General features: G+C 40.0%; 1 protein-coding gene and 1 pseudogene across 7 annotated transcripts; one reads left to right on the top strand and one right to left on the bottom strand.

Annotated features, from left to right (window-relative positions):
* The first annotated feature begins 465 nt into the window (after positions 1-465).
* SREK1 (splicing regulatory glutamic acid and lysine rich protein 1) lies at positions 466-51,994 on the top strand. Of its 7 annotated transcripts, none has more exons than XM_060191267.1 (14): positions 466-812; positions 14,801-14,934; positions 20,467-20,582; positions 24,058-24,222; positions 24,358-24,536; positions 25,917-26,047; positions 26,920-27,034; positions 35,335-35,430; positions 35,700-35,819; positions 36,143-36,469; positions 42,982-43,077; positions 47,381-47,525; positions 47,934-47,964; positions 49,679-49,811. In XM_060191267.1, the coding sequence occupies exons 1-13, from the start codon at positions 652-654 to the stop codon at positions 47,937-47,939; spliced, it is 1,791 nt and encodes a 596-aa protein (XP_060047250.1). In that variant the 5' UTR covers positions 466-651; the 3' UTR covers positions 47,940-47,964; positions 49,679-49,811. The 7 variants fall into 7 exon arrangements, with proteins under 7 accessions (XP_060047250.1, XP_060047249.1, XP_060047248.1 ...); XM_060191266.1 differs by having other exon boundaries at positions 47,919-47,964; XM_060191265.1 differs by lacking the exon at positions 47,934-47,964 and having other exon boundaries at positions 467-812; positions 47,384-47,525; positions 49,679-51,994.
* A 2,713-nt stretch (positions 51,995-54,707) lies between these two features.
* LOC132538872 (U11 spliceosomal RNA) lies at positions 54,708-54,832 on the bottom strand (annotated as a pseudogene).
* Between the last annotated feature and the right edge of the window lie 67,064 nt (positions 54,833-121,896).

The following is a 121,896-nucleotide window of genomic DNA, read 5'->3' as shown; positions in this document are numbered from 1 at the left end:
ACCTTACTGTCTCCGTAATTCAATCTCAACTTGGGCCTGGAGGTGAGAGGTGGACTCAGGCATGAAGTCCCGAGTCCCATCCCCTGCCAAGACAGGTGGCAGAGAGATGCCCTGGTTCTCTCACAAATAAAATTTTAAAACAATATATCAATTTGTACAACAAAACAAGATAGTTTTAACTATATATATGACATGCTACAATTTAGTTGTTTTCATAGTCTCGCACCAAACCGCTAGCCTGACGGTTCATTCCCTAGTTCTACCAAGAGTTAAGATCGGAAACAACAACGTCTTCCAAGTCTATAGGAGCAAATAAATTTGACGGAACTGCAGAGTACAAAAAAAAAAAAGAGAGAAAAAAAAATCAAGCACAACTAGGCAGGGAGAAAAACGGCGGAAGCAACAGTTCCACTAGCCCTAGATAGACCTAAACCTCGCGAGAGCCACTAGGTTGCCCAGGCGACGCTTCCGGCTGGCGCGCGCAGCCCAGGGAGCAGCGGAGTTGTAAAAAGGGCGGATAGACCTGCCCGTCGCGGCGAATTGGTCAGTGGGGGCGCGCTCGCGGCCGTGCGTTTTCAGCTTTCCCGGCCGTGCGGCTGACGCATCGTAGACGTTGAGGAGCGGGAAGGCGGTAGCGGCACCGGGGTCAGGATGAACAGCGGCGGCAGCTTCGGCTTGGGTTTAGGCTTCGGCCTCACCCCTACGGCGGTGATTCAGGTGACCAATCTGTCGTCGGCAGTGACCAGCGAGCAGATGCGGACGCTCTTTTCCTTCCTAGGAGAAATCGAGGAGCTGCGGCTTTACCCCCCAGAGTAAGTGCTGGAGCTCGGCTGGGGGAGGGGCGCGGGCGCCGTCGAGACCTCGGGGGACGAGGCGCGGGGGCGGGGGTGGGGGGTGCGGTGCGGTGCCCGTCACGTGACCGCGCGGCATACCTTGGTACCCATGTTTGATTAGGGCACCTGAACCCGGGATCCACGGACATGGGGATCAGCCTCCGCGCCCATCTCTCACAACGGACTTGGGAAGGTAGCATTTTTTATACGTCCCGAGGATGTGTGGTCGTCGCCGGCTCCTCGAATTCGGCCCCCCGACCCCCTTTCCCTTTTTTTTTTTTCTCTCTCTCCTCCTTCCCAAACTTAAGATGGCCGCAGGTAGGCCCGGAATGGTCCTCCCCGCGGACGCCCGAGAGCGTCTGATGCGCTGGAGGCCGCGGACGCAGCGCCGGAGAAACCGCCGGGTTCTGGGCGCTTGACGGGCCGGGTGATTATTACTGAAGAGAAAGCCTGCGGCTGCTGCTAAGACGCGACTGGAGGCGGCCATTGCCTCCGCCCCCCGGCACCCACCCACCCGGTGTTGACAGATGTAGCATCTTCTTGTGAATGTGAACCCCGTCCCGTCCATGCCCGTTCGCCCTTCTGGCAACAAATTAAATTCTTCTCCCGGAAGCTCGTACTGCCCTGAACCTTTCGGGGAAAGCACCCGTCGGGGCAGGGTCCTCCCTCCCCGCTGCACTCACAGCACCTGTCAGGGGCTTTGCAGATCGTTCACGTTCTTACCTCGCTTCATCTATTATTATTATTATTTTAAGATGTCAAAGCCTTCAGTATTTTGTTCATTGTGTCAAAAAGTGATTGCTCGAGTGAACCGAGCTGATTTATTTCATCGTGCTACCTGGAGATCTTTCTCTGTGAAGTAGGAGAACAAAATGCTCTCTCCTCCGACCCTGTGCACGGATCTGGAGCTAGTGTGCCACAGGGATAATACGTTCTGCGAAAATTATAGCGAATATAATATATAGGGACCAGACAAGAATCCTTAATTAGCTTTGCCTTAAGTGCAATTCCTCATTCCAGTTTTTTGTTTTCCAAATTATTAACATGTTTTCTGCTTTGTGATGAAGTTACTATGACCTGGTATATTTGCAAAACTTGACTGGTAGTGGATTAAAATGCAGCAGGAGTAGCACTGAAGACAAATGGAGACATTTTATGATTAATCTTGGAATCTGAGTAGAAATCAAAATGGTTTTAAATTTGAGCTATTATTTATTATTGTTATTTTTCTTTTTTTGGTAAAGATTTGTTGTTGTTGGGGCTGGGTGCGGGCACACCCGGCTGAGCGCGCGGTCACTGTGCAGGAGGACTGGGCTCAAACCCCGGCCCCCACCTGCTTTCAGGAGAGGAGAAGCAGTGCGGTGGGTGGGTGTCTTTCTTTCTCTGTCCTGTCCGAGATCTCCCCTTCCCTTCTCATTTTCTCTTTCTGTTCTGTCAAGTAAAATAAATAAATATTTTTTTTGAAAAGCTTATCTTTTCTGTGAGAGCATCACATGAGATGAAGAGGGCGAGGGAGGAGGGTTAGCACCGGGTGTGCGGTCAGTTCAGGAGCCTCAGGCAGCGCGGCAGGTGCCTCAAGCTGCACTCCGTCAGCTTGAGTCATTCTTGGCTGTTTCTGTAATGGGATGTGAAAATGGCATCTCATTACAGAATAATAAAAATTCACTGGCTCATACGAAGATTAAAGCGTTTCATTTGCCCACTGTAAGGCCGGTTCAGTTTGTCAAATGTCAAAAAATAGTGTAAACCAGTCATTGTAAAACTTAAAAAAATCTTCACTGTCATCTCCCTCGAGTGCAGCCACGTACGTATCCAGAATATCTGTTCAACTTTTTGCATAATAAATAGATCTCACGTTACGAAACAGAGCAGCAAGAAATCTTGGAAGTTTTTTTTTTTTTTTTTTTTTCCAGTTAGCTTTTCATTAAAGTATAATGTGTTTGCAGAAAATTGAACGGCTAAGTATGTCGCTCATAACCGAGCTCTGGTCATGAGCAACAATATGTACTTTGTACTCGGCCCCCCCTCAAGCGACTAGCCCCCAAACTTTAATCCAGTCTTGTAGTTCTTTTTTTTTTTTTTTTTTTGGCCTCCAGGGTTATTACTGGGGCCCAGTGCCTGCACCATGAATCCACTGCTCCTGGAGGCCATTTATTCCCCCCTTTGTTGCCCTTGTTGTAGCCTTATTGTGATTATTGTTGTTGATGTCGTTCATTGTTGGATAGGACAGAGAAATAGAGAGAGGAGGGAAAGACAGAGAGGGGAAGAGTAAGACAGACACCTGCAGACCTGCTTCACCTCCTGTGAAGCGACTCCCTTCTAGTTCGAATCGGGTTTGTTAAGCTGGTCCTTGCGCTTTGCGCCACGTGCGCTTAACCCACTGCCCCAACCCCCGTAGTTCTTTTTTTTTTTTTAAGATTTTTTTTAAAATATTTATTCCCTTTTGTTGCCCTTGTTTTGCTGTTGTAATTATTGTTGTTGTTACTGATGTTGCTGTTGGACAGGACAGAAAGAAATGGAGAGAGAAGGGGAAGACAGAGAGGGGGAGAGAAAGATATAGACACCTGCAGACCTACTTCACCTGTGAATCGATTTCCCTGCAGGTGGGGAGCCGGGGGCTCGAACCGGGATCCTTACGTTGGTCCTTGTGCTTTGCGCCAAGTGCGCTTAACCCACTGCCCTACCGCCCGACTCCCTCAGTCTTGATTTCTAAACCATTTCTGACATCAATACCAGTGCTGGCTTTTCTTCTTTCTGGCTTCTTTGCTTCTCTGGTATTTTAAAACACTCAGAAAGGTAAAGCCTACTAACTACTTGAGATTTGTAAGTTAAAAATTACTATGCCTACTTTCTCTTCGTCTGCAGTAAGCATTTTCGCATTACTGCTTTTTATTTGTAGTAAAACTATGATTATTTTCTGAGTTGTTTTGAATTTTTTTCCCCCCAATCAGCACACTGGTCAACTCTGGCTTATGGTGGTTTCGGGATTGAACCTGGGACTTAAGGGCCTCAGGCATGAGAGTCTCCTTGTATAAACCATTGTGCTATTATTTACCCCTGCCCAGTAGTTTTGAGTCAGTGGAGTTTTTTTTTTTTTTTTTTTAGAAGCATCGAAACACTAGAGGAGCTTCTCACCCTTAGTAAATAAATCATTAATTTATAAAACTTATACAAGGAAACGTTATGCCATCCAAAGTACCATTGGAACCCTTTTGAGAAATCCTATTATGAACTAAGCATTAATTAAGACTTTCTTTCATGAAATTATAGGCTTTGTCCATGTTTTAGAGTAAGTCCTAAATAATTTTTTTTTTTAAATGCATCTTTTTTTTTTTTTTCCCTCCAGGGTTATTGCTGGGCTCGGTGCCTGCACATGAATCCACCGCTCCTGGAGGCCATTTTTTCCCCCTTTTGTTGCAGCCTGGTTGTGGTTATTATTGCCATTGTTGATGCTGTTCGTTGTTGGATAGGACAGAGAGAAATGGAGAGAGGAGGGGAAGATAGAGAGGGGGAGAGAAAGATAGACACCTGCAGACCTGCTTCACCGCCTGTGAAGCGACTCCCCTGCAGGTGGGGAGCCGGGGGCTCAAACCGGGATCCTTACGCCGGTCCCTGCGCTTTGCGCCACATGCGCTTAACCCACTGCGCCACCGCCCGACTCCCCTAAATAATTTTTAATTTTAGTTTATTTATAACCCAGAGATAGACATCAGAGCATGGTCTAGCTCTGGATTATAGTGGTGCCAAGGAGTAAATCTAGGCCTCTGGGCCTTTGGGCATAGAAATCTAGCATATTGTTTTCCTCAGCCCTGGATTAAATCCTTTTTGATGATTTGCAAAAGATAAAAAATGTTGGACATCTTATTACCGAATTGACTTTTTTCACCACTGTTTGATGAAAAGCAAAGTGTCCAGTTAGGGTGCAGGAAATATAATTGATACACAGAAGTATATTTGATGATTTATGTATTAAACTCCTTTTAAATTCTATTTTTTTAGACGTTTTATATTTAAACAAAGCAAAACTTGGTTCCACAACTGAGATCACAGTAAAAGATGCTGTATTTGGATACTACTACTTTCTTTAGAGGCAAATATTTAGACCAAATGGAACATGTATGTAAGTCCTTTTTGAAAAATAAATTTGTATCTTAAAGTGATAATTTTCTTTGTTTGTTTGTTTCTTTTTGCCTCCAGGGTTATTGCTGGGGCTCGGTGATCCCCTGTTCCTGGAGGCCATTTTTTCTCTTTTGTTACCCTGGTTGTTTTACTATTGTTGTGATTATTATTATCGTTGTTGTTGATGTCGTTGTGTTGGATATGACAGAGAGAAATGGAAAGAGGAGGGGAAGACAGAGAGGGGGGAGAGAAAGACACCTGCAGACCTGCTTCACTGCCTGTGAAGCGACTCCGCTGCAGGTGGGGAGCCAGGGGTTCTAACCCGGATCCTTCCGCCGGTCCTTGCGCTTTGCGCCATGTGCGCTTAACCCACTGCACTACCGCCCGACCCCCTTTTTCTTTATTTTCTGGAGCCAGAGCCTTGGTTGAGCATGTGTGGCTTCACTGCTTTGAGCTGCTTTTATTTGTTAATTTTTTAACTTATTGATTTAATAATGATCAGCAAGACCGTAGGATAAGTGGGATACAATCCCACACAATTCCCACCACCAGAACTCTGTATCCCCTCTCCTCCATTGGAAGCTTCCCTGTTCTTTATCCCTCTGGGAGTATGGACCCAGGATCATTATGGGGTACAGAAGGTGGCAGTTCTGGCTTCTGTAATTGCTTCTCTAGTGGACACAGATGTCGGCAGGTGGATCCACACTCCCAGCCTGTTTCTATCTTTTCTTAGTGGGGCACGATTCTGGGGAGGTGGTGGATCTAGGACACATTGGTCAGGTCACCCGTCCAGTAAGGTCAGGTTGGCGTCATGGTAGCATATGTAACTTGGTGGCTAAAAGAGCATTAAGATATAAAGCAGAACATATCATTTAATAATCAGGAATCTAAAGGTAAGATTATAGCCGATGAGATTTGGGGTCTCCATTATGGAAAAAGTTAGTAGGTCTACTTTAGGACCCATGAGTATACTAATTTTTGCCTGAGCCTGACAGCTAACATGCAGGTGGGCCAAAGGAGCTGTCTGGAGAGATGGTGTCAGAGTTGGACATAGGACTAGAAAGCTGTATTGGGGCAGAGAGTAGCTCCCAATCATGGGAAAATACTCAAATATTGTTAACTGCAAATTTTATCGATTTGATCTGGGGCCCATATTCAGCATAGGAGCCTGTGCAACCTCCATATCACTGCAGGTCTGAGCTCATACTGAGCTGCTTTTTTATTCTAAGAGGAGAGATACCAGGTGATATAGCACTTACGTTGTGGTGCCAAGGTATGAACCCTACCCAATTAACTGTTCTCTGGCCTCACTCATAGTAAAACAAAACAAAAACCATTAAATCTGGGCCTGAGTATTTTTTTTAGGAGGGGGGTTGGGTATTTTTTAAACACTTAAAAAAAATCCTAAATCTGGGAGTAGCACAGCGGATTAAGCGCAGGTGGCACAAAGCACAAGGACCAGCATAAGGATCCTGGTTCCAGCCTTCGGCTCCCCACCTGCAGGAGAGTCACTTCACAAGCGGTGAAGCAGGTCTGCAGGTATCGATCTTTCTCTCCCCCTCTCTGTCTTCCCCTCTTCTCTTCATTTCTCTCTGTCCTATCCAACAACAGTGACAACACCAATAACAACAATAATAACTTCAACAATAAAACAAGGGCAACAAAAGGGAATAAAAAAAATCCTAAATCTGTTTTATAGTAGTTTAGATATGTCAAAGAAGAAGATCTGCCTTTCAGATTTGGAAATAACACTGATTTCTCAAACACTGATTTGTTTTCTGAGTTACTTATATGTATTTATGCTTGTCCATGCTATATCACATTTTTACTGATGTTCAGAGTACAATAGTACAAATAGTACAAATTTTTATAAATATAAGTTGATTTGGAGTGTAAGGAAGGCAGTTGGAGATGAAATTGAATAAAATTGCTTGAAATAGTATACAGTCATGCCTAATGTCCATACTCTTAAAGTAATGCTATTCAGAACAGGCCAGCATTTTTAACCAGTCCCCTAGACTTCTCACATGTTGGTGGCATGTCTTAACATGCAGTTGTTTTATTAACCAGATGCACATTTCCTATTCTTGTGGATATTTCACATTTGTAATGAGGGCTGGGGAGATAGCTTTACTGCATTAGAGCATAAGATTTGCATGTCTGAACCCTCAAGAGGTCCTAGGGTCAAACCCTAGCACCACCATAAGCCAGAGATGAGCAGTGCTGCGGTGTTTGCCCCCCTAAAGTAAATAAGTTAAAAATAAAATTTTTTAGAGTTGGAAAGGTGGTTACTTGGGAGGTTACCTCTTTGCATTGCACACAACCCAGGTTTGAGCCCAGCCTCCATCACACTAGGGGCAATGCTATGCTATCTTTCTGTCTCTTCCCTCTCTATCTTTGTCTTCCTGTCAGATAAGAAAATAGTCAAACAGGGGCCAGTGGGTTAAGTGCACAATGACCGGTGTAAGGATCCTGGTTCCAGCTCCTGACTCCTCACCTGCAGGGGGCTTGCCCCACAAGTGGTGAAGCAAGTCTGCAGGTGTCTCTCTTTCTCTCCTCATCTCTGTCTTCCCCTCCTCTCTGGATTTCTATTTGTCCTATCCAACAACAACAAGCAATGGCAACAGTAACAAGGGCAATGAAATGGGGAAGGCTTCCAGGATCAGTGGATTTCTAGTGCAGGCACAGAGCCTCAGCGATAACCCTGGAGGAAGAAAAAAAAAAAAGAGTCAACCTAGAGTACTGAAGTCCCAGTGATAAAAAAAAAAAAAGTAGGGGTATTTGGAAATACATTTTCAGTTTTCAACAGTGGCTGTTTAGGTTTCCATTTTTTTCACAAAAGGAATCTCTGTCAGTTTAGGAATTGTAATATTAGTGGTGACTTGTCTGGCTCTTGTAGGTTTTTAAATGCCAAAAGTGACACTTGTTGGAATTGTTAGGGCTTTAGTAGCTCATTGCAATAATAGATTCTTTTGGTTGTAAAGGAAGCAATTGTGTTGTCCTGTCTGGCTTAAGAACAGACTTTATTACTGAAAAGATAGAGATTTCCCTAAATTAAAAAATAAAAACAACTTCTTGGGAACAAAGGCTGGAAACTAGAAAGACACCAGTGACTAGCTGTCTTTTTTTCAGAGACAGCAATATCTATCTGTTTTATTTCATTATAGATCTGTCATCTGCCTGAAGCTGTGACTTTTGGCTCAGTTGATTTTCCAATCTGTTTCAAGTTCATTTGATGAAATTACCCCAAATTATAGGTTGCAGGTTAGCCATTGAAATAGGCTTATGTGACTCTCCAGTTGTGGTTAGAAATTTAATTAAAGATCTTCTGAGGATTTCACATAAAGACATAATAAGGGTTATACTGAAAATATAAAGAATGTTTTGTGTACACACACACACACACACACACACACACACAGAGTATTAATCATGTTAATATCTTAAAATAGCTTCCTTAAAGACTTAGGAAACTTGAACCATGAAGAAAGGTGGATTTACCATTCCAGAACTGAGGTTAGAGAGGATATAGCTAAATGGAGCAGTATGTACAAAGATGACCTAGATTTCAGATGTGTTCTGGGAACAGGTATTTTTATTCCTGGATTTAAGAGTAGACAGGTATCTTTAGGGGGCTGAGTGGTGGCTCACCTGGCCAAGCTTACACGTTATTGTGTGCAGGGACCTGAGTTCAAGCCCCTTGTCCCCACCTGTGGTGGTGGGGTTGGGTACGGGGCTTCAAAAGCAGTGAAACAGTGCTTCAGGTCTCTCTCTTCTCTGTCTCCTCCTTCCCTCTCAGTTTTTCTGTCTTGAAAACAAAATATGAGTAGATGTGTTGTCTTTAAATAAATTTAAGTAGTAGAGAAATAGTGAAATTGTGGGTTTAGAAAAATCACTAGTGGGCAGGGGAGATAGCATAATGGTTATGCAAGCAGGCTCTGAGGCCCCAGGTTCAGCCCCCCCATACCACCATATGTCAGAGCTGAGCAGTGCTCTGGAAAAAAAAAAAGAAAAGAAAAATCACTAGCTTCTTAAGGGATGAGATACAAAGAACACAGAAAACAGATCCACTGTGCCACTTTTATGTTAGGAGAAAGAAGACAGAGTAACACACAAAGAGAGAGAGAGAAAAAAAAAACCCACATATTCAAAAAGATAATAGGCATGCCTGTGTACACTGCAGCTCAATTTGTAATAGTCCAAATTTGGAAGCAACCCAAATGTCCAAGTACAGGTGAGTGGTTTAGTTTAAGTTATGGTATGTGTAACACAATGGAATACTACTCAGCTGTAAGAAATGATAAAATGTTCTCTTTTGGTACAGCTTGGATGGAACTTAAAGGAATCAAGTGAAATAAAGTTGGAGAAGGAGAAATAAGATGGTTTCACTCATTCAGGGCTTAAGAAACCAAGAAAGGGAAACGGTGAAACTTAACTAGGTAGGGTCTACTGCAGCAGATGCCAAGGGCTGAAGGAGTGCTCTGGAAGGGAGGCTAATGGGGTGGGGATCCCAAGTCCTACAGTGGAGAAATCGCTTGATTTAATGGTAGGCCCATTTTTAAATATTTTGAGCAATTTTCAGACTTTTCCACAGGGGCTAGACCGGTTTACATTCTCACCAACAGTATACCACCCCTCCCCATACTGGCTAGCATTTGTTCCTGCCCTTTGAAATATATGAGATTCTCACAGGTGTGAGGTAATACATTATTGTTGTTTTTCATTTCTTTAATAATCAGTGTCTTTGAGCATCTTTTTTATATGCCTGTTGGCCATTTAACCTCTTTGGTGAAGAATATATTCAAGTCCTTTCCCTATTTTTAATTTTTAAAAATTACTTATTTTTGCTGAGATTTTATTTATTAGCTCTTTGATGTGCTGTGTGTACGAATATATTCTCTCAGTAAGATGCCTTTTTTTTGGTATGGTTCCTTTGCATTTTGTGGTTTCTGATCTGACACCCATGTCTTTGATTCATTTTGAGCTGACTTTTGTATTTAGTGAGATGTCTGGTTTCTTTCTCTTTTCTTTTCTTTTCTTTTCTTTCACCACAGCACTGCATACACAGCTCTGGTTTGTGATGGTGTGGGTGGCAGGGCCGGGGGTGGGGGGTGTTGAACCTGGGACTTCGGAGCCTGGGTCATGAGAGTCTATTTGCATAACCATTATGCTATCTGCTCCTGCCCCTGTTTTGTTCTTTTGAATGTTGCCACCCAATTTTCCTAGCACCACTTCTTCATACTGTGGGTTCCCTTACCATATAGTAACTGTTCATGTGTATGAGGGTTCTCAGTCTATCCATTGATCTGTGTGTCCCCCCCCCCCCCCCCCCGTACCATACAATATAGTTGAGGTCAGAAGGAAAATGCCTCTATTCTTCTTTTTTTCACAGAACTGCTTTGGTAGTTCTGAGTCTTCTCTATTTGTAGGTAAACTTCTGTATCATTTATTCTATTCTCCTAAAGAGATCAGTAGGACCTTGACAAAGTTATTTAGATTTAGCAAGTTCAGGGATCAGCTCCATGGTCATCAAGTTATGTATGCTTGGGACTGGGAGTCTAGAGTGTAGGAGAGGTTCTGAATTGGAGTTTTGCTAATATAAAGAAGAGTTAATTCTGGATGTGTGTACCTCAGTGAATACTTAAAAGGCTTGATTTAGATGTTGAGTGAGGCACAGATGGAGTGTGTAGGTCTGAGTTGGATGACCTTTGGCAGGAGTGAATTGGGTTGGATAATAAAGAGGTAGTTTTATTTTTTGCATCATTAATTAGCCTCACCATACTAATATTCTACATATAATTTTAAGTTCAAAATGCAAAGTCACTTGGGCAAATAGCATTATTATGTGTAATTAATCTTTAATGTGGTTTTCTATTTTGTGTATAGCATTTGTTGCTGTGTGTGAAGGAATTTATTACTTTCGTAATTAATTTTACTGAAGAAATGTTTTACAAGATGCAGTTGTCATAGAGGAACAATATAATGTCTCCCTAAAATAATGTGTCAGCACATCCCAGTGTGCTATTTTAGAATTTTCACATCTGCTGAAATAGACCGAGGGTGCTTTAGTAATGTTTCACCCTGTGTTTTTCTGTTTTCTTAAGTCTTATTTTTTGAATAAGATTATCGAGTGTGTGTCTTTCTTTCTTTGGCTTATGGGAATACTATATAATACATAAAACTGGTTTTGAGTCTTAATGAGTTGAATGATTAAGGTTACAGGAGATTTGGAATTAGGTGATTTGGCTGAGAGGGAAATACCACAGCACTGTTCACCATTTGTGGTGCTCCCCCAGTGTCAGTGCCAGGTGTCGTTTGATGTCTTTTGTTTGTTTATTTATTCTCCCAGAACACTGCTCAGCTCTGGTTTATGGTGGTACAGGATTGAACATGGGACTTTGGAGTCTCAGGCACGAAAGTCTGTTTGCATAACCATCATGCTACCCACCCCCTCACCCCCCCACCCCGTTTGATGTCTTGATGGTCTTTAGCAACATGTTTTTCTTCTTTATTGGGGTATAATTGACATAATGTACATTACTTTCAAATGTGCAACATGATGATTAGACAAATATGTACATGCAAGATAACTAGGGAATATCTTTTAATATATTTTATTTATTGAGAGAAAGAAAGAGAGAACATGAACTAGAATACTCGGGTGTTGTTAAAAATTCTGAAGCTCTTGCGGGCCGGGCTAGCTTCATGGGCGGGTAACAGAGACGACCAGAGACATACGGCTGGGCAGGGAAGCTGTATTTCTTTATTCAAGAACAACGATTCATAAACTAAACCAAACTAATCACCAAACAGAACTCTGCTGTCTCTTTGTGGCAGCGCAAGCACTCTCTCTTACTCTGTCCCTCAGGAACCCTCTCCACTCTGGAACTCTTGCGGGTTCCTTGGGGGTGGGGCCAAGCAGGCCCGCGAAACTAACTGGACTGATCCAATTCTCTTGGCGGGGGAGAACTACCCAATGTAAAGCATACAACAATTCCCCCTTTTCTTTTTAACTAAATGACTACAGTATCAAGGGTGTGGGGTGAACAGAAACATATATCATACAGGCATTTTTAAAAAAGAAACTGGCACAAACATGGAGAAACATGTAAGCAAGTAACAAGAACCAGTGTGCTGTCAAGGGAAGGCTTGAGGGGGCCTTATCTTGTCTCTGTGGGCAAAACTTTATCAGCTTAAAAAAAACATTTCTTGCCTCTGGGGGGCGTACTTGCCTTGACGGGCATTTGCATGGGGGTGGGGAACGGCCTAGAGTCCCAAAGGCAGCTGGCTGCAATTTACTTACTATGAAACAAAACTTGTTATTAGCATATTTCTTATAGAGAAGGAATTTGAGACTTTTACATATCAACAACGTCTTTTAACCTTTTGTTACACCCATTCAAATGGAGTCACACCCTAGTTGTGCAGGAAAGGAAACCTCAGGCATGAGAATAATTAGCATAGCCATTGTGTGATCTACCATTTCTAATAGAGAAGGTAATGAAGAGTTTTACATATCAACAAGTCTATTTAACCTTTTGTTTAGACCAACTTAGTTAAAATATATTGATTGTTAACTAATTTTTACCTCAGACTTTAAATGTAAGTTAATTTTATCTTTATGAGAATTACGTTGAAAACCTTTTTCATTTAACTTTGACTAGTAAGAATTTAGCCTTAAAGTTACTGTTTACCAAACTTTAAACATACACATAAACATGGTCATTAATGCACAAGGAGAGAAACCTTTGTTACGAAGACACATCATTTCAAACACGAATTTAGATATGTACTGTCTTAGTTGTTGGGGGGGGGTTCACCATCTGGAGGTGGCTTCCCGCGCAGCTCCACTTCTAGGAATTGCAGGTTGCGATCTCTGCACAAATCTCTGTGTACTCCAGCTTGTCTGCCTTCAGACTGGACCGGCGGCTGGAGATCTCGTGTGCCCAGTTTCAGCAGGGAGCCCGGGGGTCCGGGAGGTCTGGGATCGTTCCAGAATTCATAGCAAGAGGGTGGGCGGGCCAGAATTTTAAAAGGCGCGGGCTGAGGTGCCCAGGGGTGGCGACCATGATAGGCTGCCGCGGCCCTGCCCCATGGCCCTGCCATGTCTGCTGCCCTGCTCGCAGTGCCCGAGCAGCGTGGAGGGATCACATGTCCAGTGCCCTGCGCCACACGGTGGAGAGCTGGCTCCTGTGGGCTGGCCTGCGTGCTGGCATCGGGCTCCTGCGTGCTGGCATCGGGCTCCTGCGTGGTGGCATCGGGCTCCAGCGTGTTGGCATCGGGCTCCTGTGTGGTGGCATCGGGCTCCTGCGTGTTGGCATCGGGCTCCTGCGTGTTGGCATCGGGCTCCTGCGTGCTGGCATCAGCCTCCTGCGTGCTGGCGTCAGCCTCCTGCGGGCTGCGGGCATGGTGCGCGGGGTTGTCTGGGCGCAGCCGGCTGGCTGGCTGTTTAACCAGGTGGAAACAGCAGCTCCACGCCTCGCCTCCCGCCCGCTGGCTATTCCCGCTTGCTGTTCTGAGTTCGCCCGAGCGAGTGGAAACCACAGAGTGGTCCAGAGATAAATGTTCCAGAAACAGCAAAACAGTCTCGTGAAGAAAGAGCAGAGGCCTTTGGAGATCTCTTCACAAGCAGAAGAGAAGGCCATAGTACATAGGTAGCCAAATTGTCTACTTATCTGAGAGATGCGCAGGTCAGCCCCACGTTGGGCGCCATTTGTTGTTAAAAATTCGGAAGCTCTTGCGGGCGGGGCTAGCTTCACGGGCGGGTAACAGAGACGACCAGAGACATACGGCTGGGCAGGGAAGCTGTATTTCTTTATTCAAGAACAACGATTCATAAACTAAACCAAGCTAATCACCAAATAGAACTCTGCTGTCTCTTTGCGGCGGCGCAAGCACTCTCTCTTACTCTGTCCCTCAGGAACCCTCTCCACTCTGGAACTCTTGTGGGGTTCCTTGGGGGCGGGGCCAAGCAGGCCCGCGAAACTAACTGGACTGATCCAATTCTCTTGGCGGGGGAGAACTACCCAATGTAAAGCATACAACACTCGGGCACATGCAGTGCTGGGAACTGGGGAAGTCATGCCTGTGGGTCCAAACTCTTGATCCACTCTCCCGCTTCCTAGGCCACTAAAATAAATTTAGTCAACATCTTATCGCCCTACAGTCACAAGAATCTTCTCTTTCCTTTTAAAAAAAGTCATTATCTTTATTTATTAGATAGAGACAGTCAGAAATTGAGTAGAAGGGGAAGGTAGAGAGACAGATACCTATAGCATTCACCACATTTGAAGCTTTTCCCCTGCAGGTGGGGGCCAGGGAATTTAACCTGGGTCTTTGCACATTATAACATGTGCTTAACAGGTGGTGATCTAGCTCCCACAAGAAATTTTTCTTGTTATGAAAAATTTGAATCCATTCTTAGCAACTTTTAAATATGTATGATGGTATTATTAAATATAATTGCCATAGGCTGGCAAAAGAACTCACATGTATGTGCTTTGCCATGCATACTACCCAGATTCGAACCTGACTTCCAAGACATTAGAAGAAACTTTGGTGGTGTGAGGGTCTTTTGCTTACCTCTGTGTGTCTTTCTCTGTATCTGAAAAAAAAGAAAAACAGCCCAGAGTGGCAAAGCCCTGGTGATGAGAAGGTAAGTATATAATTGCCATGCGTCAACATTCCCATGCTGTGTACTTACAATTGCAAGCTTGTACCTTTTGATTCTCAGTAACAAAATTTCTTGTCTTGATTATGTAAAAAAAAAAAAAGAATTAAGAAATTTTAACTGAAAATGACAAAGCAAAATGTTTATTATTCCTTTTTTTTTTTTTTTTATCTTCCAGCAACGCACCTCTTGCTTTTTCTTCCAAAGTATGTTATGTTAAGTTTCGTGACCCATCAAGTGTTGGCGTGGCCCAGCATCTAACTAACACGGTTTTTATTGACAGAGCTCTGATAGTAGTCCCATGTGCAGAAGGTTGGTATCTCTCATTTTTTCCCTATCATTTTAATATGCCCTGTTACTACATTTTTAGACATTGGCAAATAGTACTTGTGTGTGTGCGTGCGCGTGTGTATGAATGAGAGGAAATAAGTTACAATGGTTAATTACTTATGTATGTTTGAGATTTTGTAGCTAAACATTTCAAAGATTTTTAAATTACTAGGTTTCTCTATTTTTCTTTGGCTTTCTGCAGTTTGCAAGTTGTAAGGAAAGTCATATAGGGGCTGGGCGGTAGCTCAGCGGGTTAAGTACACATGGCACAAAACACAAGGACCTGCTTAAGGAAAGTAATATAAAGAAAAATATTAACTTGGCAAGGTAATTATTTTAAATGTGTAAGTAAACCTTTGCCTTTGTGTACGATACTATATAGGTAAAAACAGTGTATACATTCTTGCCGGATTAAGGTTAATACTTACCTTAATTGCTACGAAAACCATTATTATTCCATACTCATTGTAATTATTTTTTAATTTTTTAAACCAGAGTACTGTTCAGCTCTGGCTTATGGTGGTGCAGGGGATTGAATTTCGGACCTCACAATCTCAGACATGGGATGGAAGTCTTTTGTGTAACCACTATGCTATCTCCCTAGCCCAACAGCAATCACAGAAAGCAGTTTTCTAAAGCTTCCACCAAAAAATAGTTGTTGATGATGGGAGCAAGGCCATTGGCATTCTATTTATTTGTTAGACTTTTACTTGACCAGCTTCAAGAGCTAAACTTTTTTTTTTTAAGTAATTTTTTATTTATAGAATCACTCGCTTTTAATAGGCTATAATGAATTTGAAAATTCTGCTGTGTAGCAGATTTATTCAGAGCACTGACTATGACATGCATACATTGATTTTAAAATTTAAAGTGGTTGTTATAATTTATACATCTTTAAAATATGTTTTCAGTGGTGAATGATAATAAATATTTATAGTATAAAGCATTTGCCTATCACAGCTTAATGACCTTTCACATCTAATGCTTAAAACCTCTTTTAGAGGCAGGACAAACAAAATAATTTACTATATAATAAACAGTTTTCAAGGTTTTATGCTTACTTCAGAATGTCTATTCTGGGATATCAAACACATTACAGCCAGATACACTGAGTTTGCTATTTTTGAAGTCTTAAGATAGGATAGTCTTTTTTTCAGATAAAATTGAAAGTATTTTTCCCATAATTGGGGGTTTACAGTGGAGAAATGGAGAATAAAGATGCATTGAGGTTAATTATTTGTGAACTCTATTCTTATCTACTGATCTGCAAAGGGATTGTGAGCCCAAAATTGGAGAACAAGGTAGGAAAAGAGCTGTGGTTTAGTTCTTCATGCCATTTTCACTAGTAAAACTGCATGGGAAAAAAGAAATCAGGTAGAAGGGTTATTAAATTGTAATATCAATTCAGAAAATTAGACCACCACCAACATAGGATCTTGGTATGTTCTAGCTTGTTACTGAATTTGAATTAAGAAATTATCAGTGCTACCTTGTTGGAACCTTGCTATATTCCCATAGATTTTTTTTTTTAAAGAGAAATCTTGAGTAACTGTTATACATTCAGTGTAGCAAGCGTGTAAAAGTTCTGTTTTGTTTATTTTACTTAGTAGAGATGAATAGATGCACATTTATTGCAAGAGCTTCTAAGTATTTTTAATGTTACCATTTTGAAACAAAATTATACTAATTTTTAACTTAAATTCAGTAATTTAATTTTTTTTTTTTTTTTGCTGTAGGATAGTTACATTTCAGAACACTCACCTAAAATAGCTGGTATTTGGAAAACATTCTAGTACACATTTTTCATGAATTTATGGATCTTGAAGAATGTCAGTGAGCTGTTAAAGATCTGATTATGCACTGCAAATTAAATAGTGTATTTGTGTTCAAGGAAAGATTAAAAAAAAAAAAGAGTTTGAAATAAACCAAAGGAAAGCATTGTAGTGGAGCAGGTCCTGTATGCCAGAAGCAGTCGTCTGTTTACTTCCTTGACTGCATTCTTCCTTGTTGGGGAAACAGCATTGTGAAGGAAATAGAAGATGCTAGACAACATTCCCAAGAAATTTTTTTTTTCCCCATTTGCTGTTTCATTTTTAAAAAATAATTCAGATAGTCTTGTGAATAGATCCTAAACTGTATATAAATAAGGTGTGATGTGTAGTAGTTTGATAATATGGTAAGCATTAGCTATTGTTAAGGAAACATCCTTGCATTCTAGTTGTCTATATTAATGACTGTTGTTGCGTGTATCTCAGATTTCTTTTTATAAATGTTAACACTTAGAGAATAATAAGGTCAAACATAACTGGGTTGTCAACCTAATCATCAGTCATAACTTTATGTCCACATTTTCTGGTAGATGGATTTTGACTATTAATTTGGTTTTGTATGTTTTCTCTATGTGATATTTGTGCATTATTAGATGACTAGACTGGCCAAGGCAGACCTGTTACACTTGCCTGAGTTAGGCATTGTTTGCCATGCCACTAAACCTGCCGCCAAGTGAAACCTTCATTGGGGAAATGAGATCGGAGTCTGAACCGCAGAAGATGGACGCCCTGTCTCTGTTTTTTATTGTTTTACTTTAATTTTATTTCTTTTTCTTTATTTTGTCCCTTTTATTGTTTTTGTTTTTGTTTTGTTAAATCTCTTTCACTTTAACTTGTGAGCTGGTTTTCCAGTTCTTTGTAAATGGTATTCCATTAAGGGTTTATAACATTGTAATACAAATTATATTGGGAAATGACTAACAAAGTTCAAGTTTAAGACAAAATGAACCCTCATGAAATAAAAATTAGGATGTAGTATTATGAAACCCAATATGAATTTAATTGGTGCTTATAGGATGAAAAGGTACATTTTGTTCTTAAAACATTAAACACTGATATGAGTCTTAAGAGCACCTTCTGATCTCAGTGCAACATTTTGGGAGTTTTTTTTTTCCCTCACTATTGCATTTTTCACAAGAACCAGTTGAGGGATTGATAGATAGTCATCTGAGAGAGTGCCTACTTAGCCATAGTTTCAAGCCCCTGGTACACAGAAATACCAGTGCAGCACGGGAAAGCATTGTGGCTGTGGTCTTTCTTTTTGGAAGGAGGGTTTGAAGAAAGAAAAATGCCTTCTAGTTTTTATCCTTCCCCTTAAAATTTTAGGCATACAAAATCAACAAGGAAAATAAGTAGATTTCTTATAGCAGACTGAGGGTGGCAAATAGAAGAGGCTTGCTTTTATGATGATTTTTTTTCTTACTTCCTTGATTTATACCTTGTTGCCTACATGGGGAATGGATATTTGAGAAGTATTGACTACTTGTGTTTCTTTGAAGATTTTTGTTCTTGTTGAGAACATTTTTCTGAGGTTACAAACATTTTCATGGATTCTGAGATCAAAGACTCGTACTTTCATGTTAATACTCTTGAGAGATTTTTTTTTTTTTTCCTGAGTTGTATTTGAGATGTATAGTTTGGGGAAAATGCTAAATGCTCATTATTATCATGTTTCAAATACATTTTGATAGTATTTAAAGGGTAAACTTAGTAAAATTCTACCTTGGAAATTAAGCAGTGGAACTTTTTTCTTAAAGTATCTTTATTGATACTAGAATAAAAAAATGCTGTGCTTACAGTTAGACTTAATATTTATAATAGTTTATTACTACTGTGAGAGACAGTAAGGACCAGACAGTCTACCTTTTTGAAGTCAACTTTGGAAGACTATTAAGCTTATAACCTTAATGTAGTCTTTCTACACTCCTCTATAGTAGTTTTGCTAGTTTAATTGACAAATAATATTGTATTGGGGATATTGCTAGATTGGAATGCCTGATTTACATTTTAGATGCATAAAATAGGGTCTGTATCTCAGGACCTCAGTTATTTTTATCAACATATGTTTAGGGTTTTATAAACATTAAGAAATAATAACCTATTTATAATAGACAAAGTATAGTGCATATTTGGGTATACAGATAAGTGTTAATACTAGTATGTAAAAAATATAAAATAGTTTGGTGTCTCAGTAAGGCCTGCCTACTTTTTATTTATTATTATGCATGTTTAAAAATCCGTGTGCAGAAGAAAACAAAATAAATTTCTTTTGATTATGATGTTACAAAGCTTAGAAAAAATTAGACATTTGTTAAATCTAATAAAATGTAATTTTAATTTTTATAAATAATGTGTAGCTATTATTTAAATGAAGTTTTAAAATCCATCTGTGGTTAGAAGTGTATTTAGATTATATTGTTTAGAGATTTTTACCTACACATCTGGTTGTATAAATGGAATTTTGATCACAAAAAACCCAGCATGGATTTACTCCATTTTCAGTTCAGCATATACATTGTATATTTTAAATTACTTTTGAAGAATTCATAATGAAAGTGTGTAGCCAATTAGCACATACATAGAACAGTTCTTAAGTAGTTACACAGACAGTTTTTAAAGAAATATTTTGGAGAAAAGATGGGTAAGATACAGGCGGTCCAAATAAAATGTATGAAAGTTGCAGTCTTCGTTAAATTGATTAGAAACTAATAATTAGATGTAGAGTGTATGTACTTATTTCAGTAATTTTTTTAAATTTGTAGTCATAGAGATTTTTTTCCCCTTTTTAGTGTTTTAGGGATTGATTTAGTGACATAATTATTTAATATTAGTTAAAGTGTCACAAAGATGCCTTACTTTTTATCATGCCTCTTCAGATAAGTTTACCCAAATTAGTTTCTAGAGCCTAGGACCTTTTTGTGCTTACATTTTCAAAACATTTTTTTTGGAGCTGAATTCTCTATGCATCTCTGGTATTGGTGAGATGCTTATTAACTGAATGGGTGTAGGCATTCATTTAAATAGATTACATGTGATAGACTTTTCCCCTGTGTACTTAAAATTGGTGGGAATATATTGGAAGACTATTAAAATTGTTTGCATCACAAGTAGGTAGTTTGAGTAACAGTAGAGGAGCACTCAGTAAGAGACAAATTTCAATTTGCACATATTTGTTTTTTCTTTTTCTTTTTTTGACTAATTTGGTTATTTGCCATTTCTGGGGATTAAACTTTAAAAAATGTTCTTCTTTTCTGTATCTGATGTTCTGTGTGCTATTAGTGATGCAGCCAACACGAACGGTTGTCATGTGTAACACAACTTTCGATCACCGCGAAAACACCGTCCTGGGAAAGCGTCCATGCTTGATATCGTTTGGTTCATGAACATTAAGTTTCCAGTACAGGTGACCCATAGCTCAAAGTGTTAAATAATTGTCTACATTATTCGATTTTAAAATAATATTCCATTAATGAGATTGTTAGTCTTTGAAACTTTGCTCACTTTTATTTTTCCTAGTAGAGCAGGATAAAAGGAAAGACTTAAGTTCTTATTTATTTCTATATATGGATCTGATAGATTCATTTATTATTATTATTTTTTAAGTGCAAGGGTAAATTTAAAATCATAGTGTAAGAGTTTGTGTGGTGCTTCTGCTTTTTGTAATGCTTGAAACTTGCCTCGGCAGGTAAAATCCCAGAGGAATCCAAAGCCCTCTCTTTATTGGCTCCTGCGCCAACCATGACAAGTCTGATGCCTGGTGCAGGCTTGCTTCCCATACCAGCCCCAAATCCCTTGACAACAGTAAGTATTACTCGTTTCTCTTAGAAAAGGGGTAAGCATTGAACTGTCTTCTTCAGCTGAATAGAGAACTTAAGATAGATACCCTGTCTATTTTGAAAAAGAAGAATGTGTATCTGTGTATATATGTGTGTTTAGGGGAATGAAGTCAGGGTCTTTGGAGATGCAGTTCAACCTGCCAGTACTCTTTTTTTTTTTTAATTTAATTTTTTAATTTATTTTTCCGTTTGTTGCCCTTGTTGTTTTATTGTCATAGTTATTGTTGTTGCTATTGATGTTGTCGTTGTTGGATAGGACAGAGAGAAATGGAAAGGGGAGGGGAAGACAGAGAGAGGGAGAGAAAGACACCTGCAGACCTGCTTCACCGCCTGTGAAGCGACCCTCCCTGCAGGTGGGGAGCCGGGGGCTTGAACCAGGATCCTTACACTGGTCCTTGCGCTTGTGGCATTTGCACTTAACCTGCTGCGCTACCCCTGCCCCCCATACTCTTTTTTTTTTTTTTATCTTTTTTTTAATATTTATTTTATTTATTTATTCCCTTTTGTTGCCCTTGTTATTTTATTGTTGTCGTTATTATTGTTGTCGTTGTTAGATAGGACAGAGAGAAATGGAGAGAGGAGGGGAAGACAGAGAGGAGGAGAGAAAGATAGACACCTGCAGACCTGCTTCACCGCCTGTGAAGCGACTCCCCTGCAGGTGGGGAGCCGGGGTTCGAACCGGGATCCTTATGCCGGTCCTTGTGCTTTGCGCCACCTGCGCTTAACCCACTGCGCTACAGCCCGACTCCCATGCCCCCCATACTCTTTACAGGAGAACCACCACAGCACAACTTCACCATCTAAGAAAGTAGAAAGTCCTGTGTTTTCTAGGACTCGAGTCCAGAACCCTGAGTCTGATAACTCATGCACTCTACTGCATGAGGTATCTCTTTACCTGAATCTTTTTTTTTTTTTTCTAACAATGGAGAGGAAGTAAAATGTTTAGTCCCCCCTGCCCCGTCATGTAATTACTGACTTAAAACAGCCTTTTGGAATGACTCCTGAAGCAGTTAGGGTAACTAAAGGAAATTTCCCTTTAGAAAATTAGTTATTGAAACTCGGCATTTTAGATAGCATAGGGAATTTCAGAATACAGGTAGCTTTGTTCCAGTTTATGATGATTAAATTCATTTAAAAAGTTAAAGACTGGTTTCAGTAGTGCACTGCATTGCCACATGCACAGTCCAGGTTTGAGCTTGGTCCCTACTTCACCGGAGAAAGTTGGCGCTGTGGTCTCTCACTTTTTCTCTGTATGTGTGTGTCTGAAAATAATTAAAGTTAGTTAAATGAGCCACAACATTGGTAATCGGAAGAGATTCTTTATTTACTTATTTATTTTTTTATATTGGATAAAGACATAGAAATAGGGAGAGAAGATAGGAAGGGAAGGAGACAGGTACCTGCAGCCCTACTTCACCACTTGAGAAGCTTTTCCCCTGCGGGTGGGGACCATGGCTTGAACCCGGGTCCGTGTGCACTTAACCAGATGTCCCATGGCCTGGCCCTTGGGAGCAAATTCTCAACATTAAATTGATGTAGACTAAATAAATGTAACAAGACAAAAACTTTTTCCGGGGTCAGGTGGTGACACACATGGTTAAGCATTCACATTACAGTGCGCAGGGGGCCCAGGTTCAAGCCCCTGGTCCCCCCCTGCGTGGGGAAGCTTCATAAGTGGTGAAGCAGGGCTGCAGGTCTTTCTCTATCTCCTCCCCATCTCTCAAATTTCTCTCTGTTTCTATCCAGTAATAATAATAAGACAAACAACAAAACAAAACTCCTTTTCCATTAATAGTAAGTTAACCTCCTTGGTGATTTCCAATGGTATGAGAAAAGGTTTTATGGGATTTTGGTTTTTATATTAAAATTCTGCATATTTTAATTTTAAAAGACGGACCATTTTAAAAAAATTTTCTGTTTTAAAGTTTTATTTATTACTGGATAGAGACTAATTGAGAGGGGAGGGGGAAATAGAGAGGGAGAGAGACAGAGATCCCCAGGTCCTTGTGCACTGTAGTGTGTACACCACCGTTTGGCCCTAGGAGGGGGCCACTTTTCTTCAGAAATAAACCCAAGATAAAATGTGTAACTTGTCTAAATTGAAAGCTGTGTCTGCTACTTCTATGTAAGATTACAAGAGTGAATTAATAACTTTGTAGTTGTGACTTTTTTTTCCTTGTCTCTTGTTACCAGGGTTATTGCTGGGGCTCAGTGTTGACACTCTGAAGTCACCACTTCTGGAAGTTTTTTTTTTTTCATCCTTTCCCTTTCTATTTTACTTGATAGGATGGATAGAAATTGAGGTGGGGGGGGAGGGAAAGAGAAAGATACTGGCAGACCTGCTTCACTGCTCATGAAGCGCACCCCCCCTACAGGTGGGGAGCAGGGCCATAAAACTAGGTGCTTGTGCTTGGTAAATGTGTGCTCTTAACTGAGTGTGCAGCTGCGTGGCCCCACTTGTGACTGTTTTATCTAAGTCTTAAAAGTATATATTTCCAGGTCTTTTAATTTGGAAATCTGCATTGTGACCCATGATCCTTGTGCAAGGGGGGGGGGGTTTTAAAAATAATTAAAAAAAAATTTATTGGGGGATGAATGTTTTACAGTTGACAGTAAATACAGTAGTTTGTGCATAACATTTCTCAGTTTTCCACATAACAGTACAACCCCCACTAAGTCCTCTGCCATCCTTTTTCCAGGACCTCCCCCCCATCCCCTCCGAGTCTTTTACTTTGGTGCAATACACCAATTCCAGTCCAGGTTCTGCTTAGTCTTTTCTCTTCTGATCTTGTTTTCAACTTCTTTTTTTTTTTTTTTCCCCATTCTTCTCATTCTCTCTTGAACCAACACACCATCCTCATTCAACTAAAATATCACCGATGGCTAATTTTTTTTTTTTTAATTTTATTATCTTTTTATTTATTTATTGGATAGAGAAGACAGCCAGAAGTTCTGTTTTCAACTTCTGCTTGTGAGTGAGATCATCCCATACTCATCCTTCTGTTTTTTGACTTATTTCACTTTAACATGGCTTTGTGTTTTGGAGGGGGGGAATTTTTTCTTTTTCTTTTTTTAATTTGTATTTTGAAATTAAAAATGCACAAATTCTTATAAAATGCCACGGGCATATTTAAAGATACCATTATTTGTTTCATTTACTTAGAAACTACATTACAGGCTTAGTCAAAATGACTGTCATTCATAAATACAATTGTTTATCTTTGAGCAAAAGGAAATATACACAAAGTGTCAGACTCTCCAGGGAGGATGCTTGAAACTAGGCTTCACTGGCTGCCAGTTGATGTAGTTTCTCCTCTGAATTTCAGCTCCCTGGTGTATCAAAGTTGGAGACGACCTCTAAATTATTTTTTAAATTTCTGTGTGTTGTGGTAATGTAGTACTAATAAAAATAATGTGCTTTTTTTTTTTTTTTCCGATAGCTGGGTGTTTCACTTAGCAGTTTGGGTGCTATTCCAGCAGCAGCACTAGACCCCAGTATTGCGGCACTGGGAGAGATGCCCCAGCCTCCACTTATGGGGAATGTTGATCCTTCTAAAATCGATGAAATCAGGAGAACAGTCTACGTTGGCAATTTGAATTCCCAGGTAAAGCATTTAAGAGTGAATGAAAGACATTGATAGCTCTGTTTGTTTCTTTTTAAAGTTGATTGATAAAGTGACATGTTTCATTAACAAAAAAAAAAAAATGACTACTATGAAATTCTTACTTTGTTCCCTTAGACAACAACAGCTGATCAACTACTTGAATTTTTTAAACAAGTTGGGGAAGTGAAGTTTGTGCGAATGGCAGGTGATGAGACTCAGCCGACTCGGTTTGCTTTTGTGGAATTTGCAGACCAAAATTCTGTCCCAAGGGCCCTTGCTTTTAATGGAGTTATGTTTGGAGACAGGCCACTGAAGTAAGAAGCCATAAACAAAGACATTTTAATGATGTAGAAAAAAATAAAGAGGATTTTTGGTATAATTAAGATCCCCCATTTAAATAGTAATTGGCAATTTGTGGAGAGGAAGACTTTATGTAAAGTATAAATGATAGACATGAGATACTTACCATTTTTAACTTTTTAGTCTATTTTATAAGATCTGATATATTGTTAACATTGGTTATATATTTTAAATAGTTGCGTAGGCCTTTCTGCTTTTTCAAAAAGCTAGTTAGGTTGACTTCATTATGACTAATGTGCAATTTAGTAAGATCTTGGTAGTTACAACATTCAGGAAGAAAATAATATTAAGTTCTGGAAATGTTTACAATTAAGCATTGTGAATTTTGAGGTTTGCTCACCTTCTTGTTTGCAAAATGAAAAGCTAACTAACCTCTCAGATACTCAGGACCAGAAATTGTTTCATTCATATTATGCATTAGTTGGCTTAGTTAACACAGTTTGATTGGGATTCTGATACTTTTAAAAGGATAAATAAGTGTTATAAGTGTCTGTTTTGTTGTGTAAGAGGTAGAGCAAATTCATTTGTGTGTCAGAGAAAACACTATTACATAGTAGGGGAAGAGTTTGATGAGGTGTCTCCTACATTTGAAATTGGTCCAGGGATGATCAAATGGCACACCATAATAGACAAAACTTCCATCTCATCCTCCCAGAGTCCAGAAGTGACCAACAAAATCTTTAAGGACTGGGTGTTGGCACACCTGGCAGATCTCACATGTTACCATGCTCGAAGATTTGGGTTCATACCTCTCTGGTCTCCACCTTTGGGGCAGGGGGCGGGGGAGCTTTATGAATGGTGGAATAATACTGCAGGTGTTTCTCCCCCCCACCCCTATCTATCTATCTATCTATCTATCTATCTATCTATCTATCTATCTATCTATCTATCTATCTCACCCTCCATGTCTGTTAGCAGGAGTGGTGGAGTTGTGCAGCATCAAGCCCCGGTGATAATCTTGGTAGAAAAGGGAGGGAAAAAAAACTTACAAGGACAGACATGATTCATTTCAATATTGGCTGCAATATTTTGGTTTATAATCTAAATTATATGGGAAGACATTTGTCCTGATTTATTTAAATTGTTTCAGAAATCAGCTAGGGTTTTCTTTTTCTTTTGTTTTTGGCTTTTTAGCAAGTTAATGACAGGTAGGAGTAAGATTAGTTATGGTTTTGAGGTGGTTTCTGGCTATTCTGTGTTTCCCTATATCTTTCTGAATGTGCTTTCTGAAATACCTTCAGACTTATAATTAGGTGTATTACATGAACATTGAATTATTTCATATTTTATAAAATATGGTGTATGTTTGTGATATGCTAATATTTTTAATTTAGAATAAATCACTCCAACAATGCAATAGTAAAACCTCCTGAGATGACACCTCAGGCTGCAGCTAAGGAATTAGAAGAAGTAATGAAGCGAGTACGAGAGGCTCAGTCATTTATCTCAGCAGCTATTGAACCAGGTAAGGTCATTGTGTTGTTAACATAGTTTGTAGTTTGAGATCATAGAATATTAGAACTGGAAGGGATTTTAGAAGTTATCTTGCTTAGTTCCTTTATTTTACAAACAAGAAGACAAACTGCAGAAAGAGTAAGTGACTTGCTAGTATCAAAGGTCACATAACCACTTAGCAATAAATGTCTTTTCCCAGGATTCTAAATTGAACTACACTAGCCTGAGTTAGCTTTTTTTTTTTTTTTTTTTTTTTTTTTTACTTTAGTGGGAAAATCAAAGCTGACTAAAAGCAGAATACAGATGATGTTGAGACTAAAAAGAATATATTTCAAATGTTATTAGTAAACATTATTTTTTTTCAAGTTTTAATTTAGAAATTAAAGAATTCATGATTTAGGAAAGGTAAAGATAATCTGTTTCAGCAAGGCAAAGGAATATACCTATTCAAACTTAGGTGTTGCTAATTATAATAATTTTTAAAATCCAGTCTAAAAGTGTCTAGATGGTTTACATTTGGTCACATCTTCTAAATTATACGTAGAATTTAAGTTTCAATTCTAGAAAATTTGATGAAGAATGGATTTAAAATCACTGTCATGAATTGCAGACGTGTTATGATCGTACGTTATGGCAGCAACAAAATATTACGAACAGCTGTTTATAATCATCTGGTTTATATGTACTGCTGCAGGGTGGCTGCACTCAACGAGTTTATGCAATGACTTTCTTGGATGTTTCTGAAGGATAATTGCACAGGAGGAGGATGTACAGAGAGTAGGCCCCTTGCACTATATGTGGTATATTCCACTTGTGCCTGATTATTAACTGGGATCTTTAATTGTTCTGAGCTTACACTGCAAAGTGGTTTTTTCCTCCCAGAGTCTGGAAAGAGCAATGAAAGAAAAGGCGGTCGGTCTCGTTCCCACACTCGTTCAAAATCCAGGTCTAGTTCAAAATCTCATTCTAAAAGGAAAAGATCACAGTCAAAACACAGGTGAGAGTTTATACTTTCATGTTTAAATTTTTTTCAGTTATTTAAGATTTTGAATTTATGTCTGGATTTCAGAATTTGGCGATTTTTATGGTATTTGCCAATATATTGTCATTACTTTCATTATATTAATAGTTAAGAGTGAAAGTTTTCATTACCATGCTCAAGGACATGGGTTGGGGTCCCCCCCCCGCCTTCAGGGGCCAAGCTTCATGAGTGGTGAAGCAGGTCTGCAGCAAGTGTCTTAACTTAGGAGTGTCTGTCTCTCCCCTCCCCCCTCCAAATTCTCTTTGTTCTATTAAATAAGATTGGGGAAAAAAGAAAGAAAGAAAAAGAAAGAAAAAGTGGCCACTGGAGGCAGTGAATATGTATTTTTTTTTAACCTATCTCATATTAGATTTTACTATTCCAGCTCATTTTTTAGTTTTAGAAGGCAGTCTCCTACCTAAAGATGATTTCCTAACTTTTTTCCTTTTTTACTATCCAACAAAATTTTATTTACAAAGATACACAATAGTTATAGATTGGCCTATGGACACTGTAGTTTGCCAGTTGATGGTCCATGCAAGAGATAGATAATGGGATCTTGATTGTGAAAACAACATTTAGACTGAAAAAGCGAGAACTGATTTTAAAGACATCGCTGAGGTAGCTAGCATTAGCAGGTCTTGAAGACAGTCTGGAAGGTGGAAGGCCAGAGAAGTATGAACATGATTTTTAAATTTCAGCTTTAAACATCAGTATTGAAAGATACTGTAATGACTATCAGTAGACATAGTTTTATCATCTATTTACATGGCATCAGTTATGAAGCTATCATTTATGTGTTAGTGTATTTAATTCTCAGCCCTACACTTCATCACCAGATACCAGGCCCACATGAGTAAATGTCTTCCTGAAAACTCAGAATGTCACTCACTTGGCACTGAGTGATCTTTTCATGAGCTCTATACATCTGACATCCTGATTTTTTTTTTTTTTTGCTTGTTTTTTTCCCTAAGAGTAAACTTGCTTTTTTGTTTTTCTTTTTTTACCTCCAGGGTTATGGCTGGGGCTCGGTGCCTGCACCATGAATCCAGTACTCTTGGTGGCCGTTTTCCCATTTTTATTGGATAGGATAGAGAGAAAATTGAGAGAAGGGGGGAGATAGAAAGGGAGAAAGAAAAAAGGTCTCTTCACTTACCACCTTCTCAGCTTTTGAAGCTTCCCATTGCAGATGGGGAGCAGGGGCTCCAGCCCGGGAGCCCTTGCACTTTGTACTGGGTGCGCCCCCAGCCCCCTAAACTAAGTCTTTATATAGATCTGATAGAAAACTTCGACTGAAAACAGATAATATGTTGGTAATAATACAAAATTATTGCTGGGGTGCTGTTCTTTGGGACGTGAAATGGCTGGAGCAATTAGCAGCTTTAGTGCCAGCCATTGAGTTGTAATAATATCCTGCTTATCTTAGTTTAAAATTTAAAAATGTTTATTTCAAGCAAAAGGGAATGTGAACAAGAGATAGAAGCCAGAGTACCATTCTAGTATATATGGTGCAAGGGATAAAATCTGGACCTCCTGCATGTAAATTCTGCATTTAATCTGTTGAGATACTGTTTATCTTATTTAAAAAAAAAATCTGTTGTATTATGTTTGGTGCAAAGGGAACCTCAGACTGTAAATTTGGAATACCATCTTGATTGAAAGTGCCCAAATGGGGCTCGCAGGCGGTAGCGCACCTGGTTGAGCGCACACCTTACAATGCGTAAGGACTCAAGGTTGAGCCTCCAGTCTCCACCTGCAGGGGGAAAGCTTTGTGAGTGGTGAAGTAGAGCTGCAGGTGTTTGTCTCTCCCCTTATCTCCCCCTGCCCTCTCCATTTCTGGCTATCTCTCTCCAGTGAATAAAGAGAATAATAATAATAATAATAATAGTGTCCTAATAATTATGTCTAAAGGGATGCTTAAGTTTCTTTAGGGTATTGGGGAGGGGTGTCTGTCATTGAAATTTGAAATTGCAAATACATACCCATTCTTAAATCCAAGAAGAGAGGGAAGTGTGTGTGTGTGTGTGTGTGTGTGTGTGTGTGTGTATGAGAGTATTAGAGAAAGGTGTTTGAGAGCAGTGGAGAAAATAAGACCGGTTATACTTAGATGCTGTGTTTCATCAGCAAGTTCAGTCTTTTTCTGTGATGATCAAGGATATTGAAATGAGGTAGGGAACTTCATTTTCTGAATTCTACAAATAGATGCTTACTGTCTATTTACTGCAGTAGTTACTTCTCTATTCCTAATTTTGCAAGATCATTTTAAAGAAGTGATTTTTGATGTATGTCTTCACTCAAGGTTTTATAGCTAGGTAAATTTAGATCAAAGTGAAGTAAGTTGTTTCATATTAAAGAAATAAAGCAGTATAGCAGACGCCAGAATTGGAAAAAGAAAGCGATTCAGCAGTAGTGGTAATAGACTGGATATTTCCATAGGTTGACAGACTGCTGAAGGTAAAGGAGATCAAGTTAACAGCAAAGTGTTGTAGCTGTTGTTTATAAAAAAACCATGTTACAAATCTGATATCTTAACTGTTTTTCTAAAGCTGTGAAAAGCAAAACAGTTATTTCTATGATATCTGTATGATTTTTTTTCTACAATTTAACTGCCTACCTGGATGGTTTTGTTCTCATCATTTTAAGTATATTTGGATATTTTCCCCTTTCAAGGGTTAGAGGTTTAGAGTTACTCATGCTAATTAGTAGAATGAGTAATTCTAATTAACTCGTGTTAATTAGTAGTTATTCATGGGAGAGTTTTCATATACATCTATGTAGCATTAGAAATAACTATTAGACACACTAATTTTTTTTGGTCATTATAAATATAATTTTTATACATGCCATAGAGAAACATGCATGCTCTTCACCAGTTGAGTTCTTAGTATATGTGCTGCCAAAGCGAGCACACCAGTTGAGTTCTTAAATAATACAAAAAAAAGTTGAATTCTGTTTAGAAAGGGGAAAAAATTGCATGCCTACAATTCTGGCTCCTCACATGCAGGATCTGAATAGTATTATGATATCTCCTTTCTTATAAAATTAAAACAAAGATTCTTTTTAAAATCGGGCTAGGTGGTGGTGCACCTGGTTGGGCACATGTTACAGTGGGCAAGGACCCAGATTCGAGCCCCCCCCCCCCATCTGCAGGGGGAAGCCTTGCAAGTGGTGAAGCAGTGCTGCAGGTGTCTCTCTCTCCCTCTCAATATCCATCTACTCTCTCTATTTCTGGCTGTCTCTATTTAATAAATAAAGATAAATTAAAAGCTAAAAAAAAAAAGCACACCATATATGAGTGATTGTGAATCACTCTGCCCCATCACCAGGGGATTAGGATGAACAATACTCAAGAGGAGTCGGGTGGTAGTGCAGTGGGTTAATTGCACGTGGCACAAAGCGCAAGGACCCGTGTAAGGATCCCGGTTCGAGCCTCCCCCCCCCCCCGCAAGGGAGTCACTTCACAAGTGGTGAAGCAGGTCTGCAGGTGTCTATCTTTATCTTCTCCTCTCTGTCTTCCCCTCTTCTCTCCATGTCTCTCTGTCCTATCCAACAATGATGACATCAACAATAATAATAACTACAACAATAGAACAAGGGCAACAAAAGGGAATAAATTAAAAAAAAAAAAAAGAAAGAAAAATACTCATGGCTTCCCCATCCCTATTAGGGGGATGCACTATTCCTAACTCTTGATTCTAGCCCATTAGATGTATTAGGAGTATGAGTTGGAAGAACCATTGCAGGGACTGGGTAGTGGTGCACCTGATTAAGCGCACATGTTACAATGTGCAAGGATCTGTGTTCAAGCCTACGGTTCCCACCTGCAGAGGAGAAAGTTTTGCGAATGGTGAAGCAGTGCTGCAGGTGTCTTTCTCTTCAATTTCTGGCTGTCTATACAAAAATACATAAATTCCATTACTTAGCATCTATAGACCCTTCTAGAATATTCTCCCCACCCTATTCCTATTCCTTTATTTTATTATTTATAAAATGGAAGTATTGACAAGACCATAGAAGTATAATTCCACACAGCACCCACCACTAGAACTCCATATCTAACCCCTTCCCCCATAGTTTCCCTATTTTTTAACCCTCTGGGAGTATGGACCCAGGATCCTTATGGGTGTAGAGGTGGGAGGTCTGGCTTCTGTAATTGCTTCCCCTCTGAACATGGGTGTTGACAGGCTGATCCATACTCTCAGTCTGTCTCTCTTCTCTCCTAGTGTGGTAGGGATCTGGGGAGGTGGGGCTCCAGGACACATTGGTGGGGTCATCTGCCCAGGGAAGTCAGGCTGGCATCATGATAGCATCTGGAACCTGGTGGCCGAGCAAGAGTCAAGATAGAAAGCAGAACAAATTGTTGACTAATCATGAACCTAAAGACTGGAATATTGCAGATGAAGATTTGGGGTCTCCGTTTTTGGAAAAAGCTTATAGGTCTATTTTAGGTATATTCCAAGGGACCCATGAGTCTGCTAGTTTTTGCCTTATTCTTTTCCTTTAAATGAGAAGGTGGAATTGAGATTTCATGTCATTGGCTATATCTGGGGAGGTGTGTGCAATTTACTCTCTAGCTCTCTCTTTTTTTTTTCATTTAAAATTTCTTATCATTATATAGGAGTGTTATTGGCAAAGACTAAAGTTAACGAAATTGTACCCAGAATTTTTTCCCCATAGGACAGTGGTAGAAAAAGTGCTTAAAACTATACTTATATTTTAAAGCTGAACTTTATAAACCAGTAGAGGAATTAGAAAACATTTTATAATGTTTTAATGGTAAAACCTGTCAAACAGATTATCTTTGGTGTAGCATCTTGGTAAGTTGCCTTTTATTTACACTTGGTATATAAACTAATTTTAATTTTGTACATTATGTAAAAACAAAAAATGCTAACTTATTTTTTGTGTTGCTGTTTTAATGCTAATGAATTCCTTTAACTGCTAGTTGTCTAAAGAGCCCATTCTTTTTTATTTATTTATTTTTTTTTAAAGATTTTATTTATTAATGGGAAAGATAGGAGGAGAGAGAAGGAAACAGTTATCACTCTGGTACATATGCTGCTGGGGATTAAATTCAGGACCTCACACTTGAGAGTCTTAACACTTTATCCATTGCGCCACCTCCCAGACCACAGGAGCTCATTCTTTAAACCTGATAACTAGCTAGATAGAATATTCTTGAGTGTTTTTTTTTCCCATTCAAATTTTGTGTCTTGCTGTATTGTCTTTTCTAGCTTTTAGAATTATTGAGAAGTCAGCTGTTAGTTTTATGAATATTACCATATAGGTGCCTCACTGCTTTTCTGTAACTGATTTTAATAGTCTCTTTGTCTTTTATATCTTCCATCTTAGTGATGTGTCTTGGTGAGCTTCTGCTTGAAATTCTTGGAATTCTTCAGAGCTTCCTAAATATGAGGATCTGTTTCGTTCACTTTGGAGAAATTCTCAGCTAGTATCTCCTCAAATAAGAATTCTTTCCCGTTCTTCTGGACCACCCCCCCCCCCATGATGTGAATGTCATTCCTCTTGACTTTTTAGAACTCCTCAACTCTATTCTCATGCTCACCATTTGATTTCTGTTTCCTCTACTGTGTTTATTTAGCTCAATTACTTTATTTTCCTGACTTTTCTTATGATTTCTTTTATACTTTGTCTGACTTGGTTGAGTATTTTTCTTCCATAGGGCTTGAATATTGGTGAACATACCCATAAGGTCTTCTTTAAGAAGTTTATGTACTTCTGTTGGGGTTTTGTTCAAGCTTCTGTTTTGTTCATCAGTGTAGGTGACTTCCTTTGTGTTCTGTCCTGGGTAGTGACCAGAGATGTACAGTCATAAGGACTTGGCTGAGGAGGCAGTAGTGCTATGATTGTGCCAACCTAGATCATAACCAGAAAGTTTCAGGTTACATGTGCATAGCAGGCTGACTGGGAATAGGCAAGCTCTGGCAGACTGTGCTCTGTAAATGGAGCAATTCTCCCTCACTTTTTGCCCAGTCTCTTACTAGGAGATAGAATTCCAGAATGAGTGTGTCATCTGTTCAGCTTCCAGCAAGCCACATTCTTGGGAAGTCTGCTGTTCCAACTTTCACATTGGTGTTGTTGGAAAGTTATAGGTACAAAGTTATAATAGGTTTGAGGCACTGGGATTTCAGTTGAATCTGTTCTCTTATAAGCCTCTCCCTGATTGTGATTTATTGTCCTGAAGAGTAGCTTTTTACCTTTGGTGAATTTGCTTCTCCTTGCTACTCAGGTAATGAGTTTTTGATCTGTGCTGTGGAAGCTTGTCTGAAGTCTAAGTCCATTTCTATATTGGGTTTCCATGTGCATTATGACTTTGCTTGATGTAGGCATATATAATCAGAAAACTACTAGTAGGTGAGATAGTTGTGAAAAAAATTTAATGTAAAATACAGCAATGACTTTGAGTAGTGGTGACTTATGACCCCACAGGGTAAGGTGGGAAGCCAAGTGATCAGAACTTTTTTTTTTATTAACTTTTATTTATTAGGGATATGCTTAATTTTATATAAAGGAATGCCTTTGTCTAAGGTTACAACTTAGTGTTGTGAGGAAAGCAAGAATTTTTTTTTTTTTACACACCAGAGCACTGCTTAGCTCTGGCTTATGGTGGTGTGGGAGATTGAACCTGAGACCTCAGGCATGAGAGTCTGTTTGCAGAACCATTATGCTGTCTACCCCACCCAGAAAGCAAGAGCTTTATATGTAATATTTTCTTGTATTAAAAATGCAGTTTTTAAAAATTCAATGTTAAAATAAATATATAATCTTAAATCCCTACAATAGATGAGTGGTTGACTCAACAACTTTTCTGGTACAATTTTTAACAGAAAAATTTATTTGAAAATGAGTTCGTTATTGATTGAGAATTGGAGATTTTTCTCGTTTCATACATAGTATACCACAAGCATTTTATTGCATCTTATTAATAATGATTTTAATTTAATACATGAAAACCTTATCAAAATGAGTTTTAATTGTATGAAGCATACGTGTGGAAGTTCATTTGACCTCGCAGCAATAAATATATCATTTACTTTGAATTTTTCATGTATGTTGTTTATACTGATGTGTTCTAGAGTAAAGAATTGTAAGCATTTCCTCTGTGCCAGGGCCTGCTAGGCTTTTTTTTTTTTCATACATCATCTGATTTAATCCTCATGATAACTCCAGGGTATGTAGGTATAATTCTTACTCCACTTTATAGAGGAAGAAACTCAGGCTTAGAGAGGTTAAGCGACTGACCAGAGTTCTCACAACTAGTATGTGGCAGTGCTGAGTGTCAGAGCCACAGTGTCTGACTCCAGAGCCGGTGAGTCTCATCACTTTGTTGTTTAAGTTGTGTGCGTTGTTTTAGTACATTTCCAAAAATAGTTCCTATGAAAATAAGTCCTTGCAAATCTAGCATTTGATGATATCTAGCTGTTTTTTTTCCAAGCTGTGCTACTTATTTATTTTTGTTTCAAGATTTATTTATTAATCAGAGGGAGACAGAACTAGAACATCACCCTGGCACTTGTGATGCTGGGCATCAAACACAGGACCTCATGCTTGAGAGTCTAATTCTTTGTCCACTGCACCACCTCCTGAGCCACTGATTATACCGAGATTATAATGATAATTATTTTCCTGTCATGCTGACAGTGTCTCTAGTACTGGCTGTGCTTCCTTACTCATTCCGAATGTTTGTTACTCAGCCATTTACTAGAAATGGTTGAATCATATAACCATTGCTCTCTTTCAAGATAAGTTAAAACCATAGTAGTCATATTTCATCAAAGTCCAGAGTTAAAATTTATGACATGGAAATGTGGGACTATAGGAGAAGTTTTCATAATCTGAAGTATTGTGTAATAGAGAATTAAATACTGATACTGTCAGGATAGTTTTTTTTCCCCTTTCTTTTTGGTTAACTAATGAAAAGGAGGAGGATAAAGAGTGAGATCATAACTCTGGCACATTTAATGCTAAGGGTTGATCTTGAGACCCCATGTTTGAGAGTCCAGTGCTCTTTCTACTAAACTTAACCCTTTCTGGACCGTTGATATAGCTCACTTGGATAGTGTGCTGCCTTGTTGTGTGCGTGTGACCCAGGGTCGAGCCTGACTCCCACTGCACTGAAGAAAGCGTCGGTGTTGTGCTCTCTTTCACACTCTGCTTCTCTACCTCTCTGTCTGTATCTGATAAGAATGGTAATAATGATGATGATGATAATGGTGAACATAACTTAACTTTTTTCCTCTCTCTTTTTTTTTTAGAGACAGACAGACAGAGAGACAGAGAGAGAGAGAAAAAGAAACCACGGCACCGAAGCTTCCTGGGTCACGCACATGGCAAAGCAGCGCAATATCCAAGTGAGCTATTTGTGCCCATCCTTCCCTCCCCCCACAGACTTGTTTACTAATGAGAGAGGGGAGAGAAAGAACCATAGCAGTACTCTGGCACATGTGGTGATGGGATTGAACTCAAGACCTCATGCTTCTAGATCTGTCATGTTAGTCACTTTACCACCTCCTGGGCTTCAGTAGATTTATAAAAATTCTCTTACTTTGAAAGATTTAAAATGTAGTATTATTGAAATTGTAAGATTAAATTTTAACATTCTAAAATTGTTTTTCTTTAGGAATAGGTCCCATAATGGATCACATTCAAGACAAAAAGATAGACGAAGATCTAAAAGCCCACATAAAAAACGTTCCAAATCAAGGGAAAGAAGAAAGTCAAAGAGCCGTTCACGTTCAAAGTAAGTTTTGGGGAAAGTTACTTTTTTTTTTTTTTTCCAATGAAAGAAAAAAAATTTCTTTGTAATAATAGTATTGGTTTCCATTGATTTGAATCTGATATTTAGTTTGGTTCATAGGGTTTAAAGCTACTTAATCCAGCCTGGTAATTCTCTCATTTAATAGCTATGTTGTGTGCCTGAGTTACATAGAGATTTGTTTAATATCTGCAACAGTTGTTAATTATATTGTGTTAATAATTATTAATAGAAAAGGAGGGAGGTCCTTTTGGGGCAGTAAAATTTTTGTAGTTGTAAATTCATTTATATTATTTTTGTTTTTGAAGGGACAAGAGAAAAGACACCCGAGAAAAGGTCAAAGAAAAGGAAAAAGTGAAAGAAAAGGAAAGGGGAAAAGAGAGAGAGAGGGGAAAAGAACGGGGTAAAAATAAAGATAGAGAAAAGGACCGGGAAAAAGACAAGGAGAAGGACAAAGACAGAGAACGGGAAAAAGAGCATGAAAAGGACCGTGAGAAAGAGAAGGAAAAGGAGGACAAAGAAAAAGAACGAGAAAAGGATAGATCCAAAGAAACAGATGAGAAAAGAAAAGACAAGAAATCCAGAACACCACCAAGAGGTTATAATGCATCAAGAAGATCCCGTAGCTCCAGCAGGTTTGATTATGCTTATAATTATTGGGGGCTTAGTGATGATAAGTAAAAAATTGCTTTTTTCTTTATTTTATGAAAACACATGTTGATGCTAAATAATTACTTTGTGCAAAGGAGAAACAGTATGGCGATCGCAGAATATTTCCAAGTACTTACTTTTCTAGCAGAGATCACATCAGTACTTATGAGGAGGAAGAGGTGTATTGGGCAAAATTATATGAAAAGTTTTTCTTTTTTTAAAAATTTTTGCAGGGGATTGAACCCATGCATGTACCTATCCAACCTCCCTTTTGAAAAGTTTAACTCCTGGTGGAGGCAGCAGTGATGGCTGCTGCTATTGCTTCTGCTTTTCAGCTTTTTTCGGGTGTGCTGAGGGTGGTAAGGCTGTAGATAGCCTCTGCTTCTCTCATTCCTCCTCTCTCCTCCCCTCTCTCAACACTTTTTTTTAAATAACTTTTTTTTATAACTGTGCCACTTTGCATTTCTAAGAACAGTATACAAGGGTTCCCTTCTCTCCATATATATTTTTTTAATTTCTTTATTGGGGGATTAATGTTTTACATTAGATAGTAAATACAATAATTTGTACATGCATAACATTTCTTCTCAGTTTTCCACATAACAATACAACCCCCACTAGGTCCTCTGTCATCCTTTTTGGATTTTTATTTGTATAAAATCTTTTATAAATTTTTATTCACTGAAAGGAAACACTGACAAAAACCATAGGATAAGAGGGGTATAACTCCACACAGTTCCCACCACCAGAACTCCATATCCCATCCCCTCCCCTCCCCTGATAACTTTCCTATTCTTTATCCCTCTGGGAGTATGGACCCAGGGTCATTGTGGGATGCAGAAGGAGGAAGGTCTGGCTTCTGTAATTGCTTCCCCGCTGAACATGGGTGTTGGCAGATTGATCCTTACTCCCAGCTTGTCTCTCTCTTTCCCTAGTGGGTCTGGGCTCCGGGGATGTGGAGCTCCAGGACACATTGGTGGGGTCGTCTGCTCAGGGAAGTCCGTTTGGTATCATGGTAGCATCTGGAACCTGGTGGCTGAAAAAAGAGTTAACATATAAAGTCAAACAAATTTTTTGACTAATCATGAACCTAAAGGCTGGAATAGTGCAGATGAAGAGTTGGGGGGGGATCTCCGTTTTGTAGGTAGATAGTAGGCCTATTTTATATTCCAAAGCCCATGACTATCCTAGTTTTTTTTTTTCCTCCCTGAGCCTGACAGCTGATATGCAGGTGGACCCAAGTTACTGTCCAGGGAGGTGATGTCATCGCTGGAAAAAGAACTAGAACGCTGGATCAGGGAAGAGAGTAGCTCCCAAATATGGGAAAGGTGTATAAATATTGTTGACTGTAAACCCCATCGATTTGATGTGATCTGGGGCCCATAATCAGCTTAGGAGCTTATGTGACCTCTGTATCCCTGTAGATCTGAGCTCACATTCAGTGGTCATGAGTAGGAACATTCCAAGCCTCCCCAATATCAGGACCCATTTTCCTTCAGGTAGAACATAGAGTATATTGTCCAGCCTCCCTTCGGAGGATGGGACACACTCTGCTGTTGTTCTCAACATTTTTTTCTTACAGGATGAGATGACTGTGACTAGTTTTGTCCTTAAATATTTATTTATTTATTGGGGAAGATAGGTAGCATATTTCTGGCACATGAGATTCGGGGAATTGCAGTTTATCCATGCTGCATGGAAGTTCTGTGCTACCATATAGCTGAACTACCTTCCCACTTACTGTTTTTTGATATAGAACTGATCTTTTAGGCTTCTATAATGGTTAGAAACCTTGTGTTAAAACTTAACGTAATTATTTCTAATGTTACAGTGTTAGTCCTTTTTGTCATTTCAGTTAATTTTTATTGCTCTACCTTGGATACGATACTTAAATTTTAACTTTTGCCAATTTTAGGGATTTGCTTTGTTATTAGGACTGTTTCTTCAATTTATTAATAGGTACACTGCCACCGTGTGGCAACAGGTTGTCATAGAAACAGCTGCAAATGTAAAACTTATTCAAGATGATATAAACTCCAGATGACTCCATGATTATGAATAAGTGAAATTTCCCATGTTTTACTGTTCTATGTTTAAAATGTGTATTTTTGGTAGTAGCATTCTGTAAATGCACAGCACATTATAAAGATAATTTACACAGAAAAATACCAGCATATGATTATTAATAGAAAATAATTTCAGAGAAAAGGGAATGTTTCCTATTTTTTTAAACTCTGTGTTTTAATAGCTTGTTCTTAATACTAGCCTTCAGTTAGTTAATAAAAGGTAATTGTAAGCATTTATTGACTGTCAACTTTTACATCTCCAAGTTTTTCATGACTAAATTTATCTCAGCCGTAAACTGATGTGCATCCTTACCTCGGTGCCCCACTGCCTGGCCCCCCTGGCACCACCCTTACTGTCTGTACTGCTAGGCATCAAACTAGGAGCTTCAGTTCTGCAAGTCTGATGTTAAATCAGCTTAGCTATTTCCTATCTGTACTATTCGAAAGATTTGTCCCTTTTTTTCCCTTGTAGGTAGGGGGTAAGAGATAGAGAAAGAAGAGACACAGCACTGCTGCACCATTTGTGAACTTCCCCTCCCTCCAGGTGTTCCTACATGGTTATTTGAGCCTTGAGCCCTGGCCCGCAGGCATGATAAAGTATGTGTTCCGCTGGCTGAGCCATCTGCAGGCTCCTCCTTGCTGTTTTCATGTGATTGGATATGGGGATCAAACCTGGCAGAGCCTCCTTCATACAAGGCAGTTGCTCTATTGCTGAACCACCTCTTAGCTCATTATAGGATAGTTGAAGGTGCTCGGTTGGTACTTTAAAGTTCAGATTTTTACAATAATTCCTAAATAGAATATTAAAGAGGTTTCTGGGGCCAGCCTGGAGAGTAAGTTTGACTTACATAAGTTTATAAGGATGTTTCATGCTTTAAGGAGAATTACAGTTTGTTGTCTTTTCACATTTGCGTGCCTTTCAGTACTGTTTCCTAATTTTCTGCCTTCCTCCTTTCCTTCTTTCCTTCCTTCCTTCCTTCCTTCCTTCCTTCCTTCCTTCCTTCCTTCCTTCTTTTTTTAACCAGAGCACTGCTCAGCTCTGGCTTATGGTGGTACAGGGGACTGAACCTGAGACCTTAGAGCCCCAGATCTGAGACTCTGTTTGCATACCCATTATGCTGTCTCCCCTGCCCTCCTGATTTACACTTTCAAAGAAGTGTTTGTTTTAAGCGTTTTAATGCTTTCAAGTTACTGCCGTTAAGAGACTAATAAATAAGTGGCTTGGTGGTGGTACATTAAGTTAAGCGCACATAGTACCAAGTACAAGGACCCCTGTTCGAGTGCTCAGTTCTTCACCTGCGCGGGTCGGGGGGGGAGGGCTCACTTCACAAGCAGTGAAGCAGGGCTGCAGGGGTCTGTCTTTCCCTTTCTCTCTAACTCCCCCTCTCCTCTCAATTTCTCTCTGTCATGTCCAGTAAAATGAAAAAATAGCCACTGAGAGCAGTGGATTTATAGTGCTGGCACTGAGCCTCAGTTCTTCTTCTTCTAGCGTTTGCCCTTCTTCCGTAGCCAGTCAACAGCGTCAGGTTGAAAGTTGTCAGGAGCTGCTTGTTGCTGGCTTTGAAAGTGACTGGGATCCATGTGGATTCAGTCGGCTAGGAAGGATCGTCAGTTTCCCCAATGAATGGGTACTCACGGGATGCACCACGAGAAGGTCGATCCAATGTATCCCATGAGCCTCAGTGATAACCCTGGAGGCAAAAATAAAGACTAATAATAATAATAATAAATAAGACTAATAAAAACAAGAGGCATGGGTGGTGGCACACTTGGTTGAGTGTACTTGTTACAATGTGAAAGGAGTTCAAGCCCCCCCCCCCACCCCCCACCTGCATGGGGCATCTTCATAAGGGGTGGTATCTATCTCTCTGTCTTCCTCTCTACTCCCCCTTGATTTCTGTCTGTCTCCATCCAGTAAATAAAGATAATAAAATTTTAAAAGGAAAATTTATTGAATACCTACTACTAAGCTTGGTACTTTATTTTTAGGTATGTATGAGAGAGAGAGAGATCAACAGTACTACTTGGTATATGTGATACTGGGGGGGGGTCAAACCCAGAGCTTGATTGGTCCACCTGCTGTGCCACATCAAAAGGATAATTTAAAAAAGTGTTTCTAAGATCCAGTAGAAAAAAGAGAGAGATGAGAAATGCATATGACATTGATTTTTTTTTAAGAAGGCACCCCCCCCCCTTTAAAAAAAACACTTTATTTGGAAGTGCAGAGGAAATTTAGAGGAAAGAGAAATTTAGAGGAAAGTGGTGTACCACTGCTTCACCACTTGGGAGCTTTCCCCCTGCTGGTGGGGAGTGGGGGCTTGAACCCAGGTCCTTGTGAACTGTAATGTGTGCATGTATCTAAGTGCACCACCGCCAGGCCACTGCAGATTATATGTTTATTTATTTATTTAATTTATTTTGCTACTCCCATCACCAAAGGTTTGTGTCCTCAACCCCCGCCCCCATAGATAACCACTGTAGTTCTCCCACAGTCCTAAAAATAGGTCAACATTTGTTTTTTTCACATTGTGTATTCAGTTGTCTATATTCCGTATTTGAATGAAACCATTCTATAGTTGTCCACCTCCTTACTTTAAGCTTGATACTTTATAGGTATGTCCTCCTAACACACTACAAGGCTTGAGATATTATAACTTCATTTTCCAGTTGGAAAAAAATTAGTCCCCAATTAAGACGACTGCAGTTATGCAGCTTGTAAAATGTGGAGCTAAAATGTAAATCTGCCCTGCACCAGTATTCCATTTCTTCATACTACAAATTATCCTTAGCTCTCGTCGTCATTGACTAGTTAGATGTCTGTCTGTACATAGTGTTCCCCGAGCAAAGAGTTAAACAGATCAGGTTGCTTTTAAAGTCTGCTGTATACTGACTTTCCCATTCTGACAAAAGTATTCTGGATTCTTAAGCTATGCAATTTATTAGATAGAGACAGGGAAGTTGAGAGGGGCAGGGAAAATCGAGGAGAGAGAGATACTTACAACACTTGTTTTATCACTTGCAAAGCTTCCCTCCTTGCAGGTGGGGACCAGGGACTTAACCCTGGGTCCTTGCACATTGTAGCATGTGCACTCAACTGTGTGCCACCCCCGGCCTCTATTGTGCTGGGCTTTACAGAATGGCACTAATTGAATATACTACTAGTATCAATTTTCACATTAGTCAAAATGGCAGTTTTGCAGTATTTCTGGGACTAGTGGGGGAGAGGACCTTAGGTGGCCCACATTGGAACTGATTTATTTGTATTCTCAAAGCTCTTGAAAAAAAATTTTTTTTTTGTCTTCATGTCTGTTATATGGAATAAAATACATCTAAGTATTGTGAAAGTTTTTATTCTGTAAATGAAGAGTATAGGTAATGTTTTGGCCACTGATTATTAGCGCTCCTCTGAGATAAATAAATTCTCATTGCTCATCCCTGAATTATTACATCTTAAAATTCATTTTAAGTTGACCACACAAAGTAATTTAGAGTAAACTTCATTTGCTCATATATTAAAAAGATTGGTTTTTGTTTGTTTGTTTTAACCAGAGTGTTGTTCAGCTCTGGTTTATGGTATTGCCAGGCATGAACCTGGGGCTTCTGAGCCTTGGGCATGAAAAATTTTTGTAGCTGTCATGCTATCTCCCTGCCTGTAAATTGCTTTTAATAAGTTCTGTTAATCTGTTCAGTGATCACTTTTTATCTTGTGACTTTTAAATCCTAAGTTTTAGCTGTTTGTCTTATAGCTAATGAATTTTTTAAAATGCAACTTTAAATTAGTCAAACAGTATTAAATTGGTGGTAGGTTGTAAGGTAAGGCAGTTTCTTTATAGCATGAGTATAATTCTTTTCTAGAGACATTCTAAATACTTAGCTCTAAAAAGATTACAGTTTTGTAAGCTCACTTGACTATTTTATTTCTTATGAAAGGGCCCATTATCTTTTAAAAAAAATAATCTGCAGTGAGGCAGCAAGGAGCTAGATATATGCCTAAGAACCCGATGAGCAAAACATGTTGTAGATCTGAAACTGTCGTTTTTTTTCCTACTCAGTCGATTATTGTTCACACAAACTAGATGAAAAGTTTTTTTTTTTTTTAAAGATTTTATTTATTTATCAGTAAGAAAGATAGGAGGAGAGAGAAAGAACCAGACATCACTCTGGCACGTGTGCTACTGGGAATTGAACTCAGGACCTCATGCTTGAGAGTCCAAAGCTTTTATCACTGCGCCACCTCCCGGACCACACATGAAAAGAGCTTTTCTATCCTTTCTGATTGATAAGAATTAAAAGATGCTGTCATCAGTCTTAAGCTTTTTTCTTAAAATTTGACCTGCACTAAAAGGACTTGTTTTGTAATTACTTGATTTTTTTTCTTTATTAAATTTGTTTTGTAAAGTGATTTTGACTAAAATCTTTGATTTCTCCAGGGAAAGGCGAAGGAGGAGGAGCAGGAGCACTTCCAGATCACCAAGAGCATCAAAAGCCATAAAAAGGAAGTCTTCTAGGTCTCCGTCACCTAGGAGGTTGGTTGGAAGCATGTGCTGAGGAGGAAGTTTTGTGTGTGTGTCTGTTGGTGGGGGGAGTTTCTGTTTTTTTTTTTTTAAGAAAGATTTATTTGCCACTTGAGAGGTGGTTCAGTGGATAAGGCATAGAACTTTCAAGCATGAGGTTCCAAGTTCCACCCCCAGCATCATGTGTGATACTCTGGTTTGTTTTGCTCTCTCATTAATGAGTAAATAAAATCTTTAAAAGTATTTATAAGTAGGAAAGAGATCAGAGCACTGTTCCAAGATATTTGGTGCCAGGATTGAAGTTGGGGCCTCATGTGTACAAGGCCTGCATTCCACCCACTGTACCATCTCTTCAACAGTCATTTTGCAGTCTCTTTTTTTGGCTTTAAATTCTGAATGAGACATGTGTAATATAGTTGCATGATTCAGAATTCAAAGTATGAAAAGTGAATATATAATTCTTTCATCCATGTGCACATTTACTCTGTCCCCGTGGTTTGATTATATTGGTTTTTTATATATAGGTAAGAAATTTTTATCTTATACAAAAGGTAGCACAAAATACACACTGTAGTAATTTGATTTGCTGTTTAACTACCACATCTGTATCTGTTTATTTCTGGGCTTCCCATGCAGTTGGATTGATTTGAGTGATGATTTATGTACTGTTTATTTCATGCTCTTAGTATTCAGGTTGTGTTATGATTTTTAATATCTAGTAGGTGCTGTTTTCCTGCATGTACTATTTTATTGTATTTTCTTGAGTTTCCCTAACCATTCTTGCTTGCTAATTTTTATTTGGTTTGTTTTGTTTCTATCTCTGTCTCTGTCTCTCTTTTTTTTTTTTTCCTTCACCAGAGTGCTACCTCAGGTCTGTGGCTTACGGTGCTGTGGAGAACTGAATGTGGGACTTTGGAACCTGAGGCATAAAAGTCTTTTTATGTAACTGTTCAATGCATCACTTGTCTAGGTTCTAGAAATAAAACCTATTAATGCTTTACATTGTAGGTATATGACATTTATAAATTAACTTTAAGGAAAATAAATTTATAAATGAAAAATTCGAATTTTATTAATTATTTTAAAATTTTATTTATAAAAAGGAAACTGACAGAATCATAGGATAAGAGTGGTACAACTCCACACAATTATTTTTTTATATTTATTTATTTATTACCAGAGCATTGCTCAGCTCTGGCTTATGGTGGTGTGGGGGATTGATCCTAGGACCCATAACTATTAGTCTATCTTTCCTGCCCCCAGATTAAACTTTTTTTTTTTTTTTAAAAAAAGATTTACTTTTTTGTGAGAGGGAGAGGGAGAGAGAGAGAGGAACCAGAGCATCATTCTGCCACATGCAGTGTTGGGAATTAAACCCAGGACCTCATGCTTAAAAGCCCAACTGTCTAGCACCTATGCCATTTCCCAAGCCATATAATTGAAACTTCATGATAGTGAGTCTTTCTGTCTATGAACACTGTATTTTTTATTTATTACTGCCATCCTTAATGTTTATAAGAGTGTTTCATATACTTCCTAGATTTATTCATTGTATTTTAAACTTTTTTTGGTCTTATGGATAGGGTCTTCTCACTGTATCATGTAGTTGGAAATTGGGTTTTTGCAGGGGGAGGTTATTATTTCAACTCCCCCCTCCTTTTATCCTACTACCTCACTGACGAGTTTTTCAGTTAGTTTTCAAGATGTAGAAAAGGGAAGTTTATAAAAAGTTTTTCCACAGTGTGAGAAGCAACTTTCCAGCATGATTTCTTTTGTTTGTTTACGTGTGGGTTACTGTTTTTAGTTGAGAATAGAAGGTACAGGAGATGAGTCTCATTTGTATTACTTTGAAAAATGCTTTGCCCATGAAAGTATCATTTTTTTCCCAGTTGTAAGCCAAACAAAAGATAAATCCACGAAGTGTCATCCCTCATTCTTTCCACTTTGCTAATAAACCCTGTATAAGTTATTAGCCACTTGTTTTATCCTCGTGTTTCTTTTTGCATGATTAATTAGGTGCATATATTTGAATTTTTTCACAAATGACCACATACTATGTACACTGTGTTGGGAATTGAGTAGGAGTGTCCATGACTATATCTACAGTACCTCTAACCTGAATGGAGTTATTTAACTTGAGAAATAGCTGACATATCTTATCATTCACTTTTTTAAAAGTACACTACTGGGACTGGGAAGTGGATCACCCAGTTGACTGCACACTTTACCTTGTACAGGAGGACCCAGGTTCAAAATCTTGACCACCACATGGGAGCATCACACAAAGGGAAAGTGTCAGGAGGTGAAACAGTGCTCTTACCTCTCTCTCTCTTCCTTCTCTGTTTCTACCCCTCTGTCTTTGATCTACTATATGGAGGGGAAAAAAAATTCACTTTAATATGCTAATTGTGTTTCTTGCTATGTAGGCGAATTTGTCAATCTTTTAATCTTGTGTTGAATTTTATTTATTTATTTATTTATTTATTACCAGAGCACTGTTCAGCTCTGGTTTATGGTGGTGCAGGGGATTGAACCTGGGACTTGAGAGCCTCAGGCATGGGATTCTTTATATAACCATTATGTTATCTACCCCAGCCCTTGTGTTGAATTTTAGTATATTTAAGAAAAGTATCCTTTGGATTAAAAAAGAACTTACCCTACTTTCTTTAATTGTTTTTATTTATTTTTATCAGAGTACACTCAAACTCTGGCTTATACTTGTGCCGAGGACTGAATCTGGGACTTTGGTGCCCCAGCTTAAAAGGCATTTTACATAACCACTACGTTCTCTCTCCCCACCCCCGTATTTGATCTGATATTTGATCTGTTATCTCATACATTTTAGTGTTCTAATCCATCTGGAATGAAATAGTGTTCATTTTATTATTTTCCAAAATGATATCCAAACCTCTTAGCTATAAATGTTTTTCCCCCAGTGATCTGAGGCACCATCTCTTACTATAGCAGTACTAAATTTCATGCATACCCGGGTCTGTTTCCTTGCTCTATTTACTTGCTCTTGCTCACTGGTCTTTTTATTTTTAAACTAATAATTGAGGGAAAATGTTTCATATTAGGTAATATTTCATTAGGTAATATTTCATATTAGGTCCATTTTGAATAAGCCATCCATTGTACTTCTAACAAAAATCGACCCCCCCCTTTTTTTTTAAAAAAAAAATTATCTTTATTTATGTAATAGAGACAGCTGGAAATTGAGAGGAAAGGGGAGGGAGAGACAGAGAGACACTTCACCACTGAAGCTTTCCTTCTGCAGGTGGGGACCAGGGGCTTGAGCCCGGGTCCTTATGCACTGTAACATGTGCATACAACCAGGTGCACCAGCACTTGCCCCTCCAAATCCATCCCTTTTCTAAATTTTCAGAATGTTATTTTAAAATAAATGGAACTTGGCTGTTTTTCTTCTGTTTAACTTTTGCCCTAAAGTTGGTAGAATTTTTTTGTTATGTTGAATGAGGAGGATATGTGGTATGATGAGTTGTTGGGAAAGTCATGACACATTTTTGCATAGAAAAAATATGTCATGACTTTTCCAACAACCCAATGGCTTATTTGAAAGTTGGAGTCTTGCTAGTAATCTTCAGCCCTTCCTGGAAGCGGCATGCTTTTTGTTTTTTTATACCAGAGCACTGTTCAGCTCTGGCTTATGGTCGCCCTGGGAGTCTTAGGCAAGAGAGTTTATTTACATAACCATTATGCTGTCTCCTCCACCCCTGGAAACTACATATAATTGTCCTTTTTTATTCCATTTCTACTTTGAATGGAAGAAACGCTGTGTTAGGCATTATTTTATCCTAATTATGATAGCTAGATAAATCTTGAATGTTTCACACTAGTAGATTGACTATACCAAATTGTTCTGTGTGAATACATGCTGCCCTCTGTGTAAAAAAAAAAAAAAGTTGTGCATCTTTAAATAAATGATTTAAGTATAATGTGATATCACTTAAGCTATAGGGCATATATGTATATATATATATATATATACACATACATACATATATATATATATATATTTTTTTTTTTTTTTCTTTTAACCAGAGCACTGCTCAACTCTGGCTTATGGTGTTGCGGTGGATTGAGCCTGGGACTTAGAAGCCTCAGGCATGAGAGTCTCTTTGCATAACCATTATACTGTCTATCCCTACCCACACGGCCCATTCATGTTACTTGGTAAAATAGGTTTCTGATGTGTTTGTTTATAATGCAGAAATGTCAGGTAAGTGTATTTTATAAACAATATGGTAGCTCTTTACTTTTTTTAGAAGCTCACAGACTATCACTACTTTTATAGCAGAGGTAAGAAGGATAAAAAGAGAGAAAAAGGAAGAGACCACCACAACAGTGAAAGAAGAGAGAGAGAGCGCTCGGCTTCTACACGGAAGACTACTAATGACAGAGATGGGAAGGAGAAAATCAAGAACAACACTTCACTTAAAGTAAGGAATTGTTTAATAATTGAAGCCAGGTCTGTTGCATAGAAGTAGTTTTAGAGTAAAAAAAGCATCTTTGGACGAGCAGTGCTTTGCATACTGTTAATGTTTTTTAGTATTTGTTAAATTGATATTTTTAAATTACATACTTGGGGGACTGAGATAGCAAAAAAAATTATTTCCTGGAGATTTTTTTGTTTTATAAGAGTAAGACAGAGAGACACCAGAGCACTGCTCAGCTTTGACTTATGGTGGTGTCTCAGGTTGAATCTAGGATGACCTCTGAGACGTTAGGCTTGTAAAGTTGAGTATCTCCTTGATCCTATTGTTTGTTTATCTTTGCCACAAGTGAGACCAGAGCACTATTGCCACTTATGTTCTATTTTTTTGTCTTTCTTGTTATGTGATACTGAGGATTGAACTCAAGGATTTCATGTTATGTAAGGTGGGTGTTCTACTGCTGAGCTACCTCTCAGTTCCTATAATTAAAATGCAAACAATAGGGGGCCGTGCTGTAGTGCACCAGGTTTAGCACACATACAATGAAGTACAAGGACCTGAGCAAGGATCCCGGTTCGAGCCCCTGGCTCCCCACCCGCAGGGGGTTTGCTTCACAAGCGGTGAAGCAGGTCTGCAGGTGTCTTATCTTTCTCTCCCCCTCTCTACTTTCCCCATCTCTCTCAGTTTCTCTTTGTCCTGTCCAACAAAAAAAAGGGGGGGAATGGCTACCAGGAGCAGTAGATTCATAGTGTCTCACTGAGTCCCAGCAATAACCCTAGATGGGGGAAAAGTAAACAATTGCATTATTTTACTGAGTCAGAATAACGTATCATACAAATGAGAATTCTTGTTTTTGTTTGTTTGTTTTTAGATAGGGACAGGCAGATGAAGAAGCCCACAGCACCAAAGCTTCCTCTAATGCAATAAGGACTAGGTTTGAACCTGGGTCACATAGATGGCAAAGCAGCACACTATCCAAGTGGACTATTTAGCTGGTCCAAAATGAGGAAAATTTTAGGCTTTCTATAGATGAAAACTGTTTAACTTTATGCTATGATTTCTACTTGGTGCTTTTTCCCCAGTGTATTTATTAGTATCAACAACTTGACATGTTTTGTTGTCATTGAGCTTGTAATATATACTACAATAATTAATGGAAAACCAGATTCCACCAAGGGAGGGTTTTTAGATACATATTTAAGGTACTTGTCAAATGTCTTTATTTTCTCACACTGGCAAGGTAGTTTTGTATTTGGATATCAGTTATGAGTACAGGAGTTTTCATTGATAGCTTTATTTGCCCTCAGAGGTTCATCCTAATGTTCTAAATATTAACAATAGCTGTTGGGGGACTTACTGTATGCCACATAGTATCATTTAATTCTCCCTTAAAGTTCACTGCTCCAGGCCAACTTTTACAGATAGAAAGACAGAGACAGAATAGCACGCACTAGAGTTTCCCCCAGTACAGTGAGAACCAGGTTCCAACTTGAGTCTTGCACATGATGAAGCAAGTAGGACACTATTCAGGTGAGCTATCAGGCCAGCCCTGGACCATTTCCTGGACAGCCTTTGCAAGGAGTACTAAGGGACTCTGTTTTTTTCATTCCCTTACTTTGCTTCCTAGAATTAATTAATTACCAGAGTACTGCTTAGTTCTAGCTCATGGTGGTGCAGGATATTGAACTTAAGACTGGAGCCTCAGGCATGAGAACCTGTTTGCATAACTATTATGCTACCTCTTCCATTTCCTGTTTCAGGATCTGTTTTTCAGTAGATCAACCCCTTTTTCATGTCAGCCTGCAACACTTGTTGAACATTTCCTTAGAAATTCTACTTGCCTGTTTAATTCTGATTAGTTTTTATAAGAATTGTAAAGGATAGGAAGGCTATCAAGGGAGGGGATTGGATATGGAGCTCTGGTGGTGGGAATTGTGTGGAATTGTACCCCTCATATCCTATGGTCTTGTCAATATTTCCATTTTATAAATACAAAATTTTAAAAAGGAATTTTGAATGATATTTTTATGCAGTGTCACTTAGAGTGAATACCCAGTTTTACTTATAAAAAGATAAACTTACGCATTTTAGTTATATCAGATGTAATAGTGGGCAGCTCTAGGAAAAAACATTAAATTTTTTCTAAATTTTCGTTGTAGGAGAAAGAGCAGCAACACAGTAAAGAACCAGAATCAAGTGCTGGTAAAGAAGTAGATGACATGGATGCACCCAGGACTGAGGAGATAGAAGTACAGCACAATGGGAATTGTCAGCCAAATGAAGAAAGTCTGTCTAGCAAAACAGAGGCAGTATAGAAGTGGCATGTGCACTTGGACATCACACTGAATAAAATCCAAAGCTTTCAATTCTCTCAACAAGATGAGCAGTGAAGAAATGCACTTGAGTGTACAAATACAAGCTAACAGCTTTTCAAGTTGTTAGGTGGTTTTTGTGACCATCTTGTAACTGAGTGAGAAAATAAAAGCATGGACATCGTAAAAGTAACAGATGTTACCCACACTCTTCATTTTCTTAAATCTGTGCGTTTCCATGGTGGACAACACACTTGTCATGTGGTTTCTTAATGTTTGCCAAGAACCATTGCAAAATAATGGGACATCAAAGATCCAAATTGATATTGTCCATAAAGGCTGGAGATAAGCGTCGGAGACTCTTCAAAAATATGCTTGTTACTGAATTTTGTATTGTTTTACTTTTTAAAAGTTTTTCAATATAAAGATTGATGATGTGCTTGAAATTGGTACAGATATATACACAACCTTGTAAGTACAGCATATGTAAGATGTTTTAACATTTCTTAACAGGATTTATAGTGATTGTGTTAAATTCTTACTATTGTGTTTTATTTTGCTTACTGTTTAGGACAATAGTTCTTTAAAATATTTTACAGATTAATGTTGCTTAAATAGGTGAATTAAAAAACAGCAGACAATGCATGCTACTGTTCTCTTTTAAAAGGAAGAGCAGCTGTGTTGAATAATTATTAGTATTCATTGTTTAGAATCATTGGGTCTCCCCCCACACACAAAGTAAGCATTTCTTTTTGAACTTTCCTGACATTTCCAAGCATATCACTATGAATATTATTACAGTGTGTGTTGTCAGTCGTAGGTGGGGAAGGCGCCATTATAAAAACACAGGAAAAAACTGGGTTTTCAAAATGGGCTATGGGAGCACAAGCTGAAGCTTTAGTGCCTTCTACAATGTGGTATACTGTTTTCTAGAATTTTATATGTGCTAGTCATTCTTTGTTCATATGAAATTTAGACGGATGTTCCATTCGCTCCCATAGATGTGTGCAAATGGTATGTCAGAAGAGCTTCTTACTCACCTGATATGATAGGAGTATACTGCTGTTAAGAATGACTTTAGAACGTATAACAGTGCAGTTGTGGGACCATCAGTTTTATACTGTGATAATTGAAAATGAAGCATGTTCTTAATTTACTTAAAGCAGATCCTTTGGTTGTCTACATTGGATGGCTTTAACTATTACCTCTCAATCATCCTTTCATAAATATTGTGCAGAAATTGTACTTAAAGGAGAATATGTGAGGTTTTATGTTTAAGGATATGTTTACTTGTGTTAAAAATACAGGTCATCCATTATTGTTAGGCTCACTTACTATAGAAAGCATACAGGTAGTAAAAGGACAACATTGCTAATAGTTTCCTGAAAACAGTAACTCACAGCTTTAGAACTTTTCATAATTATATTTCAAAAGTTAAATCTTTTAGTGTGTTACTACAAAATCAAGTTAATTATTTTAATGCATTCTAATACAATCAAATTTCTCAGTTGCCTTACCTCATGAAAAGAGTTACTTATAGATTTAAAAAACTGAGTAGCCCATCAGTTACTTGGTTTCACCTTGAGTTTTCTTTTAATATTATTGAAAGTATTTTGTGCAGAATGGAAAGAGTTATCCTTATTGCAAGTAGTGAAGCCTGGTTTGATTATGAAGCTGCTTAATTACTCTTCATTTTTCAGAATTACTGTGTTTCTCCCTCTCTTTGTCTCTGTATATTAAAATTTTTGAAAATGCTTTACTATGTAAAGTATAGATGGTCATTTTAATCATTCAACCACATATGGTTGACTGGTAAACAGCTTATTCTGATACAAGAATGCTTGGGTATATTTGGAAAGATTGTAAAGGAGTGTGTCTTTCATCAACAGCTGTTTTATTTATAATATGTAAGTAGAATAGAGAAGATGTTTGAATCTGTTATTTTTTAGTACCATTTCTCTAATAAAGCTAAGTATTTTAGAGGAAATACTTGTTTATGCATTTCAAAATAGCATTAGTTTATTACTTTTAGCTGGGATAGAAAATTGTTTTGCTATGGAGCGTGCATATTTGTGTATTGTCTCTAAAACAATCATTTAAAGTTTGTTTTCTTGTACTCTCGACACTTATTAAATGTTTTTTTATGTTGATAATTCATTATTTAACTTGGTTCCTGCTGTTCTTCTGTTGATGGTATTTTACTTTAAAATAATGATTATAGTCTTGAAAAAACAGATCAGTAAAGATTGGGTCTTAGTACAAAGTACAAGAGAGGGGCTAGGTAGGGGGCACACCTTGGTTAAGTGCTCACTTACAGTGTGCAAGGATCCAGGTTCAAGCTTCTGGTCCCCACCTGCAAGGGGAAAGCTTCACAGGTGGTAAAGCAGGGCTGCAGGTGTTTCTCTCCCTCTCAATCTCCCTCTCCACTCTCAATGTCTCTCTGCCTTTACCCAGTAAATAAATAAATAAAATAATTCAAAGTACAAGAGATCTAGAGAAAGTGAAATTAAATTAGCTTAAGGAAGCAAGCATTTCTAGGGTCTAGAGATACTGGGAATGGGGGATCTGAGTGGGGAAGGAGAGACATTTCTCTTCTTTCACTTGAAAGAGCTAATATGCTACTTGCTTACTTGGTAGTTTCTTGTTATTTTTCTTTTAAAAGTGTTCTTTTTCATTGCAGGTAAATGTAGTAAGAAAAACTTGAGGCAAGGCCATGCAGGCAGTCATTATTACTTGGTGCTTTTTGAATTACCTTTTAAATTGTTTATTTCTTTTAGCTTATACAGAGAGCACACTCAGTTCTTTTAAACTAGTTATTCATCATACTAGAAAAGTATTGGTTATCTCTCGCTCTTTTTTTTCTTCATTACACACTGAACAGGTTACCTAATATGGTTCTCTATAAACTACTCAGTTTCTCGCGACAAACGAGTAAAATCTAACCAATAATTCCAAACACAGTAATTTTCAAGAGTGTCAGAGGCTTAAATTTTGACATACTCAATTATAAATAAAACCTGGAATTTAGAATCATTTTTATCAAAAAACTTTTATATTACTCATTTTTCAGAACCCATATTCATTATATATATACTTTATCTCAAACTTAGCTAGAAATTGTTGGCCAACAAATAAAGTTGGCCCAGAGTAGTGAAGCCCTGGGTACCAAAAAAAAAAAAAGAAATCTAATCCAAGTTAAAAGTACCAAAATAAAGACACTCAACTTTAACAGTTAATAGTATGCAATAAGATTTTAAAAGTTTAAAAAATATCCCCCTGGCATTGGGCTAAGAGGCAGACACCTCGCTGGTGGTGGTGTGTTAGTCAGGGGAAGAGAAGATACAGTTCAAGTCCAGAAATTAGTGCTCTTAAAAGCTAAATTCCATTTCTGGAAGTAGAAGTTAAGTAGAAATGTAACAACCTTGGGTTTTCGAGTGAATTTTTCTGTCTTTAGAGATTTTTATTTTATTATCTTTACTTTATTTACTGGATAGAGACAACCAGAAATTGAGAGGGAAGGGGATGATAGGGAGAGACAGACACCTGTAACACTGCTTCAGCACTTGCACAGCATTCCCCCGGCAGGTGGGGACTGCAGGCTTGAACCTAGGTCCTTGTGCATTGTAACATGTGCTGTCAATCAGGTGCTCCACTACCTGGCTCCGTCTTTATAGAGATTTATGGGCGAGACTTGCAGTGCTCAGTCTGACTGTGGTGCTGTGGATTGAACCTAGTAATTCTGGGGTCCCGGAATACAAATCCTATGCTCAAACACGTGTTACCTTCATAGCCCTGGATTTGTTTTTCTTAAATATATTTTATTAGTGATTCTGCCTATTGATAGGTTGTTTTAAAATAAAAAAATTCAGATATATTTTTGTTTTTAATATAATGAGACAGAGACTAGAGCACTGCTCTGCTCTTACTGGGGAGCCAGCCTGGGACTTTAGAATCTCAGGCATGAAAGTCTTTTTGAATAACCAGTATGTTATCTCTCTTGCTCCCAGTCAAAGAATTTTGATCCATATTCAGTTAGGTTGGGTTTAGTAACTAGATTTCTTTCCACTTTAAGGCTCTTTTATACTTTCTAACAATACAATTATTTTTTAATACTTATTTTCCCTTTTGTTGCCCTTGTTTTTTATTGTTGTAGTTATTATTGTTGTTGATGTCGTCGTCGTTAGGACAGAGAGAAATGGAGAGAGGAGGGGAAGATGGAGAAAGACAGACACCTGCAGACCTGCTTCACCACCTGTGAAGAGACTCCCCTGCAGGTGGGGAGCCAGGGGCTCGAACTGGGATCCTTATGCCACTGGTCCTTGTGCTTTGCGCCACCTGCGCTTAACCCACTGCGCTACTGCCCAACTCCCTCAATCATTTTATATATATATAGTGTTTACACATAAAAATACATATATTAACATGTCAGGAAATGAACTAAGGACCTCATGTATGTTGAGAACACACACATACCACTGTCCCATCCATGATGAAGTTAGCTTAAATATCTGTGTTCTCATATGATGCCTAGAACAAAACGGCATCAATCATGGTAAAGCATATGCTTTAACCTGGACCCATTAGTATTTTTTTAAAAAAATATTTATATTTATTTTTCCCTTTTTGTTGCCCTTGTTTTCTGTTGTTGTAGTTATTATTGTTGATGTCATCACTGTTAGGACAGAGAGAAATGGAGAAAGGAGGGGAAGATGGGGAGAGAAAGACACCTGTAGATCTGCTTCACCGCCTGTGAATCGACTCCCCTACAGGTGGGGAACCGGGATCCTTAAGCTGGTCCTTGCACTTTGCCACATGCGACTGCCGACTTACCCATTAGTATTTCTTTCTTTCTTTCTTTTCTTTTTTTTTTTTTTTTAAGGGCACCGGGACCAACATTTACCAAACAACAAAAATTATGCTTCTGAAATCTCTTGATGTTGATTCCACACATAGAGCAAACAAGCTGCCCTACGTGTGCCACTCATGACAGAAGCCCTTTTTCCCATTGGCATTTCTTAAATCAGGTTTTTAGTCTCATTTTTAAAATTTATAACAAGGTACTTTTTAAAAATTAAAGTCTTAATTGATTTGCCATTGGTCTGCAGTACATTTTAAGAGTCACAGCTTCACATCTTTCTACATGCTTCATAAGCCTCACCACACTCAAAACCAAAGTTCTGGTGACATTGCCACTGACAGACTGACATCATCTACCCTTTCCTCCCAGTTGCTCTCTTATATCTTCTGGTAGCCGCATATTTCTTATTTTTTACCGTAATGTGTTCGTTCACTTCTTTTGGTATGTAACTTATTTTCTGACTCACCAGCAATCGCCCCTCCCGCCCCCTATTGATAGAAACAGACTAAAAGACACCACAGCCCGGCTCCCCACCTGCAGTGAAGCAGGTCTGCAGGTGCCTATCTTTCTCTCCCCTTTCTGTCTTCCCCTCCTCTCCATTTCTCTCTGTTCTATCCAACAACGAACGACATCAACAATAATAACGACAACAAGGCTACAACAACAAAGGCAACAAAAAAAAAGGGGAGAGGGATTGCTCCTCCAGGAGCAGTGGATTCATGGTGCAGGCACTGAGCCCCAGCAATAACCCTGGTGGCAAAAAAAAAGAAAAACCACCACAGCACTGAAGCTTCCTTGAGTGCAGTGGGGGCCTGGGCCTTGAGCATGGCAAAGCAGCACACTATTCAAGTGCGTTCTTTCTCTGGCCCTGAAGGGCGCATTTGCGATACCTCACTGACTATAATAGTTACTAATGTTCACTGATTTTTGTTTTTTTGCCACCACGTCTTGGTGGGACCTTTTTTTTTCTTTCTTCCTCCTTTGCTTCTATTTCATTTGATAGGACAGAGAAATTGAGAAGGGAGGAGAGGAGATAGAGAAGGAGAGAAAAAGAGTCAGATCTGCTTCACTACCCATGAAGCATCCCTCTTGCCAATTGGGAGGAGGGACTCCGACCCAGATCCTTGCTCATGGTAACATATTCGATTAACCAGCTGCACCACAACCAGGCCCCCTGTCCTTTAGATGATTTCTGTGTCACTAAAATTTGTCTAAAGATCTGTCTTTCTGATGTCATGTGCTATGTCAGGGATCAAACTCAGGATTCCATGCTTTAAAAAAAAATTTTTTTTGGATGGAGTCGGGTTAAATGCAGGTAGCGCAAAGTGCAAGGACCGGTGTAAGGATCCTGGTTCCAGGCCCTGGCTCCCCACCTGCAGGGGAATCGCTTCACAGGCGGTGGTGAAGCAGCTCTGCAGGTGTCTATCTTTCTCTCCCCCTCTCTGTCTTCCGCTTCTCTCTCCATTTCTCTCTGTCCTATCTAACAACAATGACATCAATAACAATAATAACTACAACAATAAAACAACAAGGGCAACAAAAGGAAATAAATATTAAAATTTTTTTTTATTGATTTAATAATGATTGACAAGGCCATAGGATAAGAGGGATACAATTCCACACAGTTCCCACCACTACAGTTCTGCATCCCATCCCCTCCATTGGAAGCTTCCCTGTTTATCCCTCTGGGAGAATGCACCCAGGATTATGATGAAGCGCAGAAGGTGGAAGTTCTGGCTTCTGTAATTGCTTCTCCGCTGGACATGGGCATTAACAGGTTGATCGATACTCCCAGCTTGTTTCTATCTTTCCATAGTGGGATAGGGCTCAGAGAAGGTGGGGTTCCAGGACACATCGGTGAGATCATCTGCCCAGGGAAGTCAGGTTGGTGTCATGGTAGCATCTGCAACTTGGTAGCTGAAAAGAATTAAGATAGAAAGCAGAAAAAATGGTTTAATAATCAGGAACCTAAAGGTAAAACCACAGCAGATGACATTTAGGGTCTCCATTTTGGAAAAAACTAGTGGGTCTATTTTAGCTATATTCCAAGAAGCGCATGACTTTACTAGTTTTCCCTGAGCCTGACAGCTAACATGCAGGTGAGCTAAAAGTATTGTCTGGGGAGATGGTGTCAGAATTTGAAATAGGACTAGAAAGCTGGATCAGGGAAGAGAGGAGTTTCCAAATATGAGAAAAGTGTATAAATACCGTTAACTGCTTTTAATTCCAAAGCTCCAGCCACTATGGCACCTCTCAGCCTACACTTGTTTGGCTTTTATTTGTTAGACAATTTCTTAATCATATATGTAAGTTCAAGTTCATTCTGAAAAAAGAGTTGAAGAGATTGACTCTTACCATTTTAAGGTTATGGTATATTTCCCCCAGTCCTGGAACCTTAGGGTGGGGCCCACTTTTCTGCATGATGCTCTCAATTCAAATCAAATAATATTGCATCCGCGGATTGCAACCTAATCAATGCAGTGAGTGCCACTGCAGCATGCTTCACTTCAGACTGTGACCAGAGACTTCAGGTGTGGAATGACAACCCTTCAGCTCCATCACTTGAGTGAGACCTTTCCTTTCATAGTATTCTCTAAGTCCATTCCAGGTGGTCCACTCCCCAATAAAGTCTCCAAACCTAGATATAGTCCAGCTCCCCTGAGATAGAGCATAGGTTCACCAGTGCCCATAAACTAGGGGAAAAATATATACCTGAAAGCAGAAGTACACAAGAGCATGCAGGGAATACCCTCCAACACCTCGTATCTGCACTATTCCAGTCTTTGGGTCCATGAATGTTCAACAATTTATTTGGCTTTGTATGTTAACTCTCTTTTCAGCCACCAGGTTCCGGATGCCAGCAAGATGCCGACCAAACTTCCCTGGACGGACGACCCCATCAATGTGTACTGGAGCTCCGCTTCCTCAGAGCCCTACCCTACTAGGGAAAGAGAGAGGCAGACCGGGAGTATGGATTGACCAGTCAACGCTCATGTTCAGCAGGGAAGCAATTACAGAAGCCAGACCTCCCACCCTCTGCAACCCACAACGACCCTGCATCCATACTCCCAGAGAGATAGAGAATGGGAAGGCTATCAGGGGAGGGGGTGGGATATGGAGACCGGGTTATGGGAATTGTGCGGAATTGTACCCCTCTTATTCTATGGTTTTGTTAATGTCTCCTTTCTTAAATAAAAAAAAAAAAGAAGAAAGAAACAGGCCTTGGATACAAATAATCTTCAGGTCCTCCAAATCCTATGATGTATCTTAGTCTACTCTCTTGCTCATTATGTTTTATTATTTTTTTAAATATTTATTTCCTTTTGTTGCCCTTGTTGTTTTATCTTTGTAGCTATTATTGATGTCGTTGTTGGATAGGACAGAGAGAAATGAGAGAGGAGAAGAAGACAGAGAGGGGGAGAGAAAGATAGACACCTGCAGACCTGCTTCACTAACTGTGAAGTGACTTCCCTGCAGGTGGGAAGCCTGTGGCTCCTCCCGGGATCCTTCCGCGGGTCCTTGCGCTTTGCGCCACGTGCGCTTAACCCACTGCTCTACCGCCCGACTCCCATGCATTATGTTTTATAAGGTTCAGACATCTCAAAGCTGGGTTAGTGCTAATTTTATCCAAGTAGCAGATAACGTGTTTGGTGCCACTGGCAACCCTAGGTACCATTCCAGCCCCTTCTTCCATTGTCACATGGCATTCTCCCTTGTGTCTCTTTGTCTCTTCTCTTCTTACAAGCAGACCAGTGGACCCTTCCTCCCACTGCTAGGACTCACTGAGTCAGACTAGGCGGGTCTTTACACATTAAAATTCAGACCATTTCATCATGCTGAAAGGAGTTGTTATTCTTGTTAGAAAACTAACAATATGTTTTTCTATTACCTATTACCTCTACATGAGGCTGACAGTCATGCCATGTTCTCTGTGAAGCACATCTTACTGAGGAAGTGGCTTGCCTTTGTTCTTTCAACTTGAAAGAGTCTTTCAAGCATGAATTTCTAAAATATATATATATTTGAACCACAAGAAAGTTAGCACAACATATTCTCAGAATATAGTAAAATGCAGACATATAGTACCTAAAATATTTTCAACCTAGTAAACATATCATGGTTTTTTTTTATTAAAAAAGTCTTTTTAAAAATAAATAAATAAGTAAATACAACTTTATTTATTTGGATACAGAGAGAAACTGAGAAGAAAGGGGGGCAGTGAGAGAGAGAGAGACAGCACTGTTTCACTACTTGTGAAGCTTCCCTGCTGCAGGTGGGGACTGGGGACTTCAACCTGGGTCACTGTGCACTGTAAAGTGTGCTCTCAACCAGGTATGCCATCACCTGGCCCCCAAAGTGTTTTTCATAAAATAATCTTTTTGGATTGTGAATTACCCACTATAATTTTTATTCTGTAAAACAGGGAGTGTGTGTGTGTGTGTGTGTGTGTGTGTGTGTGTGTGTGTGTTTAAGGTTTTCTAGAAGACAGGAAAACCTATCTAAGAGAAATGTGTCCCACTAACTTGAGAGTTGTCCCTGCAGTCATGAATAGCTAGATATGGTGTGGATTTCACAGCTGCAGTTGTCCTAGATTTGATGATTTTTCTTGCAGATGTCGTTTTCTTGCAGTGTCGTGGGGCAGGAGTGTCATTTTCTGATCCTATGAAGGCTCTGTATGAATCAGCTGTGGTGTGTCCCTGGGGTTGTGCCAGCCAAGTCTCAGAAGTAACTTTCCTTCCAGATAACCATGAACTCCGTATGACCAGGAACTCAGATCAACTGTCGTCTTGGGGCTTGGTATGATCTCACGGGAAAGGCCACAAATCCCTACTCTGTGTGTCCACTGCCCTCCTACTAACGTCTTTGAATTTCTATCTTCTTCCTGGTCTCCTGCAATCAATTTCTGGGTCTGAGTGGGCTGGCTTAGTTGGACTCAATTCTTTTTTTAAAAAAATTTATTTGTAAGATGGAAATATTGACAAGACCATAGGATAAGGGGGGGTACAATTCCTCACAATTCCCACCAGCAGAACTCCATATCCAATCCTGTGATATCTATCCCTTGATAGTTTCCTTATTCTTTATCCCTCTGGGAGTATGGACCTCCAGGATCATTATGGGGTGCAGAAGGTGGAAGGTTTGGCTTCTATAATTGCTTCCCTGCTGAACATGGGTGTTGGCAGGTCCATCCATACTCCCAGCCCGTCTCTCTTTCCCTAGTGGGGAGACAGGGCTCCAGGACACATGATGAGTTGGACTCAGTTCTAGCCAGTAGACTAGCCTCATCTTCACCCTTATCCCATCTCCATCTGTTAAAAAGAAAGTCTAATTGTATTTATTTTTCTGTGAATTCATCTTCCGCAGGTCTAAGGATGTTGTATAGTTACACATGGACTTTATAATCACCCAAAGGTGTACAATCCTGACAGTCTACCCTGCAGAATATAAACTGACCAAGACGCCTCCCTCAAGTACACTCTTGTCTAGCCCACTTTGCCTTGTTAACCTTGACATTCTGGTGAATAAAAGTATTTAAAAACAGACACATGTATTTTAAACAGAACTGAATGGCATCATATTGAGCAGGTAACATGTTCATGTGTTTCAAATTCAAAAGCCACGAAAGTATAGTTCCCCCTTCAGAGACAAGCAATATAATTTATTTTTTGTCTTTCCCCCTGATGTATTTTATGTATACACAAGTCAATTAAAATTCATTTTCATTTTTTCCTTCTCTCTCTCTGTCTCCAGGGTTATTGCTGGGGTTGGGTGCCGGCACTACAAATCCACTGCTCCTGGTGGCCATTTTTTCCATTTTATTTGGTAGGACAGAGAGAAATTGAATGAGGAGGGGGAGATAAAGAGGGAGAGAGAAAGACACCTGCAGATTTGCTCCACCACTCATGAAGTGTTCCCACTGCAGGTGGGGAGCGGGGGCTCAAACTTAGGCAGGTCCTTGTGTGGGTGCTTGCACTTAGTACTGTGTGCATTTAACCAAGGTTCACCACTGCCCACCCTATTTTTTGTTTGTTTAATGTGTATCTTATCATACACAGAACTCTGAATATTGCCTTTTTAATTTCACTTGGTATTAGAGTGATTTTCTTCCTGGGACAAGAGGAGGGGGAAGTGTTCTGTGTGTAAGGAAAACACTCAGGCATCATGGGTTGAACAAAGCTGTGCCTCAGATCAGGACAGGGTCCGGCAGTATAGTACAGGGATTCAAAATCTGAGAGGACTGGGCTGATTTCTTTCTTTCTTTCTTTTTTTTTTTTTTTCCAGAAAGTTCCAAATAAAAGACAGGACATGGTTGGGGTCTTAAGGAACTGGGGAGAACACCTTAATTGGCCTCTTCCTCCTCTCCTTTCCACCTGCTGGAAGGCAAGTCTAGTTTTCCTGAGAGATGGGATGCTGCTTTCTCTTTACGAGTTTCAGCTTCAGGCACAAAGGTGGACTCTGGGTTGGGGCTCTTTAAATATTTTAAGACATCAAATCCTTCATTTCTGGATGTGGAAAAATAAAGACAGGTGGAGAGAAGGAATTTCAAGATTAAACGCTTGTTGTAAACTTCATGGGCTGCTTCTGGAATTTGCCTCTTTTCACCTGAGGTTCAGGAACCCAAATGCCTCCTTGAAGCCCATCTTGTGGGCTCAGGTGACTGGATGGTCACTTCTGCCTAAACTTTTCAGAAGATTGCTAAGTTTACTGAGATCTAAACCACAAAGATTATCAAAGATTATCACAAATAAAAAGAAGCACAATATCTTTGCCCTTTTCATGCTGAATAGCTTTGAAACCCACTTTGCCTTCTGCCAGGAGGTGAGGAGGTGTGTGTGTGTGTGTGTGTGTGTGTGTGTGTGTGTGTGTGTGCGCGCGCGCGCGCGCTGAAGGGCTTTTCTGAGGTAAAGTGAAGTTCATGAGCTGAGACTGAGCTGAGCTGTCCAAATTGGTTTCAGCTGAAGGCCTTTGTTAGCGGAGGCTGCACTCCTGCTATGAGTCTCGCTATTTTTTTCATTCTCTTTCTGAATTCATTTCTTGAGCTCGGGGCTTCAAAAATAACAGGTTTTTAAAATGACTGAGTATGCACTTGGGCTCTACAGTGCCTGCTTCTCCCTCGTGTTCTAAGCAGAACTCGGAGCCCTCATTTTCCAGACTGAGGCCAGCAGAATTGTGGCGCGTAGCCAAGTCCATTTATGCTACATCTGAGGGAACAGGGAAGAGGAGATTGGGAGGCCCAGAAACAGGAGGAGAGAAGGTGGGCCAGAGGCTTGGGCAGTGCTCCCCAATAATGGCTGAATTCTAAGGCAAGTTCAAAGTTGTGGTTAAATTTGAAATTGTAGCCAAATTGTAGTGTCGCACTGGGTTAGAGGCACACACATCCACAACCCTTTTCCTTTACAAGCTGTGTTTTTTGCACTGCGTCTGGAACACAGATACAAAGCATATGCCTGTTTTGATTACAAATGTAAATTGCTTATTTTATCCAGCATCAACGTGTTCAAGCGACAGAGTGAACATTCTCTCCCTTGTCTGCAAATCACTGCTGCCAGTTTTCTTGCAGCCTTCTAAGTCTTATTTCAGACACACAGAAAGTTTCTGTAGTTATAACTCAGAGTCCCCGTCTGAAGGGGAAGCTTCATCCTGCATGCCACCTCCCTCATGTATTAAGTTCAAGAGAAGCTTTGTGAGTCTGAGGAGTGCTCAGGCCTGCACAGAGAATACTGACACATATATTATGAAGACCTGCTTCTCTGTGTCTTGGCTGGCAGGGTTGGGCCCCAGAGAACGGCTTTTCCCCAGGCCTCAGATCTTCCGTTTCTTCTACTGTGGTAAGACCTTCTGTCCTCCTGTCCTCCCGATGTCCTCTGGTAGGAGTAGGGAGGCCAAAACTCTCACATGTGCTGTGGGATTGGAGAGGACCTACCCCACACCCCACACCCTGTGTCTTCCCCCCCCGCCCCGTGCCATTGCAGTCTGACTTGCATACTGTTGCTAGGTTCCTGTACATCTTCTTAGCATCATTTCTTAGATCTTAATTTTACTTTAAAAATGTATTCCATTTTTCAATACAATTTTATTGAGGATTTAATGGTTTGTGGTATAGTTGTTGACACATGGGCACAGTTCCTAACCTGTTCATGATATGTGTCTGCAAAACACTCTCATCTCCAGTTTAGGCTCTTTTCCACCATCATGCATCAATCAGTACCTCAAAGCTACACCCCCCCAACCCTTCCCTGCCTACCTTACCCAGAGTCCTTTGTTTTGGTGCAATACATCAAACTAGTCCAAATTCACTTCGTGTTTTTCCTTTCTGAAGTTCTACATAGGAGTGAGATCATATGGTATTCATCCTTCTCTTTTCGTTTGGCTTTATCACACTTAGCATGATTCCTTCAAGTTCTACCCAAGATAAGGCAAAGGAAAAGACTTCATCATTCTTAATAGCTGAGTAATCTTTTTTTTTAAATTTATTTCTTTATTGGGGAATTAATGTTTTACATTCAACAGTAAATACAATAGTTTGTACATGCATAACATTCCCCAGTTTCCCATTTAACAACACAACCCCCACTATGTCATTTATCATCCTTCATGGACCTGTATTCTCCCCACCCACCCACCTCAGAGTCTTTTACTTTGGTGTGATATGCCAATTACATTTCAGGTTCTACTTGTGTTTTTGTTACTGATCTTGTTTTTCTTTTTTTTATTTCTTTATTGGGGAATTAATGTTTTACATTCAACAGTAAATACAATAGTTTGTACATGCATAACATTCCCCAGTTTCCCACTTAACAATACAACCCCCACTATGTCATTTGTCATCCTTCATGGACCTGTATTCTCCTCACCCACCAACTCCCACCCCAGAGTCTTTTACTTTGGTGCGATATACCAATTACATTTCAGGTTCTACTTATGTTTTCGTTTCTGATCTTGTTTTTCAACTTCTGCCTGTGAGTGAGATCATCCCATATTCATCCTTCTGTTTCTGACTTATTTCACATAACATGAATTTTTCAAGGTCCATCCAAGATCGGCTGAAAATGGTGAAGTCATCATTTTTTTACAGCTGAGTAGTATTCCATTGTGTATATATACCACAACTTGCTCAGCCACTCATCTGTTGTTGGACACCTGGGTTGCTTCCAGGTTTTGGCTATTACAAATTGTGCTGCCAAGAACATATGTGTACACAGATCTTTTTGGATGGATAGGTTGGGTTCCTTAGGATATATCCCCAGAAAAGGAATTGCAGGGTCATAGGGTAGGTCCATTTCTAGCCTTCAGAGAGTTCTCCAGACTGTTCTCCACAGAGGTTGGACCAATTGACATTCCCACCAGCAGTGTAGGAGGGTTCCTTTGACCCCACACCCTCTCCAGCATTTGCTGCTGTTACCTTTCCTGATGTATGACATTCTCACAGGAGTGAAGTGATATCTCATTGTTGTCTTGATTTGCATTTCTCTGACAATCAGAGACTTGGAGCATTTTTTCATGTGTTTCTCAACCTTTTGGATCTCTTATGTGGTGAATATTCTGTCCAAGTCCTCCCCCCATTTTTGGATGGGGTTATTTGTTTCTTGTTGTTGAGTCTGGCAAGCTCTTTATATATGTTGGTTATTAAACTCTTATCTGATGTATGGCATGTAAAGATCTTCTCCCATTCTGTGAGGGGTCTCTTGGTTTGGGTAGTGGTTTCTTTTGCTGTGAAGAAGCTTTTTAATTTGATGTAGTCCCATAGGTTTATACTTGCCTTAGTCTTCTTTGTAATTGGATTCGTCTCATTGAAAATGTCTTTAAAATTTATGCGGAAAAGAGTTCTGCCAATATTTTCCTCTAAGTATCTGATAGTTTCTGGTCTAACATCCAAGTCCTTCATCCACTTGGGATTTACTTTTGTATTTGGTGAAATACAGTGATTCAGTTTCATTCTTCTGCATGTTTGAACCCATTGTTTCCAACACTATTTGTTGAAGAGACTCTGCTTTCCCCATTGAATTGTCTGGGCACCTTTGTCAAAGATTAGATGTCCATAGGTGTGGGGCCTCAGCTGAATAATATTCTATTGTGTATGTATACCACAACTTTCTGAAATTTGAGGGGGGGAGGGGTGGTAGAGAGGGAGAGAGATACAGAGCCACCTGTAACACTGCTTCACTGTTCGCAAAGTTCCTTCCTGCAGGTGGGGACCGGGGGTTCCAACCTGGGTCCTCGTGCATTGTAATATATACACTCAACCAGTTGTGCCAACACCTGACCCCTGAATTAAGTGGTTATTTTTAAAATTTTTATTTTTTCCAGTTATTGGGGAATTGATGTTTTACATTTGACAGTAAATACAATAGTTTGTACATGCATAACATTTCTCAGTTTTCCACATAACAGTGCATCCCCCACCAGATCCTCTGTCATCCTTTTCCAGGACCTGTACTCTCCCCCCAACCCACACCAGAGTCTTTTAATTTGGTGCAATACACCAACTCCAGTTCAGATTCTGTTTAGTGTTTTTTCTTCTGATCTTGTTTTTCAACTTTTGCCTGAGAGTGAGATCATCCAATATTCATCCTTCTGTTTCTGACTTATTTTACTTAATATGATTTTTTCAAGCTTCATCCAAGATGGACTGAAAACGGTGATATCAACATTTTTAATAGCTGAGTAATATGTAATATATATATATATATACCACAACTTGCTCAGCCACTTATCTGTTGTTAGACACCTGCCTTCTAGGTTTTGGCTATTACAGACTGTACTGCTATGAACATAGGTATACACAAACCTTTTTGGATGGGTGTATTTGGTTCCTTAGGCTATATCCCCAGGAGAGGAATTGCAGGGTCATAGGGTAGGTCCATTTCCAGCCTTCTGAGAGTTCTCCAGACTGTTCTCCACAGGGGTTAGACCAATGGGTTGGACCAATTTAAATTCCCACCAGCAGTGCAGGAGGGTTCTTCTCCAGCATTTGTTGCTGCTACTTTTCTGATGTATGACATTTTCACAGGAGTAAAGTGGTATCTCATTGTTGTTTTTATTTGCATTTCTCTCACAATCAAAGACTGGGAGCATTTTTTTCATGTGTTTCTTGGCCTTTTGGATCTCTTCTATAGTGAATATTCTGTCTATGTCCCCTTCCCATTTTTGGATGGGGTCATCTGTTTTCTTGTTGTTGAGTTTGGCAAGCTCTTTACATATTTTGGTTATGAAACTCTTGTCTGATGTATGGCATGTAAAGATCTTCTCCTATTCTGAGAGATGAATTAAGCGTTTTTTAACTACACTTGCATGACCAGAACTTCTGGCCATTCTGTGCATTGCCAAGCATCAAACGAAGGGTTCCACATATGAGAGTCAAGTACTCTCATGCAGAACCACATTTCTTGGGTACACAGGATCCTCTTCTTAATTTGTACTTCTTTTTTAATTTTTTTAAATATTTATTTTATCTTTTGTTTCCCTTTGTTGTTTTATTGTTGTTATTGATGTCATTGTTGTTGGATAGGACAGAGAGAAATGGAGAGAGTAGGGGAAGACAGAGGTGGGAGAGAAAGACACCTGCAGACCTGCTTCACTGCCTGTGAAGCGACTCCCCTGCAGATGGGGAGCTGGGAGCTCGAACCGGGATCCTTACGCCAGGCCTTGCATTTTGTGCCATGTGTGCTTAACCCGCTGCGTTATACTGACCGACTCCCTTAATTTTTACTTCTAATAATGCCTCTCATATGAAATGCATTCACTGTCTCTGCCATAGTCTGATCAAGACAGTCCCAACAGAGTGGTCCAACTTTCAGGGCCCTCTGTGATGTGATCCTGTGGTGGACTCTGCTAACTGTGGCTTTTCTCCCCCCTTTCCATCTTTTTTTTATCGTTTATAGACTATTTCAGGAGCATGGGCATCTAACTCAGGCCTATCTACTTGATTATAATATTTTCTGTGTCCTGCATGTGTTCCCTCCAGTTCATTTGCTAAAATCATATCCTCTAAATGTTATGGAAATGCTTAAGTTATGAGGCTAAAGCCTTCATGAATTGGATGAGTGTTTTTTGAAAAGAGATGCCAGGGCCAGGTGGTGGCACACTGGGCTGAGTGCACACATTAATGTGCATAAGGACTCAGGTTCAAGCCTTTGGTCCCTACCTGCAGGGGGTGGGGTTAGTTTCACAGGTGGTGAAACAATGCTGCAAGTGTCTTACTTTCTCTCCCCTCACTATCTCCCCATCTCTCTCAGTTTCTATCTTTATTGAGAGAGAGAGAGAGAGAGAGAGAGAGAGGGAGAGAGAGAGAGAGAGAGAGGGAGAGAGAGAGAGAGAGAGAGAATGAACTCTGGCCTTTTAGGAGTGGGTAAGCTGTGCTCCAACAGAGCTGTTCCCAATGTCCCCAAGACAAGACAATCACACCATTTATCATAGAAATTGATTTTTCTCCATCCAGTATTACTAAGATGTATCCATCTTACTTTAAACTTGGGATGTGCTGCAGCGCTGAAATTACAATGACCATTCAGCAGCAAGGTCATTCCAAGGTACTGATGCTCAGAAACCTAAGTGGTTTCATTCTGATCTCAGTGAGACTCAAGAGAAGCCCTGAAGTTTGCATACAACTCCATCTTTTCTTGCATGTTATTTGGCATCAAAAAGAGGAAGCTTAAGAGAAACAATGAAGAGGCACCAGTTCACAGACTTTTTATTGGCCTGTCCTTCCTTTTGGTTTAAGCTCAATTTTAAGACAAGCCAAAACGGCCCACATTTGTCAGGAGGAGAATTAGCAGATTCAAATAGAAACAATTGATTAAAATCAATTCTGACTCAGATTCGCTGAGCCCAGAAGATACTGCACAGTGATGCAACTTAGCAGAACCTAACACATCTAATTGTTGTTAATCAAACAGGTGTAAAATTCCTAGTAATATGCTGAGTCAGTGGGAGATGATATTGCCAATTATATAGAGTTTTGCTTGTAGTTGTAATTAAAATGTGTAAAGTACTATATCTGGTAGATAGAAGATAAACAATAAATCTTTTCTACTAATAATAATTGACATTAACAGATATTGTTCACTATAAGGACCCACAGATAGTAATAAATCAAATGCTAAGGGGTTGGAAAGAAGTGAGAAAGAGTTCATTAAGGCTACATGACTTTATCGGGAAAGATGGCTGGATGAAATTGGGTTTTGGTAGTTGAAAGTAGGATTGGGTCTTTTGGTCACGCCTGCCTGGATCTCATTCTCCCTGCTCTGGAATATCTGAAATGAGAACACTTTTACCACTAAGTTTTAATTTTAATGTAATCTTCATGCATTTCTCTTTACCTCCCTCCTTTCCTCTGTTTGTGCCATAGTGATCTTACGTTGCCTATACACACGCATGTGTTTTGTGGCCAAAGCTCCAGCAAACACATAGTACTGTGGTCTGGGAGGTGGCACAGTAGAGAAAGCATCCAATCTTCAAGCATGAGGCCCCAAGTTCAATCTCTGGCAGAGTGACATCTGGTTCTTCCTCTCTATCTCCTATCCTTTTCATTAATAAATAAATAAAATCTTAAAAAAGAAAAAAAAACCACACACACAGTGGGAGTCGGGCGGTGGCGCAGTGGGTTAAGCGCACATGGCGCAAAGCTCAAGGAGCATCGTAAGGATCCGGATTCAAGCCCCCGGCTCCCCACCTGCATGGGAGTTGCTTCACAAGCGGTTAACCATGTCTGCAGGTGTCTATCTTTCTCTCCCCCTCTGTCTTCCCCTCCTCTCTCCATTTCTCTCTGTCCTATCCAACAGAATGACATCAATAACAACAACAATAATAACTACAACCATAAAACAACAAGGACAACAAAAGGGAATAAATAAATATTTAAAAAATTAAAAAAAAAAAACACACAGTACGTTTTGTTTTCAACTGCCATGCATATTTTAAATAATTCAAGAGGAGAATAATAGCCTATTACATTTACTACTTTTGTTTCATTTTCTTTTGTTCCTTAAGATCCATATTCTTTCCTTGTATACTTCCCTTACTGTCTGAAGAACTTCCTTTTGTAATTCTTTTATAGCAGGTGGCTAGCAATGAATTTTCTCTGTTTTATTTCATCTCAGAATGGCTTATGTCCTGAGGGATACTGTTCAGGATATAGAATTCTGATATTTTTTTTCTCTTAACCTTAAAAAAGTCTCTCTCTCTCTCTCTCTTTCTTGCCTTGAGGCCATCTAAGGGGAGATCTGCTGTTAGTCAAATTCTATTTCCACATAAAGAGAGCATCATTTTTCTCTTACAGATTTCAAGATTTTTTTCTTTGTAGTTTTTTCTTTTAGTAGTTTTTGATAGTAATGTGTTTGGCTAGGAGCAGTGGTGGAAGCACTTGGGTTTATTCTGTTGGACTTGCTCAACTTTTAAAAATTAGTAGGCTTATTTATGTCTTTCACTAAATTTGGGGAGTTTTTAGCAATTTTTTTTTAACCTGTTTGCTTCCTTTTGGAACCCTGATGACAAGAATCTTAGACATTTTGGTATTATCCACAACTCTCCTAAATAATCCATACTTTCTTTTGTATATATTTTTCTATTTGTTGCTCAAATTGCATAGTTTCCATTGAGTGGCTTTCATCTTCACTGATATTACTGTCATCTCCAGTACACAACCAAGCCCTATAAAGGAGGTTTTATTGTTGTTTGAAATTTCCATTTGGTTTTACTTTATTATTTTTTTATTAAAAAAATTTAAAGTCTTTATTTATTGGACAGAGACAGCCAGAAGTCTAAAGGGAAGGGGGATAATAGAGGAGAGAGACAGAGAGACACCTGCAGCCCTGCTTCACCACTTGCAAAGCTTTCCCCTTGCAGGTGGAGACCAGGGGCTCCAACCTGGGTCCTTAAGCATTGTAACATGTGTGCTCAACCAGGTACAGCACCATTTGACTTCTATTTGATTTTACTTTATTTTTAAGACGTGCCAGGGAAAAAGTACAGGAACTTACATACACACAACACCACTGCTGAACAGTCTCCCCAGCCCAGTTTTTTCATTTTTTATTCATTTCTTTCTTTTCTTTTCTTTTCTTTCCTTTTCTTTTCTTTCTTTTTTTTAACACCAGAGCACTGCTCAGCTCTGGCTTATGGTGGTTCAGGGGATTGAACCTGGACTTCGGAGCCTCAGGCATGACAGTCTCTTTGCATAACCATCATGCTATCTACCCCCGTTTTTTCATTTTTTTAATTTCTAGGAGAGAGAAATGAGAGAGATGGGTTCATATGGAAAGGAGAGAGATGCCAATGCACTGTTCTACCACCCACGGTGCTCCCATATGAAACTGGAGCTTTAATTGGCACCTCACACACAGCAGGATGTATGCTCTACCATGTGAACTATTTCCCAGCCCTGGTTTTACTTTCAATCTTCTGCTCCTTTGCTGACCCAGCCTTCCTTCCTTCCTTCCTTCCTTCCTTCCTTCCTTCCTTCCTTCCTTCCAACATTTTAATTTATTTTCTAATAAGTGAGATATACAGAGAGAAAGATATATATATCAGAGCACTGATCAACTCTGGCTTATGGTGGTGCTGGGATTGAACCTGGGACTTCAGAGACTCAGGCATGAAAGTCTTTTGCATAACCATTATGCTATCTCTCCAACCCTTGTAGGTACGTTCTTTCTTTTAAATTTGACTTTTATTTAATTATTAATGGGAGAGAGAGAGAGAAGAGAAAGAACAATAGCATTACTCTGGTACATGTAAAGTTGGGGATTAAAGGGGCCAGGTGGTGGTGCACCTGGTTGAGTGCACATGTTACAGTGTGCAAGGACCTGGGTTCAAGTCCCTGGCCCCCACCTACAGGGGCAAAGCTTCACAAGTGGTGAAGCAGGGCTGCAGGTGTCTCTTTGTCTCTCTCCCTCTCTGTCACCCCTTCACTCTTGATTTCTGACTGTCTCTATCCAAATAAATAAATAAAGATAATTTTAAAAAATTAAAAAAAACAAATGAAGTTGTGGATTAAATTTAGGACCTCATGCTTGACTACCCAATACCTCATCTGTTGCACCACCTCCTGAGTGGCAAAAAAGTTACTCTTAATATGTAAGCAAAATCAGGTCATTTTTCTACTTAAGAACAACCATTTATTCTTCCATTGATTCAAAATGAATGACAGTCAGTTTACAATATTTACAATCACTCAAAATGTTATAGAATTTAAAACACATGTAACAGGGGTTCAGGTGGTAGTGTAGCAGGTTAAGCACACATGGTGCAAAGCGCAAGGACCAGAGTAAGGATTCCGGTTGGAGGCCCCGGCTCCCCACCTGCAGGGGGGGTGGTGGTGGCTGGTGAAGCAGGTCTCCAGGTGTCTACCTTTCTCTCCCCTTCTTTGTCTCCCCCCCTTGATTTTTCTCTGTCCTATCTAACAATGATGACATCAATAATAGTAACCACAACAATGATAAAACAACCAGGGCAACAAAAGGGGAAAAATAGCCTCCAGGAGCAATAGATTTGTAGTGCAGGCACCGAGCCCCAGCAATAACCCTGGAGGCAAGAAAAAAACAAACAAACAAAAGACACACACACACACACACACACACAACCCCACACATTTGTAACATAGCATATTTATTTGTATTTTCAGAGGGAAAAAATATCAGGACAGCTAAGTCCAACTGGTGACCAGCCATGAATTTGTATATACATATTTCCTAGATTTAGGGAATTTTCCATTTTATGCATACAATCTCCCTCATCAACCAGAACTGTTTGCCTGTTTCTCTTTGGAAGTCTTGCTAAGACTTCACACACAACCAAAAATTTGAGGAAGCAGGCACTGGATGAATCCATTTGTGAAACAGGTAGTTTACAGACGTCAGTGCCAGGTATCCTAACCTTGCTCACACTTTCTATCCCTCTGTTCATTTCAAGAGTGTTTTAAAAATACAAAAGAATGTTTCCCTTATGTGCTGAAAGATTTTTTTTTTTTTTGCCTCCAGGGTTATTGCTGGGGCTCGGCACCTGCATCACAAATTCACTGCTTTTGGAGGCCATTTTTTCCCATTTTGTTGCCCCTGTTGTTATCATTACTGTTATTGTTGCCATTGATGTTGTTGGATAGGACAGAGAGAACTCGAGAGAGGAGGGGAGACAGAGAAGGGACGAGAAAGATAAGCACCTGCAGACCTGCTTCACTTCTTGTGAAGCGACTCCCATGCAGGTGTGGAGCCAGAGGCTAGAACCAGGGTGCTTACGCTGGTCCTTCTGTGCTTCACGCCATGTGAGCTTATCCCATTGCGCTACCGCTCGACCTCTAGGAAGAACTTTACAATAGATGTTTTAAAGTTTTTATCAGATAATTCCAACATCTGTGTTTTCTCTGTGTTGACATCTGTTGCTGACGTTTATGAAAGTTGTTATCTCCCTGCATCCTCACATCTCAAGTAATTTTGGACTGTATGACAGAAATTTTGACTATTATGAGACTTTGGGGGTATTTAAATCTTGTAGGTTACTGATATTTTTCTTAAGAAGGCAGTTGACCTATTTCAGTTCCGTCTGCAAGATTTTTGGGGATTGTGGCTTCAGTTTAAATTCCTTTTCAAAGCCTACATCCCTACTGCTTTGATACTTGGGTGAATTATCTCTTAGTTAAGTTCTCCAGGTCATTGTTTTGCTGATTAGGAGTAGGTCTATTCCTGTGTTCCTTTGTGTGAGTTCAACAACACAGGGAGCCAGGTTTCCAAGCTTCCTTCTCCCAGTGATGTTTTTAGTACTCTTCAGCTCATTGGGGAGTTTCCTTTTTGGTGTTTCCCAGAATGCCACAGTTTATTTATTTATTTATTTACTTTTTTTTTTTTTAAAGCTTGCCCTCATGTGAATGTCTACAGCTGTGTCTGCCTACATGACCAACACTGGGAAGAAGTGTAGAGAAAGAAAACACAATGGAATTAGCCCCACTTGTGGGGGTGGAGGTGGGGGGTTATTTCTCCTTTGGTTAAGAAAAGATTCCGCTCTCTTGGAGTTTCAGACATCCCTGGGTCCTCCTTAGTCAACATCGTCACTATCAGGATACCTGTTTACCACTCCTGGAGCCAGAACTGGAAAGTTCTGCTAGAGCTGACTGTTTGCTTGGATGTCCACATGTGGTTCCTCCCCGCTGGTCCACATATGCTTTTCAGTCACTTCAGACAGGTAAGTTGGAGTTAAAAGCATGGAAAACTCCCTATGGCTCAGGTGTGCTGAGAATGCTGGTACTCTTCCCCAATCCTCTCACTACTGTTTTATTTATTCATTCATTCATTCATTCATTCATTCACTCATTTATTTTATTTTCTGTTGAGGATCTACTATCACATTCAGTACATGTGTGTGATGGTGGTGGTAGGGAGACAGAGTGGGCCTGGTTCCTCCATTTCCTCCAGAAATGGAACCTTGCTATTGATAATTAAACATTCTTGCGATTTTGACATATTTCCTTCCAGTGCATAACTTTTTAAAAAGCCTATTGACAGTTTAAAAGCCCTCAGGCTCCCATAGCCTACAGGGAAGAAAAAAAAAAGAGGCTTTTAAACCACTGAGCTCCGACTCGGAGATTTAAATACTATTGAAACAACTGTTAACTTCCACCACTGTGAACCCTTTAATTAACTTACTTAGACACAACTCAATCCAGGCAATCATGATCAGTAATTTGAAAAGTACCGATAAAGGGAACTCATAACATAATATATAAAATGGTTAAAACAACAAGAAGAAATATTGGAGAATCGAATCAGGACAAGAGTCCAGCTAAGAGTCCTTGTGTGAAGCACAAAATAACGAGTTCAACATTCAAACATTAGCTAAGGAAATAATAACAGGAGTGAGTAAAGAATTTGAAAAAATTGTAATCAGAAATACAGGAACAACAAATGAGACTATGGAAGAAAATACTAATTATCTTACGGTTATTAGAGAGCTGAAAGCTGAAATCGCTGAGCTAAGAATGCAACCAGCTGAACAAGCTAAAACAGTATCAGAACAGGGAAACAAAATAGATGAACTCCAGAAAACAGTAGAGGGCAGAGAGAATAGAATCTATGAGGCTGAAGACAGAATTAGCAAGATTGAGGATGAATTAGAGACAACTAAAAAAGAAGTAAGAAATCTCAAAAAGAGATTAATAGATGCTAAAAACAACAACAGAGTCCCATGGGATGACTTCAAAAGAAGCAATATACGCATTATTGGCATACCAGAGGAAGAAAGAGAAGGAGAGGAAGAAAGCATTTTCCAGGCCATAGTAGCTGAAAACTTCTCTAGTCTAGACAACATCAAAGACATAAAGATTCAAGAAGCCCAGAGGGTCCCAAACATAATTAACCCAGACTTAAAGACACCAAGACATATCATACATAGAATGGAAAGGAATAAGGATAAAGAAAGGATCTTGAAGGCTGCAAGAGAAAAACAAAGAGTCACCTACAGAGGAAAACCCATAAGATTAGCAGCAGACTTCTCCACACAAACACTACAGGCCAGAAGAGAATGGCAAGATATCTATTGAGTGCTCAATGAGAAAGGCTTTCAATCAAGAATACTATATCCTGCTAGACTGTCATTCAGACTAGATGGAGGCATCAAAACCTTATCAGACAAGCAACAGTTGAAGGAATCAACTATCACCAAGCCTGCCCTGAAAGAAGTTCTGAAAGGTCTCCTATAAACAATCAGACCACCACAAATAGGACATATATCAAAACACTCTAAAACTCTACAAGAATGGCATTAAAATATCTTCAATCTTTGATATCAATAAATGTCAATGGCCTCAATTCACCTATTAAAAGACACATAGTAGGAAGATGGATCAGAAAACACAACCCAACAATATGCTGTCTACAGGAAACCCAACTAACTCAACAAGACAAACACAGACTTAAAGTGAAAGGATGGAAAACTATCATACAAGACAATGGCCCACAAAAAAGGGCAGGAACAGCTATTCTCATATCGGATACGATAGACTTTAAAATAGATAAGATTAAAAAAGATAGGAATGGACACTACTTAATGCTCAGAGGATCAGTCAATCAAGAGGACCTAACAATTATTAACATCTATGCACCCAATGAGAAGCCATCTAAATACATCAAACTTCTACTGAAAGAGCTACAGCAATATATTAACAGCAACACAATCATAGTAGGGGACTTCAACACCCCACTCTCTCAATTTGACAGATCATCCAGGCAGAAAGTCAATAAAGACATAAGGGAGCTAAATGAAGAGATAGATAAACTAGAACTATTGGACATTTTCAGAGTGATTCATCCCAAGAAACTGGAATACACATTTTACTCAAATCCATATGGGTCATTCTCAAGGAGAGACCATATATTAGGCCACAAAGACAGCATCAGCCAATTCAAGAGCATTGAAATCATCCCAAGCATCTTCTCAGACCACAGTGGAATTAAACTAACACTTAACAATCAACAAAAGATTAGTTGTAGTCCCCAAATGTGGAAGCTCAACAGTACACTTCTTAACAACTTCTGGGTCAAAGAGGAAATCAAGGAAGAAATCAAAATGTTTCGAGACTTCAATGAAAATGAAGACACAAGCTATCAAAATATTTGGGACACAGCTAAAGCAGTACTAAGAGGGAAGTTCATAGCTATACAATCACACATTAGGAAATAAGAAAAAGCACAAATAAACAGCCTGATTGCACATCTTAAAGACCTAGAAGAAGAACAAAGGAACCCAAAAGCAACCAGAAGGACAGAAATCACTAAACTTAGGGCAGAAATCAATAACATTGAGAATAAGAAAACCATACAAAAGTTCAACGAAAGTAAATGTTGGTTCTTCGAAAGAGTGAACAAAATCAACAAACCTTTAGCTAGACTCACAAAACAAAAAAGGGAGAAGACCCAAATAAATCAGATAGTAAATGAAAGAGGAGATATCACAACAGACACCGCAGAAATTCAACATATCATGCGAGGCTTCCATGAACAACTATATGCCACCAAGCTAGAGAACCTGGAAGAAATGGACGATTTCCTAGATACCTACCAACTTCCAAAACTAAGTAAAGAGGAAGTGGATAACATGAACAGGCCCATCACAGCTAATGAAATTGAATCAGTTATCAAAAATCTCCCTAAAAATAAAAGTCCTGGACCAAATGATTTTACAAATAAATTCTACAAAACTTTCAATGAAGAACTGATACCTCTACTTTTAAAAGTCTTCCAGAAGATTGAAGACACTGGAATACTCCCTGCCAGCTTCTATGAAGCCAACATCACTCTGATACCAAAAGCAGACAGGGACACAACCAAAAAAGAAAACTACAGACCAATATCTCTGATGAACATAGATGCGAAAATATTGAACAAAATTCTAGCCAACCGGATACAGCAGTATATCAAAAAGATTGTTCATCATGACCAAGTGGGATTTATCCCAGGCATGCAAGGTTGGTTTAATATACGTAAATCAATCAATGTGATCCACCACATCAACAAAAGCAAGACCAAAAACCACATGGTCATATCAATAGATGCAAAGAAAGCCTTTGACAAAATACAACATCCCTTTATGATCAAAACACTACAAAAAATGGGAATAGATGGAAAAGTCCTGAAGATAGTGGAGTCTATATATAGCAAACCTACAGCCAACATCATACTCAATGGTGAAAAACTGGAAGCATTTCCACTCAGATCAGGTACTAGACAGGGATGCCCATTATCACCATTACTATTCAACATAGTGTTGGAAGTTCTTGCCATAGCAATCAGGCAGGAGCAAGGAATTAAAGGGATACAGATTGGAAGAGAAGAAGTCAAACTCTCCTTATTTGCAGATGACATGATAGTATACATGGAAAAACCTAAGGAATCCAGCAAGAAGCTTTTGGAAATCATGAGGCAATACAGTAAGGTATCAGGCTATAAAATTAATATTCAAAAGTCAGTGGCATTCCTCTATGCAAACACTAAGTTAGAAGAAACTGAGATCCAGAAATCAATTTCTTTTACTATATAAACAAAAACAATAAAATATCTATGAGTAAATCTAACCAAAGAAGTGAAAGACTTGTATACTGAAAATTATCAGTCACTACTCAAAGAAATTGAAAAAGACACAAAGAAGTGGAAAGATATTCCATGTTCATGGGTTGGAAGAATTAACATCATCAAAATGAATATATTACCCAGAGCCATCTACAAATTTAATGCTCTCCCCATCAAGATCCCATGCTCATTTTTTAGGCGAATAGAACAAATGCTACAAATGTTTATCTGGAACCAGAAAAGACCTAGAATTGCCAAAACAATCTTGAGAAAAAAGAACAGAACCGGAGGCATCACACTCCCAGATTTCAAACTGTATTATAGGGCCATTGTCATCAAAACTGCTTGGTACTGGAACATGAATAGACACACTGACCAGTGGAATAGAATTGAGAGCCCAGAAATGAGGCCCCACACCTATGGACATCTAATCTTTGACAAAGGGTCCAGACTATTCAATGGGGAAAGCAGTCTCTTCAACAAATGGTGTTGGAAACAGTGGGTTGAAACATGCAGAAGAATGAAACTGAATCACCGTATTTCACCAAATACAAACGTAAATCCCAAGTGGATGAAGGACTTGGATGTTAGACCAGAAACTATCAGATACTTAGAGGAAAATATTGGCAGAACTCTTTTCCGCATAAATTTTAAAGACATTTTCAATGAGACAAATCCAATTACAAAGAAGACTAAGGCAAGTATAAACCTATGGGACTACATCAAATTAAAAAGCTTCTTCACAGCAAAAGAAACCACTACCCAAACCAAGAGACCCCTCACAGAATGGGAGAAGATCTTTACATGCCATACATCAGATAAGAGTTTAATAACCAACATATATAAAGAGCTTGCCAGACTCAACAACAAGACAACAAATAACCCCATCCAAAAATGGGGGGAGGACTTGGACAGAATATTCACCACATAAGAGATCCAAAAGGTTGAGAAACACATGAAAAAATGCTCCAAGTCTCTGATTGTCAGAGAAATGCAAATCAAGACAACAATGAGATATCACTTCACTCCTGTGAGAATGTCATACATCAGAAAAGGTAACAGCAGCAAATGCTGGAGAGGGTGTGGGGTCAACGGAACCCTCCTACACTGCTGGTGGGAATGTCAATTGGTCCAACCTCTGTGGAGAACAGTCTGGAGAACTCTCCGAATGCTAGAAATGGACCTACCCTATGACCCTGCAATTCCTTTTCTGGGGATATATCCTAAGGAACCCAACCTATCCATCCAAAAAGATCTGTGTACACATATGTTCTTGGCAGCACAATTTGTAATAGCCAAAACCTGGAAGCAACCCAGGTGTCCAACAACAGATGAGTGAGTGGCTGAGCAAGTTGTGGTATATATACACAATGGAATACTACTCAGCTGTAAAAAATGGTGACTCCACTGTTTTCAGCCGATCTTGGATGGACCTTGAAAAATTCATGTTATGTGAAATAAGTCAGAAACAGAAGGATGACTATAGGATGCTCTTACTCTCAGGCAGAAGTTGAAAAACAAGATAAGAAATGAAAACAGAAGTAGAACCTGAAATGTAATTGGCATATGGCACTAAAGTAAAAGACTCTGGGGTGGGAGTTGGTGGGTGAGGAGAATACAGGTCCATGAAGGATGATAAATGACATAGTGGGAGTTGTATTGTTAAGTGGGAAACTGGGGAATGTTATGCATGTACAAACTATTGTATTTACTGTTGAATGTAAAACATTAATTCCCCAATAAAGAAATAAATTTTTTTAAAAAGCAGGTCTGCAAGTGTCTATTTTTCTCTCCCCTTCTCTCTCTTCCCCTCCGCTCTCCATTTCTCTCTGTCCTACCCATCAACAACAACATCAACAACAACGATAATAACCACAACAACTAAAAAACAAACAAACAAACAAAAACCCCAGGGCAACAAAAGGGAAAAAGTGGCCTCCAGAAGCAGTGGATTCATGGTGCAGGCACTGAGCCCTAGCTATAACCCTGGAGGAAAAAAAAAAAAAAAGAAAGAAAGAAAAAGAATACACTGTCTTGTGAAATTGTTGGGCTAAGAGAAATTTGCTGATTATTCTTCAGAGAGACTCATATTTGATATTTTTTGGTTGTTTTCTAGTTTTTATATATTTTTGTCTTTTGTTTAGACCAGGGAATGACTTATTTTCAAATTCTCAATCAATTATCAATATCACTTTATTGAGGAAATAAATGACTTACAGAATTTTTTATCACAAGGAAATACATTATTATTAGTATTTTATTTATTTCCTTTTGTTGTCCTTGTTGTTTTTTATTGTTGTAGCTATTATTGTTGTTATTACTGATGTCACCATTTTTGGATAGGACAGAGAGAAATGGAGAGAGGAGGGGAGACCGAAAGGGGGAAAGACACCTGCAGACCTGCTTCACTGTCTATGAAGTGACTCTCCTGCAGGTGGGGATCTGGGGGCTTGAACCGGGATCCTTACGTCGGTCCTTGCGTTTTGCACCACCTGCGCTTAATGAGTACATTATTTTTTAAGTCAATGGTATGCATTAACAAAGTGCCTTTCAGAAGCCTAATTTAAATTAAAAATATTTTTAATCTGAGCACTCCTCAGCTCTGATTTATGTTGGTACCAGTGATGTTGATTTATGTTGGTACCAGGTTGCAGTGAACCTGCAACCTCAAGAGTCTTACGCATGAAAATCTTTTGTATAATCACTCTGCTATTTCCCTGGACCCATTTTGTTCTTATGAATATTCTTATAAAAGCCTAATTAAAAAATCCCTGTATAGGATATGTTATTATCTATTAGATACCTTATCTTCCTTTTTATCAAGTTGCAATGTTTTAAAAATTTGATGTTTCCATGTCCTTGAGCACTTAGACCATTTGATGAGTATTTGTTGAGTGCAACATACACACGGTTTATTTGAACTTTCACACAATCTCAACCTGGATAAACGTTTTCTAGTGCTAGTTAGCTTACTGCCACAACCATAGATTTCCTTCTCACTTCACAGCACAAGGACCTCAGTTCAAAACTTCAATCCCCACCTACAGGAGAAAAGTTTCACAAACAGTGAAACAGGACTTCCAGCCTTTCTTTCTTTCTCCACCCCCCTTCTCTCTCAATTTCTCTTTGCTTCTACCTAAAATAAATAAATGAAACAAACAAGAAAGAATTTTTTTGAGGCACCATTTTAGAGTTAGGAACACTATGCCATTTGTCTGAGTTCACCTGGCTTCCCAGTCTTTAGGCAGACCTCAGCTCCAACCAAGACCCTGTTAATTCATTCACTGAATAATAATTTATTAAATATTCTTTCAGCATCCTCATGTGTTAGGTGGTTGAATTCTGGCAATGAACACAGAAAAAGGTCCTTTCTTTATGGTACTTATTATTTTTTTACTGGGAAAGATGTATATATTCAACAATAAGCACAATAACTATGATAGATAAGTTAGAAAGAGGGGAAATAAGAAAAAAAAGGATACGATTATAAGAGATGTTTTGGGAATGAGTCACCTGGTCTCACTGATAGGCTAGAATTTATGAAAATTAATATAACTGGGGGGGGGAACTTCTAATATATCTGCCCCTAATTACCTTAACTTTCATCAAGTCTTTACTTAAATGTCAATTCCTCTCCTGGGGATTTACTCAAAGGAGACAGAAACACCTATCAGAAGAGAACTGTGTATACTTATGGTCATAGAAATACAGTTTGTAATTGCCAAACCTGGAATCAACTCAGATGTTCAATATCAGATGAGTGACTGAAAACATTGTGGTATATATACACGAATACTACTCAGCTGTTAAAAACAATGAAGATGTCTCCTTTGCATCCTCTTGGAGGAACCTGGAGGGTATCATGTTGAGTGAAATAAGCCAAAAGGCGAAGGATGAATATTGAATGATCTCACTTTTTAGTGGGACTTAGTAAAATAGGGACAGGGAGGGAGAGCACAAAGTGAAACATGGACTGGGCAAGGTATATTGCACCAAAGCAAAAGAATGAGGGGGGGGATATGAACAAAACTCTGAGGGCCTATTATATAATGAAATACTATGCATGTATCAGTGATTGTGCTGTAAAGTATTAACCCCCTCAATAAAAAAAAATAAATAACTGAAAAAAAATAACTGTGGGACAGATCATTGTAGTCAGTGGGAAGGATCCCTAGGAAGCACTAAGGCAGGGTTGCACTGGTGTATTCAGTGAACAGCCGCAGGACAGCCAATGTGTGGTCAGGCTGGGTTGTGAGCCGTGGGGTGAAGTGAGGAGGGAACAACAGTGAAAGAGGATTGGTGTGATCTGATGTGTAGTTCACAGGGATCATGCTGATTGCTGTGTTTAGAGTGGGTGTCAGGCAAGAACGAAAACAGTGGATTAGATAGAAGGCTCCTTTCAAATCTATAACAGATGATGTTGACTTGGCTTAGAATGATAACAGTCACTATAGGGAGAGAAGTGAGAGTTTAGATGCATTTGGGACATAAAGCAAGAGGAGTAAGAGTCTCTGTAACACAGAGACTACTCCCCCTCCCTACCATGAATAAATGTCAAACCAAATAAATGAAAATATTCTGGGCTCTCTACTCGTCTTACATTATTCTTTTGTGTGTCACACATGCCAGCTAAGACCAGCCATTAACTTTTCACTTTCCATCTGCTCCCCTACCCCACATAGGACTTGACTGTTTCCTCTTGAAAAAAATCTTTACTCATTGTCTTTTCCTTCATTTTAAATTTGTGGTTAATAGTTGGTTATAATATTTTAAAGATTACAATGTTCCACACCACACCCACCACCAAAGTTCAGTGTCCCCACCCCTTCCTACCTCCCAAAGTTCTCAGAAGTCTTAGAAAAAGTTCGTTTTTTCTGTGTGGTTATTTATTTGTTTTTTTTTTTCAAGTTCTTTTGTGTCAGTTTTTTAGATTTCACATATGAGGGAACCCATCCAGTAGTTCTTTCATGTCTTTACTTATTTCACTAAGCATAATCACCTCCAGTTCTATCCATATAGTCTGAAAGAAACAATATCATCTTTTTTCATATGGCAGCATACTAATCCATGGTATATATATATATATATATATATATATATATATATATATATATATATATGCCATAACTTCTTTAGCTGTTCAGCTATTGTGAATAATGCAGCTATTAACATAGCTAAATTAGTATTTGAGTGTCCTTTGGAAAGTCTTTACAAATTCTTGATGCATTCTTGGTGTGTGTGTGTGTGTGTGTGTGTGTGTGTCTACTGAACAAGTTGCCTTAAACTGGGTGGCTTCAAATAACAATACTTTATTATTTCCCAGTTCTGGAAGTTAGAGTTCAAATCAACTGCTAATAGGAAAGCATTGCTTGTGAAGGTTCTGGGAAGAATCTGTTCTTTTACTTTTCCTGTCCCTGATAACTTCTAGCGTCTCTCCCTCCTTCCTTTCCCTTCCCTTCCCTTCCCTTCCCTTCCCTTCCCTTCCCTTCCCTTCCCTTCCCTTCCCTTCCCTTCCCTTCCCTTCCCTTCCCTTCCCTTCCCTTCCCTTCCCTTCCCTTCCCCTCCCTTCCCCTCCCTTCCCCTCCCCTCCCCTCCCCTCCCCTTCCCCTCCCCTCCTCTCCTCTCCCCTCCCCTCCCCTCCCCTCCCCTCCCTTCCCTTCCCTTCCCTTCCCTTCCCTTCCCTTCCCTTCCCTTCCCTTCCCTTCCCTTCCCTTCCCTTCCCTTCCCTTCCCTTCCCTTCCCTTCCCTTCCCTTCCCTTCTTTTCCTTCATTGCTTCCTTCCTTTTACCCTGCCTCCCTCCCTCCCTTCCTTCCTTTTCTTTCTTCATCACTCTTCAGAACTATCTTACAGATAGAGATAAAGGTGAGGGAAGAAGGGAGGATGAGTGGGGGAGTGAGCAAAGCATGGGAGTTTCTGTCTATGCAGTGGGGGCTAGACTTGAACCTGAGTGGGGCACATGGCAAAGCAACACACTATCCACAAGAGCCACTTCAATGACCCTCCTAGCATTTTTTTTGACATATGACTGCATTTCTCCAATTGTTCACATCAGCTTCTTTTCTGTGTGTCTGTGTCAAATCTCTCTCAGCTTCTTGTAAAGATGTTCATGGCTAGATTTAGAATCCATCAGGATAATCTCTCCATGTCAAGATCATTAGCTTGACCATATCTGTAAAGATTATTTTCTTTATAAGGTTACATATACAAGTTTTAAGGATTAGGACCTGATACCTTTAAGTTGCCTCTAGTCATCCTACTACAGTTATCACAGGTTTTAAAAAATGCTTATTTTGTCCTAGTGCGTTTATTTCTATTCACAGTACTTGCACACTCAATTGTTGTCAGTTTTTTTGAGAGAGGGAGGGAGGGAGGGAGAGAGAGAGAGAGAAAGAGAGAGAGAGAGAGAGAGACAGACAGACAGACAGACAAAGCACTGCTCTACTGCTTGAGCACATACAGTGTCAGGGATCAAACCCAGGACCTCACAAATGCCAGGCATACTCTGTACTTCTGGGACACCTCCTGGTCCTATGATGTGTTCACACACAGGTCTTTCCTCTAACCTGGGATTCTCAGCCACTGTTTTCTCTAAACTGTAACATAGGTTAAAACACACTGTCTATTGGGTGAATGAAGTTTCTTGAAGTAAAGTTTGTAATATGTACTTATAAAAAAATATAGGTACTTATAAAAAATAATAATAAGGCACTGGGGGATGAACCCAGGGCTTCACACATGCACAGTACCACTGCCAAGCAGCCTTCCCAGCCCAATATTCCATTCTTTACTTTTCTGGGAGAAGAGAAGGAGAGAGAGGGAGAGAAAGAGAGAGAGGGAGAGTGACACCGTAGCCCTGCTCCACCAGCCATGGAGTTGACCTTGATAATGTCCACTGTGTTCCCATGTGGTACTGGGGCTTGAACCCAGGACCTCACACTCTACAAAGAATGCACTCTAGGGGACCAGCTATCACCAGGCTTCTGCTGTAGGTACTTAATCATACAAAAAAAAAATCGAAAGGGGGTCAGGTGTTGATGCACCTAGTTAAGCACACACATCAAAGTGTGCAAGGACCCGGCTTCAAGCTCCTGGTCCCTATCTGCAGGGGGGAAGCTTCACAAGTGGTGAAGCAGTGCTGCAGGTGTCTGTCTCTTTATCTTCCTACCTCCCCTCTCCTCTTAATTTCTCTCTGTCTCTGCTCTGTCCAATAATAAGTAAATAAAGATATTACATAAAAAAGGAGAGAATAGTTTCCTGAGTTTGATCCCTGGCATGGGCCAAAAAAAAAAAAAAAAAAGCTCTGGTTCTCTCTCTTATATGATAATAAATAAAGTTCTTATTACAAAAATCAAAATAGGATTGATTCCTCAGACATCTGCACTATGACTTTTGTGTTTTTTTTTTCTGTGTTGCATTAGAACATTGCCATTAAACAATTCTGTTTAATTTAGCCTTCAGTCTGACTGCAGCCTTTCATAGACATAGTTATGGTCAGGTGAAAGAACAATATGTGTCTTCCTTTCACTGCCATATACAACCTAGAATTTAGTATGTGTGAGTTTAGCTCTGGGATACTAAGGAGGTTGATCACTCTGTCTGGACACCAGCTCTCCCCAGGTTATAGGTGAGAATAGCAGGGCAGTGGCAACACTCTCTCTTCCTTTGTTCTGTGGGCAGTTACGGCTTTGTGTCAGGAGGTGGAGAGGACTGACTGCCTGGGGACTGTCTGGGAAGTTACTGTGACTTGGGCTTGTATAGAAGATGTGTTGTCCCCAATCTATTTAGTTTAGGTTTTAGCTGGGGCTTTAATGGACTTATATGTTGTGGAGCACAGTGAGATCAAAATAACCTCTCAAGCTTCTTCCTGCCTGCCAGATGTTTGTGATTTTACTCACATTATCCCATGAGTTGGACAGGCATGGATGGCTCCGAGGAGAATAGGTCCTTGCAGCTGAAAAGCGAAGTCGTGTTATGCTTCTGCAGCAGGATATGTCTGCTCAGAAAAGATTCACTGGTGATTTTATCCCTTGAAAATGACTGTTTCCCATCATTTTTTTTTTTTTTTGGTCCCTTTGATTACTGTGAGCAATGTTTGCAGACAACAATGTCCTATTTAGCAGCATTTAGTAAGTCAAATTTATTATCCGTCTGTCTTGATAAAGGCCAGACACACTAAACGTTACAATGCCTAGAATCATATGTGGCTCAGGACACCCTGGGGCAGACTGTGGCACACTTTACAATTCCTGAACCGAGTCTGGGTGAATGGAATGAAAAGTTTCCCCAGCTGTTATGGAAATGCTGTGATTTATATTAATAATCTGCCTGAAAGCAGATTCTCCCTGAATGGTGGTGCTGTCTTGACTTACAGCCTTTGTTGTCCACTAGCAATTTGTTCTGAGTATCCATTAGGCAGCCCCAGGCCTAGAGAACAGAGGTCTCATTTTTGTCAATGAGCAAAATCCTAAATGTGTTGACAATGAGGGATTAAATGGAGAAAACTGAAGTTGAAGAGGAGAGGGAAAGTGGGAGAAAGATAGCAGAAAGAGTTCTTTCAGCTGGGTGCCTCTGGGTTCTTTTAAGCTTGCTGTCACTTCTGACATTTTTGCAGAGAACTGCACTAACACAGGCATTCTGAACTCTGCTTTGCTATGAGCTGGGTGATTTAAGAGGGCCAGTGAGAGTCTGAGAGTCAAGAGGTGTCTCAGTCAGGAGGCAGAGCACAGCAGGGTAGGGAGAGCAGAGCAGGGCAGAGAAAGGGAGGGCAGGGCAGGGCAGGGCAGGGCAGGAAAGAGCAGGGTGAAAAAGAGTTACATGGAGGCAGAAGCTCCAAGCAAGGGTCTGCTTTTTGTATATACAGGTCTCCTCCACTTTTCAGGAGCTCTTGCTATGCCCCTTCATGTTGGTGAAAGAGCTATATTTGGGGTTGTACTTGCTAACCAAAAGGAACTCAAAGAGGGGCCTGGTGGTAGCACACCTGGTAAAGTGCACACACTACAGTGTGCAGGGACCTGGGTTCAAAGCTCCTGGACCCCACCTGCAGCAGGAAAACTTCACAAGTGGTGAAGCAGGGCTGCAGGTGTCTGTCTCTTTCCCTTTATCTCCCCTTTTCTTAATTTCTGTCTTTATCCAATAATAAACAAATAAATAAAACTTGGAAAAAAGAGTGTCCTCTATTATCAGTGAGGATAGGAAGGAAAGTAGTGGACAGCCTGGCTTTGCAGCCACCATAACAGAGACAGCACATGCCCAGGGCAGCAAGACTGGGTCCATCACCAAGCTGCTTCATTCAGGCTCTGCATGTGCCATGCTCTTCCTGCTTCTAATATAAGCTAATGTTATCTTATGTTTCCTGTGCCATTTGGCATGGTTGGACTGGTTATTTTGGGGGGTCTGGGAATGTTTTAAAAATTCCATGTAAATTGGTGGCAATAGCTTCTTTCCTTCTTCCCATTGTGGCTTTGGGAAGTCTTCCTAGGAACACTCAGCTTTGCTGTCAATCCAGTTTAAAACCTCGACCTGACCTGGCTTTTCTTTCAAATAACACTCCCGTTTGTCCTTCCACTGCCCTTCCATTTCTCTTGTGCTCCTTTGAGTTTGTGTTGTTGTCTATATTTTATACATGAATGACATCAACAACTCCCTCCTCCCCCCTAAGTGTCTTTTTTTACATCAGTGATTTAATAATGACTAACAAGACTGTAAGATAACAGGGGTATAATTCCATATAGTTCCCACTACCGTAGAGTGTCCCATCCCCTCTATTAGAAGCTTGCCTATTCTTTATCCCTCTGGGAGTATGGACCAAAATTCTTTATGGGACACAGAAGGTGGAAATTCTGACTTCTGTGATTGCTTCTCCGTTGGATGTGGATGTATCCTCAGCCTATTTCTACCTTTCCCTGGTGGGATTGGGATCTGGAGAGGTTAGGCTTTAAGACACATTGGTGAGGTCATCTGCCCAGGGAAGTCACGATGGAATCATAGTAGTAGCTGCAACTTGGTGGCTGAAAGGCTGACCTAAAAGTCATAAGGTCCAATGCTTACCAAGAGATGATTCTGTATATGGTAACATTTCCAACTCTCCTGTACAGTTCTACACCATTCTTTTGATTAATATTGAAAAAACAAACTGCCTTTCTCATTAACAACTAATTGAAGCAGAGTCTTCCAATTTATATCAGCTCGTGCTTATCAGGTAGAGCTGAGCTCCTTTCAGGCATCACCTGCTCATGTGTGCACTCGTGTGTGTCTCCCCCTCCCCCCCAGCAAGACACTAGGCAATCTGTCATTCTGGCAATGAAGAATGAGTCTCATAGACAGGAGGACTGAGAAGCAGAAAGTCTCCTTGTGCCGTCAGTCTGGGCTGATGACCTGGACCTTTACACTCATCAAAACCTCTGCACAAATGCTGGGGTTATGACCTAATGGAGTGCTTCTGCAGCTGGCAGCCATGATGAGCTGGGATGGAGTTGAGGAATAACTTTGCTTTGCCATCCAGTGATGAGAATGACTACATCCTCATTTATCAAAACAATACATCAACCTTTTGGACCATTTTGATGAGCCTCCAAGCATACCACACCTTAGGTACATGTACCCTTACTCAAAGACAATGTGGCCCTTCTTGTATTGTCAGAGGCAACTGACTATCCCTCCTGTGTGTGTGTGTTTTCTCTCTCATAAGAGAAGCATCATTAGGTCTTAAGATTAGGAGGCAGTGGGAGTCTGGCGGTAGCGTGGTGGGTTAAGTGCACATGGTGTGAAGCGCAAGGTCAAGCATAAGGATTCCGGTTTGATCCCTGGCTCCCCACCTGCAGGGGAGTCGCTTCACAGGTGGTGAAGCAGTCTGAGGGTGTCTATCTTTCTCTCCCCCTCTCTGTCTTCCCCTCCTCTCTCCATTTCTCTCTGTCCTATCCAACAACGATGACAACAACAACAGCAATAATAACTACAACAATAAAAAAACAAGAGCAACAAAAGGGAAAATAAATAAAGATAAAAAATAAAAAAAGATTAGGAGGCAGTATAGATTATAGATGAATGATTCAGTTTACAGGTTACTCAGTTTACTGGCTACATGGTTTTGAGAAAATTAACCCCTCTCAGCTTCATATTTCTGAATTTGTAGAAAAGAGAAAGTTATTTACCTGTGATATCACAGAACTCTACTTGATCTTTGTTCTAGGTATAGATTTTGTAAGACCATTGTCTTTCTTGAATGACAATAGCAGTAGGAGCATCTTTTCTTATGAAGAGGCAATACTTGATGTTTAAGTATTTATGCTTATGCCATACAATCTTCACAAAAACTCCGATACTATGAGGATAGAAGAGTCTTGAAGTTGGTGAACAAATTCACATATGAGGAGATTGATGCACCCTAACTCCTCAAGGAGAGACGCTCCTGTGTTCTGGACCCTTCCAGACCCTGACTATGTCTTCTCCAGCTGACTGCCCATTTATTTGTGTTCTTTCTAATACACTGGTTCTCACATATGAAGTATCTTCCTGAGTTCTATGAACTGCTCTGGAATCCTTGAAGCTGAAAGATGGTGAGTTGTGGGAACCCCTGACTTAGTTCTGCCAGACAAAATTGTGGGTACCCTGGGTATCCAACTGACACCTGCACTCAGTAAGGGTCAGTCCTGTGGGACAGTCCTTAGATCTGTGGAGTCTAATGCTTATTCCCTATAGGAATGGGACTGTAGCATAGTCATCTGGTCTCAGAGAGCTGGAAAACTGCTTATGTGAATAAAAGGTCCATACATTTGTTGCCAGAAGAGTTGTAAGTAAAAATCAGCTCTTAAATTCACAAAGGATTGTTGAGAAACCTGAAAAAATGTCTAATATAGAGGCTGACCAATGGTTACTCTCAACAAATGCTTGTGTTGGTTAGGGTTAGGATTAAAAAAAACAAAACAACTCACAATTAGAACAATTTGTGGAATAATTACACCCACTTATTCATTTCAAAATTAACATTTTATTTCATTTCTCCCAAGAAGAAGTTCAGAATACTATGATACCATTTATGATGTTCTGTTATTGTCTTTCTCCTTCTTCTCCATCTCCTTCTCCTCTTCCTCCTCCTCCTCTTCCTTCCTCTTCTTCTTTTTAATGTTATGCAGGGGGTTGGACCCAGAGTCTCACACCACCTTCCCAGTCATCCAAAAAATTAAAAGTTGATTTTAATTCAAACACGTAGCTTTCCATCCAGTTTTTCACACTGTGTTTTAGAGTCCAGTCAACACCACTCTGTTTCTCTGTGGGGTGGCATTGAGGCTTTCAGATGAGTTGTGGAGAAGCATGACTTTGTTGATTAATTGAGAGAAAAAACAAAAAACAAACAAAAAACCACCATGCCCACTCAGTTGAAAGCCTTTCTGTTTGTTGATAATTTCCATTTCTCCCTCCTGCTTGTCTTCTGGGGAAAGAACTCAGATACTGAGGTGTTGTAACATCCTGTGGAGATGTGTGGTGACTTTTATGCTGAGTGATTCCTCAGCAAGGAGATTCAGGGGCCATACCAGACAGAGGGCTATTATGATGGGGATGCTCTGAAAGGTATAACAAGGCTCAGGATATGGCTATAGCAGTGGGTGACAGACAGAATAGAGGACAAGATATTGGGCATTGGAAAAGACATGGGTTTTGAATCAGTCCCCAAGAACCTTGATGAGAGTACTACTGGAGAGAGTGGCAATGAGCCAACAGCAAACATCTTAGAGGAAACAGGAGAACAATGTTGGGACTGGAGTTTCAGGAAAGGACTGTGACATAGGGGGTGGTGGTGGGAAAGGATACTGTGGGGACATGAGCTACAAAGCCCAGGGTTGAGAGGAGTGTCCATCTTTGAACTGTAGAGAGAAGCAGAGAACTGCTTCAGTCAAGGGATGTGAAAAATGAAAGAGCCACCACATGAAAGGGTTGCTGGGGAGGTGGTTACCTCAGGTTAACTCATGAGAAATGGTCTCATGGGAGACTAGGGTTGCAGAGATTTTTCAGAATTTTGGTTAGTGATCCAACTGGTACAATAGAAGGATTTCAGAATCTGGGGTGAGTGCTGGAGTCATAAAAGGGGTGCACTGAGACTCTGGAGTTCTGTCTTGTGCTGGCTGGTGTACTTGGCATACTGGACTCGATGGCCACAAGGCAGAGATTGGTAGCCAGAGCTAAGTGGTGGGACATCAAGAGTTGGGGGGGGTCTTTGTTTTTATAATTTTTTTTTTATTATTTGTAGTTTGTTACAAGATTATGAGATTGTAGTGTATAGTTCCACTCCAAACCTTCCACCAAAGTTCCATATCCCCTCCCTCCAACCTCCCAAAGATCACCACCAGAGTTCTCACAAGTCTTACAGTTTGCTTGCTTCTGTTTTGTTTGGATTTTTTGAAATTTTATTTATTAATTAATATTAGATGGAGACAGAAATCGAGAGGGCAGGAGGAGATAGAGAATGTAAGAGACAGAGCGATACCTGCAATCCTGCTTCACCACACTTGTGAAGCTTCCCCCTGCAGATGGGGACCAGGGGCTCTAGGGGTAGATAGAAATGGTATGGATCGATTTGCCACCATCCATGTCCAGTGGAGAAGCAATTACAGAAGCCAGACCTTCCACTTTCTGCACCCCATAAAATTTTTTAGTTCATACTCACAGAGGGATAAAGAATTGGGAAGTTTCCAATGGAGGGGATGTGACACAAAATTCTGGTGGGAAGAACTGTATGGAATTGTACCCCTATTATCTTATAATCTTGTTCATCATTATTAAATCACTAATAAAAAATCAGGAAATAAAAATAGATACTAGGAACATTCGACCAGGGTGACTCAGTGGTGGTGCTCATGTTTAAAGTCCTGGGTTTCTTATCTAGAACCACAGAAAAAACCAAACAAAAAATAATCAAAATAAATCTAGTCATTTGTCATTGCACTAAAGGACAAATCTGAGTTGTTCCTGCTGTGTGTGAATCATTCAGCTTGTGAAGAAACCAGGGAGAAGGAATGAGTGTGCTGGACAGGGTGGGGGTGCTGGAGTCTGACTAGGTCCCTCCCGGAATCCCTGACATTGACATTTAGCGTGTCTTTGTTGTTCTTTCCTGGAGTATGAAGGAACACTGCACTTTCATTTGTGTTTTATTGCCTTTTCATTGGTCATTCTATCCTCTAGAGACTTACTTGAATATGGGGACTCTCAGTGGTCTGGGGACTCTTTCTCTGGTAATGCTAAGGGTCCCAGGGGTCTCCTTTTGGTGTCATCTGCTACAGCAGCACGTTAAGTTCCCTGACCTTTTCTAGCTGAACTTGAGAGCTTACCTTTTGTTTGGTGTTTTTTTTTTTTTTTTTTCCCCCACTGCATTTCTATTAGGATGGATCTTGAATGTGAGCAGCCATGCATTCACCCCTTGATAAGAAATTTTGTTCATTATTTTGTTTAGTTATTTCAAATGTATGGGCTTATATATCTGTTTGAGCACTTGTGGATGAGTGTGGGCATGATGCACAGGGGTGCCCTCCATTGTGTGCTTTCAAGAGATCACAAATGTATTGATGGAAGCTGTGTGATAAGAAAGATGTGTGTGCTGGAATAATTTCATTTCCTACAGAGAAATCCTGAGGATGCCTAAGTGTACCGAGTCTGTAATGTATTATTGAAGAGGAGACTATTAGAATTCACATCACAGTGATTCTCAGTGACTGCAAGGTCACAGAGCCTCCTCTCTCTGTTCTCCTCTGGATTGTCCCAGGTAGCAGAGAATGCTAAACTGTTGATATTAAATGCTGATTCCCCCCCTGATTTCTTGCTTTATTGCTGTGGATCTTGCTGTGACTCATGGACACAATTTTGGGGGAAATAAACTGCTATGGAACCGAGGAGCAAAAGCCCTAAGGTATTTTTGACACGAGTCATAAATAACACAGTTATAACCTGGAAATTATGCGACTATAGAAATCGTTTGGGTGTGTTAACTGATGATATTATTTGATCAGTTTCTCCCAATTTATCCTATCAGATGCCTGGAAAAAGTAGATAAGCAACCAAAGACAGGTGTTTTTAAAAGATGATTTTAAAAAATATTGGAATTTCAATGCCTGCCCTCTAGTGACAGACCAAATTTCTGGAGACATATGACCTTTCCTTACTAATATGATTGACAGACAGCGGATGCACCAAGAGAACTCTCATATATATATATATATAATAGAGACAGAGAAAAAATGGAGAGGGGAGGTGGATGGAGAGGGAGGCAGACAGAGAGACACATGCAGCACTGCTCACCGTTCATGAAGCTTCCTCCCTGCAGGTAGGAACTGGGGGTTGAACTCTAGTCCTTGTGCATGGTAAAGTGTATGCATACACCACCACTTAGGCCCCTCAGGAAAACTCTCATAAGGTCTCAAGTTTAATCAGTACTGTTCCTGAAGGGGCATGGAATATATTGTTGGTTCTCTTTAGAATATCATGGGGTTTTGTCACTTTGTTTGCTCTTGATTTAAAGACTTTCAAGGCAAAACACCTATCTTGTTAGCTTAATAACATTTAGTTAATTAATTTGTTTTTGTCATCCAGGGCTTCACTGATACAAGGACTTCTTTTCAGATAGAGAGAGGCAGAAACAGACAGAAGTAGAGAGGGAAAGATACCACAGTGCCCAATCTTTCCCCAGAATGGTGGGGGTATTGGGCTGGGTTGCATGCATGACAAAGCAGGGCCATTAGACAGGTGAGGTATCTTGCTAGGCATTTTAAATGGATTTTAGAGTTATGTTGTGAAGTATTGTATGGTTTTTATATAAAGAAGTATGTTCATTCAATGTGTTAAATTCTTATTTATTTACCAGAGCACTGCTCAGCTCTGGTTTATGGGGGTTGAGCCTGGGACTTTGAAGCCTCAGGCATGGAAGTCATTTACATAACCATATGCTGTTTCCCCAGTCCCTCAATATGCTGAATTCTTAAATGAGAAAATTCAAAAACCATAATCTCAAGACATGCTAAAAGCATCGGTATGCACAGATCTCTTTGGATAACAAGTGTTTTTTTGTTCTTTAGATTGATGCCTAGGAGAGGAATTGCTAGGTCATATGGTAGGTCCATTTTTTAAAAATTTATTTATAAAAAGGAAACACTGACAAAACCATAACCAAAACAACCGACAACACAGCTATATACAAGATGCTGGGTACTATACCCCAAACCCTATCAAAGGGACTTTCCAAAGTTAACCCTATCACCAAATAATGTGATGATAACAATAACTATCCATTGTCTTCTTGAACCCTAAGACAACAGGAACCTCACATTTCCACTATAGAGCCTATATTTCCCCCAGTCCTAGAACCTTAGGGTGGGGCCCACTTTTCTGCATGCTGCTCTCAATTCAAATCAAATAATATTGCATCCGCAGATCGCAACCTAATCAACGCAACGAGTGCCACCACAGCATGCTTCACTTCAAACTGTGACCAGAGACTTCAGGTGTGGAATGACAACCCTTCAGCTTCATCACTCGGGTGAGATCTTTCCTTTGATAGTATTTGCTAATTCCATTCCAGGTGGTCCACTCCCCAATAAAGTCCCCAAACCTAGATATAGTCCAGATCCTCTGAGATAGAGCATAGGTTCACCAGTGCCCATAAACTAGGGGAAAAATATATACATGAAAGCAGAAGTACACAAGAGCATGCAGGGAATACTCCCAACATTTCATCTGCACTATTATAGTCTTTAGGTCCATGGTTGTTCAACAATGTGTTTGGCTTTGTATGTTAACTCTCTTTTCAGCCACCAGGTTCCGGATGCTGACCAGACTTCCCTGGACAGACGACCCCATCAATGTGTACTGGAGCACCACTTCCTCAGGGCCCCACCCTACTAAGGAAAGAGAGAGACAGACTGGGAGTGTGGATCGACCAGTCAACGCCCATGTTCAGCAGGGAAGCAATTACAGAAGCCAGACCTTCCACCCTCTGCAACCCACAACGACCCTGCATCCATACTCCCAGAGAGATAGAGAATGGGAAGGCTATCAGGGGAGGGGGTGGGATGTGGAGATCAGGTTATGGGAATTGTGCGGAATTGTACCCCTCTTATTCTATGGTTTTGTTAATGTCTCCTTTCTTAAATAAATAAAAAAAGAAGAAAAAAATTATTTATAAAAAGGAAACACTGACAAAACCATAGAATAAGAGGGGTACAACTCCACACAATTCCCACCACCAGAGCTCTGTATCCCATCCCTTCCCTGATAGCTTTCTTATTCTTTATCCCTCTGGCAGTATGGACCCAAGGTCATTGTGGGATGCAGAAGGTGGAAGGTCTGGCTTCTGTAATTGCTTCCCCACTGAACATGGGTGTCGACAAGACAATTCATACTCCCAGCCTGCTTCTCTCTTTCCCTAGTGGGGCAGGGCTCTGGGGAATTGGAGCTCCAGGACACATTGTCTGTCCAGGGAAGTCTGGTTGACATCCTGCTAGCATCTGTAACCTGGTGGCTGAAAAGAGAGTTAACATACAAAGCCAAACAAGTTGTTGACTAATCATGAACCTAAAGGCTGGAGTGCAGATGAAGAGTTAGCGGTGTGTGTGTGTGTGTGTGTGTGTGTCTCCGTTCTGTAGATAGCTAGTAGGCATATTTTAGTTATATTTCAAAGGGCCTGTGGCTATACTAGTTTTTTTTTTTTTCTTTTTTCTTTTCCCCCTGAGTCTGAAATCTGATATGCAGGTGGATCCTAGTTACTGTCTGGGGAGATGATGTCATGGCTGTAAAAACGACCAGAAAGCTGGATCAGGGAAGAAAGTAGCTCCCAAATATGGGAAAGGTGTATAAATATTGTCAACTGTAAATCCCATCAATTTGATCTGATCTGGAATGTTGAAGCTGGGCCTTGAGACTGTGCCTTGTCAGCTCGTCAGAGTCCTCCAGACAATGACTGAAGAGACATGCAAAGTACAACTCACCAGCGAACCCTCCCTGAGTATATATAGATTGATTAAAGTTTTTTTTTTCCCCCCCACAGTGTAATAAAGTCTTTCCATACTGCTAGATTAAACTCTTGGTCACCTTGTTTTGCAGCTCACTGGGTATTCTAAATGTCTTCTTTAGGGGGAAAGAAGACAGCCTTACCTAGATTTAAGCCGTTTTACTACACTGAGATCCTTTACCTAGCAGGATATAAAATGAATTTTGAACTGTTTCTGGAAGATGAACATGCAGTTTATACAATTTGGGTCCATTCAATTCCTTTTAAAAGCTGTCTGGAAAGCACACCGAGGAGATAATAGCACACTGGCATAGAGTACCTGCCTTACTGTAACTGGTTCAAACACTTGGAAGGCCTCAGAGAGGAGCTCTGGCTCTTGTAATTGCTTCCCCACAGAACATGGGTGTTGGCAGGTCGATCCATACTCCCAGCCTGCTTCTGTCTTTCCCTAGTGGGGCAGGGCTCTGAGGAAGTTGAGCTCCAGGACACATTGGTGGGGTCATCTGACAAGGGAAGTCTGGTTGGCATCATGGTAGCATCTGGTGGCTGAAAAAAATGTTAACATATAAAGCCAAACAAACTGTTGATTAATCATGAACCTAAAGGCTGGAATATTGCAGATGAAGATTTGGGATCTCTGTTTTGAAAATTGCTAGTAGTCTATTTTAGGTATATTCCAAAGGGCCCATGACTTTATTAATTTTTGCCTGAGCCTGACGTCTGATATGCAGATGGACCCAGGTTATTGTCTGGGGAGATGATGTCATGGCTGGAAAAAGGGCTAGAAAGCTGGATCAGGGAAGAGAGTAGCTCCCAAATATAGGAAAAGTGTATAAATATTGTTGACTGTAAACCCATTGATTTGATCTGATCTGGGGCCCATATTCAGCACAGGAGCCTATGTAACCTCTGCATCCCTGCAGGTCCAAACTTGCATTCTGTGCTCATCAGTAGGAACATACCAAGTTGCACCAATTTCAGGACCCATCTTCTTCAGGTGGTAGATAGAGTATGTTATCCCACTCCCCTTCGGAGCATGGAACATTCTCTACCATTGTTGATCCACATTGAGGGCAAGGTCCTATGGGGGCCCCAAAGGGGTCCATTATGTTGTTCCTGATGGAGATGATCAGTGATAATGGTGAGAGGGATCTACTTGAGGTCTAGGCTCATTGTGTTTGTGTGGGAATCCCAGGACTCCCCGACTAGGGCCCCAGCTGATGGGGTGGCCTGATAGTGACTAAAGAATCATCATTAAAGTATGCCAGTCTCTTGCCCTTATTCATGTTTTATAGTCCTTACTTTGATAAGGTTAGCTTTGGAGTGAGTGAGGGAAGTATAATAGGAAGTAGGTGAGGAGGTTATCTAGGTCTAAGTAGAAACTATTTAATTAGGTACTTTAAGGTGTCTTTTTAGGTCTTTCAACTTGCTTGCTTCATTTATTGACTCACTGCAAACTATTGCTCACTTTTGCTTCAATGCTTATGTAATAAATCCCATACCCCTTGCCTGGAATTCAAACCTCCTTGCTTATACCCATCCTCTAAATAAAATCACTGCTCAGTCAATATACTTCCTGTGACTTTTAGAATATTTTGTTACAATTATTTGTACAAGTATTGGGTTTGTAATGCATATCAGGCAATATCTAGGCAAATAATATAGCATTTCATTTAGTTCTTATAAAAACACTTCATTCTGGGTTTACTAGCTATTGTACATAGGAGGAAACTTAGACTCATTAATGTTAGGTAGCTGTCCTAAGTTTGCACAGCTGGTAAATAGTAGAAAATGGATCTGCAGCCATGATTACAGCCTGTACTATTTCTACCACAATACACTATTCCCTTCAATATGAGCATTTTAGCTACTGCAATTACACACTATTATGCAAGAAAAGAGAATTACACTTTTATTTTGTTACAGTGTATCTTTCCTCTAGTGACATACAGGTAAATGTCTGATAACTGACTTTCTCATTGTAATTCATGACATGAATGTTGGATGGTATTTTTATTTGCACTAATGTGCATGTTGGAACTTCACTGATTAATGACATGAAAGTCTTCTTTGCAGAACCAGACAATACTTCTCTCTCTCTCTTTATTGTTGTTGAGGTGGTCTGGTGTCGGGCTGCACCGCGGAGAAGAGAGCGGACGTCCAGAGCAAAGGGGTACACAGATCTTTATTATAGGATGGGGGGGGAGGTTTGGTTCAGACCACGTGGAACCAGCCAGCAATGGCCGACCACGGGGGGAGAGCAGGGAGCGAGACCTCAGAGAGGGAGAGCCGAGAGCCCAGAGAGAGAGAAGGGAGGGGTGAGGGGGCTTTTTATTGGGCGACAACCAGGGGTGCCGTGTAGGGCCAGGATTGGTTGAAAGGGGGCACTCTAGGATTTAGCGGGGCATAGAAAAACCTGGGGGCGGAGCCAGGATTGGTTGAAAGGGGGCACTCTAGGATTTAGCGGGGCATAGAAAAACCTGGGGGCGGAGCCAGGATTGGTTGAAAGGGGGCACTCTAGGATTTAGCGGAGCATAGAAAAACCTGGGGGCGGAGACTGCATCAGAATAAGTCCTCAGCAACATCTCCTCCTATCCCTTTATATCTAAATGGACACAGTAAAGAAAAATGGAGTGGAGCAGGCTTAAATGTTTTAGAGGAATGCCATGCTCAGGTGGGAAGATGTAGGACTTTCTGTGGAGGAGGGAAGGCTTAAATGGCTGCCAACCTTGTGAGATTTATGCGTCCTCCTGTGCTCAACCCCTCTTTAGAGAGAGAGACTTACCTGGAGAGACTCATCTCATAGGTTTAAGCGCAGCCTGCTCAACCATCTCTTCACAATATCTCTACATCTTTTCTATCTTTCTACCTAGTAATAGCATAAGATGTACAAAGTCTATAAAAGACTATCATGGGGCAGAAACCTTTTGGGCATAAGCCTACATGACATAACAAAATAGGAAGGGACACGAAGGGGAGAAGTAAAAGCCAGTGTGGAGTGAAGGGAAGGATTGGTGTGTAAGCACTACTTAGCACTTGCTTATAGTGGGGCTGAGGACTGAAAGTGGGACTTCAGAGTTTGGGGCATGAGAGTCCTTTGTGTCACCATTATGCTGTGTCCCCTGTCCCCCACCTCCCACTCTTTCCTCCATTCCTACTTCTCTTTCTTTCTTTCTTTCTTTCTTTCTTTTTTCTCTTTCACAAATTTCTTTCCTTTAATTCTTTTTAGACAATTACTCATACAGTTGTATAACCTCCATTTGTTCCATCTCATAAAGGTGAGAACAAAAATTCATATCTGGTTCTAGGACAACGGGAATTTTGTGCTTGTATGCTGCAGATTCCACTGTCTTTGAGGGCTGTACAACCCACTCAGGGTGACCTTGGCCTGCATTGCTTTGGAAGATCTTCTTTGGCCCTCAGATTTTTGGAAGTCCATCATCATTACTGTGTGGTATGGCTTAACTCCCCTGAATCACCTCATTCTTTTCTAATGCAGGAGTTCTGTCTACCTGTTGAATTTTGAATGAGAACCCAATGGACAAAATCTCTGTACTGAATTCTACATTTTTTCCTTGCTGAGCTTCCATGAATATAAAACACCAGCATAAAGTGGAAAGTTGGCAGGTGGAGATCAACACTATCCATATTTAATGGAAAAAGAGTCTGAGTTCATAAATGGCAAAGAAGGCCAACTTCAATAACTTGCTCATATTTACTGAGCGAGCTTCTAGTGGAAAAAAAAGAATAAATACCTTATGACAGATTATTATGATTTGTGTTGTAAAGTGTCACCATCATTTTAATAATTTTTTAATAATTTTTTTTTTGTTTTTAAAGGGGGAAGCAGAGAGAGAGAAGAGGAAGAGAGAACACATGTGGCACTGAAACTTCTTTCAAGGTTGTTGGAGCTGAGTCTGAACCTGGGTCACATGCACAGCAAAGCAGCACAATATCCAAGTGAGTTATTCCATAAGCTCCCATTTTAATTCTCCTCCTCCTCCTTCTCCTCCTCCTCCTCCTTCTCTTTCTCCTTCTTCCTCTACCTCTACCTCTTCCTCTTCCTCTTCTCCTTCTCCTTCTTTTTTGCCTGGGACTCCGTGCTGGCACTATGAATTCACTGCTTCCATTTTATTGGACAAGACAGAGAGAAATTGAGAGGGGAGGAGAAGATAAGAGAGCAGGAGAGAAAGATAGACACCTGTACACCGGCTATGAAGCGACCCCCCCTTACACGTAGAAAGCTAGGGGCTCGAACCCAGATCCTTGTGTGCACCCTTGCTCTTCCTACTATGTTCACTTAACCAGGTATGACACTGCTCACCATACCCCCCCATTTTAATTATTTAAAGAAAAAAAATCAAGAAAGTAATTAAATAGCAATTAAAATAGAAAAAAAAGGAATTTCCTTTTCTTTTCTTTTTTAAAATTTTCTTTTCTCTTCTATTTTTTTGCCTCCAGGATTATCACTGGGTCTCGGTACTTGCACTACAAATCCACTGCTCCTGGAGGCCATTTTTTCCTTTTGTTGCCCTTGTTGCTTATTGTTGTTGTTATTATTGTTGCTATTGCTGTCATTGTTGCTGGATAGGACAGAGGGAAATCGAGAAAGGACGGAAGACAGAGGGGGGAGAGAAAGCCAGACACCTGCAGACCTGCTTCACCAATTGTGAAGCTCCATGCCATGTGAGCTTAACCAGCTGCATCACTGCCCAGCACCCTCCTATTATGATGATGATGATGATGATGATGATGATGTCTACAGGCTAGAGTATGGATGCATTTCCTTCACTAAGAATTCCATCTCTCTGTACTCCTTATCTATACTATTCTCTCTCCATTGGAGAACTCGACTGAAACAATCACATTCTCTTATCTTCTGCCAGAAAAAAAGCCTGAAAAGCAGAGAGCCTGGAAACAAAAGCACAGTTTCTCTACCTGTCACTGGACAGGAGACTTCTCGTGTAAAACATACAGTGGCTCATTGCAAGGTTCTCCAAGTGATAGTATATTTCTCTCCTGCTTCCCAGTGGTTTTGATATCTTTCTGAGGAAACTCTTCTAGTAGCAACACTGTCAGGGTTCAGGTCTCATTAACTGTTGCTTCCAGAAATCCTCCTTAGCATTTTTAGATCTTTCTTGTGACTCTATGCGCTCTCTCTCTCTCTCTCTCTCTCTCTCCCTCTCCCTCTCCCTCTCCCTCTCCCTCTCCCTCTCCCTCTCCCTCTCCCTCCCCCCCCCTCTTTTACCACAGCACTGCTCAGCCCTGGCTTATGGTGGTGCCGGGAATTGAACCTAAGATCTGGGAGCCTCAGGCATGAGAATTTGTTTGCATAATCATTTTGCTATCTCCCTTGCCCTCTAGACATCTTCAACAGGTGTCAGGCCCACCATCATTCCTTACTTGTACTCACACACGTTTCTTTTGCTTTGACTACCATCATCTGAAAAGACCTAGCTAGTTCCCATTCTACATTCAATGGGACTTGGTGTTGTATTCTTGTTGTTACCACAGTAGCTTGCTCATTTAAATAGTATTTATTGAACTCCTTCTATGAACCAGGCACCATAACATAAAGAATTAGGCCTAAGCTTCCTGTCCAAAGTGTTCATAGCTAATAATAAGACTACTAGGCGTGCTTATGGAAAGTCTATGAGGTGCCATTACTCCATAGCATGAGGGCAGTGCTGTCATTATTCCCCATTTTATAGATTAGAAAGTTGAGGCACAGTGGGTTTGGTTGCTTATATTAACCAGGTCAGTCAGGTAAACAGACAATTCCTGTTTCACGGAGCAGTCTGGTTCAGAGAAGCTCTGTGTGCAGGGAGTATATTCAGAGGTCAAGTGTGATTCCACCCTAACCTGGTAATGTGCTTGCTCCCCAGCACAACCCTGTGATTTTCCAGATCAATTACCTTTTAAAAAAGAATAGGTGTTTGTTATAAAGAGAGATCTAGAGGAAAGAAAATAAAATTTCATGAAGAAAAATGAAGACATTTCCATCTGAAACAGAAAAAATATCAATTGCAGGGTTTATGTGATTTTTAATTTTCAAGTGTTTTCAGGGTTTCTGATAAAAGCCAGCCCTGACATTTTAAAAAGTTATTTTATTAGTGATTTAATAATGGTTTATAAGGCCATAAGTTTGCAAGACTATAGTTCCACACCACACCCACCACTGCAGCTCAGTGACCTCCCCCCTTTGCCCTCCCCTCTTTTTCCCAAGAGTAACCACCACAGTTTTCACAAAATCTTAGTGACAATTTGATATTTTTTAAAAATGAATTCTTGTGTTTCAGTTCTTTGTAATGCACATATGACTGAAACCATATAGTAGTTAATTGTCTTTCAGAGAAATGAAGATAATTTGGTGACAGAAGTAAACTATCAGAACAAGAGTACTTGAACACAAACACCAAATAAAAAAACCTGAAGATGTTATACATGATAAGAAAGATGAGAAAAACAAAAAAAGCTGTAAGAAAGATTAAAAAGTACTAGAGAGAAAATGAAATCATTTAACAAGACATAAAAGGTGGTATGCATGTAAATGTGTTATATATAAGTATATACACATATAATATATACATTACATACCACCACATCTAATGTGGGGTTCCTTGGGGTACAGGCCAACCCAGCTCCCACTTCACCGTCTGGCCCATTGGCCACCAGAGACAGATGGAGAACGGGGAATCTCGGGCCGGCAGGGGTGAGCTTGCTGAGCAGTCTTCCAGTATACTGTGGTGCCAGACAGTACAACAAACCACCTCAGGGCACCGTGGCGGTGGACAGAACGCTTTATTGTTTCGGTTACAAGTTTATAAAGGGGTAGCTGTGCAGGGGAAGTGGCCAAGCTGGCCAATGAGACCAGTATCTCCTTATAACGAAAAAGAGAGCGACACAATGAGAAGATGGTGATATGGATATGGATGGTGATGCAGGAATGGGGAAATAGAAATTTAAAGAAGGCGAAGCCCACCAGAGGGAGGAGGAGTGAGGTGATGCGGCTAGACTGAGAGGCTGGTTGGAATTCCCACCTACTCCAGCCCATCTCGCTTGACCACAATGGCCGGCATTCCAAGGGGAGACGGATAGCTTCTGGGGGTCAACCATCTATGCTCAAACACACATTAGACCCACAATCTAAGAGTCTTTAAAAACTGTTTTTGCTTCACTATGCTTTGCTTAAACATATTCTATCTATTCACTCCTCCCATTACATACTTAATAATTGTCTCATATTTCTTTTATATTTTTTTCTTTCATTTATATGATAGGACAGAAAGAAATAGTCGGGGAAGAGAGATAAAGAAGGAGAAAGAGAGGGGACAGGTGGTGATGCAGCTGGTTGAGTGCACATGCTATAGTGTGTAAGAACCTAGGTTTGAGCCCCAGGCCCCACCTTCAGGGGGAAAGCTTTTCAAATGGTGAAGCAGGGCTGCTCTCCTCTCTATCACTCCTTTTCCTCTCGATTTCTGGATGATTCTATCCACTAAATAAAATAAAGATAATTTTAAAAAACAGTGACAGAGAGATGGAGAGAAGGGAGAGAGGGAGAGAGAGACAGAGACGGAGACAGACACCTGCAGTACTGCTTCACCACTTGTGTGGACCAGGGGATTGAACCTAAGTTCTTGTGCACTATAATGTGTGTGCTCAACCAGGTGCACTGTCGCCTGCCCTGTTAAGTTGTCTCATATTTCTATGGTTTGTATTTCTGGGTCTATTTTACTGAGTATCAACTTTTTAAAAAAAAATTTATTTATTTATTCTCCCTTTTGTAGCCCTTGTTTTTTTTTTTTTAATTGTTCTAGTATTATTGTTGTAGCTATTGATGTCATCATTGTTAGATAGGACAGAGAGAAATGGAAAGAGGAGGGGAAGACAGAGAGGGGGAGAGAAAGACAGACACTTGCAGACCTGCTTCACTGCAGTGACTCCCCTGCAGGTGGGATCCTTATGCCAAACCGGGATCCTATGCTGGTCCTTGCGCTTCGCGCCACATGTGCTTAACCCACTGCACTACCACCCGACTCCCAACTATTTTTTTTTAACTTTTTATTCATTTTCCCTTTCTGTTGCCTTGTTGGTTTTCATTGTTGTTGTACTTATTATTGTTGTTATTGATGTCGTTGTTGTTAGATAGGTCAGAGAGAAATGGAGAGAGGAGAGGAAGACAGAGAAGGGGAGAGAAAGAGAGACACCTGCAGACCTGATTCACCGCCTGTGAAGCGATTCTCCTGCAGGTTGGGAGCCGGAGCTCAAATTGGGATCCTTAAGCTGGTCCTTGTGCTTTGCGCCGCCACGTGTGCTTAACTTGCTGAGCTATTGCCTGACTCCTGAGTATCAACTTTTTAAGAGTTAAATGCTCATTGTTTCTCTGTGGCACTCCTTTCAGTAACTCTTGTAAGTCAGGCCTGGTAATGGAAAACTCCTTTAGTTTTTGTGTGTCTGGTACTGTTTTTATTGCTCCTTCATATCTGAATAATAGTCTTGCAGGGTAAAGTATGCATGGCCAGCAGTTACTGTCTTGCAAAACCTTGAGTATACCACTCCTCTCTCTGTCTTCTGTGATTCCTGCAGAAAAATCGGATGCAAATCTGACTATGCTGTCTTTATAAGACACTTTCTTTTTCTCCCTAGCAGCTTGTAAAAGTTTCTCTTTGTCCTTGACTCACGATAGTTTCACAATGATGCGTCTTGGTGTAGGTTATTTGGGTTTAGGATTTGGGAGTTGTCTCTATTTCCTGAATACCTATATATCCTTACTATATCCCAGATTTGAAAATTCTCTGCTACATATTTTTAAAAATATGGTTTTTGTTCTCTTATTCTCTCTTCTTCTGAGACCCCTATAATTCTGATATTTGTTTTTCTGATAGTCTTCAGTCTCTAAAAGAGTTGCCTCATTGTGGTCCAGGAGGTGGCGCTGTAGCTAAGGCACTAGACTTTCAAGCATGAGGTCCTGATTTCAGTCTCCAGCAGCACATGCACCAAAGTGATGTCTGGTTCTTTCTTTCATCTTATCTTTCTCATAAATAAATAAATAAACAAAAAAATAAATAAAATCTTTAAAAAAATAAGAGTTGCCTCATTTTTCCTAAAACTTTTTTCTCCTTCTGTTTTGAAGTCAGAGTGTGGCGAGTTTATCTTCTATTTTTTGATGTCTTTCTTCTTGAATTGTTTTTGAGACTGGAATGCATTCAAAGTGTCTTTCATACCCTGTAGCTCTTTTTTCAAGTTTTCCATTTTTCCTTTCAATTGAATCTTTGAAGCCAACTTCAAAGATTTCTTTCTTCAACTATTCATGTGAAATTGAGAGCTTTGTATTTCTTCAAATTTCCTGGCAATGTATTTTCTAAAGTCTTTCTCTGATAGCTCTTCTGGATTTACATTATTAAGTTTCTGACCTTCCTCATAGTTTTGCAGAACCACTGCTTTCCTAGCTTTAGCAATCTGTTTTTCTTTCTATTGTTGACCAGCAGATGGTGCTGGGTTCTGCTTTGTATTTGAGTTGCAGAGGAAAGTGAAAAGTTGAGTATTTATTTATTTATTTATTTATTTATTTATTTATTTATTTTTTGCCTCCAAGGTTATGGCTGGGGCTTGGTGCCAGCAATCCACTGCTCCTGGAGGTCATTTTCCACCTTTTTAAAAATTGGACAGAACAGAGTAGAATTGAGAGAAGAGGGGAAAATAAAGAGGGAAAGATAGACTTCTGCAGACCTGCTTCACCATTTGTGAAGTGACCCCCCCCCCCACAGATGGGGAGCTGGAGGGCTAGAACCAGGAACCTTGCATGGGTCATTGCACTTGTACTATGTGTGCTTAACCCAGTATGCCACCACCTGGCCCCCAAGTTGAATATTTTTCATTTTTTTTCCTGTTTTTATCTTATTCCTACTTTACTTAATAGGACAGAGAGAGAGATTGAGAGAGGAGGGGTACATAGAGACGGAGAAAGACAGATACCTGCAGACCTGCTTTCACCACCTGTGAAACTTCCCCCCCCCTGCAGGTGGGGAGTGGAGACTTGAACCTAGGTCCTTGCACGTGGTAATGTGTGTGCTCATTTGGACATGTTACCACCCGGCCCCTTGGGAGGAGCTTTAAACTTACTGAGTATTATGGCACTCGATGTTTCTTAGAGACCTCACCTAGGGGACAGGAGGGAAAGATCCCATATCTCTTGTTCCCAGCTGATTCCAGAAAACATGAACTTTGCTGTGAGTTCAAAGTCACTTTTCTTGCCTGAAGGGCAGTCTGATGCTGATCGCCATGGTTTCTATGGCAGCTGGGGCACCTTAGAGTTTTATAGGCTTTCCTGATGCCACAAAGTTACCATGTCTCATTCCTTGGTTCCTATGAACAGTTCCTTGGAGTTTGCTCAAGAGCCTGGGGCATCCCTAAAAGGCAGTCCAGTGGTGGAAGCAAAGTCAGGCCTGCTGAATGGTACTGTCTCCAGCAGGTTAGGACTGACTGCAGAGTGGAAAGTCCTGGACTAAACTGAAGCTACTTTTCCTTACATTGATAATTTAAAGACTTATTGGCATATTGAAAATACACAACTATTACCTGAGGACAATAAAAATGGTGGAGGCAAGTCAGGCCTACTGTATGGCATAGTCCCCAGCAGGCTAGGGCTAACTGCAAAGCGGGGAACCCTAAGACTAAACTGAAGCTACTTTTCCTTACATTGAAAATTTTAAGACTTACTGGCTATGTAGGGTATGCACGAATATATCTGGGGACTATGAAAGAGAAATTCCCAGGGGAAGTGCATAGTGACAACAATTATGGCAGTGAATGTGACAAGACTAAAAATGGCCTAGGAGCAGAAGCTGTTGTACCCACTGAAAGGTCTTCAGAAAAAGAGCTATTTGTCACCACTACAGCTTCTTAATTAGCTGGACTCAGACCAAAAGCCAGAATTATGGGTTGTTGTTTTCGACGGGTTATGTTGTTTTCGCCGGGCTGGCTTCACGGGCGGGTAACAGATGACCAGGGACTCATGGTTGAGCTGTAGGTAGTATCTCTTTATTCATGCAGGACGCAGCACAATCTAAGATGAGCTAAGCTAAACTCAAGTTACCCTAAAACTCACAATGCTGTCTTTATATATACTTGCCAAGTAGGGTGGAAACAGGATGTGACATAGAGAGGGTGGAGAGAAAAGTGACTGGTGAAAATCAGAGTGTGACAAGGAGGGGGTGGAGCAGGCGAGAATCCTATCACTGAACCACCAATGCCCTGGAGTGCTTTATGTAAATGTAAAAGTGATTTATGTAAATAGACCAAAACTTTGAATGGGATTAAATCTATCCCTATACAGGCATATGGTTAAGCATAAGCCAGGGGGAGCTGGCATACTATCCAACAATGGGTGGCTTATAGTATGAGAGACAGACTGTGGTTGGTCATCATCTAAATATAGAGAGGCCTTATTACTTACCCTCACCCACAGACACCCTGCTTCCACTTACAAGTATCTATAATAAATATAGAGGTTGTGCAGTTAAATAGCTAATGTTAGGGTATATGGGTAGAAGTTAGTAAACTTTCTTATATGCATAGTTTAACCAGAAGAGAGCCCCTATGATGTATTCTTACTTTACAGCAGAAAATTTCTTCTTCCTTTTTTTTTTTTTTTTTTTGCCTCCAGGGTTATTGTTGGGGTTCAGTGCCTGCACCATGAATCCACTGCTCCTGGAGGCCATTTTTTTCCCTTTTTGTTGCCCTTGTTGTTGTAGCCTTGTTGTGGTTATTATTGTTGTTGATGATGTCATTCGTTGTTGGATACGACAGAGAGAAATGGAGAGAGGAGGGGAAGACAGAGGGGGGAGAGAAAGACAGACACCTGCAGACCTGCTTCACCGCCTGTGAAAGTGACTCCCCTGCAGGTGGGGAGCCGGGGGCTCAAATCGGGATCCTTACACCACGTGCGCTTAACTCACTGCGCTACTGTCCTACCCCCAGAAGATTTCTTTAGGTGGATATCTTACTATGATCTAGTTAAACCCATCCAAGGATAGGTTAAAAAGAAAAGCTATTAGATTTAGTTCCAGGGAGAAATGTTTATTCATACAGAAGGTCAGAATAGGGAGATGGTCAAAATACAGATGGTCATTTCAAGGGAACTTTCAAGAGAAAATTTAGACTACTCCAGACCAAGAGAACTTTCAAGGAAAGATTTAGGTTACTCCAGACCCAGGAAACTTTCAATGGAAGATTGGGATGCCCCAGACCTAGGGAGCTTTCTAAAGAAAACATACCTACAAAAATATAATCATGTTGTTTAAGGTTATTCTTGATGTTAATACAAACAATCATGCATGATGTCACCTGTATCCTTGATTAATGAAAACAATCTGACATGATGTCAGCCATATCCGGGTAAAAATTGTTTAAAAATAAACCTCTGCAGACAGAAGACAGAGTTGTTTCTCTCCTGCAGTTGAAGCAGCTGACGTGTCTCTCACTTCATTTTGCTGACTCCCCCTTTCCTTCTGGGGCCTAAATAACTTTCTCAGGGGCTGGCCCCTGGCAGCCAGAGCTCCTTTTAAAAAAACTACTCAGTCTCTATACAGGTCCAAAAAGGATGACAGACAACCTAGTGGGGGTTGCATTGTTATATGGAAAACTGGGAAATGTTATGCATGTATAAACTATTCTATTTACTGTCTAATGTAAAACATTAATTCCCAAACAAAGAAATTAAAAAAAATACTCACTCCCTGAGTACTTCTACATGGGCCTTTTAAATCTGCCACATGGATTTGAAGCAGTTGCAAAAATGGTACCCGCAGGCAAAGCAGTGCTGCCTTACTGCTTGTATCCTTCTCTCTTTCCCCTCCTGTTCCCATTGTCCACACACATTTACCAATCTTCAGATAGTTATTTTCTTTCCTTTACCAGAAATCCAAACTGTTCTCTGATAAAATTAGGTGAGTTATTTTGTTGTAATATTTGTTTTCTGAGAGAGAGCCAGATTTCCCTAACTAGATCACCATACCTTCACCTGTACTAGCTCTGTTTTTTGAGAAATGGTCCTTACAATGATGAATTAGAAAGGGTTAGGAAGGTTTGTGATATACTGGCCCCTACATCAGATCAGTGGGGTTTAGAGTTAATGGTATTTACATACTTTTCCCATATTTGGGAGCTACTCTCTTCCCTGATCCAGCTTTCTAGTCTCATCCCCAACTCTGACACCATCTCCCCAGACAATACCTTTCACCTACCTACATGTTAGCTGTCAGGCTCAGGCAAAAATTAGTAAAGTCATGGGCCCCTTGGAATATAGCTAAAATAGATGTCCTAGCTCCTTTCAACAAGAAGACCCCAAATCTCCTCTGCTATACTTTTACCTTTAGGTTCCTGATTATTAAACAGTTTATTCTGCTTTATGTCTTATCACCTTTCAGCCACCAAGTTGTAGATGCTACCATGACAGCAACCTGGGCAGACGACCTCACTAATGTGTCCTGGAACCCCACTTCCCCAGTGCCTTACCCCACTAAGGAAAGATAGAAATAGACTGAGGGTATGGATTGACCTGCCAACACCATGTTCAGCAGAGAAGTAATTACAGAAGCCAGACCTTCCACCTTCTGCACCCCATAATGATCCTGGGTCCATGCTCCCAGAAGGATAAAGAACAGGAAAGCTTCCAATGAAGGGAATGGGATGCAGAACTCTAGTGGTGAGAATTGTGTGTAATTGTACCTCTCTTATCCTATGGTCTTGTAAATCATTATTAAATCAATAAGAGAGAAAGAAAGAAAGAAAGAAAGAAAAGAAGGAAAGAAAGGTTTGTCATTGCTAAATAACTCTCAGGAAATCTTTTCAAGGTAGAAAAGACCAGACACATAGAACCAATTTCCTTGTGCTTGCAAGAAGACCTTCTGCACACACAGAAGGGAAGGATGCTCAGCAGTGAAACAGCTCAGACACTATGAGCAGATTCTGTCTCCTGACTTTGTATTAACATTGGCAGCCCTTTGAATATGAAAAGAAAATGGTAGGGTTCCTTGTGCTGAGTTTTTAAGAAGTGGGAGAGGATATGTGAACTTAAATCATATGACCAAGCATCTGAGATGCTTAATAAATACACTCTGACTACAATCACAGGATAACAAAACCCTCATCAACTTTATCAACTCAGAGAAGAAGGAAAAATCAATACAGTGCAAAAACCCTCCTAGGTTTCATGGAATTGCAAGAAGCCCTTGCTTTGATGTATTCAGTCATTTGTTTTGCTGTCAGGTAGAGACAATCCTAGCTTGGTTTCTGTCTTTCTGTTGATATTCTGCCTTGGTGATGAGTATAGAACACTTGCTCAGACAAGAAGTGAATCTACTTAGTGGTATTTTTCCATGCCCCTTTGGGACATGACAGAAGTTTTTCCTGTCAGCAAGAGCAGAGGTTAATTCCCAAAGGAAGCAGTTTAATGAGCTACTGGCAGTGATCATACCCTTATCTCCAGAAAAAAGAGGTTTAGGTTTCTGCGTAGTTTTGTGATGCACTGATTCTTTGAGGACTTCTTCTAACTATGTTTTTCCTAATCATGAAGAAATAGTTATGCTTAATTCCTTAAAGTAATAAAGGATATTTAATAAAATAATATTTTTATTTGATGCTAAAGCAAAGGTGACCTCAAGTATGAATCATTATCTAGTTTTAGCTTTATTAATATTACTTTGTGTCTCATATATATCAGAAAGAGTTTTCACAAATATTCTGCTATGTTATTTTTGAGACAATTTATGAAGTAATATATTGCTTAGTTTAATGATCAGGAACTGATGCTCACAGGTTCTCGCTGTACAATCTTAACCCTTCACATTTTAGACTGGGACTGGAATTCATATTTTCCATGCAGTGGGTATAGATATACAAACACTTTCTCTGTATAATAGACTTTGCTTCTTATTAGAATACACTGAGTATTTATTTTTCATGCTGGAGGAGGGTGTCTTATTTATTTATTATAATTTGCAGTCATAATGATTTATAAATGGTTTACAAAATAACAAGCTTTCAGGGGTATAGTTTCTCACCCACATACTGTGTGTGTAAGTTACTATACATGCCACCAAAGTTCTGTCCCCAACCTCTATTTTTTTCTTTAGAGTTTCTTATGATTCTCAGGGGAGCTCACAAGATTGTAGAATCTCTGGAAGGAGTTTGACCTATAAATGTATGGTATTAAAGAATGGTGTGGGATAGCACAGGTAGCTTAGTGAAAGGTCTCATACCAAGAATTTAGAGACTGGGCTTTAACCTTGATGATAGCTGGCTTTGTGACAAAATGGAAATTGCCCACCCCCTCTGTTCTTGTAAAGTGCATTACAAATACTCAAGGAGTGACAATGGAAATACCTTGAGACAAACACAATGTTTAACACACAGGCAGTGCATAAAAGGAATAGGACTAAAAAGTAGGACTTCCCTGAGCATGTATGTGCTATCTGTTAAGGGTTTTTTATTATTCAAAAATTTAGGACACATCCAAAAGCAGGGAGAATTGTATAATGAGTGCTCTGTCCCCAATACTTCACTTCAATACTGAACAGCTCAAGGCTTCTCTCATTTCATTTCTATCAGCATCCATTCCCCACTACCCCATTACTTTGAGACCCACCTGAGACATCACATCTGTATTAGTTTCCCAGGACTGCAGCAACAAATTACTACAAACTGAGAGGCTTGAAACAACAGAAGTTTATTTTCTCAAGGTTCTAGAGACTAGAAGTCTGAAATCAAGGTGTCCTCAGAATTGTTTCCTCTGTGTGCACCGAGGGAGAACTTGTTCCATTACTCTCTCTCTCTCCGTCATTTACAAATTTTAAGTGTGTCTCTGTTTCTCTTCCTGCTTATAAGAACACCTATCCTATTGGGCTAAAGGCCAATATGTTTGACTTTGTACGAGTTCAGTTAATGACACATGCAATGCCTGTCTCAGAATAGATTCATATTCTGAAGCTCTAGGAGGAATAGGAATGTTGGAGGGGAGGCTCCTATTTAACTCTCTTTAGCTGGAAATTTTCTCTGTGTCTCTTTCTAAAAGACAGGAGCTATTATAATACAACCACCACAGGTGAGGTGTGGTGATGTATGTTTAAAGAAGTGTGAACTTGAATACTGGGGGGGCTGGGTGGCGGCTCACCTGGTTGAGATCACATGTTACAATGTGCAAGGACTCAGTGTATGAGCCCCCAGTCCGCACCTGCAGAGGGAAAGTTGTACAAGTGGTGAAGCAGTTCTGCAGGTGTCTCTCTCTTTCTCATTCTCTATCTCCCCCTTCCTCTCAATTTCTCTGTTTCTATCTCATAAGTAAATAAAGATAATTAAAAAATTAAAAAACTTGTTTACTGGATTGTTCTCAAGTTAGGTTTTGCTTCTTGATATCCTCTGGAGTTTTCTCAGGGTCATAAATGAGGTTAAACAGTAGTATGGACTCATGGATTTAATCATACCCAATGTGTTGCAATTATTGTAATTATTACTTAATGTTAAAGTGTCCCATATTTATTTATTTATTTACTTTGCTTTTATTTATTTATTTTATTTATTTATTCCCTTTTGTTGCCCTTGTTGTTTTATTGTTGTAGTTATTATTGTTGTTGTTGTTGTTGGATAGGACAGAGGGAAATGGAGAGAGGAGGGGAAGACAGAGAGGAGGAGAGAAAGATAGACACCTGCAGACCTGCTTCACCGCCTGTGAAGCGACTCCGCTGCAGGTGGGGAGCTGGGGTTCGAACCAGGATCAATATGCCGGTCCTTGTGCTTTGCGCCACCTGCGCTTAACTGGCTGTGCTACAGCCCGACTCCCCCTTACTTTGCTTTTTTTTTTCAAGAGCCTAGTGGTCTTTCTTAGTACCTCTGCTTTGTGATGTAATAAGATGTTCTGTTTGACTGATACATTGTCTGCCAATGCCCTGGACTCAGTCAGCCCTTTCAGAAACCCTAGCTTCTTTTACTCAAGAGATGGTTTTAGATAGCACAATCTGGCACTAAGTAAAATTAGTCTACTAGGTTAATCATTGCTTCTATGCCTTTTTATTAAACAGAACTAGGAATTTCCATTTTATAGAAAACATAATTTTGTTTATTTGTAATTGTTCCTATTACTACTAAAACTGTGACCCACACAGCTATATACAAGATACTGGGTACTATACAGCAAACCCTAACAAAAAGACTTTTCAAAGTTAACCCAATTACCAAATAATGTGATGATAACATTAACTATCCATTGTCTTTTTGAACCCTAAGATAGCAGGAACCTCACATCTCCACTATAGAGCCTATATTTCCCCCAGTCCTGGAATCTTAGGATAGGGCCCACTTTCCCACATGCTTCTCCCAATCCATATCGAATAATATTGCATCAGCTGATTGTAACCTAATCAACGCAACGATTGCCACCTCAACATGCTTCAGCTCAGACTGTGTCCAGAGACTTCAGGTGTGGAATGACAACCCTTCAGCTTCATTACTCGGGTGAGACCTTTCCTTTTATAGTATTCCCTAATTCTATCCCAGGTGGATCACTTTCTAACAAAGTCCCAAAACCTAGATACAGATCAGGTTCTGTGAAAGAGAGCATATGTTCACACATATTCATAAACTACTGCAAAATATATACCTGAAAGCAGAAGTACACTAGAGTTTGCAGTGAGTAGCCGGCCCCCCCCCCCCCCCCAACACTTCCTCTTCCAACCTTTGGGTCCATGATTGCTCAACAATTTGTTTGGCTTTGTATGTTAACTCTCTTTTCAGCCACCAGGTTCCAGATGCCATCAGGATGTCGGCCAGGCTTCCCTGGACTGAAGACCCCACCAATGTGTCCTGGAGCTCTGCTTCCCCAGAGACCCACCCTACTAGGGAAAGAGAGAGACAGACTGGGAGTATGGACTGACCACTCAACGTCCATGTTCAGCGGGGAAGCAATTACAGAAGCCAGACCTTTTACCTTCTGCAACCCACAATGACCCTGTGTCCATGCTCCCAGAGGGATAGAGAACGGAAAAACTATCAGGGGAGGGGATGGGGTATGGAGATTGGGTGGTGGGAATTGTGTGGAGTTGTACCCCTCCTACCCTATGGTTTTGTTAATTTATCCTTTCTTAAATAAAAAAAATAAATAAAATAAAATTGTGACCCAGAAGTCCAAACTATCTGGAGTGTCTTTGGGGCAAGATAGGGGGTGACTTGAGCAGTTGCAGGAACTATTTTCCTTTCTTCCTTTCTTTGTCTGTCTGTCTATTTGTCTTTCATTGCAGAAGACCTATCTGTATACTAAAAACTGAATCTGAAAGCAACGGACAACATCAAGGACTCACAACCCCACCCCCACTGGTCTTACCTTCCTGAAATAGCGACTATAGTGATTATAGGCTTTGCTCTACCAGGAAGCTTGAGGAGTGAGGAAGATCTGAAGGTCTTTCTCCTTCCCTGATTATCAGCTTATCCAATTTGATGTTTCACAAATTTTCATTGCATTTTACAGGGGTGTGAAATATTTACTCACTCTTAAAATCGACATGCAGTGAAATATGAGTGTCCCCCTCCTTTCTATTCTACCCACACTCCTCCCCCTGAAGCCCCACAGATCAACCTTTGTGCTTATGGTTTGTATACCTGTAAACATTTGAATCAAACACATTGCTGAAAAGTAAGACTCACTTGTAAATGGGATTTGAGAAATAATTAGTGGAGGGTTGGGTAGAGGGAAAGGGAAAGTATGGGGTGAAATTTTAACTAGAAATGGTCTATTACAGTAGATTCAGGGACTAAAAGAGGAGAGGCAGGAAGTGGCTGAATGAGGATATTAGACTCAGTGTCTTCTGGGAGAGGAAGATGACATGTTAGTAGAGGGCTTAGTGTGCTGAAACCTATCGTAGGGAGATAATAAACTATACAGTGTGACAACAACAGTCTTGTAATGCATCATGTCCCCCCAATAAAGTTAAAAAAAAACCTCACAAAGTTAGAGTTCTTCTTCGCTTGATTAGACATTCATGAACTGGATAGCACCCTGCCCAGTAGCCCCAAAGGAGATGGAAAGAGTAAGAACAAATTAGCATACATAAACATAGTTTATATAGGTAGAAAAAGAGTGGGACAGGTTATTATCAAAAGAGTAGATTACATTTTAGATAAAGCCACCTTCTCTCAGGGGAAGGCAGGCAGGTTTTATTCTGCTGATCACCTTATAGGTATGATCAGGAAGTTTCAGATTGGTTAACATCACACTTGAAACATAAATTTGCTTAAGTACTCCTACATTCTCTATCCCCATCAGCACTTGTTTCTGACCTTTCTAATGTATGACATTCTTTTTTTTTTAATATTTATTTTATTTATTCCCTCTTGTTACCCTTGTTTTTTAAAAATAATTTATTTCTTTATTGGGGAATTAATGCTTTACATTCAACAGTAAATACAATAGTTTGTATATGCATAACATTCCCCAGATTCCCATTTAACAATACAACCCCCACTATGTCATTCATCATCTTTCATGGACCTGTATTCTCCCCACCCACCCACCCCAGAGTCTTTTACCTTGGTGTAATACTCCAATTCCATTTCAGGTTCGACTTGTGTTTTCTTTTCTAATCTTGTTTTTCAACTTCGGCCTGAGAGTGAGATCATCCCATATTCATCCTTCTGTTTCTGACTTATTTCACTCAACATGATTTTTTCAAGGTCCATCCAAGATCAGCTGAAAACAGTGAAGTCACCATTTTTTTTACAGCTGAGTAGTATTCCATTGTGTATGTAGACCACAACTTGCTCAGCCACTCATCTGTTGTTGGACACCTGGGTTGCTTCCAGGTTTTGGCTATTACAAATTGTGCTGCCAAGAACATATGTGTACACAGATCTTTTTGGATGGATGTGTTGTTGTTTTATTGTTGTAGTTATTATTTTATTGTTGTCGTTGTTGGATAGGACAGAGATAAATGGAGAAAGGAGGGGAAGACAGAGAGGAGGAGAGAAAGATAGACACCTGCAGACCTGCTTCACCGCCTGTGAAGCGACTCCCCTGCAGGTGGGGAGCCGGGGTTCGAACCGGGATCCTTATGCCGGTCCTTGTGCTTTGTGCCACCTGCGCTTAACCCGCTGCACTACAGCCCGACTCCCAATGTATGACATTCTTACAGGTGTGGAGTGGTATCTCATCGCTGCCTTTATCTGAACTCCTCTGACATGAAGTGACATTGAACATTTTTCCCTTGACTATTCAACCCCCTCCTCAGTTTTTCATGTCTGCTGACCCTTGATGATTTGCAGTTCTTTACTGTGATATTTTTACTGACACCACCCAACTTACTTGTTTTTTTTTTTTAACTGGATTGATGGATCTTTATTCTTGTATTCTTAGAAGTTGTTTATATATAGAGGTAATCACATTTTGTCTTATTTGTGAATAGCTCTGCCCAGTTCATCATTTTTGAAAATGACACATTTAATCATTTTATTAGGGACCTATAAGACACTTTTCTTTTAAAAAATATGTATTTATTATTTATTCCCTTTTGTTGCCCTTCTTGTTTTATTGTTGTAGTTATGACTGATGTTGTTGTTGTTGGATAGGACAGAGAGAAATGGAGAGAGGAGGGGAAGACAGAGAAGGGGAGAGAAAGATAGACACCTGCAGACCTGCTTCATCACTTGTGAAGCGATTCCCCTGTAGGTGGGGAGCTGGGGGCTCGAACCAGGATCCTTATGCTGGTCCTTGTGCTTTGTGTCACTTGCGATTAACCCACTGTGCTACCACCCAACTCCCTATAAGACACTTCTCACATGAGTAGAACTAACTTTCTTTCTTTCTTTCTTTCTTTCTTTCTTTCTTTCTTTCTTTCTTTCTTTCTTTTCTTTTTCTTCCTTCATTCCTTCCTTTCTTTCCTTCTTTTTCTCTCTCTCTCTCTCTTTCTTTCTTTCTTTCTTTCTTTCTTTCATAGAGACAGAAATTGAGAGGGAAGAGGGAGGTAGAAAGAGTGAGAGAAAGGGACACCTGCAGCTTTGCTTCACTGCTTGTGATGCTTCCCCCCCTGCAGGTAAGGACTGGGGACTTGAACTCAGGTTCTTGTGCATGGTAATGTGTGTATTCAACCAGGTGTCCCTCTGCTTGGCTCCCAGATTAAAAAAAAAATCCTGGTAGTATCTGATAATGATATTGTTTTAAATTTATACATCACTTTCATGAGAACTGATTAAAAACATGGTATATCTTTGCATCTTTTCAGTGTACAGTTGGAATTTGAAAGAGTGTTATCTAGTTTTCTTTATAAAAGTTTGGGATGTTTCTTAGGTTTGTAATTGGGTTTTTAATTTAGTATTTGATGTATAAAAGGGACATATACTTCCATCCTAATTGATGTTTATTAATTTCTGTACATTAATTTTTTTTTTGCCTCCAGGGTTATTGCTAGGGCTCAGTGCCTGCACCATGAATCCACTGCTCCTGGAAGCTTTTTTTTTCCCCTCTTGTTGCCCTTGTTATTGTAGCCTTGTTGTGTTCATTATTATTGTTGTTGATGACGTTTGTTGTTGGATAGGACAGAGAGAAATGGAGAGAGGAGGGGAAGACAGAGAGGGGGAGAGAAAGATAGACACCTGCAGACCTGCTTCACCGCCTGTGAAGTGACTCCCCTGCAGGTGGGGAGCCAGGGCTCAAACCAGGACCCTTAGCTGGTCCTTACGCTTTGCGCCACAAGCGCTTAACCCACTGTGCAACCGCCCGACCTCCTGTACATTAATTTTATAATCTGTGGTTTCATTATTACCTATAGTAGTTTTTCCATGGATTCATTTGTTTTCTTCAGGTATAAGCTAATTAATATCAGCTGTTGGGGTATTATATTTTTGTGGTTTTGGCAAGGACTCTGAAAGCCCTGTAGTAATAAATTTCAGGATATTAGTACTCAGCAATAAGACCTATAAGTTGTTATTCTTTCATATACATCAGCATTTACTGTGTTGCTACTTTGATTATAGGTCAAAGATAACCTCTAAAACAGGGATGTAGAACTACTTTATTTCTTCCAGTGGCCATTTGAATATTTTAACATTTTAGGTCCTTGCAAGTTTTTCTTTCTTTTTTTTTAAAATTTTTTTATTATCATTATTTATTGTATAGAGGTAACCAGAAATTGAGAGGGAAGGGGGAGATAGAAAGGAAGAGAGATAGACACCTGTAGACCTGCTCTACCTCCTGTGAAGCTTCCCTCCTGCAGGTGGGGACCAGAGTCTTGAACAGAGACCCTTGAACATTGTAATGTATATGCTCAACCAGGTGTGCCACCACCTAGTCTTTCTCTTTCTTTCTTTCTTTCTTTCTTTCTTTCTTTCTTTCTTTCTTTCTTTCTTTCTTTCTTTCTTTTTTTCTTTCTTTCTTCCTAAGACTTGTTTTCTTTCTTGCCTATAGGTTATTGCAGGGGCTCAGTGTCAGCAGTACGAATCGACTGTTCCTGGCAGCCATTTATTCTATTTTTATTGGATAGACAGAAAGAAACTGAGAGGGGAGGGGTAGGTGAGAGAAGGAGAAAAAGGTAGACACCTGAAGACCTGCTTGTCCACTTGTGAAGTGTCCCCCCACACACACACAGGTGGGGAGCCAAGGTCTTGAACCTGGATCCTTGCATGTGTTCTTGTACTTTGTACTATGTGTGCTTAACCTGGTGTGCCACTGCCTGGCCCTCTTAAGACTCTTAAAAATATTTATTTCTTTATTAGATATTTAGAGACAGAGAGAAATTGAGGAAATGGGGAGACAGAGAGGGAAAGAGACAGAGAACCACCGGCAGCCCTGCTTCACCACTTGTGAAGTTTTTCCCCAGCAGGTAGGGACCAGGGGCTTAAACACAGGTTCTTGTGTACTGAAATACGTGCACTTAATCAGGTGCACCATGCCTGGTCCCCTCTTTTCTTTCTTTTAATTTATAGGAAAGAAAGAAATAGAGAGTGGAGGGGGAGACAGGAAGAAAGAATGAAAGATACCTGCAGTACTGCTTCATCTCTTGTGAAATTTTCCTGGTAGGTGGGGACCAGGGGTTTAAATCTGGGTCCTTACACCTGGTAAAGTGTGTGCTTTACGTTGTGTGTCCCCACCCAACCTCTCATACAGATTTTTCAACTTGAATATTAGCACATAATGTTGCTATGAACAAAACTCTAGTTTTGTTAGCAGCCCAAACCAAATGACTTCAATGGCTCTATGCAGCCTATGGGCTTTTTCACCCCTGTTGTAAAAGAGAGAAAAAAAAAGAAGTGACAGTATCAGGATTTGTTTTGTGTCTGTAGACATATGTATGAGAATACTCTGGTGCACAGCCAGCTTTGCCAATGTTTTTTGTCTTGCTTTTGAGAAATGAATATGGATGCTGAGCTGGCAATATTCTATCCAATGAGGTCACCAGGTAAATTAAGGCTTGGTGCTGTTGAAAATGACATCAAATTCTTTATCAAATTCTTAAAAGTTTGTTGCTGCTGAGACAATTTCTTTGCTATTTTGTATCATTTTTTTTTTTTTTTTTTTTTACTCTCACAATAATCTTGTGACACTAGGTGGGGTAATGACTTTCCTATCCTAATTCTCTAGGAACCAGTTACTAAGGCCAATTAACTGTCTGAGGAAAGAGCAGGGATTAGAACGCAGATTTTCTGAACCTTGGTGTCTATCCCCTGCCCCCAAATGCATCAAAATATCTATAAACCCTTTTGCTGCTATAAAAGCCCATTTCTTACCTGTTCTCGGAGGAATTATCAATGGCTGCTCAGAATCCCCTATTATAATATCCCTTCATATGTATGACTTCTGTGATTTTGCTTTGTCTAGCTTTCCCTTCGGCAGGTTAAATAGCCTCAATTCTGTGCCTCATAGAGTTTATCTCCCACCTCTTTTTGTCAGTTTTAACAAAGAGGTTGTGACTCTTGGGTTCCTGCTCAACAGAGCTCTTCCTCATTATTTTGTAACCTTTATACCTCCTTCCAGGGAGAGTTAAATAAAGCCTGTGGATTTTTGATATGAATGTCTGGCAGGTTCGTGCTCACAGAGAAAGGTTTCCAGCAGGGCGCGCTGATGAAAGCCTTCTTCCAATGCAGAGGCTCATTCATGGACAGATGAAAGGTAACAGCACCTCTGCTCATTCCAAAAGCCACAGATGGGAATGGTGCCTATGTGAAAGTTCGAATTCCAGAGCAAGTCCCTTTTTGGCAGGAGGAGATAGATTGTAATGAGAATGTGTAGAAACCAGGATCTTCCACCTAATTACTTCAGGTGACCAATCCATTTTTCTTTGGAAAGGCACAGTTCTTTCAGCTTGTTAATCATGTGTAAAAATTACCCCTGACCTAGAATTTCATTATTGCACCTGAGCCATCCTGAAAATTAGAGAAATTAAACACCGTAAAATATAAGCGGCGGAAAGGAGAATAAAATGTGAGTGTGAACAGCTAGACGATGTTGTGGATGTTAAAGCGTGAAGCATGTCGAGTGCGTTCCAGTGGTTTTTTTTTTTTTTTAACTAGAATACCTTTATTTTATAATTTTATTTTTTTAATTTATTTTTTATTTAAGAAAGGATACATTAACAAAACTATAGGGTAGGAGAGGTACAACTCCACACAATTCCCACCACCCAATCTTCATATCCCATCCCCTTAAAAAAGGACACCAGATGTCACTTCCCTTTCAGCATCTTTGTGTTATCTACCAGATTTGGATGCTGGTAGGGTACTCTAGCCATCAGTGAAGTGACTTGGTTATTTATTCTCTTTGTGGCAAGGACATGTGGCTGATATCACTCTTTCAGAGAACATTAATCCAGGAATCAGGAAATTGGGTGCATGCCCTTCAGGACCAATTTCTCCTTGTCAAAGTTCTCCTGTCACTGGGTACCTAATCCTCTCTTGAATTCCCTGGTCATGCTTCACTAACTCCTTTTGGGTAATGGAAGGACCTTTGACTTCTGGAAGAAGAAGAAAAAAAAACACCTTTATTCCTGGTGAGCATCACCACAGTTTCCGAAGAGAAAGTGGTAGAGTTTTGAGAAAGCTTCTGGAATGTTTCCCACCTTAAGGAGCTGGGACCGATGTAGATTTTATTGTTTGCTTACAAAGGATTTGGCTGGTGAATGGGGATAATTTTTTCAGAGAGGAGGAACATGGTGATTAATGGGTAAAAATGTGAAAGATGAGACCAAGTGAGCACAAGAATCTACCTATCCTGAACCAAAACGTTTGATTTGGGTTGGGCAGGTCTGATTGGAGAGAACTACAGTAGCATGATGGGGCAGGGAGGGCCTCTGTTGCTTTTAAGCCTTTCTTTCTTTTTTTTTATTTTTTTTTATTTTTCTGCCACCATGCTTATTACTGGGGCTTGGTGTCAGCACTACTGACAGCCTTTTACTATTATTATTATTATTATTGGATAGGACAGAGAGAGAAATAGAGTCAGGAGGGAGATATAGAGAAGGAGAGAGAAAGAGAGATAACTGTAGACTTATTTCACCACTCATGAAGCATTTCCCCTGCAGGTGGGGAGTGGGGGCTCAAACCTGGATCCTTGTGCATGGTATCTTATGTGCTTAGCTGGTTGCACCACTGCCTGGTCCCTAATTTTTTTTCTATCTTCCCTCATACTTAAAAAAATTATTTATAAAGTGTAAATATTGACAAGACTATAGGATAAGAAGGGTACATTTCCACATAATTCCCACCACCAGAACTCCGTATCCAATCCATTTTTTTTTTTTTTTTTTTAACTAGAGCATTGTTGAGCCTTGGTTTATGGTAGTGCAGAGGATTGAACTTGGAATCTCTGGTGCCTCAAAAATGAAAGTCTTTTCACATAACCACTATGCTGCCTCCCCAGCATATGACACTTAAAAAATTATTTTATTAGTGGGGTTAATGGTTTACAGTATAGTTGTTGAAATATGGGTTTAAGTTCTCCTCTTTCTGTGATAGGTATCTGTAAAACACTCTTACTCCTAACTTAAGTCTTTTTCTACCATCATGCATCAGGATCCCAAGTGTATCTTTCCTACCCCTCTCTACTCCCCTTTTAGTCCCTACCACTTCCTTTTGTATCAGACATAATTTGTTTCACACATTGACATCACTAACTGGCCTCTCCAGATCTGCAATTTCTATTATAAATCTTGTTTTAAAAATATTTTATTTTCTTATAGTAGAAAGTAAAGGACAAATCTATACTTAATGATTACTAGTTGCTAATACTCCAGTATATAATGATTACTAGTTGCTAATACTCCAGTATACACCATCGGCTACTCTTTTACCTGACTTTTTTCCATCTGTTTTGTGAAAACCTGTAGTGGTTAGAAATCGTGCATGGTGAATTGACACAAAAGTAGATTTTGTTTTGTCTTTTTTAAGTTTTTATTTTACCAGTGCACTGTTCAGCTCTGGTTTATGGTGGTGTGGGGGATTGAACCTGAGACGCTGGAATCTCCGGCAAGAAAGACTCTTTGCATAAGCATTATGCTGTTTCCTCCAGCTGATTTTGTTTTGTCTTTACTTTCTATGCTCCATCTTAGACCTATTGTACATGTAGAGCTACAAATACACATGTACTGTGTTTGGAAGGAAGCTGGTACTGGCCCCTTTGTATTATTCTGTGAGCATGACTTGGGGAATGTGGTGAACAGACACATAGGGTGAAAAGAAAGGGGAGAATCTTAGGTATGATTAGGGTTGACACTCTCCCTTTATTCTATTTTCATTTAATTGGGGGTTAATGGTTTACAGTACAGTTGCTGACATGTAAGGACATCATCCCCATGATAGGTGTCAGCAAAGCACTCTTACACCCAACTTGGGTCCTTTTTCACCACCATGGACCAGGACCCTAAAGCTCTGCGGCCCGCCCCCCAGCCTCTCACCCTTCCCCCTTCTTCTCCAGAGCCCTTTACTTTGGTGCACCACACCACACCCAGTCCGAGTTTTACTTTGTGTTTTCCTTTTCTGTCCTTGTTTCTTAAGTCCCTCCTATGAGTGAGATTATTCGACATTTGAAATTTGATATTCATCCTTCTCTTTTTGGCTTATCTCACTCGACATGGTTGCTTCAAGCTCCATCCCAGATGGGACAAAGGCGATGATACTTGACTTTGAGGAGGGAACAAT

Source organism: Erinaceus europaeus, chromosome 5 (assembly GCF_950295315.1).
Source record: "Erinaceus europaeus chromosome 5, mEriEur2.1, whole genome shotgun sequence".
Classification (NCBI taxonomy): domain Eukaryota; kingdom Metazoa; phylum Chordata; class Mammalia; order Eulipotyphla; family Erinaceidae; genus Erinaceus; species Erinaceus europaeus.
The sequence above is the reverse complement of the archived record's forward strand: the minus strand, read 5'-3'. Positions and strand labels throughout refer to the sequence as shown.

Excerpts from the sequence above, each read along its gene's own strand:
- SREK1 (XM_060191264.1), top strand. The coding sequence starts at position 652 with ATGAACAGCGGCGGCAGCTTCGGCTTGGGTTTAGGCTTCGGCCTCACC. Across the intron at positions 43,078-47,380 it reads AGGTCTCCGTCACCTAGGAG|CAGAGGTAAGAAGGATAAAA; the intron begins GTTGGTTGGAAG and ends CTACTTTTATAG. Across the intron at positions 47,526-49,678 it reads AGAACAACACTTCACTTAAA|GAGAAAGAGCAGCAACACAG; the intron begins GTAAGGAATTGT and ends TTTTCGTTGTAG.